We start from the raw sequence: 144179 nt of genomic DNA, 5'->3' as shown, positions 1-144179 counted from the left end.
AAGGAGAAAAAACGACTCGGAGCCTCGCCTTCACTGACAACAGCACCGTCACTGGCTGCTGAACACAGTAACTGGAAGACGATTACCGTAGTAAAATTTAATGGAAGTGGACGTCAATGGTTGTCGACAGGAAGCGCTACCGTCTAATGTGCTCTCAGTTACGTTGTTAGTAGTAAGTGATTTTTTAACACTCCCCGCTTCTACCTTGAATTTTGGGGGTCTGCCAAAGTCGACTGGGAAAGCGTGTGTCGCAACAACGTCAATGTCACAGATATGATAACAGGGATCGTGGGGGAGCCACAGTCAACGATTTAACAAACAGAGCGCATGTCACGTCAATTTCTGATCTGAAGAATGTGTCGTGTGCTGCTACAATATAAACGTATAAAAAGCCGCTGTTTTCTCTCAATTTGGAGGTGATATTTTCCATAGAAAAACCGCTCCTAATTCATGACTTTTAAACAAACCAATTTCACCAAATTGCACTTAATTAGGCCGCTCTATATGAAAGAGAGTCGTAATAGGCCATTTCGGATTCCAATATTGCCAGGAAAATCTGTCTCCTCGACTCCAAAAAAAGAAAATAGCCGCCGCGTTTTTCACGGATGATTTTGCTTCGGAGAGAAATACAACATTAAAAAGCAAGAACTGCTTATAAGCGGTGGCCTGCAACATTTGATTAAAACGGACAACCTGGTATTGCGAATTGCAGGAGTCTAACTCATCCATTCCGCCCAATTGACTCCGTTTCCATGGAAATGAATCGAGGAGAAAGAGTGCGCCATGGCGACACAAGTGAAGGGCCCGTGCTCTTTTCTCTCCTGTTTCTGACAAAAAATCGTTCACACCAGTAAACTGTGACCTTGTCACAGGCTGACTGAGTGTGTGAGGACAGTATGAATTCCCCTTCACCCGACGCAATAAAATCCCCAAGTGCATGGTCAAGGTCTAAAAACTTTCTACTCCTGACTAGTACCTGAGAAAGTCCTCTTGAGTTTCCATGATTGACACAGTACACATCGTGGTTGGTATGGTGACATAATAACAATAGGTATTTTTTGGCTATACTCTAAGAAAAGAATAAGATGTAGAGATATAAGAGAGTGGTCCACATACATGCACTGTGTGTTCTCATGAAGGAGTAATCACACTCACAAATATAAATATACATAAAACATACCTTAATAGCAATCTAAATAGATGCAACATGTAAAATTTCATAAGTACATGGTGAAAGATAGATAGATAGATAGATAGATAGATAGATAGATAGATAGATAGATAGATAGATAGATAGATAGATAGATAGATAGATAGATAGATAGATAGATAGATAGATAGATAGAATCATAGATAGAATGATAGATAGATAGATACGTAGATACATAGATAGATAGATGATAGATAGATAGATAGATACATAGATAGATACATAGATACATACATAAATATATACATAGATACATACATAGATACATACATAGATACATACATAGATACATACATATAGATACATAGATACATAGATAGATACATACATAGATTCGCGATATGAGCGGAGGGTAAACGCATACATAGATACATAGATACATACATAGATACATAGATACATAGATACATAGATACATACATAGATACATAGATACATACATACATAGATACATACATACATAGATACATACATACATAGATACATACATACATACATACATACATACATACATACATACATACATACATACATACATACATACATACATACATACATACATACATACATACATACATACATACATACATACATACATACATACATACATACATACATACATACATACATACATACATACATACATGAGCCCCCGTTTGTCGGCAGGCACTCTTCTTCCGTGTACGTTTGTACATCCGAGTGAGAAAGGTTGAGTAGCTTATTTTTTTTCAGTCGGTAATAAGAAACTGAAAGATCTTCGGCAGCTTATTTGGGATATGGAGGCTGGAAGGCAATCTTTAAGACTTAACCTGAAGATTCAATTGGCTCATTTCGTAAAGATTTATTGAAAGTTCGGTAAAACGTTACTTCCGTAATTTCCTTCAATTTCAGGAGGAGATCAGATAAAGTCGTACCAACGTAGCCCAAAAACGTTCTTAAAATTCTATAAAATGCGAAAAATTACAGCAATTGGGTCCATTTCAATCTCGGAGCGAATTAACACAGAGAGATAACGACTCGCAAATTAAAAATTAAAGATCAATTTAAGTTGCTGCCGCTATCAAAGACCGTCTAAAATTTCGCTTTCCGCTGTTATCTTGGTCCGCTCAGAGGCATAATTTGCTGTTAGATCTGCACGAATCGATTCAGTAATATTTGTTACCGCTGGAAGCCGGTCCAAATTAGCTGGGAGATAAATATTACTTAGCCTCTACAGTCGTAAATGCACTGAAACAGGACAAGCCTGGACCACAAAGCTGCATTGTGCCATCCCTCCTCGGTGAACTCACAAAAGCATAGGGGGAAATCCACAGCCCTGTATTTTTTAAAAGGGCTTAAATTGGGACACGGGAAAGTTCGGAAATTTTTCTGTGCAATTAGTTTTAGGCTTTGATGTCTTTATGTGAAATTGATGGAGGCAAGCGTGTTAGATTAATTTATTTATTACATGGCGAGCAAGGCTCTGACTCTCAGCTCGAGGTTTTCCGCGGGCAAATTGAAATAAACATGGACATAAGGGGAACGGATTCGTGACAAACTAAAACAGCAAGTTTAGTCAGAGTAAATCAATTGAGAAAAGTTTCAACGTCACCAATGATGAATAAATAAAGAGACAAATAAAGCCGGCGTGTTTCAACAGTTTACTCGGGTAAATTAATATAGATTTTCCTTTTAATGCATTTTTCATGCTAAAGTTTTAATACATGAATATGAAAAATATACAACAGATTACATTAATTCATTATGAATTGGCAAAAAAACACTTTGTGCATATGCTCCATCCAGCAACGACTACATATTTTAATATGCGGGTGTACGGATGCGTTTAAGTGTTCGACTTTTTGTTTGTTTGTTTATTTGCCTGTTTGTCATTCTGTCGCCATGGTGAATATACTGTTTGCTTGTTTCTTTTTTGTTTTGGTCGTTGTTTATTTCGAGTTGCAATGAGTTGTCCGTCTCGCGTTTTTATCTCGCGCACATGTGAAACGGTCGATTTTGCGTTTGTTGTTTGTTTCGCTACAAATGTCACTTGCCCTTTCGACGGTTCTTCAAGTCATTTGAAATTCGCCCGTTTTCTTTCACAAAAAAAGCGTCCCATGCGTCTGGCTGTCCGCAGCAAAAGCCGAGCGGACGAGAAGCATTGTCCACAGCCCCGGTCCTCAGACAGTACTACAGACAGGTCAGCCCGCAATTAATACGAACTCCGCTCGTAAGGTTGGCAAATCTTCAAAGCTCTGTCAGTTTCTCATCAAAGCGGTATCACTCACATCACATCGGGTTTTTTTGGCTTTTCTGAAATCGACTTGATATCGATCTTAATCACGAACAGTCTCCAAGGAAACGTGTTTATTTCCAATCAATTACCGCGGGAAACGAAGTTATAAAAAATTCAATTTTTCATGTAGCCGACCTTTGACCTTGCCTACCCAAGACTCTTCTGGGGGCAGGCATTCGGGTGGATATCTTAATAATTTAATAATTTAGTAATGATTTTTCATTACCGAATTAATTTCAGAGTTTTATTTGAATGTAATTGATGGGGGTTAGGCTTTACTGAGCCGTTTGCTGCGAAACCAAGGAGCCAAAACACGGTTAAACATTACACAGGGCAGCAAGTAACGGCTCTCTCCAATATATAAGCGGGCTAGAAGGAACTCAGGACAGAAGATGAAGTATCTTTAAATGCATTGAAAAACTACCCATTTACACAAGGATCCCCTCTCCATAATTTCATATTCACCACCTGTACGAACACACTTTGAACATCTACTTTCCATAATTACAGAATTAATGACCGTACAATTACTACGCCGACTTTGTCTCAAATCAATTTCATTTGTCTGTCGGCTAGCTCTGTCCACCGCTTGAGCATATCCACTTAGTTTGGTCGTGTGGTTGGCTTGTTGGTTCTTGGATCGAAATATTTGAGTATTTTGCATATACATATCATCTACTCTTGGTGCTTCATAATAGGTGTCCACTCCATTCAGAAGAAACGCTGGTTTAACAACATTTTGTTAAGACCTTACATTGCTAACTGTGTCGTAGAATTTTTATATCCCGTTGACTTCATATAAAGCGGGTTAATTTGTTCTAGGGATAGTTAAAAAACCTAATTTTCTCTTTTTTAATTTGAACATGTACATGGCTACATCCGCCCCTCTTGTCTTACTTCCTCAATGTGTCTACGTATGTATGTATGTATGTATGTATGTATGTATGTATGTATGTATGTATGTATGTATGTATGTATGTATGTATGTATGTATGTATGTATGTATGTATGTATGTATGTATGTATGTGTGTGTGTGTGTGTGTGTGTGTGTGTATGTATGTATGTATGTATGTATGTATGTATGTATGTATGTATGTATGTATGTATGTATGTATGTATGTATGTATGTATGTATGTATGTATGTATGTATGTATGTATGTATGTATGTATGTATCTAAGTATCTATGTATCTATGTATCTATGTCTGTCTGTCTGTCTGTCTGTATGTATGTATGTATGTATGTGTGACTGTATCTATGTCTGTCTGTCTGTCTGTCTGTCTATATGTATGTATGATGTATGTATGTATGTGTGTATGTATGTATGTATGTATGTATGTATGTATGTATGTATGTATGTATGTATGTATGTATGTATGTATGTATGTATGTATGTATGTATGTATGTATGTATGTATGTATGTATGTATGTATGTATGTATGTATCTACCTACCTACCTACCTATCTACCTACCTACCTACCTACCTACCTACCTATCTACCTATCTATCTATCTATCTATCTATCTATCTATCTATCTATCTATCTATATATCTATCTATCTATCTATCTATCTATCTATCTATCTATCTATCTATATATATATATATATATATATATATATATATATATATATATATATATATATATATATATATATATATATATTGATATCTGTCAGGTTCAATCTGAGTATAATGGTCTAATTGACCTGTGTCTCTATTTTAGAAGTTAGTTCTCTCGGCCAATGGCTGTCAGTGTAATTTGTCCGATTGTCTGGCTGTCTGCTCAGTTTTCTAACTACATGCCTGTCGACCCGTCTTGCAGTACAGTCTCTCTCCCTCCGTCGTACCCGCTAGAACTTCAGTGAGAATATTGCTGTGACGACGACAGCTGCGACCGACGAAGGGGTTATAAAAGGTACTTTTCTGACATAAAATTATATATCCTGGGTTCATTGTTGTCCCCGGGCGAGTTTCCCGGCTGGGCTGACATTTCTATGATGATGATTTGCGAGTATTTCTGTGAATTGACCATAGATACAAGAAAACGGTGGCGGGGATAAATTGAAATATACTGTACAACTTTCTGGAATCGTACACCCACAGATAATAAATAACAAATTGCAACCCCATCGTAACTCCGCTTTTGTTTTATTTTTGTGGTAAATTCCTGTCTATCTAAAGCGCGCTGCGGAATTCGTAGTTAAAATGACAGACGTAAATTACCATCGAGCCGGAGTGTCTACATATGTGTACATGCGTTAACTCTCAGACACCTTCCAATATGAATGATGGTGTGCTACAGGACGCTGGGCAATAACCCCTGCGATTATATAAGTCATCAGTTATCGTGTGTAGGTGCATTTATGTTGAATAAATTCTTACATATCCTTGAAAACATTTTTGAATTTTACCGCAACTAGGTGTACAGCCAAGAATGTTTCAGTCTTGCTCAAATAATAAGTGTGAGATGGAACATTTAAGAGGTTTAGTGAGCGGAACATAGGTGACAATATTTTTCAAACTTGATTAAGTTAACGCTACGAAAGGTCTCGAGAACATATGTTGTGGTGTCCTCCCTGTATGCTGCCCTACACGAAAAACATATATCATGATGGAAAACAGTGGACATGTACTTGGTTTATAATACCTGTGATTGCGTCCGTCCCGTAGAAGCCTACAAGCGACGAGAGCTGGCAGCCGTAGTGATAGCGAAAGAGTGTCCGTTTTCAAGTCGTGCTGAAGTTAAATTTTCTCAGCCTTTATGTGTTTAACACAAAATAAATATAAGAAAATTAAAACATGCTGGCCAAGCCATAAATTCAAAAAAGAAATCAGAGGCTTTTTACACTGTTCATGTTTATAAAAGTAACCATTTATTTTTTTGCAATGGAAACGCGCCATTCTGAATTTAAATTTGCAATTATGGTATCGTTCTGCTCTCACTCGTTGCTTGCAAAAGGCTGTAGTTTTCACTCTCCCGCGCAAATATTCTACACAGAAATTGTTGCGTTCATCTCAGAGATGTATAGAATGGTTTAATATTCATATGTAGTTGCTCGGTTAATAGATGTACCATTTTGCTCACGATTTGGCGCGCGTTCATATCTGCACCTAGAATCGCTGTCGTCTGCATCGTTCCGACCGATGAGTGAGTCATGGAGTTGTCGCGCGCCTGGCGCTCATAAATGACGTAAGCAGGGCACACAGGTGAAGAGTTTTATACACAGTGATGTCGATGAACTTCGTTCGAGCCAATTATTAGACTTGATGTCTCATGGTGAAGTGCCAGGGTCAATGATCATTTTGTTACCTTTGTTCTGAAAACAAAGGCAATGATCCAGGACAGCTGTGTAGGAATCCGGAACTGACTTTTTTCACCTTTTCACTCAGCTTCCACCATGTTCATAGGCCAAAGCGGCCGGCTTCTAGCTTGTCCTCGCATTGTTGGTTATGCAAATATTAAAAGTCAAACCTATCGACATAAAAGCATATTATGGGCCAGTATTTCATGCAACCTCAAACTTAGAACTCGTGAATTAATTGTACCCTGCGATATATCATAAATACCGCCACATTGTCTCGAAGATTACTCTTTGAACATAATTAGGCCTACAGCATGCAGACCATGTTGGTACGCAATTTCACATACCCGTCCCCTCAAACTCCGCAGTTTGCATGGTGACAGCCTCCACGGGTGCAAGGTCATTTTACTACGTAACACCGTCCTTCGGGAGATGTGCAGTTTTGAATAATTCCAAGGGGAAAAGAAATATATTCCAAATATGATGGTTGTTAACACAGCCTCCTAGGTAATATTGCACAATTTTCACATTTTTCATGGTAATCCTGTCCATCAGGTTGTCGCTGTCCTTTGACGACGTAACAGCCAGACATTACGCAGTCGCTCTAATATGATGTCAAATTGTATGTCTCACTCTGCCCCAGATGCCATAATACAGGTTGGCACAATGCTATGGTTTAGGTTCCAAAAGCTCGCAGTTACACTGTAAGTTCAAATCGCTCTAATGGCGCCATACTGAACGTCAAAAAAAGTCCTATAATGTTACCGTGAAGTGGCACATGATATGCATGTCTTGTCGGTTCCCACGACAGATGAAGTCGCGCGCCGTATGTCACGTTGCCCAGCTTATGATACATGATACTCGGGCCCCTCGGTAAGTTCTTTTCTCGACCCCGTTCGAAATGTCAAATGGTCAAGCGTGACATGTTGCGTGGTTGCTGAACTGATTTTTGCGGTGTCGCTTCGGTGAAACTTCACGGTTCCGCGCGCAACATAATGGTCGCCCAGACGACATAATTGGTTCAATCTCTCTCTCTCTCTCTCTCTCTCTCTCTCTCTCTCTCTTTCTCTCTCTCTCTCTCTCTCTCTCTCTCTTCTCTCTCTCTCTCTCTCTCTCGCTCACCAAAACAAAGCAAAATAAACTTATAACAACATTCAGAAACTTTAATTATTGCAGTCACTTTAATAATTCCATATTGGTGTAAATATGTTCTCAGTAATGCCATGATACTTTATAATCTCAAAAATGGTTTATTTATAGACTGTAACAGCTAGACATCATAGTATATAAGATTCTTTGTCATGGGAAAGCTGTCCGTAAGACTTGGAACCCTGCCCTGTGATATATATAGATCACGTCATCAAGTTTCAGGAAGAACACGCACTGATTCCACGACTCGTGTTTTAACTGTCAATAATATGCGACAACCACTAAAAGTCACACTGTGGTTGGCTTTATGTTTTAAGTAATACAATCTTGTCACCTCGACTGCCGTGTGCGACACTGCGAGCCAGGCCACTAACTTTCTACTTCGCCTCGTTTTGACACCCTCGATAGCGCGCGGGATGGAGCAGTCGCGCGACCGTCCCGTGAAAACGGACACTTGCAAGGCCTGCGCCAATCGCCGAATGTCCAACATTCTCCGACGTGCTACGCGACAGAAGGGTGTCTCAGCCGCTTGGAAAGCAATCCTTAGCGTCGAGACAACTTTCACTTGGTAAAATGACTATGTTAATCGGGCCTTCGCCATGTCTCTGCCGTGTGATCGTGCAGATGGGGGGAAGATAAGAAAGCCTACGAGCGTGAAGAAACGCATCACGTCTTCGACAAGCGACAATACAGAATCGCAATCAGTACGAGAATATTATATAGTGATTATACAATTGAGCTGAACTGTCGACACATGACCGAAAACGATTGTATATGGTAATGAAAAAACATTAGACCCTTCATGTACAAGTGGAGAAACAAAAAAATCCGCGAAAGTCATGGCAGGAAAAGGGTTAGATACGCTTCCTAAGTGGGTTCACTCACTAATAAGTCAGGAAACCGCGATCGTAAAATTTAAAGATATCTTTACAAAGCCGTTATATTTCATTGATCTGTGCTAAATATTTCAGACTTTCCTTTGAGATGGCTACAAAGTTTAAGAAAAACGAGTTTCGCCGCTGACTCTTTACTGGGTCATTTGCCTTTTTTTGCGCAGCCCCTGCCATCGAGTCGAGCGGGAACTCTTGAATTTTCCACACTGCGCTGAATATCCAAAACAAATTTGTATGAATTGGTATTGCTTTAGTCCTCTCATTAATCACGCTCACCCGTCAGAAACCGGAGTGGCGGGGCCGGCAGGCGTATAATTTCGTCGGCGACAGTTCGTCTAATTGCCTCGGGGTAAACATTTTCATCACCTATTGGTTTTATCGAATTCTCTGGCCATTTTGGATGAGTACTTTTGATTCTATAATTACATAAGACACACAAAGACCATGATTAATGATAAGTCAGTTATATGAACCCAAAAAAAGTGTACTCGTATTATGGCATGGTTTTTTTTCTCGGTTATCGGAGATGGGGACCAGCTAAAACAGAATTATATCATATAATGTTCCGATGTCGCGTGTGCTTTAAAGAAAGGTCTCAAATTGTGGTACGGCAACGCCGGGGCGCTGCACCCGCGAAAATTTATGATCTCGGCTAGAGAAAACTAAACAAACACGTTAAGCAAATTAATTGAATTTGTTTTACGTATCCGTCTGTCGGGTTAGCGAGGTAATCGGGACATTATGTGACGACAGAAAACACACCTCGCGCCGGAGTGTTTATTTTCGCCTACAGCGCTGTAATAGTCAATGGGCTCTTAACATCGTCGTGAAACAGACACAGGGGTTGTAAGTTTCATTTGCGTAGTGATAAGACATATTCTGTTTGTAAATGAAATGTGATCAGAGTCAAGTGCTGAGTTGGGCCGCCCGTTTTTGTTTTTTTTCCTCCCCGTTTTTGACTGCGGGAAACTCGACGTTAAAGCGCCGTCGAACTCGAACACGGGTGCATCGTTTTAAAGTAAGTGAGTACAACATTTATTGGCCGTGGTTTGATGTCACTCGAATGAAATTAATATTAGCCAAGATATTGACACCAGTGAAGAAGCTATGTACGCATTGTTTCGGCGTGGATCTTCCCCACTCGCTGAGTAAATCGACAGATGCTAGCTTGCCATTACTACTCCAAAATGTAAAGAAGACAGAGGGAGAGGGAGAAAAAAGAAAACCACGCGAATATAAATAGAAAGCTTACAGACAAGAGAGCGGTTTGAGACCACCGTACAATGTTGAGTGCCCTTCATCGTAATGTTCAAAACAAACAAAAACTGCGCGGCGGCTGTTTCAATGGCCTCGCTAAGAACGGTAATTCTCACTCGACGTCTATTTGCTTCATTAGCGCTTCTTTTGGGGAGAGCTGTTACCGACGGGACCGCTCGCTGCGAGCCCGCTAATATTACGATAGCCGACAGAAATTATGCTCTGTTTAGTAGTGAGGTGTTAATTAGTTGTAATTACAGACGCTGTACATCTTCTAAACGCTCTTTCTAATTGTTAAACTCACAAACATAATTAGATTGTCCAAATTAGCATAATCAAGAAGACACGAAGCCGGTGGATTCCGGGATCAGATTTCAAAACATTCAATTTTTCTTGCTTTGTGTGATTGTGGGTATAGGCACTTCATCACACATGTTATTATTCGTTAGGAAAAAAAACCGTCCCGCTGTGTGCGAGAAAATCACTTTCACTGCTAGTCAGTGCGTTTCAAAAAGTTCTCTTTTTGGGGGGCGGGATATAAAATAGCGAGTGCATGCCTTATTTCATTGTTGCACCAAACAATAGAATCTCAACCACAATGCAGCCAAGAAGTAAATTTTGTTTTTCCTGTTTTTGACGGGACCGAGCCACTGCTATTTAACGATTTTTTAGACCAGCAACGGATATGTGACACCGAGCAGACGTCTGCGAAGTCCGTTCCGGTTTTCATTTTTTGGGAAAAGGCATCGGAGAATGGCAGCGCTCTTGTTTCCCTTCCCAAGATAACAAGTCGCCCTCCAATTTAGCTATTTATGCATTACACTTTAAATGTATAACTCCCTAAATTGTTCCTTTCAAACGTACACGTGTAAATTTCTTTGTGTCATTTTCACAGAAAGAGAATGAATTTGGCCGGCGACTGAATCACTGCTACTTTGCGACGATTGTTGTGCTGGTTCCGACCTCTTTAACATGCCTGACTCGTGCCCTTTTTCTAAAATGGCTTTTCCCTCAATCGTCTACAAACAACACACCGAAGAGGAGCATATTTCATACAACTTAATGTCTATTAGTGTAGTCTGTCATTTTTTTCTGAACGGAGAAAGAACTTCTTTATTGCTGGGGGAAAGGCGCGCGTCATTGGCCGCGTACTGCGCCTTAGAAACCTTACGCGACAGGCAATGCAGGTTCAAAGAACTCACCAATCAACTTGAATTAGACTGTTGCAAATGATTATTATTTTGCCTTTTTTGTTCGGGAAAGTTCTTTTCCACTTTTTGATTTTGTTCTGTTTATGTTTCGAAACATCTAAATTTCATTTTTTTATTAAATTTTCATCAAAAGAACAAGAAGAAAACGAAACAGGCTCAGTAAGTATCAGTATTTTTGTAGGACTGGTGTGACGAAGCCCATTTCCACCGCACGGGCAACATAGTTTCCTTTGTTTCAAAGGTTTCATTTAAAGCATTCGGATATGTCATGCTAGGTTCCACTTTAAAACAAACTTAAACCTTGACTGTAACGCGCCTGTGATAATCAACTTAACACCTCTGTCTAACTTCATTAATTAAGCTGTAAACCGATTGGTACACCATTGAAAATATTTCTTAATGTTTTAGCGAAGGTATAAAGAGCGTTCTGTAGCGAATATTTATAAAACGTTTTTGCACTTATTTGTTCGGCGGAAGGTCAAATTAATTTATTTCCCGGATCAATTGAAATACATGTTGTTTTCACTTTTTACTCACTCGGCGTGGGCTTCATAAACAAGCGATCTGTTTCAATAGGCGCAACGACAACATTGACAAAACAACTTAAGAGGGGAGAGTTCGTTAATTTTGTCATTTCGTAGTATTTGAAACGCATGCGCGATGCAAAATCGCGCAAGCCTTTATTTTTATATGAAATTTCATTCGTGCAGATATGTCCTTGTGAGGGTATTTCATGGTGGAATCAGAACGAGGCTTCATCTCTGTGTAGTTAAATTTGATGTTTTACTCTAAATCCATGGGCAATAACTTCGTGCATCCGTGCCAATCTCGTCATTCTGTAATTTACAACAATCGGTGATCACAGGCTATCCGTTGTGTTTCCTATGCTCGGGGGCAAAACTACAGCTATAACGTATGTAACAGCACCCCGAACACTGCAGAAATTTGGCCTCTAACAGTCTAACAACCCATACTTGTGTTAAATTGAATGAAAGACGGCGCTGTCGATCTCATTTCTACGGGCACGGAAGAACGATCGTGGGTATGCATTTGATCCGCCGAGCATCATACTCTGATCTCCGCTATCAGCCAACCAGAACGCCTATGCAACAACATTCATCACAATCTGAAAGCACGGAGCGGGGTGGGGGGGGGCACGGCGACTCTCTTTCTAACACTGCAATCTGGTGGTAACGCATAACACCGAAAACCCCACAACAACGTCTGCAGTCAGAGCTAGACAGTCGTTGGAAAAGATCACTTCTCCCCCCCCCCTCCTCCCCACAATGGGAGCGATTTTCTTGCCCGATATCTTGAGTAATGCGTCGGATGACTATTGGGCAAGTAGGTAATTATTTATCTGAGTGTTAGAAACACCACTTCAGTATTCAGGCCTAACTTTATTTTCAGTGAACTGTGCGCTTAATGTGACCAGTTTAGATGCACACATTGATGGCAGACTGACTTGCCATTGGTTGCCGTGCTAATCACTGCTCTGAGAAAGTGGTCGTTTTATCGGTGAACAATGGTATACAGCGATGTTAGAGGCGAACCGCCTTAATGTAGGGAGTTGTAGGTGACGCTCTCACAAGCCTGCCCTTTCAATAATGACTCCGACTAAATAAATTGGTCGCCGGGTGTCTATAGTCTTTTGTGTGAGCTGACACTGGGCTTGTCCGCACAAATATTGTCGGGGTTTTTTTTGCCAAAGCTTTGTAAATCAAAGGAAAATAGCGGGCTTTGCAGTGATAAGGGTAAAACTGTGGGTAGCTGATTGAATTCGTTGCAGTCCGCAACTGAAGCGGCGCTTGCCACACACTTCTGAAGGGGGGGGGGGGGATTGAGGCGCGGTATAGCACACGAAACATGTTTCCCTACATCGCAACTCTTCCGTGTAATATTTGGCCGAAAATAATGAGACAAAAAGACATAAAGAGACAAAAGTTTTCTTTCTTTTAGAGTTTCCCCAAACACTGAAAAAAGTGAGCTGCGTGGGGGAAGGGGCCAAGCGAGATTAGAACTCGGCCTACTTTGTCAAAATGGTAAGAGGAACCTAGAAACAAAAATTACCATAAAAAACATCGGTGAAAATAACGTTTTATGTGAGTTTGGTGATAGGAAATGCTTAAAAGAATAGATGGTGGAAGTTTTACCATGCAGTTAAAGAGGGCGGACAATTTTTAAACCAGACGCACACAGAAAACAAATAAATGAAAGGACCAGGGTAAACAAAGCAAAGCCGTGCTAGGTCCCACAAGAATAGCGGTTTGCCTTACAAATTTCCAAGTTTGGCACTAGAACGACTAATTGCTACGTGGTGTTGCGAGTACGCCGCCGCCGCTTTCAACGTCACCATTGTTCATAAACTTGTCCTTTGTGGAGGAAAAACTGCCCAATTTCAGAACACAAAAACACCCTAAGTCTCATCCCCTCTCGACAAACTTCAATGACATTATGTCGAGGCATGATACCGAGGTGTTGCGTGGAGCTTGCCTCCTCTGTATAAGTCGAGCCCACTGTCCGTTTTTTAAAGGCCTGCTGTTTTCAAATCGTTCAATGACTGGAAATGATTCAGTTTGTCCAAGCCCTCTTAAAAGTGGGATGGAACCCAGCATTGTCTCCGGCGTAATAGTCTATCCGATTCGTTTTTGTCAGCATATTTATCGATCTAACCTTTTGAAACCGGTCTAATTATAGGAAAATTCAATCGCTTTCAGGGTACCATTGAAGCACCGAAATTGGGCCGCCTTATTAGCTTGTCCAAGCGTTTCTGTGTCTCTCGTTGCCAAAGACCAATGGGCCGGGATTAAAATATTAACCACTAATTTTAAACGAGCGAAACGGCCGTTGTGAAATCGAAGCCGCGTTTTAAGAAAAGCCAACGGCTAGGTACTTAATGTCACCCATAAACGGAGAGTGGGGAGGGGGTGATGGTAGTGTTGGTGTGTGTGTGTGGGGGGGGAGGGTAGAGAAAGAGGCAGAGTTGGGGGACTGACTGGGTGTCAATGATTAACCACTGAGTAAGTTACGTGCGTTGGGTAGCAAAATGAACTTCCACAAAGAGAGTAGTCACTCGACTGAACATTGGCACTGTATTCACGGCCTGCTAAAGATTGCCCGCATGATTGCGTCGCTGCGCTGTGTTCACCATTTTGAAGAGGGGGTTTGGTTGATGGCGATTTTAGCTGTGCAATTTGGGCGTCGTATTGAGACCAAAGCAGCCCCTCATCACTGGGATTATCGTAAAATCTCCACTTCCTTTGTTAAGGGCACTTCTGTCGCGAACACGGTCCATTCGACAGTTTCGGCCCATTTTAAAGATATTTTAGATTTCGCACTTTTATTGTAGAATGTATAATCGCTTTCTATTTTTTTTGCTTTCGGATAAATGATATACACTGAATATGATTCGACGATTCTTTGAAAAGTGTTTCCATAGAATCTGGGTGTAAAAAAAGGAAACAAATCTTGTACTTTTCCTCGGTAAACTTCGCAGTTTACTGAGGCAATTACGGACCCATTTGGCGGGGGTGCTTTAAGACTAAGCAGAGCAAAGAAAATAGTCGCCTGCGGAGGTTTTCTAAGCTGGAGTAAGCAAATAGGTTTGTGTAAGAGTGATGGCCATGCCTGTGTGTGCATGATAACCTTATTATGCTATACAGTGCTATCAGCCTGACATCTGTAGTCGCATGGCCTTAAAGCCAAGCAAGGCTAATCAATCGTTGCGACCAAACAGTGTCTACTCTAGCTAGTGCACAAGACAAGCAGTCCCTGCTAGTTTGCAAATCTGCCATTTTCGTCCCTGGCGCTCGACTGTGTCGCGCTGGTGCGGACTATCTATTTTTCCCCCACTCCTGTTCTTTTCTTCCGCGTTGTTTCATACGGGCGTGTCGGTATTGAGGAGCGGGACCGGCTTACAACTGTTCGTTTGTGGTGTTCTGGCTTTCGTGTCCCACCATGGCCACTGGTTGTTGTGTGTTTCTCTACGCTTCAAATCAGTTCACAGACGCGTTTGATCTGCATGAATTGAGAGCGGGTGCCCGCTGACGCGGCCTGCTACCTGGGACCGGCAATCTGTATAACAGACCCCTAGATTCCGCAATCTGTTGTCTGTATACATCATCCCAGAAGCGCCGTGCTCAATTTTCACCTTTTTTTTTCTCTATCTCTCTCTTTCTCTCACTTTCTCTCAAAGTGAGATAAACAAGATAGATTAAATGTTTTCCTTGGTGTTGATTTTTGCTAACCGAAAACGCAAACAAAGAGAACATCTTTTCCTTTTTTGTCCGATTAGACATTTTCAAACCCTAGAGAAAGTTTTCATTTGCGCTTTATTTCGTAATCTGTCGGGCCCTGCTTGTTCAGACGAGTGGCGAATAGACAAAAAACCCGCTAATATGAAGCGGCGATAAGTAAACAAAAGTGAAAACCATGGGAAATGCGATGTTATTTTTAATTAGCGGCCGCGTGAATACCGAAATCAGCGAGGAATTGATTCTGGACAGTCTCGTCTGTGGGGTGTATTCTCTGCCGTCTGACGGCTTTGTCTTCGCGACCCACACTTTGGCACACTGCGGCCGCCCCTTTTCTCCACATTTTCCGCCGGTCTTATTCCCGAGTCCCGTTGCCCACTGTGCTCCCATTGTTTCCTTTCATAAGTCAGGCGAAAAAGACTGAACACGTAACCGAGAAGAAGAAAAAAAAGAAGAAAAAAAAAGAAGGGCCGAGGGGATACGGGATGTCCCATTTGTGGAAAGCCTTACTCTGTAAATTGAAAGAAAACACACGTACTTAGTAATTAAGAAGGTGTACCGTACCAGCGCAAACAAATATGCAAACAAGGCGCACAAAAGGCGATAGGCTGAATAGCGGTGTTATACACAGGCGCGCTCGTCAACACCGCTCCACTTGTTGGGCACTCCACACACAAGTAATTGAGGGCGAAGTGTAAATATATACATACTAAATCGTAAAATAAACACCCGAAGAGTGGCTCTATTTACCCAGGTCAAACAAGAAGGAGGGTCCGACGTAGCGGGTAGTCAGCCAGTGTCAACGATCGAATTCCTGAAGACGGCTCTACGGAGTTCTAGCGGAACAAGGAGGTGGAAGTGATTTTCAAGTAAGTTTGTGTCCCTCTCTGTTTCTGCTCGTATCTCACTGAGTATTCGTCGTCGCAAAGGACATTCGACTGAGCCTCTCCAGACGGAGTATTGTTCCATCTGCATTGATTGCATCCCCTTTGCGGTTTTCTTTAAGTCTGCATACTTTGGGCTTTTTTTCTCTCTCTCTCCGGGATTTGGAATTTTATTTTGTACCGTTATTCTGTATGCAGGAACTGATTTATCGTTGTCTTTGTTACAGCCTGATGGATTTCATCACTTTTTTAGGTTTAAGTTTGAGATATTTCTTTTGCCTTCATCGTTGAAGGTAACCGGTGAGAATGTTTTACCGAAATGTTTAAGTAGGATGCAATGATGGTTTCTGTATTTTAAGAGAATATGACAGAGATTTTGAAAAAGAGTTGAGAGTTTGAGAGAGAAAGAAAGTTTGAGAGAGTGTTTGAAAGAGTTTAAGAGAGAGATTTTAAAAAAGACTTTGAGAGAGAGAGTTTGAGAGAGAAAGTTTTGAGGAGAGAGAGAGAGAGAGAGAGAGAGAGAGAGAGAGAGAGAGGGGAGAGATATTATTGTCTTCAACCTGGCAAACTTAAAAACAAAAGAAGTTTTTAATTTAATATATTGAGAGAACACAAACAGTCCCAACGTTTCTAAGACCTGCATAGTTCTACGCGTATCTCCGCGCGCGGTATTCCACAGCGGAGCCAGTCTCCTCAGTCATTTTGTCTGGGGAGTCACCCGGCGTAAGACCGGTTGGCTTGAAAGTTGAGACTGCGTAAGACCGGTTGGCTTGAAAGTTGAGACTGCGTAAGACCGGTAGCTGCCAGCGAGTATCATATTTACCAAAACAAACATTATAGAAGCCCTCAGGCCTCTGGACAATGCAGCGCTTTACAAATTTGACACAAACTTGTTACATCATTTACAAATGGTTTATTTGGAGACGAAATGAACCTGGCGACATTTATAAAGTGCCGTCGACTTTAACTTTGTTTATTTCAGCGGGCAAACCCAGAATCAGCACAGCTGCTTATCACGTCGCGCGTGCCGCTGTAAAACGCGACGTGAATTTTCAGGCGCAGCAGATGGTAGGGGGCCGTGGGCACGGGTTCCTACTTTGCGCGGTTTACATGGATAACGCTAATGCCGATTAGGACGTGTTCTGGCAAAGGACTGGCGAAATTTGATATGTAAAATATATTGTATTTGTGTGGGTTGGTTTGGGATCGTTTTGCACGGGTTAATATTCAGAACGTCTGGTGGGTCGGCGCAGAGGTGCTAATGGTTTGATTAGGTGGTAGCCGAGAGACCGGGGCACCCGAGCTCAGTAGTGGATTATGGTAATACAACGCATTCGCTTGGTAATCTGGCGTAACGGGCGAGAGACCTTGGATCGAAAGCGCAAATCGAGTTCTATCAGGGGTTGGGACAGAAGACTGGTAAGAAAAAATATTGGCGAAAATCCTCTCTGAAACAACGACGGAGTCTGTGAGCTGGGCTCACGCAGCTGGTTAAATTAGCTTTTCAGATCGATTCAATCGAAGCACTTATGGTTTTTATTTGTGTGCCTAAATGCTCAGAGAACCTGAAATGAAAAGAAAAAAAACCAACAGTGCGAGTGAGGTGGTTACCAACTTTGTATATTAAAAAGTACACTACTCCAATAAACTCCGACTCGACTTCATTGCGAGTTTTGTTTTGCCGAGTCGAACGGCATGCCGGTTCCCGGGCCAATCGTCGGCCACACTGATGATGTTAGAGAAGGGTGGCGTCCCCCTCCCCCTCAACGCCCCGTGACACACCCTCAGCCTCCCAAAAGGAAGGCCGGTTACGCCTATATGAGCTCTTCTGATAGTTAGCAGTCGTGTTGAGCAAAATGCTTTACCAGCTACCAGCTTTGTTCACCTTGAAAAGCACTATTGTCAAAATCGCTGCGCTCGGGAGCAAGCTGGATCGTTGAGCGGTGTCTCGGGCAGTTGCCCGGCTGGCCGCAATAGCCATATCGACTGACCACTTAGGGGAGTCTGCGGTGTTGCGTAGCCCCTTGTTTTGAGCAGGAAAGCGTAAACAATAACGACAATATCAGGGCGATGCATGGAGACGGCCACCAACACGTGTAGGAGCACTGCCGACACTGACGGGGATTCACTTTGTCCATAATGGCATCGATTTGGCCCACTGTGTAGATGAAAATCTTTGGTCGCTCCACTGTACGCACCAAAGCCATCTAGAGAAGGCTTAGAAGTACGGACGCTCCATGATTGCTTATAGCCCCAGGCCTCGCTCCATTTTACATTCAATAGAAACGCTGCTTGAAGGAGAAACGCCACATGTCATTTTACATCGCCCGCTTTCAGAAGCTTTTTCCTACCAAATCGACTTAATTTCGAGCTCCGATCAGGAAGACATCCTGTCCACTTCCTCGCGGGCGAAGACGGCGTTCTAGCCCACAATTTTCGTGGCGGGAGAAACAAGTCATTACAAAAAATGAAGAGTTCTATACGTCGGCAGGTGGAGGAATCGATTTAGGTAAAGGGGCCTTCATGAACTCTATTGTCACTACCAAGTGGCAGTTTACTACGTTCGTTACACCCCCTTATTTAGATTACTTGAGATAGCAAGGTGCCGATGCAGTAATTGGCTGCCCGCCCCCGGGGCCCGCCCCAGCCCAATTTCCACACAATCCATGCCGAGAATTTATCGACAGCACAAATGCCACGGGCAATCGGTGCAAAACAAGACTGGTTGGTCGTCCAGACGTATGTATACAATTTTTGTGTCGTAAAAATGACATATCCCGGATATCACGTCACGTGACAATAACAGATTATTGTTGCTGTGGGTCTCAATCATAAAACGGGACTGTAATCGGGGAGACACAAGTCGAGATTAATGGCACGATGATCCTTAATCCTTGTTTGGCTACTTACAAGTTAGTATAAGTGGCTCGGTATTAAGTCCTCCGAGAGACTTGGTTGCGATGATCATTACGGCGTACAAGAGCGATGTTTGAAGACTCTCTGTGACTCGGTAGCGATTTTTTTTGTAGGTGTAGTGGGAATTGAATGAGACCAACTGATTCTGCAAAAGCCCGCTGAATGCTACATATCAATATTGGCATGAAAATAACCTAAGGCTGTCTGCTCCATTGATGTCGAGGCGCAATCAATCAACTCCCAGAAGACAATCTGCCGTTGTATTGCTTGCACAAACTGCCTGCTCTGTTGCACACTCCTGAAAACAAGAGTGTGAAAACACACAAACCCGCGCCCCGAATAAATATGTGGAAATGAAATTAAGGACGGCAGAGTGGCGATATGTTTTTGGAGTCTCGCGCCTTTGACCCGTAAGAGTCGTCGTGTTATTTCTCGGGGATGTTTTTTGTATGTCCGATATCGTATTGTGCGGCTCTCTTCGGAGGGGGTGGGGCTACATATCCCAAGGGTGGAAGAGCCGCCGTCTCTCGCGAACACCTTCCATTTTCCATTGTGCGAAAATTATATTTGCCCCTTCGGCGCACTGCAGATGTGGTGATTTTTCATGGGTCTTTTTATGTCAATCCTTTGTCAGGTTTTTTTTTAGAACTCGGAGGGAACTGTGACAAGTAAAGGATAGAACAATGTGTCAGCTATTTCGACTAGAAGTCATATGACGCCCCCATCGAACAGACATACATAGGTATACAGACAGTCAAACAGACAAACCACTCGGGTAAACATAAAGAGAGACAGACGTATATATGTATTTGTTCGTATGCATATTTATGAGAGACATTGTGCAGGCATTGCTCTATATATGTGTGTAACTTACGTCTGCTTTGAAGCTTTTGACTGACGATTCGCACCCTCGATATAATATATCACTTCTGTTTATCTCGTTCCACATGAGAATCACGCGAGAAGGCGAACAATTTTACCACATGTATTTTTTCCCGTTGAATCCAAAGCTTTCATTGCATAGAAGCCTTGGAAGATTTCATTGATATTATATTTATATTATGCTTATTTTGTTCGTTTTGCAATATGCAAAAATATCATGACCAATGCAGAATTGACAATGGCTCGCAGTAAAACCAGCCTGCTGAGAAAAGATCTCAAATGGATTTGCCTGATTACAACCGACTTTTCCGTCAATGGTTCTGTATTATCATTAATCCCAAAGCATCCTTCAACACGTCCGTAGTTTCCATGACGACCAACTTATTCCATCGAAGGAGTTTTTCACGGTGCGAATTTTCATTGAAATATCGTCAGGGGCACGAGATCGAGAAATATTATGCGAGATCTTGTGGTAGAGGGTTATATTAGTGTCTTTACAATTGGAATCAATGATCAAACTGGCCATGGAACCACGTCACGGTAAAATAATAATCAAAAAAGCCACAACTGCAAATATATATTTGGAGAAATTACACGTGCTAAATGGCTGCCTTTCAGTGCACAGCTCATATGCGTGATGGGGATATGAAAGCAGCCTGACCCGTGTCCATCAACGCAGGGGTAAGATTTTTTCGCCTCCCTCTGCGCATCTCGTAATCTCGTATGCAAAAAATAAAACTGAAGGGACCCCGCTTTATTGGCGGATCAGCCAGAAAGCGGCACTTCAAAGTGTAGGTAAGCGGCAATTATAGGGCCAAATGGGCGGGACTGGTCATTTGCATTGTACCCGACCCAGCTCAACGGCTTACTATCGACAAAGTTACGCTGGAAAGGCCCACTTGACGTAAGGCCCAGCAAAACCAGCCCATCAAGTGCCATACTGTTTTGTATAATGGCGACGTCGATGCTTGGGGTAAGAAGTTCTTATGTACCTTTGGATTCTAATTGCGACAATTGCTCTCATTTACTCGACAAATTGGGTTTGTTAGAGACGTAAGTTACCCACCGATACGGTGGCTCGTTTATAAAGCTTGTCTTCATCCGCACCGCGTTCACTGCACGCACGCTGCTGCGACCGAGTTTCTGCTCTCGAGACTACTCGCTGCAGATTCCGTCAAAAAAAACCATGCCAACCAAATAGCAGTTCTTACTGGGAAACTGTACTTCGGGAGAGAAAAAGTTTTGTTCTTGGAAAATCCACCTTCATCCTGTACTGCGTTTCTCTCATCTGCACTTGTAAGTACGCACAAAACTGTCTTTATTCCCAACTCTTTTCCATGATTTTTTTTTGTCCGCGTTGTGGAGTTCCCCCACCGGAGTTTTGAATACTAGCATCGCTTCCGGGTATGCCATATAGGTAGGTCTTGTGGTGTGATTTGGACATCACGCCGGGACACACTCCACCTAATCGTGTTATTGGACAATACAAGGTAGCAGAGCGGGTTCAGCCCCACCGCTACCGCATGGGCTATCGTACCGACTGCTCACAGTCCCGCATTCCTTTATCAACTTTCCAGTCCGTTGGTGTCACTTCAATAATATCATCATGACTGTAAATTGCTTTTTGAATCTCAAACTGCAAAAAATGGCGCATTCAGCTACCATCTGGAATAAAATCGAGTTGCATTCGGTAGAGGGTTTTGCACTTTCATGCAAAATGTCCCAAAGGCCGCCCGGTCGAGGTATTGTTGTTGATTTCAAAGCTGGTACTTGTTTTCCGATTGCACCATGAAATTACAATGAAAGCGGGGCAAATCGTCTTCTAGAACGGGTTCGGGAGTCGGCGACTGGGCTCCCGGTCACGCTGTCCAAGTAGGAAAGAGGTGTAGTTGGACTAAAACAACGCGGCAACCATAGCTACGAATTTGCTCTATCACAGAGGTACGCAATCGCGCGAGAAAAGGTGAGTCGATGGGGTAGCTCAGCAGTGAAATGGTCTGTGTCTGACTACACAGTGAACAGAGACGCCATACTGTATTGTAAGACCGCACAATTGACATATAAACACGTTTCACCTCCGATAGTCGCTTGTCGAGATTCAGTATATAAAGCCAGTTTTGCCTGATCGGTCAAAACATCGCTTCTTCATATACATCCGTTATTTAACCAAATGTTAAGAGTGCGATACAGGAAAGTCGATCGAACATACGCGAACGTCGCCTCCACCACTTGTCAAAAAAAAAAAAACAACCTACACTCCATCATAGTAACTCTGGAAGTCAGATGGGCGGATGAAGTATTTTAATTGTATATTCTTCTTTCTATTATTGTGTATTTCCTACTATTCGTTACTGGCGAGCTCAGAAAAAACCACCATGAAAGGGATACTTTCAGACTTAATGATGTCAGGTTGCCCGTGTAGCCGTCAGCATGTGGTGTGCTGTAGCCCAGCGTCCAATCGAGCGCCCCGCCAAGCGTTGCTGAATCCAACTCACACACATTCGGTCGCCGTTTTCCCTATATTGTTCTTACAGTCGTAACCTCCTGGGCAAAAATTAACGTTTACAGCAGATATTTCTTTTCCTCGTCGCACAAAAGACACTGTTTCGCGAAGACAGAAGTCGCAAACGTGGATCAGGAACCAAATGAACTTTGGAAGCATGATGTTCAGATGAGCAAGTCGCCATGCTTCTATTCTGTCAGTATCTTCGGTAACTTACTGTCACTCTCGTTCTGTACCAACAATCTTGGAATAGAATACAGTAGTTTTGACAGCAATATACATTCTTCTCTCGGGAGAATTTCTTGGCTGTGAGTAAGATTAGGTCTAGCTATAGTATAGAAATTGTTACACGCGCGAGTTCAGATGGCCAATTTTGCTGTGCATACTCAACCTAATGAAGCGCCGCGTTGATTCCGACTTCTCACGCCGCAAAATAACTGAGCAATGTCTAATCTAAAATATAAATGAAATACCAATTTCGAAATTGTCCCTTGATCCTGAAAGAGACACGGAACTGATTCTATTTAACGTATGGTTTTTGTTCTCCGCCTCTTAATAATTAAGATTTCTGTATCGAGTTGGCCATCGGCTTATACCAGTGTTTGCTTTGTCAAAAACCTGTGTGTTCAGACTTTTGACTTCATAAAATTGAACCTTCACTGAGACGACACAAGGGAAATTGAAACTGAATCTATATGCGAAACCAAAAGTCACCGAAATCACTAGACAGGTAACGGAGATTATGTTTTACGCATCTTCTCTACATTGTGCCACGTGTGAACATTGCAGCAGATAACGGTTCCTTCGTGTGAAAAACTTCCGTTTGACATTTGGAATCACATCATCATAATATCAGATAAGTATAAATTAGTGTTGCCTGGTTTGTGTTGCAGTCTTCTCGGACACGCTACGCCAACCGTGACAAAAAAAAGAAAGACAAAAAATGAAAACAAACAACAGAAATCTACAGGCTCATGAAGTTTGCATGGATGCGAAACTAATATCACCCACATCTGTAGTGTTTTACATTGGAAAATGGCTGACATTAGATGAAGCAAAGTTTCTTGTTATTGTTGTTTTGCTTTGTTTTGTCTTGTATTTTGTTGTGACATTTGTCCCACTTGCTAGCTGTATTCCCCAGTGCCACTTTGTGCAGATTTCGCATTCATTGTAAAACACTCCGTCGAAGGACTCGGGTTACGTGGCTTCGGTTTCACGTGTTCTTTTTCTTGCTACTTACTATTCATATATGAGCGCAATTCAGTCTTGACGTTTACAACTTTTTCAAATATGGTACTACGAATCTGTCGTTGCAAAAAACAGATGCATCTTTCTGAAATGTTTAGGAGAACCTTGCGTCGTAGACCGGCTGGTGCTGTTTAGCGTCTGGTGTTGTAGGGCCGTGTGGTGTTGTCTGAGGAACGGCTGGTGTGACTGCGACAACATGGTACTATCACTTCAAATAAAGGCTAAATAAGGTCGAAAAATCGACAGTAAGTCTCTGATTTTCCAGACTGAAATCGCCCCGCTTTCAGATGCACCGATAAACAGTCGCCGATCGCATTTTAGTCAACTTTCTAAGCGGTTTTTTTATTACTTTTTCAGCGGGATTATTACAGTTCAAAATGAACCCTCGCCCCGTTCTGATATCGCTACTTGAGTGTGTTGTCGACCGGAAATTGAGTCCATCTGAACGAGTGTCGTTTGATTGATCGTAGTCAGTGTAGTCAAAATATTAATATTGTGAACAAGGGGTATCATCTCAGCCAGGCATTATCTACCGCGAGATCATCAACATTGAAAATACAATAATTGTAAATCACCGGGGAAAAGAAGAGAAGAAAAAAAAGGCTCGTAGAATTGAAACAGTATCATGTCAGGTTTGGTTATAAATCCACGGGGGCTATTGCGTCGAGCGTGTTTTGGAACATTATGCATATATTGATTCAGAGTCTAATATAGCTCGGTGAATTTTGCTTTTTGTTTTTAGCTTACTATATGGTGTCAACACTGTAAACGACCTCGCGCAGCGAAGGTATGGCTGAAATAAGTGTGGCTAATTTTAGTGTTATTCGCGTCTGCCCTTAATCACGATAACTATTGCCGAGTTGGCATGGTTATGCGCGCCTTTTAAAGACTACTCAGTCTAAATTCGTCCCGTACTTAATAAAAAAAACCCTGTTGCTTTCTATTTTGCAGATGTTAAAGCTGTTTCTTTTAATACTATCACGGTCGTGTTCCGAGAATTGTTGTCTTTCCTTGCAGTTACCAGTTATCGGTGTCCTATCAATGTTCTATATTTCCTGTGGTACCTGTTAGTTGGCTATGAGTACTATTCATGTTAACTGTGAGCTAAATCGTGAAAATCTTTCTCCCTTTATCGCATGTGTAACCTTATTGTTTGAGTATTTATGTATTTCTTTGTTTGTCTTTTTTAGTAATCTGCAAAATGTACAGATGGTGTTTTGCACATACGGTTTGCCATGTTCAAGTTTCTAAACCCGCAGTTCCAGAACTCATTTGAGCGTGGAGGCGCGCGGAATTCGCTGTACCCGGGGCCAAGCTTGCAAGCGCATAGTTCGTCGTAACGGAGGCGAATCAATAAGTCAAAAGACGGGGGGGAGGGGGGCGCAAAACAGGATTTTGGAACTCCAGGTTCATGTTTGTGCCTTCGTGTGTTATCCCCTCTCCCCTCATTAACGTGTCAAATACCCTTCACCGGCCAGGCAGAGGTCTAAATATTGGAAGCTGCCTCATAAACCGCGATTACATGGTGACATAACGGCGTCAGTTACTTCGTGGTATGGTATGTCGATTTCTGCTCATAGCTAACATGCATTTCTGTAACAAATGCGGCTAGTTCTCACGCGAATTAAGGCGGTCGTCATTAACAAATTGCTGTTGAAAAATTTACTTGAATAAAGAGAAGAAAATATTACCCCTTTTTGCCACGCCAAATCCTAAACTACTTAACGACGCATAGTTCCGCGTATCAGAAATCTCGTTAAAAACCTGCATAACAATGAAATAAATGCCACTTCTTCTCGTCGTGACGTATTCAGTATCTATATTTTCCTCGAATTCCCCCCCCCCCTCCCTCTCCCCTAAAGCTGCAATATCTGCGCGACGGTTTCTCACCAAATGCAAAGCCCCGCGATGCCGATATAGAGTGAGCATTTGGTTTTCGCCGACAGCCTGTGTTTCAAATCGGGCGACCTCGATGCATTTCTCCATTGTGACTGTGAGGGTTGATTTATAGCCGACCACTTGAGAAACAAAACAACACTAGAGCAAATCTATAGGTCAATTGCTGAAAAAAAACGACTGTCAATTCATCGGCCAAGTAGAGATTTCACTCCAAATCTATTGCAACATTCCCGCTCAATGTACAGTCTGTATTGGGCCCTGCTCTCTTTGAAAAGCGAGAAAGTGTACATTTCTCATCAGGGGTGGTTTGTCTTTGCGGCGGGTCGGGCATTCTGTTTTCTTTAGGAAGAAAAAAGGTAACGTGACTATTGAACGGCTTATAACTCCGAAAACAAACTGTGTGTTTTCGTTCCTCTTACAACCAGGCTCTATACTTAAATCAATATACATTGTAAATGCATGCTTGCACCAGAAGTCTTTCTTTAGTGAATTAGCCAACTGATCATATAATTAAGGTTTATTAAGAAGATTGAAAATTGGAGGTCGTCGGTGCGTTTGCAACCGACTTCTGGTTGTCTTGAAGTTCGGAGATAAAGAAAGAAAAAAACAGGCGAGTGAAGGTGAGACGCTTGAGTGATCACTAATGCCTCGAAATTCGTGTGAAGACAGAGACGAACTGCGCTCACTGTTTCTCCGTGCTCGTTCCATGGGCCCGTTCCTTTATTATTACCTCTTTGCTTGCTTTGACGGTTTGTCTACAGTACTCCCCAGTTCCTAGCTCATAAACTTGTTTCTCTCAAATGTTAAAAAAAGTGTTTATTTCGAAAAAGAGAGAGAGAGATTTGGTCACTGCCCAATACAGGTATTTTTCCACCGCGGGACAGGGCATGAACAACGGTAATAATTCTTCGCCGACTTGTACTAATTTTAACTACGTTGTTCGTCTTCCACGGTCCACACGCCATTCTACTGGTACCAGCACCGACACCCCCTCTACCCACGGTAGTTTGCAACGAATAATTTGATTGGTTAATGATAATGCTGCCGCGAAACCACTTCAGTAAATCGACGTATCATTGCGAGACTTGCATATGTACCAGATGGATGTGACCTTTGTCGGATAGATTTTCACCCCGGGGCTAGAAGTCGACTCTGGGCATGTTTTCTGGAGGAGGTAAATTATGTTACTAGTTGTTTTAACATGGGTATCTCTCCCCTGCTGGCTTGTTAATGTCGCCGTACTTGGATGAGTTACGGAAAACTTATAAAAAAACACAGCATTGCAATTTCTCTGTGGTCCGTACCGAGCTAAAATTAGACCAATTGTCAAATATTGGCAACCGGTGTACCATTCAGGTTTTTTGATCGATGTCACTTCAATCGAGCTACCGGTCTTTCGGTCAGTGGGCACGGGCGAGTCAGTCGATTTCACGTTCACTGATTCTCACAGCCAAGTCGGTATCCCGGTTAGTCGCAGGGTCCAACGCCTTCCCATAGGGTAAGTTTCCCAATACATTTCCAGGGGGAGGGAGTTTTTCCAATAGTCCTATACAGTTGCAGTCTCCCTGTGTGTCCAGCCAGCAGCTTATATCGATCCAGTCCCTTGGCTGTTCCACTTGGATCGGTGCTCAAGTCGCTTAGCATTCAACTCACTCAGTGTTCATTTAGTGCCCAAGTCACTATGTGTTCCACTCAATTAGTGCTCGGCTCAGGTAGTGTTCCAGGGCGTTGCGATCCCATGGAAAAAGGAGTAAACCTAATCCAAGTCGGTAGATGTTGGAGTTATCTGATGTTGAGAGTTTCTCCCATCTAGTAATTTGTGTTTCAAACTCCTAGCGTTCACGTCAAGGTGCGTTTCAAATAAGTCCGGCTTAGAGTTTATTTCCGAGTTTTACAGTATTAAAAGTTAACTCAGTAAGTGCTCTTATAGTGGAATTGAATTCGACGTTCCGCTTTGCCATTGCTGTGATCGGTAAGTGTTCAACCATTTTAAGATCACACTTGCTTTGGTCAGTTAGCGTTCAATCATTTGAAGTTACGATATTCTAGTGCCATTCACCGAGCCAGGAAGACTAACTGTAAGGCCAGCCAGTCAGTCACATTGTGCCAGAGCATAAGCAAATCTATGCAGGACTGCCTCCAAACTTTCAGTCGGACTTTTCAAGCGAGTCAGTCAGTCGGTCGGTCAGACTGCCATTCTTGCGGTATGTCCATCACAATGCGCAGGGGTCTCTTGGCGAACCACTACTCACATTCAGTCGTTTTAACCAGTCTATCATTTACTCAATAAAGTCAAGGAATTAACCATAAATTAGCGAGAACGACTTTATAAAAGTCGGCCGGCACAATATTGGTCATTTTTCATCCGGGAAGTTGTCCAGTTTTCACCCAAATGCGACTCCCTCAGCCGGTAAATCGTCCTTCATTCAATTCATCCTTATAGAGAACCGCATACGTGCCTCTTCTTTAATTTCTTTTTTCCGTCGTTATCAACCGCTTCTTTGTCGTCTCGCAATGAACAAGTTGCCGTTACAGGTCAAGGGTCATTTGACCCACAGAAAGCGGTTGTACTACACTTTTTAATCGTTTTCTTATTTAAAAGCTCTTTCGACTCGGCGTCCCGTTTGTAAGTCTTTAACAACTCGGCTGAATGCATCGAGAGGTGTATCAAAGATTAATGACAGCAAAGCTGGCCGAAATTCAATCAATGACGATAAACATCTCGCGAAACCCTCCATAGTTCTTGAGGAAGACTTTATAGATGCTAACGGCCTTTCTCCATTTTGGCTTTTCATAAAGTCTGCATGATGACCTGGTCATATTTGCATTTCTAAAATCACCGCCATCAATCACAGTGTCATCCGATACCAGATATCAAAATGTCTACCAAAAGTACGATTTTTAATGTGTGTAAAATACATGGGACAGTTTGCATCGTTCGCAAAGCGATCTCAAAAGATAGCGAAAAAAAGCATGGGTCCCGTACAAAATGTTTACAGCCTAAACAACATTTATGCGGACATTCCCGAAAAATCTCCCGTTTTATGTCTGTGCCACACAATCACTCACATCACAACGACTGGGCAGGCATGTGTCGTTACTTTGGAATAAAAGAACGAACACTTTTAGACCACACCACGCCCCAGTGCTATATCTCTATGACAGTCCGACTAAAGATGTGTAATAATAGAAAAATTATATCAATCAAGTATGGATGGGCTAGGAGGAAAACAGTTATCACTTCTGTGTGCATCGTGTAGTGGTGTGCTTTTTATGACAGGAAGAATAACACCAGTCTTCTGGCCTTGTCAGCCCCTATCTCTTGGGGAGATTAATGTTACTGGGTAATCAATATAATACAATGTGTGTGTTTTTCGCAACTGCTATTTTTTCTGTTCTGCTTTTCTTGTAAATGTAGCGCCAACGCCTATAGGAGATTATTTCCCGTTTTTTACTGTGTCAGCTTCATGTCTTTATAAGCATGGTTTTCTGTAAAAAACATACTGAATATTTCATGTTATTTTCGTGTCTTATTTTGAAAGAAAGATTACAGAGACGCGAGGAAGACCACCTCGAAGTTTGAATTGATTTTTCTCCCCTCTCCATTGTAATTATTCAACGCACTGATGGACATGTCTGGCTCTTCTTTCTAAAGTTTTCATATACACAGACGGCATCCTTCGATTTACTCCAATGTTTGTCACGTGTGTGACGTCAGGGCCAATCATGCCTATTTAATGATACTGTGTGCGTTACCAGTTCGTAGCTGCTGTGTAGCTCGGAATCCTGGATATCGTTTTTAAACGGTATTTTCTTTCAAGGTTGGTCTGGTTACAAAAAATGGACGTTACCTAGCAGCGCCACATATCTTGAAAGTTTCAGCCTAGGCAACGGTTGGCCAAGGAGCGTATGGATATCTGCTCAGCTATAGGTGACTGGTTTTGCATAGCTTCTTATGTTGGAGCTCCTTCAATCGAGTGCCGCTCGTTTTTCACCCTGTCAAACTCCCTTTGTGCCAGCAACGCCCAGAGGTTTAGAAAAGTCGACTCAGACGACATGTTTGTCAACTTAAACGTGAAATCGAGACAGCTTTATCATGCCCTTTTGGGTAATCTTATCGGTCGAAGTGCCGACTGGAATGCTCAGTTGAGTTTACCTCCGTGTTGTTGTCAATGGGACACCCACCTCTTCCATATCATCCACACAATATCCCGGCTCCGCCTGATCTGATAAAACGTGAAAGACCATAATCAAATTATAATTCTGAAAAAAAAATGGCTTTGCATGATAGTGCCCTAAAACCATGGTATATGTAGACCGTCTTAACCTATACAGTTTTAGCTGAGCTTTTTTGATTGAAAAGGTAAAAGGAAAGAAAACTCCTATTATATTAAGCAATGATAAATTTGTGTTATTTGGCCTTATAGTACTTTGCTGCAACCTACTTATTATTTAACGAGATACATAGTACATGGATATATGGATACATCATTAGTTACATCGGTACGTAGGTACATACATACACACACACATGCATGCATACATACATACATACATACGTACATACGTACATACGTACATACGTACATACATACATACATACATACATACATACATACATACATACATACATACATACATACATACATACATACATACATACATACATACATACATACATACATACATACATACATAAATAAAACAGGAAAATTCGCAGAGAGATTTATGATAATGGACGTTAAACTGTGAGACATAACATTGCTGAAATTACGTATGCCAAATGACTGTTTTAAGGTATTGCACAATTTTCAATATCAGCTTTTGGGAAGTAAGCGAAGAACAGATATAACAAAAAATAAACCCTTAAATCCTGCTGAGATGAGTTTCAATGAGGTTTTGATTTCATCGTTGTGACACTAGAAAGGAGACGAACAATATGGGCCGGCCATACAGAGTCACTTAATGGCGCTAAACATGAAATTAATCACACATAAATCCTGCCATAAACTCATTCGTCCGATCACCTCTCTCCACCAAGAGTCATTAAGTAACCATTTTGACATAGAATCTTGGCTGTCAGCTAATAAAGCGGTGAGTTCGAGGTTTTACCCCTTGTCTCTGGGGATTCGCTTTTCAAGTATCCCACCTCAAATACTCGATCGAAACATTAAAAAAGAAAACCAGCAAGTAAAAAACGGAAACCCTCCGCACATAAATATTTCAAGTGAGAGGCGACTTGGGGGTAATAATGCCAATACAAACGCATAGACACGAGATTTTGCAGATCTGACGTAATTATACCACGGCCTCCTCATTGGTTTATGGTCTTAACAGCGATAAGACTAAGAATCAATATTTAATCTCTCGCAGGAAAACAGGGCATATGAGTTCACGTATCAATCTGCACATTTTCTGGGAGACATTTGAAGTAACATCCGATATTTAGAGTTAGGTTGGTTTAAATGTAGGAGTTTTGGGAAGACACACATACGTCGGTCAACACATGAGATCATTATCAGACTAATGGTGAACATCAACGCCATTATACACGATAGAAAATTAGTTCCCAGTAGAAAGTAACTACATTATTGGGTTATATTTGTCATTTTACATGCAACACTTCAGACTTCAATTCTTAAGTTTCCAAAAACCGCTGTCTTCGTAGACTGTGAGCAGCTTGTCAAGGATCAATCGAACAAGGACGGACACTTATTCAATTTCTCTGCCTGTTTCGTTCGATCACTGTCATCCCCATATTCTGTAGGCCCCTCCTCTATCAATGGCAACTTTCGACCATAAATACGCCCTCCTGCCCATTTCCCGACAAGCTCGTACAAGTTTCTTGTTTCCTAGGTTCATTGCAAAAGTTCAAGTTTTTAATCCTCGACCAGAAACAACGACAGGCAGACTCTCATGAACTGTTGATGTGAAAGTGTTGTTGTTTTTTCACCGCCATTAAAGGACTAAGCGAATCCAATGCTTCTTGTAAAGACACACCCCCTCCCCCTCCGAAGAATGATAGTACCACATGTTCAGTTTAAGGAAATTCGAATTCGACAAGGCAGACAGTTATGACGTCACTGTTGTTCTAAAGTTTGATTGCACGATTTTTCGTCTGTTCCCTTTTTGGTCAAGATTCACCATATCGGCCTCGGCGTTGACTCGGCGGCAAATGTGACCATATGGCACGGGAAGAGTTTCGGCATATTCAGCGTAATAATACAATACGCGAACCCATGAACCAAAGTCCAGACGTTTGACGCACGCTGCTCGAAAAATCAGATACTTTTGTCAGACAGTCATAGCCTCGCAAAATGTGGGTGGAAAGTCCATCCATTTTCATCAACGAACAAATTATTATGTATCACATTCATATTGGACATTAAAGTTTAATTTTATTTATATTTTGCCCTATTTTATTCTCGGCTGCAAATACTATAAAACCAGTGTCGTCAGCGCGGTTATAAATACTGAATCGTCCGGTCAACTGCAACGATTCTGAACTTTTTAATTCCCACTTTAGAATATGGACCGGTTGCTATTTCTGATGCGTTCGTGTTTGATATTGTTACCTTAATGCGCAACGAAACTCAGGTAGCTCTCAATTTAACGGGTGACCGGTATATCTCTCTGCTCGCCTGAGAGAGCAACCATATTTTCGCCGCAAAAGGCTAATTATTTGGCAAGGTCACGGTGAACGATACATAAATATTGGTCACCAAAACATCGAACACGCACGAGTCGATTTGAATCTCAGAGGACAGTGCCGCAGTTGACCCTGTGCAGCAAATGACTCCTCCCGGTCAATGATGATTCGTTGTTTGTTTGTTGAGCGATTCGTTTGTTTTACCGCCACATTACTCACATGCTCCCGTGCGGTGAAGGATGGGTTGTTGCTCGGCCTGACAGATGCTGTTGTTGGCCGAGGGTGAGGATTCTGTGCGTACGATCGACACCCCCAGGAGAATGCGCGTTGTAGGTTCAAGTGGGAGCTCGCCGAAATCTAACGGGAAGTTTTACGACGATTGCCAACTTAGTAGCATCATTGGCGGCATGATGGCCAACCTGTAGGAGCGACTAAAAGAGGCGCTGTCCCACTTGATAGATGTGTTGGGCCAGGTTTTTCCGATAGCGGGTTCTTTACAAAAAAGTCAAAAACAGTTAACTTTGGACACTGTTCGCCTGTAAGACAAACAACTCCGGCTTGTGAAATCTTTATGGTCGTTTTAAGTCGAAGTGATCTGGAATACCTTTGTTTTCCGGCTGTTTCGCTGACAAGAGGCTGGGCATTAAAATATCCATAAAGGCTTACATCGAACAAGACATTGATCTCATGTGAGAAATTTTACGAGACGACAATTCGGGAGACCTTTCGGCAAGACGATTACGTCCGATTTTGTGACACAGAGACTGAAAATAGCGGTCAGATTACAAGAACTTTATTGACGGGCCGACCAGTTGAGCTAGTCATCGCTAGTTATCGTGTGCCCGCCCTTTGATTTCTCACGGAATAGCTAAACAACTGCTTTGTTCGACCTTTTTACGGGCCAGGGGTACCATATTTTCACTCACACATTGGAAGTGGTATATATCTTTAAAACTGACTTTCAGCAGAGAACAGGTTTCCATGCCACCAACTTCCTAAATTAATATGTAGTAATATATGTTTTTGGTATTTTCTTTCTCTTCCAGGAGCAGCCACGTCCCGGTGCCACTCCACTCGCCATGTTAGCAGCTACGTGCAATAAAATAGGTAATAGGAGCCCGCCTCCCTTGGCGGACGCAGCGATCGGGAAGGGTTTCCACCCCTGGAAGAAAACCACGCCGAGTTTTACCAATCCTTCGAATATAGTCAACCCGAGGCTGGGCGGATTCTCGTCGGACAGCACGCTGACATCGGGAATTTCGTCGTATTCTCTGGCTCAGTCGTCCAACCCGATCACCTCCTATGCCAGCGATTTGTTCATTCCCAATATGGCGTCCCAGGTGAGAAACTCGCAGTCGGACCTGTCGAGTCAACCGGCGATTATACAGAAAGTACATGGCGGCATGTCGGAGGGGTATATGTCGAGCATGTACCAACGGATGGGTGTTGCGCACCCCTACGAGCCCACGGCTTGGTTCAAACCGACGCCGCACCACGGACTTTCCGGGGATGTTACTACGAGTGGAGGTTCCTGGTGGGACATGCACGCGCACACGCCGTCGGCGGCAAACTGGCTCGACCCAGTTCAAAATGTGAGCACGACGCTGCACTCACAGCTCCCAAACTACAGTTGTTCGGACTATTCGCTGGCCGCACACCCGGCGCTCTCAAGCAATCACGCAGCTCAGTTCCTAACGACTCCGCCACTTTTACAGGACAGCTTCAAAACTATGCTTCCGAGCCACTGTGACATGATGAGTATGCCCAGTATGTCATCGCCGTTGATGAGCCAGCCGGGCCTGTCGGGACTTTCCGCCGCCTCACGGGCAACGCGCAGGTACACGGGAAGGGCCACTTGCGACTGCCCCAACTGTCATGAGAATGAACGACTCGCGGCCGCCGGGAAAAGCATCCCAAAGAAAAACATCCATAGCTGCCACATTCCCGGATGTGGCAAGGTGTACGGGAAAACGTCTCACCTCAAAGCTCATCTGAGGTGGCACACGGGGGAGAGGCCGTTTGTTTGTAATTGGCTGTTCTGCGGTAAGCGGTTCACCAGGTCGGACGAACTCCAGCGGCACCTGCGGACTCACACCGGGGAGAAGCGTTTCGCCTGCCCGGTTTGTAACAAACGATTTATGCGCAGTGACCACCTCAGCAAACACGTGAAAACCCACAACAGCGGCGGTGGCGGAAAGCGGAGCGGAAGCAGTAGCGGCAGCGACACGGAGAACAGCCAAAGTGGTCCGCCGAGTGTGCCACCGTCCACACCCGGCAGCGTCTCCACACCAACCCCAGTACCCACTGACACGCAGTCGAACTCAAAACCTCTCCTTCCTTGAAAAGAAGAATATAAATATTGTAACCATTTCACTCCAAGTATTCGTGAAGTGTCAGTATAGTCAGCGAGAAAACATTCATAAGTATAAGCCGGATTGCTCTCAGCGCTGAGTAGTTTTGACGAGAGATCTGCAATGAACAGCGGATTTGTGACATACATATATGGACCACCGACCAACCACTAACGGCATATTCGAACCCTGCAGATACATCAGAGAATAAAGCTAGATATGTTTATGAATTAAGACAGAAATATTTTATGGCAAACCGTCAACACGAAGTTTCCAAGCTTCTGTTGTTATGATTTGATACCGAATTATATTTGATATTATATAAGGTAATGTCAAGCCGATTTTTATTGACTCTGTACATACGTTACTATGGTGTTCTGTAGAAGTGTCAATCTTGTGGTTATCATTTAAAAAAAAATCCCCATTGTAGATTTCGACAATACATATATACATATATGCAAGCAATAACATTTGCAGATCCTGTGTTTATAAAATTTGAGAGTCAAAAGCTCCGGTTTGAGATTTCTTTGCCACGAGGCGTTCTCAACAGTGACTCCTTTTCATCACTGGAAAATTAGTCACGAGGGCCAAAGAAATTCGTATTAAGCAATAAGTGAGCTATTGAATTGAAGTGTGCAAATTTAAGTATTGTGAAAAGAGCCATTCAATCGGACCCTCTGTCGTTTGAAAGTCACCTTACATTTTGGAGCATTTTCATCCACAACAAAACCTGATGGAAACATCTAAACGATTAACCAGCATGCGGTGACCGTAATCTCCCCATCATTTTATCAGATGATTTTTTTTTCTCCCTTTTTGACAAACTTTTCAAAATGTCGAAAAGTCGAGTTGCGGGTAGCTGGGTTATTGTTTATTTATCCCACTTCAGAGAGGAAAGAGGAGTTTACAGGTGACGTTTGCTTCAACAAATATTTTGGACAGTATATTGTTAACTTTGCCCACTTGAACACTCCCTTCTTAACTATTTTTTGTCATTAGTTGCGTCAGTTACTTGTCTTTGAAGACAATAAATTCAACTCTTTAAAAAGCATTGTCCTCTGAGGGTGTATCCCTTCGTTTTCTGTTCATTAACGTTTTGTTTTACACGATCAACAAGTAGCTGAATAATCCCTTCTCTATTCGGCTCCACTCCCAACGTCTTTGTTCTAACCGACTTGAGTGCTCCTTCTCTTTTCAAATCTACTCATTTGGCGATTCTTGAGAGACAGGGTGTCGTCGACTTAAAATGAGTGTTAAGACGCAAGGAGTAATTTGCAAAGTCTTTTCTTCCTTGTCTTGTTTTGCACATGCATATGGAAACTGCATAAGGTCGGCCTGCACTGAAGAATTGCCGCATTGCCCGACGGTGTTCTTGAATTAAAATTGTATAACCTTCTTTAAACGCGTTCACCCTTAGATCTGAACTCGAAGTGTCAAATCGAAATGAAAGCACAACCTCGCACATCATGGCTTATTGTACAATACAAACAAAAACAGTTCCTCGCGATTTCTAGGGTTGGTTCCTGTATAAAAGAAACTAGAACAAACATATAGGGCGATATCATCAAAACATTTCAGCTATTTCAACCATCGTCTGACAGGTTCTCCGATTTTTCTGTAATTGATCAACGTTTATCAGAGGCCGTGACATCGACAAGCTTTAGCCCCGAGTGGATATCCCCGCGGAGATGAACGCGTAAAGACGCAGCGATCTTTATGACCAATTTCGTCGGGGCGCTCTGCAAATAAATGTGTTAATAGTTGTTAGTACATGCGTAAGTTTGACATATTTGCCGTGTCGTGTTTTCAAACAATTATTACGAGAGATCCACCCCTTTGAAAACATGGCTATTGGCAAAAGAAGCAATTCTTACGGTACGGAGATCACAAATCGATTGAACAAAAAAAGCATTCCTCGCAATCAATCGCAGCGGTCGAATTATCGCTGACGCTTTTATATAAAGTTAAGAAAAAAAAAATGTGCCGATTTTTATTTGATATGAATGCCATCACTGTATGGATGATCAGATGGGTTAATCTTGCGACCATGAAGAGTGAGTGTCGAGGGCCTCGAGAACGCCCATTCCAAATCCAACCTTTCCCGTTGCAGCGTCACCTTAATTGCGTGTATCGACTGCACTACTGGCCTGCTCTGGTCAGTTTGGCCGAAGACACAGATCATAAAGACATGGTCAGCGGTTTTTACAATCGCCTTTCAGTCGTGTCGACACTTGTTGACGATAAATATAGTTTATCAGTTAAGGGTTTTCGATTTTCTTAAAAGAGAAAACACGGCTCGTAAAATCCAAAACTCGCCAATTAAAACAACAAAGCGACGTAATCGATTTTGAAACTTACTGCATGTAGTAACTGCCCTGTGCCTTACGCAAGCCTTATCTCGAAAAATCTCGCTTCTTTGAATTCCTTTATAGAAGAGAGAGAGAGAGCTTGCACCACGGACAAAATGTACCCCTTTGTGTATTCCAGAATTGGTAAATTGCTTTTTTCTGATCTTATCAAAGTTTTACCGCTACATACACGGTCAAGTATACTGATGACGCAACAGTAAGTATATACCCCAAGCCCTTGGGCTGTTGGTTACTTCGCCTGTATAAAAAGAGAGCGCCTTTCGTTTTTTAGGACGGGTACTTAGTGTAAAACATTAGAGTTACTCATTCACGCGAAGTGAAAGATGAACGTAATCCACACATTGGTGCTTGTCGAATGAATGAATGAACGTAAATCGCGTATTTTTTTGTGTTTTTCAGTGTCGTTAATTCCTTAGCGAATGTGACCGCTCGCCATGTATATAAGAATGGTATATTGATGGCGCAATGGTAACCCTCGGAAACTTACATGTCGGCCGCTGTGTACGTTGACTTTTGGTGCCAAAAAATTATTACGGACAAAATATTCAAAAAGGCTCTAATCAGCCAAGTTAACGAAGAATGAAAATACAGTTTCAAATATTGAATAACTCCCTCATTATATATTATGAGGACATTTTATTTCCGTGAAATCTTCTCACACTACCTTCAAAAAAACATCGGGCAAAGTTTCCCAATTTGGTTGACTAATCAGTCGCAGCCGGCCAGGGTTAACGGTTACACGGAGAGAAAAACGGCTGCACTGCGCCATGACTGGAAAAAATATTAAAGCTGCCAAAAAGTCAATATAAATTTGTTGTTAGCGCATAATTAACTTATCTCATCGATCAGTGAGTGATGCCACCCTGAAGTCATCATTCAGGCTATGAGCTACCAGCCTAACTTCCGGTGATCATTGACGCGTGCATATTTGTGATCTCAAGTACGATTTTACAGGGTTTCTAGTAATGCTTCTTTCTAAAAGAACATTATAATCACTTTTTATTAATTTTTTCTAAACATACAATTTTTCCTACATGGAAATACAAAACAAAGAGGTTTCACAACGCAACGCAATGCACACAACGTGCAATAAACTCCCGCGTTAATGATAAATTACAGTCCCGGCTGAAATTCTATTGGTAACATTCGCCCTATGTAGGCTTTGTTGAAACGAGTAGCACTCGGTATTTGGATATGAAGTTTGGGAGGTAGCAAAAAAAGGCATTTGTACAAAAGCGCCTAAGAACAAAATTACACTGGATAGTAAAATAAAAGATACAATTCATTTGGTTTTAAACGTGCTTTCTTCATAAGGTTATTCTTAACCTAAGGTCTTAATAAGGTCTTCTTTTCAATAATTGTAAAGTCGATGAAACCAAATTGATATTAAACATATTGCATGAATACTGGTATTTTCAAATCATATTCTGTGAACAGGACAACGGTTGAATTCAAATACACTCTTGAATGTGAACCAGCGCAAAGAGAACGAACATCCATCAAACACTGTATTTCAGTCCTCGAAGATGAATATTTTAGCTGTAATTTGTTTCTTATACCAATATGAATGTCCAATGAGAAAAAACGCATTGATCACGTCTCTAAAAAGACAGTGTATTTTCTATATTTATTGTCTAGCTCTATAAAATTAGCCATCGTGATATTCCTGATTTAGACAGAGAAAGAACATAAATTTACGAAATCCAATTCGCGTAACTTTTTTTTCTTCTGTTGGTTATTAATACCTCGCAAACCTTACTTGTACTTGACCCAGTACCATCAATCAGTTTAACTCCAAATCGATGGCGGGCGCATTCTTTTTATTTATAACTGTTGTAGGAGTTTATTACTTCACTTAATGACGAAGATACACAAAGCTTAGAAGGCAGAACTGAGAGATCTGAAAGACTTAAACACTCTGCGAATTGTATTCTGTGCCATTGTCTGAGTGTATCTCTTTTACGCCGAGTCGCTCAATTACCGTGAGCGAAGTCGTCATTTTGGCAGATATCGTTGAGTCCATTTATCTGCAGAGGGCGAAACTGAAAACCAGACACGACCTCGCGGCAAAGCAATTTGAACAACACACTGTGAAAATTGACAGAACGATTTAAGTAAATCGGAACATTACTTTTGTCCATTTCAGCAAGGCAAAATCGTCAACAGAGTCAAAAGTCGCCTTGTTTTAAATTCTAAAACCTTAAAAAAAAACTTTAGGATGGAATTTTAAATTAAGTATTGAACATTTCAGAACACCCATTATACTCGCAAAATCAGTATATTTCGCGCTGACAAAGTAGGGCTTGATTGGGGGGCTTTGTGAAATCCGTTTGCCTCTGGGAGCCAACACGGTGTAATGGACGATTTCCGACATGCGCGATGTGTTCCCTTCAACTGTACATTAACTCAATTTACAGAATTACATGAAAAATAGGAAATAGACACATCGTAATCAATTGAGAAAATGAAATTGATAACTTGTAACAATTTAGACTCGCAAGCACCTGTAGGGATTTCGTATTATAAGAACTTAGAGAAGAACTGCAGCTAATGCGTCCACGGTTCCACCGTGATCTTTTAGCGCTTCCAGCTATAAAAAGGGAGGGAGCCACTGCCATGAATTTGCGCTGAGGGGGAAAACGCTAACCTTCTGGAATTAGGAACATTGGCATAATCTTCCATCGATTTGCTGAAGTTTGAGACATGAGGCAAATTACGGAATCACATTCGCCGCTTGTTGATGTTTGTTGGATGGCTTTGGGGGATTAATGCGCGTCATTAAATTTAACATTTCAGTTGTTTCAGTACGCTTATTGACTTCACGAATCCACACCGCGCTGTATCACTGCCTCTGCCTAACAGGTTTTAAGCGTTTAGCTCGCAGACCGATCGATAACGGTCCAAGTTACCGGGCGCTTTCAAAAACTCAGCGCCCGTTTAATTCGCCAAATTAAATGGATTTGTAGCATACTTACGTCGGAAATCGCCTTTGTAAACTGATCTCCGCCAGCCAACTTAATGTTCAAATATAATTTATAAAATAAGCGTCCAATAATTTTTCCTCCCCATATCAGATATTCTATCGCAGTAAATCGATTAAAATGCATTTTGAGGTTTTTTCGAAGTTTTTTTAAAAGGTCATTGGTATTTTTGCCAGAGTTTTTTTTTTGTACTTTTTTTGGAGATCACGCCCTGATATAGAATTATAAAATACGATGCTTTGTCGATTTAATGGGTGCCTTACTTCTCTCAGTGTAAGGGTGTTCTGCATTTTCGAATATCGATTAAGTGACACTATTTGGTCAGAAAAGGGCGAGGTCGGGTTGTTAGCTGCGGTGATGTATGTAAACTTGACTTTAATGATCTTATCTTTCCTGTTATATGTCAGAAGGTAGATGAGCGGCCATTAGCGAATATGAAAAATGGGCAAAATTCACGTGAAATTGATGTTCTGCCTGTGGGGAAAATCATGTACGCCTCTGGTGGTGAGCACCGCCCTGATGTGTTTGTCCCTGTAAACATGCGTTTATCGTGTCTCAAACTTCTCTCCTATAACGAAACAAACTTCTAGACAGCAAAAATGCAAAATTTGAATTCAAGTCAGGCAACCAAGTTAAGATCTGCCCCGGGGTCGGGTTTGTTTGGTTGTGAGTGTTTGTTTTCTCATTAACCTTGGTAAAAGGTGCCAGTGACGGAGTACAGGGGTTGTGATTGTTGACTAAGCTACAACCCTGTACTGGAGAGCAACAAGCCACAGTGGCGTTTGCGTGACTGGGGAACGCAGCAACTCTGGTACCGCCGTGGAGATTTCTGAACCGCCAATATACCCAAATATAAATTTCGAAGATATAAGCAGGAATAAGACAATATCCCCATGATCATCAGCTCAGCAGAGGGCCGACTAAGTTCAGGGAAAAACAGAAGAAAGGGCCAGGCAAGTCCTTGAATTCAAGACACTGTGAAATCGACATGCGGTCAGAAAGAGGCAAGTACATACAGAGTGCAGTCGATTAGCTAGATATTCAAAATGCACGAACAGAGTCGCACTGTGCCGTGCGTGGAGACATCCACAGCCAAGAAAGCGGTTCATCAATGGGAAACGCAGCAGTCAGTAGACTATTCCTCTTGGGGCACGCACGCAGTATGAGTTGTAAATTAAATCATCATCTATAATTCATAATCCATACGACCAAAAACACATAAAACATCAATTATGATGACGTGTTGTCTGTCCACACTCGCTTGCCTCGTCTACAAGACGGTGTCTGCATATATACCTTCAAGTTGGCAATTACATGTAGAATCGGGATCGATTCTTTGGCTTGTAATGCGGTAATGTTTACAGCGCTCTCTCTCTCTCTCTCTCTCTCTCTCTCTCTCTCTCTCTCTCTCTCTCTCTCTCTCTCTCTGAGAAAGGCGTAATTTCACCCCTCCTTCGTGACGAACAAAACTAGAGACAAATTTCACATAGAATTCATAGACTACATGTGGCTCTTTCAGGACAAAAAACAACAAACAAAATTACTCTCATAATGCCGATATTGATTTTTTTCTATAAAGAAATCACATATGTGTAATACATCACCGGTCTGTAATAAAAATAACACCAGTCTGATAACGAAACGAGGCACTATCGGGAAGTAGGCGTCGTAATTTTTCATCCGAGCGTCACTGTTGATCTGTATTACACGTAAAATATTATACGATTATATACGATTATTTCACCGGAATGATAGCCGAATAAATTGCCCATGGTTCCTGCGGTAGCAAGGCTGAGATAGCTGGGATGCCCTCATTTGATCCGTCGAGTAACTATAAAATTTAACGGCTGTACTATATTTGACTTTCCAAATAAATATGGTCAACGCATTGCGATTCTGCTACCGTATACGGGCCATACGGGGAGAAGTATTGAATATATAGTTTGCTGAATTCGAGTCGCTCTATACTATATATGCTTCGAACATTCTGTTAACTTTGCAAATGCAGGATGGAAGATGTAAATAGCTCCGTTCAACATATTTGATTTTTTTATTTTATTCGACGGATGAGAAGACGCCCCTTAGGTGTAACGTTCACACTTCACTACGTCGACAGAACCAAATTGTGTCTAAGTTTTTAAAAAAAATTGACATGACACGGTATGGCATGGCGGTGGGGGCAGCGACGACCGTGACGCAACCCAAGCGTGGGTGCGCCAAGCCACGGCCACAGGTCGTCCACATGTGACGTAGAAGGGAAGAATTCGCGTTGAAGCTGCTGCAAGCTTCATCTCTCGAATCAAGGCCCCCTTTCCCCTTAGTTTGCAGCCACAGACAGATAAAAGGCGACGTGTTTAGAATTCATTCTATACGACCATAGTGCAGCATTTAGCTTAATTATGTCACACAAAAGTCTCTTTGACGACCCGTCAAGTTCATAATAAGTGACTCGAGCCATTTAGAGTCATTTATTCTCTCGGTAACCGGTCAATAATACTTGACCCATCTGTATAAGAAAAAGGGTGCCTGGAATATCCTTGGCTGGTCTGTTCTATCAACGAGGACTTTCTCAAGGATCTGCCTGGTTGCCTTTCCATCAGTGTGTATAAATTACGAGTTGACGGGGCGAAACCGTTATGAGACAGAGATAAATCTTCCATATTGTAAAATGGGCCTTTATATCTTTCTAGCCACTGGGGGTGTTTCTACTCCCCCAACTCTTGTCTTGGCATCGTATTTTATCGTCATTTTCGCTTCATTTGTTGGGAAAAAATCACCAGCCTTTTTACACTTAGATTTTTTATTGTCACCTTGTATACGATAGTGCTATTATGTTTTGGTAGTCGGACACACAGCGCTGTCACGTGACAGAGAACTGAATCGCGATGTTATAAGAAACGCGGACGCTTTGAGCTGCGGAGGAATCTCAAAAAAATGCAACAGTGCTGAGCAACAAAAAGTAACGGACCATCGCAAATCACTACGCGTCAAAGGGAACTCTGTGTTGTCCTTTGATAGCTTCTCTTTCGTTCCCCCTTTCCAGTGTTTCTTGTCCCACTCCCTTCGACACGACCGTTTCGCTTCCTGACGTGTTATATCCCCCTGTTATTTTGTTGCTTTCCGTTGGTCTATCTATCTATCTATCTATCTATCTATCTATCTATCTATCTATCTATCTATCTATCTATCTATCTATCTATCTATCTATCTATCTATCTATCTATCTATCTATCTATCTATCTATCTATCTGTCTGTCTGTCTGTCTGTCTGTCTGTCTGTCTGTCTGTCTATCTATCTATCTATTTATCTATTTGTCCGTCTGTCTGTCCGTCTGTCTGTCTATCTATCTGTCTGTTCCTGACCTTGTGGTCTGTTGTCTGTTTCTGTCTCTGTCTATCTCTCTATTTGTCTTGCGTCTCCCCAGTCAAGCGATGCCATCTTTCTCCAAACGATTGTCCACACGTCTTCCATGTAATCCGAAACTCCGAAATAACCATAAAACTAATCTAAATCTAAAACAACACAACAACAGAGTGTTTCTTGTTTCATCACAAAGCATTCTTTTTCAAGAAAGAGTGAGAAAAACACTACAAGCTAAAATGAATGCCAGGCGCAGAGTGTTCAACTCAAGATTCAGTAGCTGTTGACCTAACGTGTCTTTTCCTTTTTTGTTTTTATTCGTAAAATACGATTTTTTGGGTTCGTTCAGCAAAACGTTTGTAATTTCAAGTGCTAAATTCGTCAACACCAAAGCTGTTGTTGACAATTGGATTTTAGTACGGACTACAATTCATGTGTCAACAATAACATTACATCTTATACACAATGCATCGTGTCAACAAGGCTAATGCTGTTCATTTCAACAACTTTGAGGAAATGAACATAAAAATGAAGTAGCTTTCGAGTTTTCAACTCGGAAGGTCACAAATAAAACACACACACACTTTCCGTGGAAATACAATTTTCTAGCGTAGTCGATTTTTCTTAACCCCAACATTAATTTGAAACACAGCTGGTATTGAACTGTATCATTCCTGCCAGATCCCCTCTAAACATCACTTTCATTGCTATCACTCCCAAAGGAGGCCTCGTAAGATTGAAAAGCCAGTTTTTGATGCAAATTGATGTCTATTTATCCCTTTTCGGCTCGATGAGACCTGCGAACTTATAAAGAAGACAATATATAATTTCGTTATTATCACGATTAGAAAGACTAAGTCATATAGTTTTGCTTGATTTGGTTTCTCTAAAAATCAGGATTTTCTTGTTCTTCGTGCTTTCCGTTTTTATTGCATATAAGTGCGTCATTTGATAATTCCTTGCAGTTTTTTCTCGTATGAACTGGAGCAGGGAAAGGTGCTTAGTAACCGAAAAGTTTTTGCAAGGGTCACCGCACATACAACTGGTTTTTTTTTCTCTCTGAACACTGCAGAGAGAAATAATGCGCGCGCGATACAGGTAAAACTGCCAGCCAGTTGTCTTTCTGTAATTTTTAACAGTTTTTTAATTGTTTTGTTTGTTTGCTCCTTGGAAGACGGCGCGTTTGCGGACAGGATTCCGAGTGAATTTAAACTGAGTAAACTTGAAAGAGGCTCATAAACCATGCGAGGCTACTGGGAAATGTCGTCCCCAAGGCATTCGCCTGGCCATCTAAGAAACTAACGAATACACAATGGCCCGCGTGGAGTACTTACTAGCTCACATCCATTGGTTCACAAACCCCTAGAATCCGAGCAAACAAACAAACAAAAAAAAGAAAGAGAATGCGCCGCAATACGGCTAACATCTGCAGTTCTTCTTCACAAAATCTAATAAGTGGTCTTTAAATATATAATTAAAGTTTCAAAGACTCTGAGAGACGGGAGAAACTTTTGACATTAGATTGGTCCAGTATTTGGAGGTAATCGCACTGAAGTGGCCACAAAGAGAGAGCACAGCAGCTGTCGCTTCGTTGTGATCCGTTTTGCGTTATTATTCACCGGTGGAACATATTTCATTCAAGTTGGTCAAACGCCGTAAGTGTTTCCTCGCCCTCTGAGCGTACACACATAATTGACGTTCATTCATTATATTTTTATGCCGATGACAAGTCGTCAATGGGCTTTATGTAGCCAAAACATCCACGGGAATACCTTGAATTTTCCATTGTGCGAGGTCGCTAGAATCTGGGCAGCCCTCTGGGTTGTTTTCCAGTATGATCTGGTCCCACCCTTGCCCTGCGTTTCCCCCCGGCTGCGAAAAAAACAACACGAGCAACCGCGGTTCCTGTGTCTGCGAGTTTCGAAAATGACGGTGTCAATTTCAGTGCATGAAAATGTTGGGCTGGTTAAACCTGGTGTTGATTTCCCTAAATACACGTTATAGATTTCGGTTCGTTTCTGACAATTGCCATGCAGTCTGGTTCAGCAGTCAAAGCACTGTATTTATCTGTTTGTCTTCAGAGTCTCTCGATTAGCGACAAACTAAAAGGCGAGAAATACAAGCAGTGAGGTGTTAAAGACTCTCTGATCAAGAGCTTGACAACACAATTGAAAATTAGGGGGATTGGAAACGATGGCCATTGAACGAGTGGCGCCGTGAGTACGGCCACATCTCCTCAAACTCCTAGTACCCCATTGTTGTCTTACAATTGATTAACTCTTAAGAATTGACGGCAAAACCAATCGTTTGCATTTCTTCACCGATCCTTCAGAATATATTCTTGTCCCCTTTGAATCGATCGTTTAGAGGTTCGGCGATATAAAGATCTCCGGCCCGTGCCCAGTCAGTCGAGATAAACGCCGTCTAATTTAAGAGCTGACCAAGACCCCATCACCATGGCTTTTTTTATTGGCAAAAACACTTAATTATTTGGTTTATCAATTGAAACGGGCCTAATTGCAACACCTAGCGAATAGTTGACGGCATTTGAAAGCTTTGCCATCGCAACTGACCGTACTTGGCAAAGAGAAAATTAACAAGCGCATCTCATTGGCTGTAAATCACTGATCTTCGCACAAAAAAGGCGGACGTGATGGGGCAAGCGAAATGACCGTGCCTCATACATGTATGGCTCCATTATTATGGGCGGTAAAGTCTTCCCTCTCACACCCCCTCTATTTTCTGCAGAGGGCAAAGACTCGGCGGCGGCAAGCTGGTTTAGCCCCTTACGCCCTACGCCCAAAAGTGATTGCTCATCGAGGAAAACAAAACAAAACAAAAAAACAACAAGCGCCACATTAATGCTGTAGTTTTAGTCTCACATCGCCAATAGGCGTAGGAATCAAGCACTATTATCCTGAATAGGTGGTTCAAGTATGGAGGTCGAAAAAGACCTCCGCGCTTCAAGAAAACCATCTTCTGTCGGACTGGCCCTGAAAACAGATGCTTCATTCCAGAACTCAGGCATGTTCCTGGGGTTTTTTTTTTTGTATGCCGTGCTTCATGCCTTTTTTTCGTTGTCTCTCAATTTTTTATTATTTGTATTCGTGATGTGTCGAGGTGAACATGCCATATGGACAAAAAAATGAAGTACTACCTTCACAATTTGCAGTTGTCCGGGCATCACCACTAGGGGGCGTGTCCTGTGTACAAATCAATTATTCTGGTCAAATCAACTTCTTTGACGAGAGAAGGGAGAATGGTGTCGCTATTACGCCAATTGAATTTACTCCCCTGAATATCTGGGGAAAGTCAAGCTCAGTCGGCGAAAGGTCATTAGGTCTGTCGTTTTATTAATTTGCTCCTTCATTTTTGTTGTTGTTTTTATTTTGTTTTTTCTCTCCTGTCGATATTAACGTTAATAAGAAGTCTTTTTCACGCCAGTGATGACGCCCAGCTGCAAACAAAGAGAACTCGTGGCAAACGCTTGCTGATTTTGGTGCAATACGCAATATTTATGATACACTTACCACTTATTCCACTGATGGGACTTTGAAACCTCGACGAATGCCAAGGGAATGACAGAATTATAAAATTCAATTACTCAGAATTCTCAGATGGTATCGTTTTCACAGACGCAGGCAAACTAATTACGGTAACCGAGTTTTTTCTGTTTGTATTAGGTGTTAATCAATTTACGATCATTTTTGTGGCGAAGGGGACAACTTCATCACGGCGTAAACTAGTCATTAATTTGCTGAAATGGGAATGTTGTGGGCTAACCGATGTATACCTTGCGCATTCGCCTTGCCTTCTCTTCCCGCCTCGCAATTACCAACCCCGCCGAGACGAATGTTTACCGAAATCGACTAGGTCGTTTGAGTCAGATACAATTTCCTGACTGTTGATTGCGTGTTTCGCCCTCTATGACGTTGGTTAGTCGGTGACAAGGGGGAACCAGTCGAAGGAAATTTACAAGGACAGAGACAAATGAGTGTTTGTTTCTCCTCGTCAGGTTTCACTTCGAGGTGATGCTAAGGTGAGCGATATAAACCGACACGGTGCCACCATCGTTTAAAGCAAGCATACTTCTCCGAGGACAAATTTCCCAACTCTCAAAACTTGCACGATTCTTTTCAGGTCTACAACCTGTATAAGCTCATTTTGAAACTGTTAGGGAAATAAGTACTGTAAAAATTGAGATTTTCCACCACACAGTTTAATAACAAGTAAGAACGGAGGCCAATTTGATTTTTTTTCCAAGCGTCGTTGAAATTGAGATTTTTTTTTCAAATTCATCATATATTTGAACGGTGATCCTACGGTCATTATTTTCGATCATGATAAAGAAGGTTTCCTTGAAAATACGTCACCAAAATTTTGAAACTTGTATGTTCAAGGTGTGTGTTTAAGCTTGCCCGCTTGAGAGGCCCAGCATATATTTTTAATGTGTACATTGTTTTGCTGGCTTCGTCTTCGAGTCAGGATTGGCTGTCCAGGTGACCCGCACTTGTAGAAAGTGACCTTCCTCAAAATAAAAACACATTTTTGAAAATTAATAACAGTAATACAACATTTATCACAACGTTTGATTTATTGTTAGTTACTGTCTAGCATGCAGACAGATCATGAGATCAATGTGGTTACAAGGAGATGGAGATCAGAAAAACTGAATTACTGCAGCTGTTGATAAAAAAACTTAAGGAACTCTGAAAACTTGTGCAGTAGCACTTCCCATCCAAGTATAGGCGTTTTCATGAGAAACACCACCGTATAGAAGAATCGGGCAGTTCAACTATCTTGATGGTACATTTATTGAAGTACTGGCTTGGTTGCGCTAGGATACATTACAGGTTCAGATATAAGTGATGCAAAGTATTGTCTGAAAACTTGGCATCATTTTGAAAGCATCGATAGAAGATTTGAATGATGCGAACTTGTTGAAATTTAAATTAGAAATACAATTTAAAACATGTTGTCGAGTCAAGAAAATCATTTAGGCGAGGGACTGGAAATTTGACTGAAATATTGTTATAGACATCGGTCGATTTCGAAATGAACGTAACGTAAAAAAAATTAACACTGCTTGCAGATTGGTAAGTTTACAAGCAAGAAATTTAACCGGGTCGTTGTATGACAGTCGAACCTTTGAAGAAGCGGTCTGCAGTAAGAACTGCCGTTCATCGGACTTAGCTGCTTCCCCATGCAGTGAATATTATTAGTACAGAGCGGCGATAAGTTGGATAGCGCGGTGTACGATTCGCCAAACTTCAAAAATGACCCAAAACCACCTTGGAAGGATCTGCTGGTGTGTTGGAGCAGAACATTTCTCAGGTTTTGCGAAACACGAATCGTATATCTCTCTCTCCCTGAAATACTACATAAAGTATATATATATATATATATATATATATATATATATATATATATATATATATATATATATATATATATATATATATATATATACATATATTATACACACACATTTGACTTGGTTTAGTTTGGTTTATTCGGCAAATTATTCAGTACAAAGAAAAACAAGAAAACACAAAAAAAAACCTCACTAAAGAGACAACATTTGAAAATCACTGAAAAGCACTTGCCGAGAATTAGACAAGAAAGTTAAAAACTTATTTCTATTGTGGTCCTGAAATTAAAAACAAAGACAAAAAAGACACGTTATCAAAGTAACTCTGACGAAAACTAGCAGAAAATACAAAACATATATACATACATATACAGATACGCATGACTATACATACACACACACACACACACACACACACACACACACACACACACACACACACACACATATATATATATATATATATATATATATATATATATATATATAAACGCATTTATTATGCATTCGAGTATCTGTCAATAGATAACATATTAATATTAAAGTCATGTGTTGTGTCTCTTTTTTTGCCAATTATTTCACTCAGTAAGGGTGTCAGTTTCGATGACTGCGATAATATTCATTGCACATCGTATCTTGCTAATAAACACTGACAACAATCTGATGTGCGCTGATAAACGAATGTGTCCTATCTATGGCTCCTTGACTGTCTGTGTTGAACTTCGCATCATGCACATTTCACACAGCGGCGTTGCAGATGTTAACTCCTAAAGGAAGCGGCTATGAACTTCTTCAAGTTATTCACTGTCTTTGCATTCGGTTTGAAACGACGCGCGCGGTGAGACATAAAATCGTAGAGGGCAAACATCAGTAAACGCGTCTTAATCATTTATGGACTTTTCGTACAATTGATCATTCTGTATTTTCTCATATATTTCAGAACCACATTCAAAAATAACTACCCCCTCCTCCTCAAGTAAGACACAGGGGAGCGAGCGACTGCCGCTTTTTTAGACACTGTCCGGCACGCATAGCAACCCTTACAAACGCCGTTCCGTGCCTGTAAGGCATGTATACACATATATCACGGTAGCATCTGGCAGGGGTGGGGGTACACACTCCGACCGAAAAAAAAATTATAGCAGCGGCACCCGTGAAAAGGGAAGAGATTTGACCTTGCATTTTATGATAGTCGCCAGCTGGCAGGGGAAGGGGGGGGGGGGGCAATGAAATTTGAAAATTACCGAAACCAAAAAGAAGCACGCTTGTTCAGGACATGTAGACGAGGACGGCACTCAGCAAAGAAAGAATGAGGCTAGTAATCAGTATATACGCACAAGAGTTCGCCGATGGGCGTTCGATATGTGAACTTCCGATGAAGGTTGCACCGGCCCGCCGCTGAATTAATAGTGGTTAGCTTGTGATAATGCAGGTAATTTCACGCGTATTCTCTGGAAAGTTTTGGGTACTCGACTTACACGTTAAGACTGTTAAATCATTCACAAGCCCCCGAGGTCTCGGTAATGTAGCCGTTGACATTAGTCTGTCAAATATTTCATGACCTTTCTTGCTTCGACAGCTTTTTGTGTAATGTGTCTGTTGTACGAGCGAGCTGGAGAATACTTTCGCTGGAGGGGAGATCGCTAAGTAATCGGTGGAGGGTGACGGGAAAACCATACCCCCGTGAGTGGCAGAGGGGGCTGCCTAGGGTAGCGGCAAGTATATTTTGGGTGAAGACTCGACAGTCATGGGGTTTAAAGCGTGCAAGACTAGTTAGAACTGCCTTGTTACTCAATTTCCGAGTTCAAATGTAAATATTGTAATGCACGCGGAGATTTCTATTTGTTAGTGTTTTCCATTAAATTCGTCTGCATCCTTGATTGATCGCGCTACTACAGGTGGAATTGACAAGATGATTAAGCGCATAGAAGGAAAGTGTGTTCATTTCATTACAGTATCCAAAACAGGAAAGAACCAAACATTCTGCTTTTTCATGTTTGTATTGCATGGATGGGCGCCGAGTCAATGACGAAGTTCACTATCGGGCAACAAGCGGTAGGGGAAATCCTGATGTTTGAATTCGAAGAATATCCTCCATCACTGGCGGGGTGACTTCGCCATTCCCTCTTCGATATGAAAAGTACTTTTGTCTCGAATAATTCATGAATAAGGAAGAACCTGTACAAGTCCACTATCTTTATTACACATAGACAAATAAGCGAAAACTTTATGTGATGCTCCGCAATTTCTCTCTCTGTAATTTTAATTTTTCGTGGATATTTGTCCGATATGCTAAATATTCAACAATCAGTATTTCGCTCTTGTTGGTAAATGCAATCATAACTTTCGTAAAGCATGGAAGCCATGGTGTCACAGTATTACAAGTGTGAGGAGCATCGTTGCAAGTTAGATGGGATAGCTCAGTGGCATGTAACGCTTCAAGCAGGGTTGCCTTCAAGTCGCTTCTTCAACAATTCACTCGTGACGGTATCACCTGCTCAGCGAAGTTGCGTACTTGAACCTAAAATAGGTCAGTGGGGATAAATTATGATAAACTGTTATATTGTGAACCGGAAATGCCGGTTTTTATTCAGTCCATCTCACGAACGCCAGCATCGACCTGTACCCGTCGCCATGTCAGTCTTTGTTCCCCGCTTTGATACCACACATCTCTGACATTGACCTTTTTCAAAGTCACCATGGACATTTTTTGTTTACAGCACTTGGACACGGGGAAGCGAATCATCCACGAATCGAACTTTTAAAAACTCTTGTTCTTCTCATATCGCTTACTGTATTCTATGAGACCGAGTAGAAAAGAAAATCACTCATGCTAGGTTTAACTCCGAGCTGAAATTTACACTTTTAGTTTTTATTCGCTCATATACCCTTCCTTATCTCCGCAATAAAAACCCCATTATGTATATCAGGCGCCATTGTTTGTGTAGTGCCTATACTATCAGAAAACTGGAGTTCTAGTTATAAAATTAATGTACGAAACAAAAAAAAAACAGTAGGGTGCATATAATGCGTTGTTGTTGCTTTCGGAAAAAATCGATGGATAAGAGTTATTCTTGATGTACTACACAGCTCGAAAATAGGTTTTCATTTTCGCTCATGATTTTCTTACTGAAGTTCTCTACACTTTATGTCACAAACGAGTCTGGATAAAAGTCAGGCGTTACCTTGCATTCATTTGCGTCGCGGGAGTAATTTTTTTCTTCGAATTTACTGATATTTGCAATTCGAAATGTGTGAAAGCTGTGAGCTGAGGTAAGATTAAAAACCAGAAAGAAAAAAAGCAAGAAAACTACAAAAAAAATTTCAAACTATAAGCTGGAAATGATTTGTTACGTTTTGTGACTCTGTTAAATTTGTCTCCTCGGCGCGTTATGGCTTTTCGCTTCTCGCTCACAAAACGTTTCACAATATCATGAAAAAATTAATTGCTTTCTAAATATGCACTGTTTACATGAGCTCCCACAGGCAATAGGAAATCGTGAGCGACTTGTTTGTTTCAGTTTTGACTTGCGTGTCTCGCGTGTTCGGACTTGTTTCAATATTCAGTATTTTGTTCAGAATTACCTGTAATTTCTTTTTTGAAATCTGTCCAGTCTATTTAAATTCTTCGTGCATCTGTTCTCGTACAGTTCCTGCTCGTCCGACGGAAAAATATCTGCGCCCTAACTTGACGATTTTTTTGAAAGCTTGGTTGAGCCGCTGTCCGGACTGTGGTGGAGCCTCGCGATGGTGGCAATCTCTGGATATCAAATGCCAGCTTACTAAAACTGAACGACAGAGGTCTCGAACGCATGAAGAACTTACAAAGCGACAAATAAAGCTGCTATTTGTCGCTGTACCTCTAAAAATTAGCCAAACTTTGATCACGTCTGATGCACCAGGCGTAAGCGTCAAAATAAAAAAAATAACACGATGTGGAACGGCAGTAAGCTCTACCTTACTAGCGTATATTTCAAGTTCTTGCAGACACAAGACCTCTATCATGTCATTATTTTTTATTCGATATGTAGGTAAGGCCAAAATCAAATAAATTGTACTGTTCCGATAACACGGTTTTCAAAAATAGGGTAGGTAAGTCGGCGGGACTTTTTCCCCAAAATATTTTTATTTTTAGATATGCATTTTCAGGGGTTCAGGGCGGTTAAACACTGGCCACAACATTTCCAGAAATATGTATCATACAAAAAGGAAAAAAAAACATAAAAAAGACATCCTCTTTCAAGCAAAAATCAACTGCCAAGTAACGAACTCATGATTTTACGGCCTTTTTCTTTCTTTTTTTATTTCCATGTTTACGTAGCTCTAAAAAGTTTAGGGTCTGCAGATAAAAAATAGGGTTGGTCGGGTTATCGGAGCAGCACATTTTTTGTTCGGCCTAAGGTCAAAATTATGTTTTGTATGTTTATGTCTAACATTTGTTGGACATGTTTCAAGATTCCCCAACAGATAACACAGGTAAAAAACCATACAATGTACCGCGATTTTGTAAATTCCTTTGATTTAAGTAAGGTTAGCGCATTTGTGTGTATATGAAATAAATAAATGTACAAGACAGTTTCTTAACATCTACCAAATCATTTGAAAGAGAGATCACCAAAAAAAACATACACTACAGCAGAACTGATTTGGGTAGAGGTAGAAGGCCATTTCCCATCGAAAATTGAAATTTTTATCATGCATCGTTTGGTGAGAATAGTAAATGCCTACAAATCAACCATGGAAAGGGAATTTGTATTTTGACTTAAACCTAAACAAAATTGAAAAATCAGTTACATTTAATGGGTTCTCCTTTCCTGAGCGTGCGAAAAGCTAGACAAAAATGTAAAATTAGTTCGAGATGTATTTGACTGATTGTGCAATTATCAATAATTTATGAAATTTGCCCCCGCCTTCACACAAAAACACTGTTAGATTGATGATTTTTAAATAGATTATAACAAAATGCTCAAGATCTTATAATCACAAAATAGTTCCAATTGTGTTGTGTATAATATATATATATATATATATATATATATATATATATATATATAATGAAATATATATGAAATTGTATATACTTTCCTTTACATTGTTGTTTTGTTGTTCGATCCTCATACGTTTAATTGATCAGAAGACACCATTTCTTTCACAGGTGAAACTTTTCTCGAAGTCTGCCCTAGAATGAAAGCTGTGACATTTACGGAGAGTAGGCTTTGTATGAAAGGGTACAATGTGCGTTGACGAAGTTGGAAAAGTAAGAACTCTTTGTATTAAAAAGTCGCCGGGGTTTTTTTGAATAGCATGAAAACTGACTTTTGACTGTACAGTGGTGTAAATCAATGACCTTTTAGCTTTGGAAATCGACTCGGAGCAGGCCTTAAATCTAAATTATCAATTCTAACTTACGCCTGAGAAAGGTCCAAAGAAGGTGGTGGAAAGTCGTTTTCCTTTGAATAAAACGCATTTAGATTTATTAAATTGCTGGAGTACACGGTGCATATATGTTGATCTGAAAATATTACATTTGAGTTACAGAAATTGAGTAGGGTTTGAAAGTGACTTTTTAATTCTTAGAAAAGGTTCAATTTAAAGAGCGTAAAGTTGTTCGAGACCGTGACGTGAAAATAACTGTGCTGTATCATGTGTATGCTGGATATAGCACAGTTGTAACGCATGCGAGCTCCCACTTAAAACAGTCCCTTTAACGATCAATGCCACAATTTCCATATGCTTTTATGATATGATGTGATAACAATAAACCAGCTTAGGAACGGGTATACCACTAAATTTTGAACATTCTCAAAATATATGCATCAGCTGTCGCTCGTGCATGTAAGTCGAAAAGTGGTCAAATCTCGTGCTATACCCGATCGATCGATCGATCGATCTATTTATTTATTTATTTATTTACACTTTTATTGAACGGCCGAGTTACTTGTACAGTAATTTTCATCGGGGCTCAAGCAAAATTACAATAATTACATCTACAAAGGAACATTCATTTTCACATAATCTTTCAAGCCAGATTTAAAGGTGTACAGAACAGTAGTTTGTTTGATTTCAATTGGTAAAGCATTCCACAGTTTGGCAGCACGGTATTGAAAGCTACGTTGACCATATTTTGAGAAGCATCTAGGTACATGAGAATCCTGGCGAGAAGTATACCGTGTATGATGACTATGTACATCACTCTGAGCGGTAAACAAATCGGATTAATACTGTGGACCAAACCCTTTCAAACATTTAAATGTTCCGTTGGGGTGAAGTAGAATATTCGTTGTCTGACAGACATGACATTAAGTAATGAAAATAAATCCATTGAAGGGAAATCAAACGGAAGTTCAAAAAGCGTACGTAAAGTTCTTTTCTGAAGTATAAACACTTTATCAATATTCTTAACTGTTGTGTTCCCCCAAACTACACAGCAATAATCAAGAATACTCTGGAATAGACCATAGTACAGTACTATAAGCTGATCAAAAGGAATATAAGTACGAAGTTTAACTAAAAATCCAATGCGCATACTCAATTTCTTGCATAAATTATCAATATGAACATCCCAGGATAAAGTTTCATCTAAAGATATACCTGAAATCTCCCCTGAAATAACTTTGGGGATCTTGGTATCAGCTATCTCTATAGACAATGAAGCATCTATCTATCTATCTATCTATCTATCTATCTATCTATCTATCTATCTATCTATCTATCTATCTATCTATCTATCTATCTATCTATCTATCTATCTATCTATCTATCTATCTATCTATCTATCTATCTATCTATCTATCTCTATGACCCATAGGTATGTATGTATGTATGTAGATATGTGTGTGTCTGTGTTGTGAGTATTTGTGTATGTATATATGATTGCTTTCTTCATGAGTTTCATTCCAGTAGATCAATCTCTAAGGTGAGACTGAATGTATTGACATAAGCATACAAGTTTGTCTTGCAAACAAAGGGACAGGAATAGCCAGCAAAATATATCAAGAGTTTGCAAGTAAATTTACAATGAGTAAAACGAGCCAATCCGACTCAACATCGTGCCGCACAAATTCGAATTCTCGAACTGGCCATTCGCAAATGAAATGAAATAAAATAAAATGCTCATTCTTTCTTTTCACGTCAATCCGAGATCGGTTTTCGTTCGCATTGACAGCAATAAAATGCCCAATAAAAACCAACAAAGCACGAGCGCGGTGCGATAAGTCATAACGCTTGGCATTGATGAAGCTAGTGTGGGGATCAGTTTAGTCCCGGGTCACGGTTTACAATAAACGTCCAAAAGGAGGCAAACAATTGATTTATGAACTGTTTCACAGAGACACTTAGAATTTAAGGCGGGATGTTTTCGACCCTCCGGTGATAACTTTATTGAAACTCACCGGCACGAAACGTACCCCTGATATCTCATTCTATCTGAGTCCATCTCTACAATGGCGCAGCGAGTTTCCCTCTTTAGAAACGACTCAATGCGAGCAGTTTGTCGGGATAGGAACATGTTTTTTCCCACGACAGATCTGACCCAAGTCATGACTCAGGCCCCTGGTTTTGGTCGTTTTGATCGGTTTCCACAGAACTCAAACTCACCGTGACATCGTTTTGAAGAGCCAGCGATCAAAGGAAAATAAATGGTTTGCTGGGGAAAAAATAGAACACAACAGGGCTAACAGATTACGACAGGGGAAAAATATTTGCTCTTTGATCTGCGGCAAACGGCAGCAATTTTTAACCTCAGTGTTTGGAAAGACGTATCAACAATAATGGACAAACAGGGTGCTTTGTTCATTGGTCGACTGATACAAACAGATGGTATCGCGGAAGAATCACGCCGACTCAGATATAAATTGATGGACAAGACAAACGGGCAGATGTACGTGTACACAAGTCTTACAGTTTTGAAGAAAAGTCCGGCAAATAGACAAACGTGAAAAGTGTTGATCGCAACGTTGCACTATAGATACCAACAAAAATAAGAAGGAAAGACAGAGAAAGGGAGACACAGAGAGATATAGATATACACACAGAGACAAACAGATAGAGACAGAGACAGACAGACAGACAGAGACATTGAGCGGGAAGCAAAGGGCAAACGAACTTGTATGCTTTTCCTTTGTCACTGTGGCGGAAAATTTTAGATCTGATCTTTTCACAAGGCATTATTTCAGGAAGATTCCTTTTTTCCTATCTTTTGTTTTACCCACCATTTCATGACAGCAAGTGCTTATTCCAACGTCATCTTTATTTCAAGTTCAACTATGTACGCTTAAAATGAGAAAGTTCACTTTTGTCCCAAAAACTGTTAAATAAAATGACAATATATATGTGAACATACTTTGCTTGAGGTAACTTTTAAAACTCTTGAGCTGTTCGTTTTATTCTTCATGCTTAAATGTCTTATTACTTTTAAAACTTTTAATTTTTATTTGTTGCTTTCTTATTTTTTTGTATTTTGTGTTTGCTTCGGACTTTGTTATTGAGACTGTCGACTTGTCAAATGAATGAATAAATAGATAGATGAAAATTAGAAACAGAGGCAGGAAGAAACGACAAACAGACCGACAGGCAGACGAGGGCAAACAACACTGTGAATGAACTAGGGCGGAAATCAGCGCGCTGGGAGAGAGAGAGAGAGAGAGAGAGAGAGAGAGAGAGAGAGAGAGAGAGAGAGAGAGAGAGAGAGAGAGAGAGAGGAGAGAGGAGAGAGAGAGAGAGAGAGAGAGAGAGAGAGAGAGAGAGAGAGAGGAGAGAGAGAGAGAGAGGGGAGGGACAGACAGACAGTCTGACAGACAGACAGACAGACAGACAGAGAAGGTGGAAAGAAGGGGGACAGACAGACAGAAACAGAGAGACAGAGGGTGAAAGAAGGGAGAGAGACAGAGAGAGACATAGACAGAGAGACAGAGAGGGTGGAAAGGAGAGGGGGGTTGAAAGAAGGGAGGGGAGAGAGGGGAGAGAGAGGGATGAAGGGAGAGAGAGGTAGATAAAATAAGTCTTGAATCTGAATGATGATGTTTGCAATCGCCATAAAAATATTGCTCTTAGGCGAGAGAATAAAATATCTGTTGAACGAGCCCGACCAACCTAGATTTGGCTAGTTTCACAATATTCTCTCCTCCCCTCTCAGAAAAAAATCTTTACATTGGCATTATGCGCCTTTAAAGTGAAAGACTTTCTCAACTTTTGCTCAAACTTTCCTAAATGAAATTTTCAACCATTCTCTTACCAAATCAAATAAAAATCGGGGGTCACTGTGCAAAGTTTGGAACTAGTGAAATAAATTGCCCAACATTTTGCGATATTTGAAATTCAAAATGACCGCAATCCCTGTATTAACTCTATGGGGTAAAAATTAAATTTCAGATTTCGGAAAACAAAGACGGTGAAAATTTTTCTTACACCAAGAGCTTTAAAATGAGCCCCCACAAGTGGTAGATCAGAAAAGAATTGCAGAAATTTGAGAAAAACACTTTCGGTACAAATTGTATTTTGCAGAGGAAAAAAATACCGGCCCACCTACCAAAGTTTGAAACAATCTTGCATTAATTTGTTGAACAGAATTTTTCTTTTGCCTTAAAGGAAATTTAAAAAGAGGGAAGCCGCTTGACTTGGCGAGAAGTATGGATGTAAAATAAGTGACGGGATTAACAGATTTAAAGAGAGGGAAATGAGAAAAAATGAAAAGTTTAGACAACACCTTACGGATTTGGAAGACACAGGCGAAGACATTGGGACACTTACCGGAGATGGGACTTTAGAGAAAGGAAGTGGGGAGGACAAAGGGTAGTATTTCCAATTAATCAAAATGTAATTGATACGCAGTGCTCACAACATGGCGACCTTTACATCGAAACTGGGTCTGGTTTGGCGCAATTCATTTTTCGGTCATAGTTTGTAAATATAAATAAATGTCGCACGTGCTCACACGCCGAATGTTTTCAATAGCCGATTTCAAAACTGTTGACGTGTCGCCCTGTGGCTCGTACCCATTTTTGCTCAAATAAATCTCCTACCTGTGTCAAGACGCCTAGGAAGTTACTCAAAATGGCCATTTATCATTTGAGGATGGTTTTTATTTGCATCTTAAGCACTGTCATTAAATAAAAATAAAACCCTTGCCATATAATTACCGATGCTAAAAATATCTCCAGAGACCCAAGGAGGCTCTTCAGCAGGTGACCATTTGCTCATATTAATCTTTGATGGCGTCGTAAATGGCTCGAAATTTCTCTCAAGCAAGACGGCCACTTTGATAAGCTTTGGCGGATCCAAAGCACAGGACGGCTCAGCCCTACACAGGATATTATTCGTGCGAAAGTTTCAAATGGCGTGAGAGTTGTAAATTTTGATGCAGATTTAGCGCGCGGCCGCATACAGCTCAAGCCATGCAATTTCTTCTCGAATCATGTTATTATTACCAGATCTTCGTTCAGAGGGGTTCCAGGCAAATAAAACACAGATAATACTTTCTCTAGCGCCACTTTTGTGAAAGCCGTCGGCTGAGATAATAGAGGGGGGAGAGGGAAGGGGAAACGAAGGGGAAGAGAGTAAAATACAAACTGGAAGTTGTGAGAATAGATTTCCGAAGAACGTTGTTTACGTGCAATTTCGACAGCAGGGAGGTTAATACTCTCACAGCAATCTGAGTGGGTGCACAGATATTTATTTTTGAGTTGGTGATTGGTGCTGGTGCACATATTGCGTTGCATTGCCGATGGATGGATATATGGACACACGTGCTTGCCATGGACCCCGATGATTTATCGTACATCTCTCTTTAAAATCAAATGAAAGCAACAACGAAGGTTCCTCTATTAAAGGTCATTGGACTAGCTTAATAAAAGCGAATGGGGTGACTTCTGCTGACATCTGACATTTTGCATTAAAAGATACTTCTCTTTGTTGCGTACCATACATCTCAGTGGTTTTTGGGATCATTAAAGGGGAAAATAAATTTGAATTTTATTCCGAATTGACTTTAGATTCTCAGAATATAGTTTTTTATGGGCACCTGCATTTTCTCGACTCGGTGACTTCAAGATTGAAACTCTTGTCCAAACAATGTCATTATTTTGGTTAGACCATTTAAGATTGATTGAAAACTGTGCGAAGCCATAAAAGCGTCGTGTAAAATCACTAGTATTTAGAAAATTCGAGAGATTTATTTCCAGAATATGGATCGAAGCCATACTTCCAAGACATGTTTGCGTTTACGTGTAAAATGCTACGTTTGTCGAGTGTTTTCGTCTTAGCCTGGTTTAATGAAAGTTTAAAGCTCTCCGGCGATTCCACCCAAGACACATTTTAGTCATGACCACAGTTTATTCGAGTAATTGCTTTGAGTGAAATAGCGCCCACCGGTGAGTCACGTGATTTATTACCTGGAAGCACGAGCCGCGCAGCGCAGAGATAGATTTGCGTTGGATTGGCTCAGAGGCTTTTCACGTCAAAACGGCGGGCTGCAGAGAAAAAAAAAGTCGCGGGGACATCGTTTCAGACTGGGCATCTTTTGAAATTTGTCCATAATAATATACCGTTTGGTCTGTCGGTCTCAAATGTTTCGAAATTGGATAATTGATGTGGAATTAAACAATAGGGGATGTTTAGAGACAGCATTACGTCATCACGCATCCATCAAAACTTTTGCCCTGTCCTTGAACAAAACCGTTTCATTGTATCCCCTGGCAGCTTTTGACTCGGGTAACACAGACAAAATCGGCATTATTGCCACAAACAAACTGACCCGTGCGACAAACTGACAAATTTGCAGACCCCTATCCCAGACTGCCCAGTGGGGGCAGCATAATTATGATAAATTTCCCCTCTGGTCTGGCCGACGTACACAAAAATAGAACAACAAAAGGCCGGTGCACGTGTACCGCAATAATTCGTGGTCGAAGACAGCAGTTTGGCGACGTGGACTGAATGACTATTCTTGTATCTGATTGTTTGTGAATTATGTGGTTGCATCATTGTGAAACAGATCTATGAGCATCTTTAGTCTATCTGAAATCAGCCAACTTTGTGACCACCTTTTGTACAACATACCCTGGTAACGAAGCCGAACATACTTTAAAAAGTTTGTAAAGTTCGTGGTCGCGACTTTTGTTTTCTTTTCCTTGTGCTGTTGTTCTATCTTATCTTTTTGTAAAAAGCAGTTGAAAGATTCCGGCGAATGGTTTATTGAAACGCGAAAATGCCAATATGGTCTTCAAGCGTCCAAAGTCTTCCTCTTCTATGGTATTCACACTGTCATTTCGTTTGTAGGTGGGGGCGCTGTAGTAAATTCAACTCGTTTACTGAACAATATCTAAGTTCGCATAGACTTCCACGAAAAATTCACAAGTTTTCCAAAGGCATTGCTTGCGCTAAATCGTGGGGTTGAATCATATCGGAACCAAATTTACGAGTTCTGATAGATCTGATCTCGTTGACACGTCACCGTGCGTCATATATCGGCACATTTTGCAAACTCGGGGTCATAGACGGAGGTGTCATCTAACATCATTTCGCATATGCATAATTTTTGTCTCCTGAAATTAGTGTCAACTTTCATTTCCCTCAAACACACCCCGGTGACAAATAGAGTCGGCTGAGTTCTTCAATTTGGTTCAATTTGGTGTGTGTTTAATTTCACTTGATCGCATGAAATACAATGGTCGATTTGGGGGTTAAAATTTGATCATTTGTGTACGGCATTACTCAGAGACTATTAATTTACAATCTACTTTGTTGGCGCCAATTGTGGGCGCAGACGACAACTTTCCCGCCCTATGTCCCCGGGTGCCGAGGCTTGCCAAGTTAGGTGCTTGTGCTGGAAGAAACAAGTCTTTGTACTTAATTAGAAAGGCTTTGTTGGATTGGGCATAAAGGAGTCGAACTCTCTGGTTGGTTACTGCCAAAACACGGTCACATTAGAGAGTTCTGCAGGGAGGTTGCCCTAGGTATGTCGCCCTCTCATTCCAATCCGGTGAACTCATAAGTACCTCCGAGAGTATTAAAAAGAATAATTTTCCGTGATATCTGGAACTCGCAAACGTGACCCCTTTCACTGCGTGACCAGAGGGAGACAGTCACTATGGAATTCTGGGAAAATTACCATCTTGCCGTTTTTTTTCCATCGTCTCAAACGATTGGATATGGTTTCTGTCAACGACCCAGACAAGGTTATCACTCGCAAAGTAATCTGCGAAAAATTGGGAAGCTTTGCCTCGCGGGCGTCGTGACAAAGTATCCGTCAACTGTAAGGCGCTGTTGTCGTAAAATGGATCAAGTAAATTATACAACATGAGTGTCTGCTGTACGTCTTATTGGGCGATTTTTAAGCCTACTTCGAAACAATGCATGCAACTACTGGGCGACATATGTTAGAAAGAGGCATGAAATAAAATATAGGTGTATATAAATATTAATAGAAAAAAGGAAAATGCGACAGTTTTGCGATGAGAAATTGAATGAACTTTTGATGACATTTCCATCGTCTTTCTTCAATAAAACAAGCAAATTTTGTCATTATTCTCCAGAACGTATGTTTAATTCCAAAGTATATCCTTACCAAAACATTGCTTTGTGTACAATGTGTATTGTTACTATTGAAATCTGTGTCCCAAATAAAACTTAATTTCAGTTGCTTAGGCATTACGCATGTGCAGGATTTATTGATAAGTGATGTTGAACACGAGACATTCAGAGAACGACTTGGAATTCATTGCCATCAATAAACAGAGCAAAAAAAACTGGGAAATACATCAAAACTTACAGATGATGGCGCTCCAGTTGAAAGGTTGTGGGGGCTTACGACTGCAGTTGGAATCAGAACAGTAACGGTGCGTGCCACGTTCCGAAACGCTTCATTCTGTATTGCGCATTGTGAAGTTAATGACTTTTCATTCGACGTGCCACTTTTGGTCGGAAAAACAAATTCAAGTCACAACGCCTGAGCGGCTCTGAAAGAAATGCATGATTTATGGTCACGTGTTAATTTTGATCAAGGGGAACGCTTCATTGCCGCCGCACCATTATTACCGTGTCTGAGGTTTGGACTTTTAATTCCAAACTCATAGTGCGTGGCCATGTCTACAAGCCTGAAACAATGAAATTGCAAAATTAATCGCCTTTATTTTTGGATGATTTAATAACGCAATCAGGTAAGATAATTTATAGGAGATGAATTTCCGCGTATAGCGGTCGGCAAAATTGATGAAATGATCATCAAGCGAAGCAGTGGCATGGGATTGCCGGTAAAATAAAATTGATGACAGCAAAATACATCCCAGATCTCACATCACTCGACGAGGGGGGAGAGAGAGTAAAAAAAAGTGTCATATTAAACAATAAACGCTTGATTAAGTTGAGTGACTTCATGTGTAACGGTGGAAATTGACCGCTTTACACGTTTGTCCTCTCACGTTGAGTGGAGACGTAATGATTTTGGCGCCAGTTGTCATTAAACTGGGCGTTGTGTCAATCAAGTTTTCTGATTAATCCAATTTCAACCCTCGGCGTTCGCAGCTCAGTCGGTTGCTTCCTCTTCTCGCCCGTCGTCTTATTGACTCTAATTGTATTGTATGGGCATGACGATAACGAAAACATATTGGTGTCAGCTGACTTCTATTCATATAAATATCGGTTAGGCCAGGAAGAAAAAAAAATTGTTCATCGGAATCGCCGCTTCTACTTTGGCATATTTGGAAATTTTTTTTTTTTTTGATCGTGGCAAATTCTTACTTCCGCATTACAAATATGTTTAGTACTGCCGCTGGTGGCGCCCTACACTTTGTCGGGTTTTCGCGGGCACGGGATTTTTAATGAGACTTAATTCCTACGTGTTTGTACGGACTTAGTTGACCGCCAACACGTTGTTGTGACGTCTGAATTTGGCGAATCACGACGCAAAGTGGGTCGATTTGGTTAGGTTTGTACATGTCACATCATGAGTATTAATTTGATCGCCAACATTCGACGTGATGGCCAACAGTTAGTTCTAAAGATGCCATTCAGTGTTTGTCCTGATATTACGTTCGGCGATTTGTTCAACAAGATCGTGACAGCAGATGGACGGTGCATCCGATTGAATGAAAATTGCATCGAAAGTATAAAAAATTACGGCAATGACAAAACACATGGTTGCATCGATGTTAAAGTACGATCTGAATGATGACTATATAACTTCACTCCGATCACAGTACAGTGTTGTTAGACCATTGTGTAAACTGTGTAGAGACAGTGGTAAAGAGGTCAAAACATGGGGCCAAAGTAAAATGAAAAAACTCAGATGCTAGGTCCCACCAGGACAATATTAAAGGACAATACTGAATTGTTGGATTTCAGTGATTTGCTGTACATTTCAGTTTTATTCTGTGAGAATGTTGAAATACTCTCCACTAACAAACACTAACTGTGAATGTAATGGCCTATGTTATTGTTGGAAAATATAGTATTGAATTCGGTTACCAGTATCAGTGTTTCTTGTCTGTGATATTTCTGGTAAAAAGGGAAACAATTATCTTGCCTTGTCTGTATCTGTGCAAAAATGCCAGAGAACCACGTTTACCTTCGGCCTAAAAAAAAAATAAAAAAAAAAAAAATTTCGCTCGCCGCTCCTGGAACTTGGTCCAAAAAATCCGATGAACAAGATTTTTTTTTTCTCTAAATATCGGTTAAACATATTCTCCTTTTCATCCATCGCAAATTTAATGAGCAAGACGGAGTCAATTTTGAAGACGGGCGAGGCTGGGCCAGGCAACACGCTTGTATTACTCGGTCTATTAGAGAAGCCGTTTCATTTGGACCGGACAATGCGGTGGTGCATTCGCCATCCGAATTTGAACGTTTCCTTGACAACCTGGGCACTGAACATTTTAGGCTTAACTGTAAATAATGACAGCTTACTGTTATCGCTCAAAAAAATAAAAGAAAAAAGAAAAAGAAAAATAACAGAAAGAAAGACAGCGGTGCACAGAAAGTGGACAATCTTCTATAATGTTACGCTACACCAATGCTTAGTTCTAGAATTAAAATTTGTACGTGATCGACAGTGCCATGGCAACTAAATTTCAACAGTTCTTCACATGCTGTGATATCGTCTTTCCCTGAGTCTGTTCTGCTATGATAGTAATTTTGGTCAAAATCTGATTCCAGTGCTAACTCTGGTGATCAGTATGCTCGGTTCCTTTCGCGTGAGTACTTAATACCACTGCACTTGATTTCAAGTATTTGACGAACCAAAAGATGTCCCTGCATGCACATACATTACCTGCATCTCGTGTATTGTCCAAGAATTAATTAAATTACTAAAAACAGGCATAACCTGCTTGATAATTTCAAGGTGCCCCTGGGCAGTTACATCGATTTCATCTTTTGAATGTACAACAAAGTAATATTCTGGTCACTTGTGCGGTATGTATCTGCAAGATTGTATACAACGTTCGCGGCACTGCGCGTCGACGACAACTACAAAAGAAATTGGTGTAGCTGACCGAGAGGGCGCTGTTACAACGTATTCTTGGAAATGTGGGCCTGTGGGTCCTGACGATCTCGGTTTCGATGTCGTCCCTGTCACATTTACTGGAACCGCGTCCCTGTCGACTATTTCACTATATCCTCCAAAATGTAACGTGACAATTCCAGATGGCATTGAAAACTGGGATTTGAACCACATTCCGGTCGTATCCTTTTAGCTGTAGGGTTGAAAAATCATTTGAGTAAGCAGTCCAAAGATGGAACTCTGCTGCCGTGTTTATCGGCAGATTTCTTTTGATTTCGCGGATTTGATATTTACTGCGTTCAAAGTGGGCGTCAAAATACGGATATAAAAACGATACCTGGTTAACTAGTTCATATTTTTATGGTTTCTCTAGAATTCGACGATTTCGATTTAGTGACGACTATTGATCGACGAAATCACCACAAGAGAACCGGAATTATTCAGTAAACATTAATACATGCTTTAAACGTTTCAAAAACGCCGGAAAACTGATGAGCAACAGCACATTTTGCAAAAGGGAGAGCTCAAGAAAATGAAGGTAAAAAGTGATGTGTTCTTACTCTGGTCACCTGAAGAACCATTCGTGCATCGATGACTGTGTGTTTGAGTCTATGACCCGTCTGCATTTTTTGGAGAGCGCCGCCTAGTGGTGTCCGCAACTTCTTAAAACTGCTTATAAACGTTTCTGTATCCCAACCTTGGATCTGAGCAAGCAGGTATTAAAATGGTAAAAGCGTAGACTATGCGATATGACTGTCCCGCCGTCGTTCCCGCCCAACCCTCAAAAATCGGTGTTACTACGATGACAACGACATTTCTGCAGGTCTTTCGCACGCACTCCGTCAGACGGCGACAATGGTGATCCCGGGTGGTGATCACGAATCACGTGCGCATGGCATGTCCTTTATTTCTCATAATCTTACCATTTATGTATCGCTAAAAGTGCTATCAAGGCACAAAGTCACCGTAGTTGCCATATTCTATATATTATATAAAACAATGGACCCCCACTTCCTGAAAAATCCAATATCTTCAGCAATGAGTTGATTACTGCATGATTAGCACAATAAATACCATACTTTGAGGATTCTCCACAGGTCACCATGCATAGCATTACTTCGCTGAATCCGTCGGTGAGTTAAATATCGCCCTCTATCTTTCCGATATACAGTTTGTGGAGCCGTGTTCACACTCGTTTATGTCAATGACGAAATTTTACCACTAGAACGAAATAATGGGGTCGCGAAATTTGTCGGAATCTGTCGACAGTGTGCAACAAACACACTCAGTTTGTTGTAGAGACGGCAATAAGCTTATTTGGTGACGGTGTAAAATATTACTGGGTCGTCAAGAAGACATCTCGAGTGGAGGTCACAAGAGATGCCTGTACACGCAAAGTTGTTATTTTAAAAATCACAACATCTCATTATACTTTCTTCCCGGCGGCAGTTTTGTTTTAAAATTTATGTTTTTAAATGTCAGTTGTAAAAAAAAAACGACTTTGTGCACACTCCTCTGTTTTACAATAAAATATGTACAATTTGTCACCGTAGGTGGAGTGCGATTACACCCATAAAATGACGGAAACGATTGGGCGTCTTTCACGAGCGCGCAATGAATCAAACGCATAAAGTTGGCCTTGGTATTGATATAGATCATAGAAGTTTCCATGGAGATGTCGGTAACATAGGAAAACGTATCATTTCGTTCACATTGTCGCTCGTCGTGTTCTTGCTTAATTCTGACTGGCACAGCCTGAAACATTGAAGGGAGTAGAAAAACACAGTTTACGTACATCATGGACAGTAGAGAGACTCTTCCCTCCCTTGTACTGGATGACTTATGCGTCTGGTAACTCTTCAGTGAAATAAATAAAACTTCATTTGGAAATCGCCTGATTGATCTTGGAACGGAGTGGCTGCAAGACATTTTATCAAGCATAGAAAGTCAACAGACAAAATGGAATGACTTCTTGTAAATTGATTTTGACGAGTTTCCTCTTCTTGCGAATAAGTTTTGCAATCATCACATCACGACGAAGGAAGCGCGATTAGATCCGTGACGAGGTCGAGTCTCTGTGTGCTCTTGAATCGCCACTTACTGTGGCACTGGGAATTTAAGTGAATTTGATCCTACACTTTCAGAAAATTTTCAACAGACAAGTTTATTGATCATAACTTCATCCATTAATGATTATTGCAACTCAAACATCAGGAATACACCGTTACTTTTAATGGACATTCAGGTATGGATCGCATAGAAAGAGGAATGCTACGAAAACCAGCATAGAAACTTAGAAAATAAGTTATAGTATCGAATTGAAGCTAAAGGTTTTAGGTATAAATGTCAGGATAACCAATCTCTTGAACTTTAATTTATGTTTATTGTATGTTCAAACGATTCCATTCAACTTTGACCGAGTTACCATCAGTACCCATATGTAGCAGCCGCTATGTCTCTTCATAGGACAGACGTGCAACCTATAAGATATTTTGAATCTTTACAAACACCATCTTATTAAAATAAGCCGTTTCGAATCATTATGTGTATGCCACCCTTCACTGTCCTCTTTTACATTTCAAAAGAAATCAAATATTTAAGTATTTTTTAATTGTTGGTCAGCTCCAGAAGATATCAATTCCAACTGATTCCCATCGCGTATTTATGTATCGATGTCAGGAGGTTCATGGAAGTGAAGACAATGTGATGGAAATCTTCGTAATCTTTTGTCCTTTATTATCCAAATATTTTAAACCCAGAAGATATATGACAGACACAATCGGTCAACTGTTTTGCCTTGCTGCGAATTTTTGTGGAATTTTATATACCACCTAGGGAAAAAACGGGTAATTACTACCCAGCATTTCTACAATATACTGTTTAGCACATGATCTGTGTTATTTCTTGAGATCTGCGGTAATATATATGCTCAATTCTAAAAGAAATTACGATTTGCGGGCATAAATTTCCTTTTTCTAAACAAAGAATCACTTGGACGGCTACCCAATGCGAAATTGGGTTGCTTAGATGTGAATCATTTGAACAAAATCCAGATATTTTGTTTGTTTTTATTTATGTGGAGTCGTTGAACTGTTGTGTAGCGTGCTGATTTCATTTTCGTATTGTGACGTCACCACTCACGATCTTACCTTTATTGCGTAATGCTGATGCAATGATTTTGTAACAGATTTCTGTCTACGTAGATTTTACACCTCAGACCCACCAGAAAACTTTCTGTGGCGGGTCTGACCATGGACCTAATTAAAGTCCATGGTCTGACCATAGACAGTAGAGAAACGGTCTATGGTCCGACTTGGATTGCACACCCGCACAAGCCGCTGCATGCTTTCTTCACATCGTCTATGCATGGACGTACCTACCATCTAAATGGTCTGTGTGTGAGAGGAAACTGGGGCCGGGACTCTCCTGGCCGTTGGAGAACGTACTGCTTTAAACCACAGCCCCTTAAATTGACTCACGCATTTCTAAACCGACATCAAAAATGGAAAAGACTTCATCGGTCTCTTTTCAAGACCTTTAGCTGCACCACAGACAGACCGTAGAAAAGTAGGTCCTGGGATTGCACTCGGCGGCTTGTTGAAATTCCTTCTTTCCATGGTATGGTATAGGAAATAAAGGGCCAGCGCATGCGTAGGTGTCGTTCGATAGTCACTCTCATTGTAAAATGCAGAGCACACGAATCGCAAAGCCTTCTTAAAATTCCCCTTTCGATTTTTTTCGAGCGAATTTTCAGATATATATAAGCGCATACTTCTCTCTTTTTTTACCTTTATGCTTCTAGTGATGCCTGGTCCAGTTATTTGAAAATGCGAATATCTAGAGAGACAGATGCATCGAAAATGAAGCGTTTGAAAAATCTTTTGTGGTTTCAGGAAAAAAAATCTGTTGTCACCATACAAAATCCTTGCACGAAGTGTCGTTGTGAGTTTCTTTTTCGCTTCAGGCGGCGAAGATCAGAAGCGATCTCAAGATGTCAATCAAGCCTTTGAGCTCCTACGCTGTGAATAGGTGCACTTCTTTTGTTCGGGTCCAACACAAGAGATAACTGAAGACGCCGCCACAGTCGAAAATTGAATATGCAAATCTGCTGGTATCGCTGTATCAAAGTGTGTTTATCACCTCTCCCGATCTCAAAGTGCGCCGCCCCAGCTAATGATTGTATCAATAGACCCTAGGTGTAAATGGAACCTGACAATGGGTGGTAGTGACGGTGAACTCACAGACGAGCGCGGTTTCTAGGCGTGCGAATGCTGACAGCACTGTCCTTTTTTATTCACGGAAAAGGAGCAAAATATGATGTTGTTAGGTCAGAACGTGACTTTGCGGCATTACACGCTCCGATTTGCTTCGGAAAAAATTCCGGGGCCCCGTAGTTAACAACTTCTGCCCATTTACAATCACTGTCACCGTGCATTCACCTTTCTTAGACATACCATACCGTTTATGACAAAAAGTGTTACTTGGTGTGGGGGTGGGGGTTGTTGAGTGGGTGTGACCATGTCAGTGATATCTTTACTCTTCGGTGTTGGGTCCTTGTGTGCATAAGAGCTTGTAGGGCTCGAGATGAGCTGCATGAAGTTGGTCAGGTCCTACTACCTCCATGGTCAGGTGTACACTGATCTCAAATCTACAATTAAAATCTAACATATCCCCATGATATACGATTAACATCAAGACCTTGTCGCAGGCTTCGTCTATAATGATCCAAATTGTCTCTGTGGGTATTTGTAAGCAAGCATTCCAATATATTTTAACTACACACATGTACACCCACCCACACACACAATCTCTCTTCCCCTGACGGTGTCCCTCCTGCCTGTGATATAATATAAACTATTTCTCAACGACATTTAAGCAAAGAAATGTATAAATAGGTTATCTCTTTTATCGATATATTTGACCCGTTATGCAGAGAATGAAAGTACTTAATGTTTCGATATCTTATGGACAAAAAAGGGAAATGCTATTCATGTTGGGGCCATTCATCTTACAAACAAATTTTTGATTTGTCGAGTACAATAAGCCTTTAGGGTGTAGACGGAGATCTGAAGTTGAAATCTTCCTTTCGAAGCCAATTACGTCACTATTGTGTTTCGTTGGTCGGGGTTGGACCAGGGTTGGCTCGGCTCCGCACAAAGCCGATGTACGTATGCACGCTGCAGTTGACACATCCCTGAAATTTCAAAGACATCAGAGAGCGCCGCCCGGCGTCAATCACCTCGATAAAGACGTCGTTAGCAGGTTGGTGGGGGATTCATTGCAATCCCTGTCAGTCAGAAGTGGATCACAGTTTGTCTGGAATTTATGCACATTGGGGAATGCTTGCAGCGGGCAACGCCTCTCAGGAGCGATCTCAAAGCTCCTTTGGGTGGAACGTCCGTTAAAATCATGGAAATACCAGAAAATGACTAGCCTTTGGTAATAGCAGACAGGTTACAATCGCCACGGTTAGCCGAACGCTCACCAACAGCAAAATGTAACCCATGCTTACGGTCAGGTAAACAACTCAGATAAAACATTTAGACTGAACGCATCAGAAATATTAAACATCACAGCATGACGGCAGTTAACCTACTCGCAGCCGTGTTTATTTGAAGTCAGGCCGGTGTCCGCAACGGCTAAAGGCTAAATACTTCATACTTTATTAGACTTAACCATGGATGTAGCACACGTAATGTGACTAATCGTGTAGAGGTCGGTTCATGAACTAATGGGGATCAGGAGAAAAAACTGACATTTTCCGTCCAAGTAACGATACAGAACAGTAGAAACAGCGATTAGCTCCATGGGTTACCCCAATTTTTTGATGAAATAGTTCCCTCACAATCTTTATATTTCTACATGGAATGGAAATTGAGCGCTTCCAGTTTTATATTTGATACAAACACAGTCGAGCACCATGGTAATAAACAGGAGATGCTTGGACCGAAATAGGAACAGGGTAGACACGCAAGATATAATACTTGCATGCCTACTGGTATCTACCCGGTACAAGCGAGACAAAATCGCATATCCGAAATTATCAAAGAAAACAGGGCTGCAATAAATCCACGTTGGTTGATATCTTCGAAACGGAGGTAATGTGGAATCCATAAAATTCCAGCATTAACCGGAGTATTTTATTGAAATGAAAAAAAAGCGAGTCGGCGAAGATCAGAGGTCGTCTCGGGTTGTCAATCATGGATCAGCGAAACCCCGGCGCGATTGGTGCATGCGGACCGCTGCGTTCGTTTCTCACTGACGACACAGAAGCACGCCGCCACAGTTAAAAAATTGCACATTACAATTTTGATTGCCCACTTTTTTACCACCTTTTGCGTTCCGAGGGCGAGTCCACAACATATTATTGAAAGTAACAGATCTAGACCCGCTATCCTCCCGATGGCAACGGCCCTTTGCTAGCGATTTAGAAACTTTTAAAACCACCAACTTCCTTGAGTGGGATGACTAAAATATGGGGTTGTGAACAGGCGCATAGGTAGCAATTGCGACCCACTACATTTTGATGCACCGACCAGATAAATATTTCTTTCCCAGCCTCCGATGATGACACATCAAATATCGACACAATATTCGACCGTATATCATGCTACTAAAACCCTGCACCAAAGTACTACATAATCCGGACCAGTTTTCAGGAATAGACTTACATTTTAAATAGAAATGACACAAGTTCAAGCGGAACGGAATATTGTTTGTTTCTACGGCTTGAATTAAATGTCAATAGAAATTATAAGTCTTGTTTGCTTTCTTGTTAGTTCATAGGACAGGGTTTTTGCATTCTGCATATTGAAGGAAGTCAGCCGTGCGCAGTTCCTTAGGGAAGTGCGGTTGCGGTGAACATCATTTTCAGCAATTATACATAGTTGAGAGCGTGAATCAACAGACAAGTAGACGATTGAAATAAACATGACAACCACAGCGGTGTGTACACGAACATGTTTTATGTTTTTCACCGATTTCAGGCCTGACTTTCTAGTAACACAGCTGATCCAATTACTCTTTAAAAATCGCCCTTTTCCTGTAGATGCAATTAACTGCTAACTTGTTTTAAAAATACATAGGGTAATAACGAATTCCGTGCAAATTCTTCTTTGGACGTGGAAATTACAACAGAATATCGCAAAGATTAAAACTCACATAGGCTTATAAATGGGTTTAGGTGTTTCAACTAATTGCTTCAATAAAGAAAGGGTTCACATACAATGCTACTTGACAATTATATCATTTACCATTGTACGTCCCTGACCAGATTGTCATCCCTGACGAAACAAATTTCAGCACTTTCCCGTCACGGAGATATTGAAAATTTACTTGACGTTCTAAATCTGCACAAGACAAGGGACTTGTGGACAGACCCTGATCCGCTTTCGCGCTTTGCGTGTTGGCAGTGTTACGATGGCAAATAATCAATATCGATTAAAACATTGGGCCTGCGGTATTCTAACTTACCGTCACCTTGCAACTGCATGGTCCAAGTAAGTCGTTTGCAATCTTTTCTCATACATTTGTTTGTATTTCCAGTGGAATTGTTTCAGTTTGATGGGTAAAGATTGAGCTCCGGCCGTATCACGTTTTCGACTGGAGTGTACTCAGTGGACTGAACGCAAAACCACTATGCTTAATTTCACCCAATAAAAATGTTAGGGCTATATATTGCGTACCATCCGAAAGAGACTTTGTCAACTCATACAATCACCCAGATAAGGCAGACTTTATTGAGGTAAAGTTCCAGTAGTTGTGTCGTTGTATGCTTTACATGGTATTTCCGTTTCTCTTTGTAAAGTAGTTTTAATACTTTTTCTGATAGTGATTCCAACATCATACCGAAATACAGTGCATCGACTTGACCAACACAATATACGTGTACAACGGCCACTATCATTGTTCGCGTCTCAATTTCAGTCAAAACACAGTCCCTCTAGGGACTGTTTTCAGGATCAGAACGCACCTATCAATAACGTCATATATGAGAGAGAGAGAGAGAGAGAGAGAGAGAGAGAGAGAGAGAGAGAGAGAGAGAGAGAGAGAGAGAGAGAGAGAGAGAGAGAGAAATTGAACGCCACGTAGAGCTTGAAACGCTAATATTTCGTTTCCATGTTTTAAGAAGAAGGGGAAATTTGCACGTATTTTTACAAAAAAATGATGAAAAAGTCATCAAAACTTACAACTATTACGCCTTTAGAGTTTACTGATACCTATAAAAGGTAGGAAATGTGTAGAGTTGAACCCGCACTGTGCTGAACCAACGAGAGGTCTCGCCCTTCATTTGTGATAACTCCTACATCGGTCTTTCAAAACGCCCACCATCAATATCATACAAGTATTGTCCATCAACAGGCATCATCAGCGTTTCGCAAACAACAAAAAAAATAACTGCCTGTGGCCTACTTTCACTTTGATGAATCCGAATCCGAGATTGTAATTTCTTTAAATCCAAATAATCTGAAAGAGTCTGTTACCGCTCTGTACCAGGAAATGTATTTCCACACTCAATTCTCTTCGTACTCGCGCGTCAGTAACGATAACTGTATATACTGCTTCATTTGTGTGCTCAGAATTTTACACATTGTCTGTTTGAGGAGGGGGCACAACAGGGAAAAGCTGAAAGGTTTCTTCGACACACGGGTAACGCAAACCCACACCTCCGTAAAGTGCACGGATTAGGTCCCTGATATTTGAATCGGAACGACTGTACAATGCTTCGAGGACCACCTACGCGGACGCGCTGCATGTACAGGTCGTTGTAAGCAGGATTATGCACGAATAACAGTCAAATTTGTTATCGCAATTTCAATTCTGGCAAGAAATCGTTCTTTATAATTGAACAGTGTTGTGGAGTGACCGTGATATAATCAAGAAGGTATTAAAAATGGTAATAGGTGATACAACAAGCCTGTAACGCCAACACTTTCAGGCAAAATTTATTTGCCGCCGAAAGATTTTTTCACTCGGATAACAAAGGTTGCAATCTTTATTCAATAAAATAAATTTCACGCACGTTTGGTTTAACCAGTCTTCATTCGACATTATATTAAATATAGCGTGTTGCGATGTTACGTCAATAATCCGTTTACATGGTGAGCGCGACGTTCGGTGGTTTTTTTTTTATCGACACCAAGGACCGTAGCGGAGCCCTGCCTGTCAATCACAGGGCACATTTGTTTAGTAGGTTGGGTATGGGCCGGAAAGTTTGTCCCGGCAAGCCGGGATGAAAGGAAGCCGACAACACTGGCCACATGCATATGGAGCACATGGCTCAATGTTTATCTCGTTAAGCCGCCATCAAAGGGCGCCGCCTGGTGTCAATCACCACACTTAATAGTATGTGTAAATGGTGTGCTTATTCAGCCCAGACTGTGCTGCCAGTCAGATGTGTACAACAGTTTGTCTCAAATATATGCACATTAGCTGACACATTGAGATTATCAACGTTTACTTGCTATATGCGTTAGACATCCAACCTTCTGTTGACGCTCTGAGAGCGTTTTACAGCGGTGAATTTCCCTCTCAGCCATATATTACAGTACATAATTTTTTTCTTGATTTCCACTGCGACGCATGCGTCCAATTAGTATACAAGTCTGCCCAGAGCCGTTGACAGCACCGTAAATCGTAGCGGTTATGTCTGCGGCTGTCGAGATGAACGGCTTGCCCGCCCCAGAAAATTAACAACCGTTTGTGAAGGCATTGACCCCAAGATCTTACGTCATGATGACGAAGTCGTGGTATTTCATTCAAATGCAAGCGAACCTACTGTCCCAAAGCCGTTGTTTTGCCCACTTAAACTGGGGACAACCTTTTTCGATCTGTAGCTTGTGAAAACTGGCCAAAATACAAGAAAATCAACTTTTCGAAATAGTAATAAATGTTTTCCATCTCTCTGCACTTGTATGTGTTCAGTGACCTTTCTCTTCGCCTGTATGTACTACATAAACAAACTTTTTTCTACTCGTGCAAAGTATGAATTTACGGCAAAACCGCACCAAAAACGCGGCGGTGGACTTCGCTTGATCTGGGGCTTGGCAATCGGAAGTGTTCCAGTCGGACGGCCATAAAGGTCAACGCTATCTGTCAATCAAGATTATCTGTGTTTGTGAGGTTGGATGGGGGCTGGTGAGAATGGTTTCAGCGAGGCAACATCAAGGCCCACCGCCAATATCTACCTATTCATGCCTTTAGCGCTCAAAATTCACTGTCTATATGTACATCTCATTGAGCCCTTACTCAAAGATCACCGCCCCTTGTCAGTCACACAATAACAAATCCGATGTGTAAATGCGTTGTCTGTTACCGATCTCCCGCGTTCGTGAGAGACTGAGGGACTGTTGTGTGTGACGGCGTTGGTACCGCTCAAAAAACAAACCCAGGAAAACAAACAAGTGCTGGATTTCCTGAAAGCAGCGTTTCTTTTTTTGTAAAAAGAGACGAAAAGAGAGAAAAGTGTAGTTGAAAAGTTTGAAATAACAATGTAGGCAGTGTGAGTCAGTACAGCCAGTTGTTGACGTACAACTTGTGCCGCGACGGGGAAAGTTGCGGGTAAAGCCGAAAACAAGAAGGCGACCTCCCACACAGTTTATGCTAACGTTATTACAATAACTTCGGAAGGTGACGGTATAATCGGGAAAATATGATCTTTGTCGGCGAGGAGTGTTCATGGGGGATTAGTGTTTATATCAGTAGGCCAACATTGGTAGCGCCGCCACAGTTTGGTATCTTGCATATTTTAGGCTTGTGTGCGTACGCCGGCAAACATCAAACGTAACTATAGATGTCAATCACTCTCGGCTCACAAAGCGAGCATCGACTGGGGGCCTCCATGTCCATTACAAACATATCTATGGCAAGATGTAAGGAAAGCATTCTTCGCCATGTTTCAACATAAAGCGCTAAAAAACAACGCTTGCGATACAACAGAGTGTCGCTGAAAGTATTCCATCGTGGCATGGAAGTAGAACCAGAGTAAAGAAATGTTAGAATCTAGTCTATGCATAATCTGGAAACCGCTAATTACCAATTAAGGTGCGAGAAATTGACGACTGGTTTTTTTTTGGTAGGGTTTCTGCGGATTTATTATAAGCGATATGTCTGTAACGTATGTATGATTGTCGATTTAAGGTTTTTCTGGAGGAAAACAAATTCTGGTACTGACGTCGTTTTTTTTTTTTTTTTGGAAAACTAAAACGGTTGCTCATAGAAAAGCGCCAATCACATCGACCCATTTGACCTCCGTTTTTTTATATTTACCGACCAGAAGATCGCAAACCTTGTGATCAATCGCGACTGAAGGAAAAAAGGTGGACTGAATGAAAATATTTTCTGTATCCCCAAGGCGACGTTTGCAAATGATGTGGAATATGTGTTAGAATTGTTTGGCTTATATCAAATTGGAGACGGTTTCCTTTTCTTTTGAGCGAGTTGAAATTTTCTGTTTACGATATTCTGCGACTTGCACGGTGAGATCTGATGAGAAGTGAATAAGTAGAGATTGTTTAAAGTATATAATTGTTTACGAGGGGATATCAATGGCTCGGTTGTGGGTATTTTATTTATTGCTATTTTTAATGTCGCAATAACCACTCATCTGTCACTTTGACGCGTCAATTGAGAACGCCGGTGCGTGTAACACCGACGCCTCGAAAGACATCACATCATCGACATGTCAGGCCAGACGCTTGGGAGGAGCACTAGGCGGGCACGTTGTCACTCGCCGGTCCTCGGGGTATGAGTGTGTCCACAGCTCGTGTTAGAGACGTTGAAAGGGGAGGGGGTGCATTGGGGGTTGGCATTTCACTCCCGTAAAACCAACTAACCGGCGACTAGTCAATCGTAAAACATTACATAAAAATGCGAGACGGGGACGGAGATAAAATGATCGTCCCCGCTGGGTTTTCATGGTGCTATTTCGTCAAAACGACGTGTGTGTTCGTCTATAAAAAACGTTACACTACATTTGCAGTGCGTGTTTTCCTTCTCGCACTTCTGTAAATTAATAGAGCTTGATTGCAAAATGAAAATATATCCCCAATGAAATATGAAAACTGTATCGCCCTCGGCCCTTCTTCCTCGCATTTCTGTAATTTTTTACTCAATCTGTTTGCAGCGCGAGAATTGCTCTTCGGCTAGCTACCATCGCCGGCGCACAACCCTTTGCACTGGTATTAAATTGCCGTGTGTAATACACTAGGCTACCCACAAAGCTACAAGCGAGATCGGCTCCAACAAAGTCGTCTCCTGGTAAAGGTTTTTTTCCCCCTCCCGTCCCTGTTCAGCAGATGCTGTATGTTTGTACAGCTACTGACTGTATTAGTTCTTTGTTGGATCACGCATTATAGGAAACGCATTTATCCCTCTGAAGTCTGCCGACAAAGTGCGTATTGAAACTGTATTCCTAGCCAAACCCCGCCGCGCGCAAAAAGAGAAACGAACATAGTGTGATCTGCGGTTATGAGAACACCCTCCAATGTGCGCGACGACGCATTTGACAGTGGCTGGGTTGAGAGACGCACATGAGCACCGGTACGGTAGTAATTTGCCTCCAGGCCACTATAAATCATCGGCGGACGGGAGTTCAAACACACGCGAGTAGGGCAGGCCAATGCCGTGGTTGTGTATTCAGGTTACCAGCGGCACCCCTTGGTGGGCGGCGAACTTTTATCTCCTCGTCAATAGGGATATAGTGAGAGAGAAATTAGCTCTCAGTGAACCACGATAGCACGAAACAATGACACCCTGCATCGTCTTATCTCTTAATCGAGTCTCTTGTCAAAATTACCCAATCAGATTTGAGAATTGTCGGCTACACTTCTCTGATGCCGTGAATCCAATTTGCAAAGTGTATAGAAGTGGCACCCGCCGATTAGTTCATTAAGTTGCCCGCCTTTTGTCCCGCCTTGCCCAGCCCACGTAATAATCGCTTCTATTATACGTGTCAACAAACACACAGCAGGCCCTTTGTCAGCACAAAAGATTCAATTTCCTTTCAAATCGCCCGCTAGTTTGCTTTAATTGGCTAGCGGCAAAGATGAGACGGGGCAAACTCGTCGCTGATTGGGCGGCGGTGTATCAAAGCAGCCCGTTTGTCTCTGAAGTGTTACCGCCTATTCACACTTTCAGTGTACAAATTGGACAGCTCTGGGAGGAGAACTGCATAACTTCCCTACCCACACTCGTGTTCACAACACTGATCGTAGCTTCTGCCAAAGGCTAGTCAACCGTCCCACCGATCACTGTAGCAGTATTTTCTGCCCTGGAAATTTATTGCCAAGACATCGATCATTATGGCCACGCACGTCGCTGCCATTTCAACGCCCAGTTCTCAGTTTTTACAGGTAAGTCATAGCACGAGCAATATTGTCTATTTTTTCTCAGTTAAGTCATATTACTTTCGTATCTGTTGGGACAAATTCATTACCGTTTCGTAATTCTTGCGTTTTATGTTGCTACAACTATGATTCGATCACTATTTACGCAATTGCAATCGGAGTGCGTTGTCCGTAACTCACCATATGCACACAGTGTTTTGATTTTTCATGCCCTCAATAACCGTGCCGAGTGCCGTGCGACAAACACTAATTTGAGCTTTCTTATTTCGTGTTGCAGCATCCAGACCCACCGTCTGCTGATTTGAACAAGCCAAGTCCTCTTGCGTTACTGGCCGCCACTTGCAGTCGCATTGGTCAGCCAGCACCACAGAATACATCAACACCACCGCTGCCTCAGCAGCCAAGCCAACAACAGTCGACCCCGATTCCAACACCAACAGTTAGTGCCGCTCCAGCAGTCACTTCGGAGCCGAGGTCTGTGTTTCACCCCTGGAGTTCAACGCCCAGTCCAGTCGCTCCAACCACGGCTATCTTCCCGTCTGCTCACAGCCCGATCGCTGCTTCGCTTCCACCGGTCCCCCAGGCCATGTTCAACCCTCACCACCTTTCGCCGACCCCGGCCACCAGCATGTTACCGGGTCACCTGGCCGTCTCCGTCCCAGCGACGCCGTGCACCCACGAGTTGCCACCGACTCCGCCAGCCGAGCCCGTCTACGCTTCCGGTTTTCCTTTCGAACTGAACACTAGTCCGGTCAAGTTTCTGCCACACAGCGTACACAGTGTGTGCTCCAGTGCTTTTACCAGCCCGATCGTGTCGACCGCACACTTTGCGCACCAGGCACCACCGCATCCTCTGACCATTTCTACAACACATCGGTCTGCCTTCGACGAGGCCAACAGGATACCATGGTGGAGCGTCGAATCACAGAAGACCCGTCGCCCCTCACGCCCTCCGTGTCTCCTGCAGGATTCTGTATGCAACCCGTGATGTACAGTTCGTCGCCGGCGTATCCTCTCCCCATCGGCGGAATGGTACCAACACGGCCAACCACCATCGCCACTGCCCGCAGGTGCAGAAGATGCCGCTGCCCAAACTGCGTCAACGCCTCCAACTCCAGCAACCCAAACAAGAAGAAGCAACACATCTGTCACATTCCCGGTTGCGGCAAAGTCTACGGCAAGACATCTCACCTGAAGGCACATCTCCGCTGGCACACAGGCGAGAGACCCTTCGTCTGCAACTGGTTGTTCTGCGGCAAGAGTTTCACCCGGTCCGACGAGCTCCAGCGTCACCTCCGCACCCACACCGGCGAGAAGCGTTTCGTCTGCGCCGACTGCGGTAAGCGGTTCATGCGAAGCGACCATCTGTCCAAGCACGTCAAGACCCACAGCACCAAGAAGACAAAATCATCAAGTGACAAGTCCGAGGATGTGTCTTCACAGTAATGTGCGGAACTTTATATTTCGAACTCTCTAAGCTTTCCCGGCTTTGGACTATTTTGAACAGTACTTGAAATACTACATGGACACATTGCCCACCGAGCTGTATAATTATATGTACAGCGCCCCTTTTGAGCGATATTTATTGTGTACAGTGCATCTATTTTACCGACATTTTACCGGTTTTCTTTTTCATAACTCTTTTTGTTTATCCCATGAGATGGGATTCGATTGTAAGTTTCGTAATAAAACTGATTAATAGACCGAATTTGATGGTATATTGTTGCATTTGTGATTCAAGTGATGGGTTGTGAACATGTAGTGGCGTGTGTGAGTCAGCAATCCCCTTCGATATGAACCCAAAATCTCCTCGAGTTTTCACAGTTCACAACTTTGCCCTAGTATCTGAGCAGTGCCCACTATCTGAATAATCGACATACGATCCATGGCCCACAGGTATACGACTTCGACATATGTCTGCTTGTAGCTCTCACAGTTCACAACTCGCTCTTTTGGAAATAGTTCCATCAAAATAAATCGAAATATTGTGAGTCTCGACATCCCGAACTTCAAATACTTCTAAATCGGCGTTCAAATCTGTGTTTTTTGTATCAGTGCAAAACGAGAAAACTCGCCATCCCGAACTCCATAAACTTCAAATCGGCATTCCAATACGACATACCAACGAATAGCAATCCGTCCCTATCTCAATAACCGTCACAAATAATTATGTACCTGGTAAGAATAGCCATTGTTTCCGTCTGTTCAAACACCTATACAACATTCACCATGGTTTCGGCGACTTCCATGCGCCAACCGACCCTGTCTCAGCCATATAGTTATACCTTCTCATCCACTGATCGGTTACTCATTATTTTCTTACGATTATTTTGCATGGACTGTCGGGAAAAGACGAGCATACTTTTGTTACCCACGATAAATCTCACTATTGGTAGAACGATCTGCATTTCCAACTCTCAACCACACGTGATCACTGGTAACAGTAATCCGCGGACATTTTGTTTTATTTGATGACGCATCTCAAAACGGCTAGCTGTTCACGATTAGTTTATTGTCGTGTTGCGAATACGCCCATCACAATCGGTATTAGGTTATTGTCGTATTGCGAATACGCCCATTAAAATTGGTATATGAAATCTCCCTTAGCTGTGGCTTTTTGTGATAGTATTGCTGCTCTTTTTGTAAATTACAGAAACTAAGGCTTACTCCCAAAGTCATGTCGGCTATCTTCGACTTCTCAACACAACGTGCATGATTGTAACGTCAAATGTCATTGTTGTAAAATGGATCCCATCCCGGACTAGAATTCATCTATCAACAATAACATCGGGGTGTCGTACAGGATTATTGTCATGGCAAAGTTAATATACGCCATATCTTTTTAATTTTCCGAGTTCGCCAGACACCAGTGTCAGGTGCCGAGCGGATTAGGATAAGAGTTAACGCTGAGTCGGGTACATATCTCTCTCACTGGCGTTGGCAAACTAATCGAGATGGCGAGAGACCGATAAAAGTGCGGACTATTTGGGTCCAACGCTTTTTGCCAACGAGCCCCACTACAGTAGAGATCTCTCGTTTTGTCAAAAAACACACAAACAAACAAAACAAGCAAAAAGCAAAACATACTGCAGAGGTAAGCCACAAACATTTTACACGGTGTTCTTAGAGAAGCGTTTATATCAATTCCAAAAGCTCCACCTCAAGAATGTTCATACGTCAGTACTGCGTGCCTACAGAACTTACCGGCTAAAATATATCTATCGCCACAACATGTGCAAATTCTGCTACGGTAAGGTAAAGCGACGTAACTAAGTTTAAAACCCTCTACTCTTCAACTTTTTTCGCATTGTTGAAAATCACGCATGATTTTGCCATATTTGCTGTTTTACACCAAATGTTCTACCATTCAAATACCAATTTTTCCTCTGTTAACGAAAACACTATTTTGCTTGTAAACAAGCAGGTCCCCTTTTTTCGAAAACAATTATCCTATGCGTTTACAAAAAACAGTTGACGAACGACAGCGATAGTGGATGTCAACCTCTTTTGGCCAATATTGGTCTTGGTCGTCGGATCACGTTGGAAGACCTCGTTGAATTGAAAGAAATATCGCTTATTTTTAAGCATTAGACGGATTTTAGGACTCCGATCTTTAACAAGCAATACGTGCCACGAGTGCTTTAATCATCGGCTTGTTGTTTGATTGTAATCGAAAATCGTAGACATCATGTCTCTAGCGTCCGCCTACAATTTTCTGCCCTGGCTATCACTACCCCATGTCCTTTGATGGGTCCGAATCTGACCAATAGGTCGGGTCAAGTCCCGCTTTGCTGGTCCGTCCACAATCCCTTTTTTCATCAAAATGAGGGATGAGGTCGGTCGCGTCATTTTTTCTAACAGCTATATAGGTATCAATTTTAGTAACAGACTTGCCACCACCGGTGTCTTTTGAAACACAATTTACCGTTTAATCGGGGATTTCGAACGTGCGTTCCCATGGAAAACTCAAAGTGTAGGATCTCATAGTTTTGACGCCTGTCGCAGCGATGGAAAGTACTGTTATTTTAAATCAGTAATAAAGGATATGGGGAAACGCGAAATCCTGGCAAACGACCAAAAAACCGCAAAACAACTTCCTAAGTACGCCATGTCGGAAAACGTTGGCTTTTGCCGCTACTCTGACGTCATAAATCTTCAAGCGGTTTAGCTGGAAACTTGCAGGATCCAACCAGCCCTTCAGACATCATCGATGTTGCAAATGGCGAAGATATTGATAACAGAATTAAAGAACAGATTCAAAAAGCCGGCTCGCTGTCCCTAAGTGTTCACAGGGCTCTCTAAAAAGGGCACCGAAAGGAGATTGCTCAAAATGCCCCAGGCTGCGCTGAAAAGCACCGCCGTCACAACAGCTGTTGACAAGCTCGGCGTACAGCGCCATCTTGCGTCAGTGACGCGAAAAGGGTTTCCGCATATAATTTTGCAGTGAGTGACGCGTCGAGGTTGCGAAGTCTAAAATGTTTTGGATTTGAACGACGCTGTAAAGGTACCAAACTTGATACGAAAATCTTTCTTACAGTTGTTACTGAAATCTAAGTTATAGCCATTTTTTCAATCTGCAGTGGCTGGTTTCCGTTTCTTGTCATTAGTACATTGTCGGTCAGGCCATGGTCAGGCCTAGCCTACGCGTCACAGGTAACAGTCTGAGCTCATTCACATAAAAAAGCAAACTCCACGGAATAAGTAAAGTATGAAATGCATTTTTCCAGCACCAACACCGATATAAATACAAAGATACTATATTGACAACGTTGGAAAATACATATGGAAACTTTGCGCGCTGAAATCGGCAATGAGATTAAATAGATTCCCCCATCCCTAGCCTTTAATGTTGTGCATGAAAAGTGATCTATGGCCCAAAAATCTACACGTAGTTGATACAGTTGTTGCGGTGCGATATACCCACAGGGAAGCAGCCGTTCTGTTCTCGGACGTACATGTGATGTACGGTCTATCCTTGAGAGGACTGGTGCAACTGGATTCACCGAGTTACGCGTGACAACAACGGCACTATCCCCGTGATTGGCTGTGCTCACGTGTCGGTCTGTTGGGCGCGATTTTCTGCAATCTGATCGAAAATGGGGAAGATATAAAATTTTAAATCGGACCGACAATTTGTGACTTCAATCGTTCATATCGTCTGAAATATACTGGATTCGCCACTCATCCAAGAACGCTTAATACGTCATCTTTGGGATTTTCCATGCCGACTTAAAGGCGACTGCGCGTACGCGTTATATTTCGCATAGTATCATAAAATGTAGTTCTAGTAATAACGACATAATGATTGACCGGATGGTGTAAGATAGGTTCGCCGCTCGGTTCTAAAATAGTCTAAATTTGTGTCGTACCTATGACCTGTTGACTGCGTACCCTGCAATCATATTTTTATGAGAGGTAAGTGTACTTCATCCGTTTCGAGAAGCTTGGCAAAATTTTAAAAACCTACGACTGCTTTATGGTATAGGCTTAGAGAAAGCTGCTTGATTCAGTTACTAAAAGTTGGCAAATCTTAGCTTTGAAAAAAATTGTTATCGGAAAACTGCTGTCCATTATTTGTCTTCTTGTGTGATATTCACTGAGTGTTGACTCTCTCTCTCTCTCTCTCTCTCTCTCTCTCTCTCTCTCTCTCTCTCTCTCTGCCCTATAATATAACAATATAATTTCATATTTGAGGACCAGCAACAATGCTAGGCTAATAGTGAACGGTTATTAGCAACTAAAAGCACAGCTGCACTGAAAATTATATGCAATGAAGTAATTAATATCATGCAAAAAGTGAGCAATTATTGGGGGAATCCACAGAATATTTAAAGATTTATATTTCTCTCATACTAAAAGTCCCTCATGGTTGTACAAAGTGTGGGAAAATTCTCAGTGCAGCTGTACATAATGACAAGCCATACAGAAGACTCGACAACGAAAGCTCGGCTCCATCCCGTCACTGTTCGTACGATACCGCGTTTCAAATATCGCCCAGGTCCTCGCGCCGCCGTCGAGTCCGTAATCATGTTGGTCGAATAAGACCCGTTTATACACTAGACTGACACAAACCACATCTTTTAGAGTATGATAGATGTATTAGATTCTACCTAGTGGCCACTATGGCTTCACGTGGATAGCACGGTTCGCGTTTTTGTTTTGTTTTGTTATGTTTTTCAGTTCCCGGTAACGAGTCAACTATCTCGAGCCGCTGTACTTACATGAACGATTACTACGCCAGCGGACAGTTTATCACAAAAGTTCAAATTTAAATACTTAGTCCACAACTTGAAGCTCTTATTCTTGTCCTAAATCAAACTTTATCTTGGCTTTTACTTTCCTAAAATTTTTGCACCCCTCCAAAAACACACTCGTCTTCTGTCGGATAGTTTTAATTTTGGGTCAAAATCCAAGCCGTTCCAGGCTCAAAACTATTAATTGCTTATCTGTACACAGATCGACAGTCAGCAATCATTTTAATAACAATTATTTTATATTACATATAGAACTCAAGTTCCGTACGTATTACGATGGAAAAGTGTGGAAAACTGCTTGCATAAAATGAGGTATATCCCGGATATTGCGCGTCAACAGGCTTTACTTTTCTGATTGTTCATTTAAAGGGACATTAGTTGTAACTGTTGACTAATTTTTACTACTCTTTTTCAATGTACCAACTAACGAATTTTACTATGATCCGATCATCATGACAAATGCCCGTTGACGTGCTTGCCAACACAGCCTGTGTATGTGAAATGACCATTGTTATTGTTGATAAATGTATTCTAAGTCCGGACCTGAATACAATGGGGAGGGGGTGGTTAGGGTCAATTAATTACCTTTCTCTATCTGTTAAATATGAAATTAGACAACTTTTGGAGGAATATGAAATGATACAATGTCTTTCTTTGTGTATAAACTAATGATGAGCATTAACATATAGACATGCTCAAAGTCTGTGGGCATATAGATACCAAAACTGAGTAAATTATCGCGTTTGTGGTAGGCTGTTGCGTAGATCGTTGAGTTGAGTGAACGCAATGGCCAGCCACTAACTGCTGCTGTCGAGAAAAACCAAGCGATTAGAAGACTACATTACATGTCACCTGTTAACTCCGTTACTAAAATATTGGCCATGGTTCTAGATAATTTTCTTTGTTGGTGACACCGGTATCTGTGTCCACTATACCGGATTTAGGGATGATGTCAAGGTCAATGGTATCTGATAGGCTTATTCAAAGGGTTGCACCTGCAAGGACAATCGTATCTGTCGCCACAGGCCACGTATGAACGCAGTTACTTCAAAATAGCCCGACTCGGAACAGACCGTAGGGTTATCAGTAACACATGATGGGCACCGTATGGCGTGAACGGTTGATTGACACGAGCACTCAAATCAGGACGCATTAAAAGGCCTTATTTCCCGCACTGATTCTAAGCCGTGAATCAAGCAAATGTAGATTTGTGCACAGAATTGAAAATATTAAATGGTAAATTTGTAAGTTTAGATCAGAGGTATGTCAGTTAGTGCAGATTAGCGCAGCATGAGACATGTGACATCGTCTCAGGTCGCCTGGGCTCAATCGGTAATTTTCGTTCGAACACTGGCGGCGCTGTTCACGAGCTTACGGACCAGTATCACAACATCGGGTCTCACACAGTGACAGAACCCCGCATCCGGGGAAAAGATGTTGGAAAGTATCCCATTTGGCTAATCTCAAAACCTAAAAAATATGAAAATGGTGATTTTTTGAAATTACGTTTTCGAAAATGGTAAGAGATACTATTGATGACCCCTACAACATGACGTGAGGGCGAGGTCAAAACTGCTTTGCGGGAACTTCCCAGCGAGAGGAGGGTACAGGTTTTAATAGCCTTTCCCCGTTGAGAGTCCAAACTACGAATAACTTTGGCCGTACATTCACGTCAAAATCCTGCCTTTTCTTCAAAAAAGGGCTAACTTGGAGTCAAAAGTTGAGCTGGAGTCAAAGAAGTGGAGTGAAAAATCTAACAACTTATCAAAATTTATCGGTCAAAGGTCTACAAGACGCGAAAGAAAAACGAAAAGGGAGGGGGCTGGGTTGAAAAGCCGCAGGACGTGTATACCCTCACTATAGTCCCTCCACCCCTCTGGTGAAGATGGTTTGGAAGTCAACGGCGATATCAACAACGTATCGCGGTATCGACCGACACCCAGGCAACTACACACCAACATATTAATTAATATGGATTAAATTAATCTTGGATGTTGTCAGCAGCTGGTAGAGTACCTTGGTCGGAGAGAAAACTGAAAAGACCATCGAAACAAAGTGCAATATCACAAATGCGTTCTGATATTTGAGCTGTATTAAAAAGTTAGGAATGGACAACTGAAAATACCTGGGATACGCCACATTGAATAAACGCGCTTCGATACAAACTGCGCATGACCGAACAAAGAGTATGTGTCACGTTCGGTAAGGGGTTATGACCACTTGTTTCGGGCAAACGAACAAATTCTGCTGCGAGACAAACTCATTCATTGAATATTTCTCTGACAAGGATCATTTATTCGATATTTGGACATAAATTTGTACAACTCTCAGATAAAGAATAATTTCAATTTGTAATAAAATTTTCGTTTCATACAGAGACACGTTATAAAAGTACTCGCTGTATGGTACAGCTCTTGCAAAGTACAAATGTGTAAACGCTGTGGGCGAGCAACAGATGGTACAGCGCCCTCAAACACGACAAAGTGACTAGTTGTCCGCGCTCCATAGCGCATCGCTTCTCTGCGATACATTGCAATTTCTCGAAACAACAAGTGGATGTTTACCGTAGTACTAGTTTGTTATCGGTAAAGTGACGGTTACAGTCTAAAATCGATTAGCAAATATACAATACATGCATGCCATATCACTATTATTAACATGAGAAAATTTTTTGTACATCCACATAAATTTTTCAATAAAAATATCAACACCAACAAATTCATCCATGGATATGTCTCTTTTTCATTTCAATCTACAATCGAAGCTGGAATGTACATTTATAAAAAAATTAGTATAGTGAAAGTACTACTATAATTTTTAAAAATTCAAATCCCCACGCTATTTTTTAAAAACCTGAAAAAATATCTGAATGAGTTGTACATTTTGAAAAATTCAAGGCTTAATTCTGATCCAATAATGCTGTACAGAGTACTGGTCATCTGACCACATCAATAAATTATTCACCAAGAGATGACTTTTCCTTCATATGTAAATATTCACATGTATTTTCAATACAGGGGTTTAAGTCAAGTTCTAATGCTCTGTTTGATTTTTTTTTTCAATCAAATGATTTACTAGTAAGTTCATGATAAATTAAAATTCCTATTTTTTTAGAAAAAACTCTTGATTATTATTTTCAGGAAGGAAATAAAAGTAGGCTTTAACTAGACTGATAGCAAGCTGGAATCGGAATTGGTAGTTTGAGTAGATATGATAAATGCCGCGATATGATTATAATCTTGATGTGTGCTGAGAAAATTTGAAACTAAAAATATACACTCAGTACATAGTACAAGACAAAATATGACAAAAGAACGTGGGTGTTTGCAAGTCATGCAGACAGAAACGTGTGGCGCAAAATGTGTGTGTAGGCACTATAAAACAGCAGACATATGTCCTCGCCATATTGTTGATATTTTGAACTCGAAATGAATATTGTCCCTCTGGTTAGCAATATACAGGAATGAAATTTGAAGCATCAAGGTGTGTTCATGATTGGAAAGACAAAATTCTGTAATTCACAAATTAACAGTCTTGGTTACTTGCATTCACTACACAACACCCCCATCCCCCCACCCCTCAAAAGACTGCTCAAAGTTTTTCACGGCCAGATTTTGAGGCAGATTTCCTTGTTGCAATACAGTGGTGGGAACTAGGGAAATACAGTTGAATTGATTTAAATGTTAACATTCACAACTTTCAAATCATTTTGCTTTCAATATTTGAGCTATATACCCCCTTCCTAAACCCACTTGTGCATTCATTTCACTGGCTTTGCCGGATTTCATGCACAATATGCTGCTTGTTCACCCCTAATTCCCAGTAAACCGGTCCATATTCTCTATGGGATTACAGTGGGTTTGGGCCAAACCAAATCGCTGAACAGGTTATTTGTTTGCCCTTTGTTTGGAAGTCAAGATGAAATGAGAAACCTTCGTCAAGTTTACAAAGTGAATAATATCGCTGCATGATGTGGCAAACGTCAAATATAATATGGCTGTACACAGTCCCTCCTTTTGTGGAGGGACTGTGGGCTGTACTGTATATGCTGAAGTTTAATTTTAGAGTTCGGTCAGGTAGCAATCAGTTCATCAGCATATAAAAACCATGTAAGGCTAAAAACATAATTAGCTTCGTTTCTCATCCTGGATTTCAAACAAAAATGATGCGGTGCCGCCTTTCTTTTATTTTCATAATTTTTAAAAATAGGATTCAACTATCAACATAAAAAAGCTATGTGTTTACATGCAGTGGTTTTTCTGACATTGTGCAAATGCTGGCTTTTTTAACTGTTCAGAATTTCTACAAGTTGGTGAAAGCTTTGTCTGTAGGAAATGACCTTGTACTGTTAAAAACCAGAATGACTGCACTACAGCTGATGCCCCTACCCCCATGCATCGGTTCACATCAGATAAAAAAAATGCAGATTTTATTCTTTCAATAAATAAGCCAATCATGATGTGATTTGTTGTCATGGAAACATCGCATGAAGATGTGGTGATTTCAAACAAGATGAGAAATTGCGGAATGCTGTGTCTGTATATTAGAATGGACTGATACAAACATTGAAAGTTTGTCAAAAAATACAACTACCACAACATACTGAGTTGATTAAGTAAAATAGTACAGAAATACGACATCATCTCTTCTTTGTTCAGAGATGTGACTTTTACATCGACATGAAAGAACGCAGCGATGACTCCCAAAAATGAGATGAGCAAAAAATTTTGCAAAAATTCAATCACTTCATTAAGCATTCTGAATATTTTATCTGCAGCATACATATTTAATTTTAAGGTAGTATGCACCTCGAAAGTGAAAGACTTAAACTTTTGCTCTAACTTTCCTCAAGGAATCTTTCAATCATTCTCTTTCAAAATCAAGAATAAAAATAGGGGGTCACCGTGCAAATTTTGGTACTAGAGAAACAAATTACTCAAGATTTACCGATATTAGAAATTCAAAATGGCCGCCATCCCTGTGTTAACTCTATGGAGAAAAATAAATTTTTCGAATTTCGAAAAACTAAGCCGGTGAAAAGTTTTCTTTCACCAAGAGCTTTAAAATGAACCCCCACATGTTGTATATCAGAAGAGAATTGTAAAAGTTTGAGAGCCCGAATGTCTGTCCCCGAGGTGCGTTCTACCTATTTAATTTTAAGGTAAAAGATCAAAAATTATTATTTGAATTCATGTTTGAGTGTGTACATGATTGATATGTTATTGCTACTGACTGAGATAGAATTGACAACTGCAACTCACCTATAATGTATTGCTTGTTGAAAGAATTTTGGTATATTTTCGTCTTTATGAGCAATTTCCCGCGACACGGTTGCCGGTCAGCATTTGATCAGAGATTTGCCAGCACATATGTGATGAAAGACTGCATGAAGTAAACCCTTGTCTACACTAAATTGTGTTTTCAGTTATCTGTTTCAATATGGGTTGATGGATTACTGAATACCTGCAGTGGAGTGTGGGTGACAGCTGTTTTACAATTAACGAGCGGATGAACAAAACCAATCAATAGTAAATAGATTACACACGCACACTGAGTTGGCCTGTACCGTTCTTGTGCTGATGAAAACGGCATATTTTAAAGACTGACCGTGGAATTGTCTCGTATAAAAGAGTGGGTTTTCAGAAGAACCAAAACTTTTGCCCAGTAGCTTATAAATTACAGTACTTTACATACTTGTCGGATTGTTAAAAACTTTTGCAAATTGGGGGCAAATTATCATGGACAGGTGGCCAGAACGGGGGGGGGGGGGGGGGGGGGGGGGGCATTGGTGTATCCCAACCCTTCTTGATGAAAAACATTTCACTTATGCATGTGTGGGTGGGGGGGGGAGGGGGTGCCTGCTCAAGTTGGTTAATGGTGAGTGAATCTTCAGTTAAAAATGCATACACTGACTTCAAGAAACTTATCCTTATTAATTCAAGTGTGTTTTTTGGTTGTATTTGAACTTTTACAACTTAGCACTTGTCAGGCAATGCAGTGGTGTTCACTGACCTAGATTTACCAGATTTGCTGGAGTCAGTTTCCAACAAAACCCAAGGGAGGTTATCTCAGATGTTTGGAAGTGTGGAATTGTTCACGTTGTCACCAAACAGAACAGACATGGGCATGTACCTGTATGCAGGTACGCTAATTTATCTGGTTCTAAAAAAACCAGGCGGCTTGTTATTCTCGTACTGTAAACGTATTAACTATTTACTACGGGGTTGAAGTTCATTATTTTCACTGATAGAATTTGCCACCTTAACTCCCAGTGAATATGTTACGGTAGAATGTGCCTCGGGGACAGATATTCGGACTCTCAACCTTTTCCAATTCTTTTCTGATATACCACTTGTGGGGGCTCATTTTAAAAGCTCTTGGTGTAAGAAAACTTTTTACCATCTTACTTTTTTGAAATTTGAAAATTTGAAATTTAAATTATAAATTATAGAGTTAACACAGAGATGTCGGCCATTTTGAATCTCAAATATTGGTGATTTATTTCTCTATTACCAAATTTTGCACAGTAACCCCCTAATTTTATTCTTGCTTTGGTAAGAGAATGGTTGAAATTTTCATTGAGGAAAGTTTGAGCAAAAGTTTAAGTCTTTCACTTTTTGAGGTGCGTACTAGCTTAAGTAACAATAAGATTCTATTGTTTCACTTTTGAAATTTGTGAACTTACATCTCAGTGAAAATGTCCCACACATCACAACGGTGGAGTTTTACATCTTATGAAAATTAATGATTTTTACACTATTGCGGGACACAATCCATCAGTTTCATTTTGGTTAAAAAACGACAGCTGTGTTGGCATGACAACAGCAAAGAAAGAGAGATCAACCAGTGCGTTGAAATGAGTTTCCACACCACTGGAGCAACTATCATTTCACTTTAACAAAAGGAAATATAAGATGCATTATATTAACATCCAAACGTTTACCCTCAACAAAACTGGTCAAAACTGGCAGATAGTTTCATCAATTAATTTCAGATTTACCCGCTGTTCATACCTTTACAAATGCTGATTATAAAACATAGGGCCAAAGTCCCTGAAGCTACTATAGACATGGATACAAAATTAAGTATTTCCTGACTGTATGAAATAATCTCACTAAGGTCATCCTAGGGACATGTAAACCAAATATTAAAGCTGTCTGACCAGCGGTTTTGAAAAAACAAGCGACTCAACAGTTGACAGAGCTCTGCTGTGTTATGTAGAGAATAACCTTTTGTGACACATGTATTGATGAAGAAGGTGGATATCTTTGATAGCTCATTTCAGGATGGCCTGACCAAAAATGGAAAAAAATTCCGTAAAAATACAGATTTGCATATGTCATCAGACTATATTAGTCTATAATAGCAAATAAACGAGAGTTAATTACATTCTAATTAAAGTAAACAAGACTTGCTTAAATCAAGATTTACGTCATAAAAAAACAGCACATCTGTCAGGTTATAAAGAATCTTGAGCGGTTATCTTTTAATATATTATTTTCATCCTATTAACCAAGCACATTTTAACTTTCAAATTAACTTGTAAGTTCTGTTGAATAAGTTGAGACTGTACGTACTCAGAGAAAGCACACTGAAGAGACAAATGTTTGAAACTTAAGAAGTTCAAGGTCATCAAAAGCATTATAAGGAATCATGTTACACTTTCATTGCACTGTTTACACAGATTGCATAATTGCTATAAATAGCACATGAGGAATCTTACAGCCCAGCTTATACCATAAAAACCCATCACTTTGACCACTCTTTTAATTGACCACTCTATTTTTTTCCTCAAAAAGTAATCTTATTTTATCCTTACCAAGTCAACTATAAATGGAAATTAGAACTTTCTCTATCTCTATTTATTTGACCACCCTATCATGACAAACTATATGAGCAATTTCTTTTAGATAACATAAATGGTAGTTCAGAATATATCAAAGTTGGGATTCTGGAAAGTTGCCTTTACATGTTTTCATCCTCCAAGATGGTAAGCATTTCACTATGAACTGTCAAAAAAAGTTGAACTTTCTGATAATTCCACACTAAAATTATTTTGGCTTTGATGATTTCCTAATTAATTCAATTATTAAAATCACATTAATTATTTTTTCTGGGTGGATTGATAGGGTTTACACAGTACAAGAATTCCATACAATGTAAATCAAATTTTGACCAAAAATGACAAAAAATTCCTTAAAAATACACATTTGCATATTTCATCATAATTTGAACAAATCTCAGTTGGGTTATCCTAGGGACCCGTTATACCAAATAACAAAGCTGTCTGACCAGCGGTTATGAAGAAGAAGAAGATTTTTTACCAAAAACACCTTTTTTGGCATAAATTTGCCTATTTTCAACAATATCAAAAAATTAAAAAAGTAGTTTCTCAAAATCATATTTTTCATCTACACGACAAATATCAAATCAGTAAGTACTGCGGTTCTCAAGATATTTGAGTGGACGGACGCCTCACATACATACATACATACATACATACATACATACACACACACACACACACACACACACACAACACACACACACACACACATACATACATACATACATACATACATACATACATACATACATACATACATACAGACTGATGACGGACGCCGGACGGATACCCATCCCAATAGCTTCTATAGACTATAGTCTATAGTAGCTAAAATATTAGTTTGAAATAATTTTCTGTCCCAAAATATGAGAGTACAGGAGCCTGTACAATGGCAATAAACTGGTTTTTAGAGGCAGCTAGCCACTGTCAGGTCAAATTATATCACGACAGGCTGGCATGTCACGTAAAATTTACTGACAAATTGATTATTTGCATAGACTTAAGATGTAGGCATTGGTCTCCAGTTCACTCACTTCCTACAGAATGACCAATCGTAATCGTGGTTACTAAAAAGAAACTATATATTCCAAGTGTGAGTTCTCATCTATGATTAGGTAGAACGCTTTTCAAAGGCCAAGCAGTCTGAAAAGTTGATTTAAAGTTTGATATGTATATTTACCGTCCAAGTTTAAAAACAGTAACTTCCAGTCCCATCTGTATCGTATTTAAGTAATTATTGCATAGGAGAACAGTGTCAACTCAGCGTTGTCAGACTGCTCACAAACAAAAGAAAGTACCAACACTCTAGTCAGAGGGCGCCCTAGCAAAAATTCCCTCCCATTGCCAATCATTTTCACAGTCATTAAACATAGCGTGTGTAACACAGCTGTATGCTTTGGTGCTGAGGCACAAAAAGGCAAACTTTCAATTGAACTATTGAACAAAATAAAACAGTGACTTCACATCGGGCTGGCCGAAAAAAAGGCTAAAAATTTAACTGAGAAACCATTACTTTGTATCTGTTCATTTATTGTGCGGATATTGCATTGGCGTTGAACCGTGCTGGCACAGCCGCCGAGTGAGACTTTCCGATGATTTGACGGATGTCAAAATGTCCCTGCTCGTCCACGATTATTTCTCCCGTCGTTCCCGGTGCTGGGCTCAGTCCTCCCGGTCCGTATAATCCGTGACCATGGCCTGCTGGTTTGGCTCTGAAATGTATAAAAAAGTAACAATTTTATGGAATACTGTGTGAACAAATACTATTGGTCATTCGTGTACTGACATTACCAACTATTGCAATGATACACAAGTGGGAATTTATACGTATTGTTAGACCAAATATAGACAGACTCACACACAAACTGACGACACAGAAAGCGTAAAAAAATACTGTAACAATGTCACTGTCGTATTTCATTGTTTGTATTTAATTTTCTTACTTCTGTACTACACAGTCTGAAAATTCTTGTTTGACTTTCCCATCAGCAATTCGACTAAATTTTGAATTTCGTTGGACACCAAGTTTCTGTGTTATACACAGTCAATGCTCTAGATATGAATTGTATCCTCTGCAGGACTTTTTACATGGAAGTTACTTAAATAAATAAATAAATAAATAAAATAAATAAATAAATAAATAAATAAAGAAGTAAAAGCAAAATAAGTATAAAATAAATATATTAGACTTTACAAAACAAACATATCACATACTCATATACGCACAGACACACAAGAAACACCTATTTACTGTTCAGTATTTGTTCTATAGCACTCATTTATTTCCCAGAGGGCCGTGCATTACAAGCGATACAATGCTTTTTCCTTTCGATGCAGGCCAAGGGGAACAGCAACGTATTTCTGCTAACGGACAGCCCCTCAACAGGATAATAAACGGGCACTAGTATAATTATATAGATACAAAAAAAACCACGATCATCCACATCATAAAATAATATAGATACAAAATAAACCCAAAATCATCCACATCAACAAACGGCACATTCACAATCATGACATTGTTAGAACAGTTTACTATTTCCTAATTGCTGGAAATTTAATAACACTTCAAAGCACATTTACTGTATCAGTTTCACGACATGAAATGAACAACATAACTTCATCATGACCAACTATATGTTAGATAGATATTTTAATAGAATAACTGAACTCTGACCCAAATTATTAAAAAAAAACATAAAAACAGCTAACTCACTAAGAACCATACAAACAAATAAATGAAAAATCATAACACATTATTATAAAACTTTTTTCTGTTTTAGCTCAGTTTACCTGATCATAAAATCCATATTTCTGTGGAGAGTATAATCAGTTTGTCAACGGGTAGGGATTATCAGAAAGGAAAGCTCCTGTGGTGATGGTTAAGGGATATAATTGTTTGTAGGTGACAGAAAAACGTGACATTTTCATACAGCGCCCTACTTTAAAAGGTGTGTGCTGGTACATGCTGTTACACAGCAATCGCTATGGCACCGCAAGCGTGTTGCTGACAGAATAACGCTTTGAATCAGCGCTGGCAACCGGCAGGCCTAGTCCTACAGAGCATGCTCAGTGGAACCTTTCACCATCACCTCTATTAAATGCAATTGAAGCTTCCCTTTCATTCAATCCTCTTACCCAGAATGCAACAGAACAGGAAGTTTGCTTCAGACAGAACTTCCTTCGACTTTAACAGTGTTGAACTTCACACATGATAATGACTGTTGCATTCTGACAAAAATGCTACATTTTCAGCACATTATCGTTTGCTGCGCGGCAACTACACAATCTACTTCTATCTCTACCAGTTTAAATTACCTTCATACGTATATGATCTCCCAGGGATTCAAACTTGGATGGCAGTTGTTAGTGGAAATGAACGAAATTAGTAAAATGAAAAAATGCACACCAGGAAAATACTCATGCAGATGAACGAATTTGCATAGATGAATAAATTAAATTAAAGTGGCTAATTGAAGGAGGAAGGCATTGCAATGCAGCATGGGATAGGAAAACAGAAACATTATGCGGTTATGAAAACGTAAAGTGTTGCATTGGTCTGTAAAAACTTTGAAAGTAAATAGATTACACAGAGCAGATTTGTTTATGTCTCTGCTGGAACAGCCATCGACAAACTCTGTATTTTTCAGTGTGTATCTGTTTACCCATGTTTACAGCATTTATATTCACATCTGCCAAGCTAAAAGAAACTTGACTTTTGCAGTGAAACAGGTGTTGAAAAACTTTGCAAATAAAGAGACAAGATCAAAGGCGACAGTGACGTGACTTTCAGCAACATGACACAGCATTGAGAGCAATAATCAGCCATAAGGCATATGTGCCCTACACCTAGCAATAAATGCCATACATTGAAGTTTGCAAGTTTCAAGCAACAATTGAAAATATATCCACTGATGACAACTCCAGCCAAAATGTTGAATTCATTTCATTTTTAGAAGTTCATAGACATGTCAGAAATTACAACGCATTCTGTTAATAAATGGTTAAGTTACATATGGAGATGTTTTGTTAAATGTTCACGGGTCATTTTTGAACCGACCCATCAATACGATTCTTTGAACTTTCTGATGATTTTCTTATGTGTTACCTGTTTGGCGGTATTGGCTCCACGGTGTTGAAGGAAGACGTCCTTTCAGGAACTGCCTGGTAGTTGATTTGTGCCTGTATTTCAAACTGATTGGCATAACCACCCTGAAATCAAACATTATGAACCGTCAACACTCCATCTTGAAAATCTGAGGTTTCACAGACAAGTTCCTTATTTCATACACCCTGCGTGATACCAAGGGTATCTGACTCGAATTCTGCAGTGGTCTGTTACTCACAGAACACACTGCTCCTAATACTTCGATAGCCAGTCTGCCTGCAAGAACTGTAGAGCTCCCTCAGGAAATATCATTACTATTCAAAAAGCCTTAATAATCTTATCTGCTTTCCGCACAACTGTTTACGACAAAGAGTTATACAAATTTTTAAGCAGTTGAATTTACTGTCCATACGATATGCTGCCTTTTTTCGACAGTCTTCAGCAAGAGTGACAGGATCTGTAATGAACTACGACACGCAAATCCAAATCATATTTACCTCCTTTTCCATCGACGAAGACCTTGACGATTCTCCATGGAAACCAAATCCATTGAGATTACCATCAGCTTTGGAATCCCTAGAAGTGCTGTGAGTTGAAAGTCTGTTTGGTCTGTGGAATATCAAGAGACATTAGGTACTTTATTATTTTCAGTAGTACATGTATCTTTAGAATGGAGGGGGGGGGGTTGTCGCATGAGGGCGCTCTTCCACTCAGCTCTCAAGTACAATGTAGGAGTAACCTCATTTGATGGAACTTATGGGCTACTGTATCTATCATTATGATTTTCATAAAGTAAACATTTTTTTAATCCCTGAAGAATTTTACACATAAAATACTTAGCATTCAGCCTGCTAACATAATATGTGGATTGTTGTGTGTGACATACATGGTGTTTTTCACATTAAAACATGAAGTTATATTCAAACTTATACTTTCTTTTTACTAACATCTTCTTGATAGCAACATTCCAATTCATATCAATTCACCACACTTTAGTAAAGTGTAAAACAACACTTCATTATTAAAACTTCAAAATATATTGAAAAAAAGCAACAGACATCACATTTTACATGTCTATTTGTGACGAAGATTAGATTTTTTAAATTTACATACTACATTTTATATATGTTGACATTAAAAGTGTCTGAATTTCCAACATGTGTTTGTACAGAAAATGCACATGCACTTCTGTACGAAAAGTTGCTATCTGGATTAACATGTCAAATATCTGATGGTCATGCCTTTCTGTGATGTCATCAGACTAGTTCACTTTAGAAACAGGGGTGTGACTGGAATATATCCCTTGTTGTGCTTTTATTACTGTGACAGAAAAGAAAGAATGATAAATTCTCTTCTCACGTTTCTTGGCCTCTTCTTGATGAGGATTTCCTTGACAGATCAACTTGGGAGTACATAGGGTCGTGGTCATGGTCATGGTGGCTGACAGGTTGGTGAGCCAGGCTGCTGCTGGTCTGACGTGACGACTGTGACGTGACGGAGCCAACCTCTGCGTATCCGTTCATCATGTCATCAAGGTATGCTGAGAGTGGGTCATCGTCGCCGGACACGATGCTGGAGTAATACTGGTTGTTGCTGCTTGTTGTCAATGCTTTGGATTCTCTGCCAGGGGCATAATGGAACATGAAAATACAACATTTTTAAATTTTTATAATTACCCCTGCAGGACACAAACAGACATGCCCTGGCAAAAAACTAGATTTGTTCATGGTCATCGCCTGGCCTCACTTCAAGATTTGCATGTCATATCTTTTTTTCTTCCCTATAGCCAGTTCAACAAAATCCTCACCTCTGTGTTCAAGAACACTGAAATGGTTCATAAGTTAGCATCAGTAATATTGACAGACTGTATGCATAAAGCTTCACATTAATATAATGCAGAATAAGCAAGAGAAAATATGTTGCAACAAGATAAAACAAAGATAAACCTTTTGCAAATCTCGTACTGAAGTGGTTTGGGAAAAAAATGGAAAAAAAATTCACAACTTTTGCACTGTACCTGTACACAGTACTGTACAGTAAGACATGTCTTGGAACAGAGAGTTTAAATCTTTCATTCACAACCTTTTTCATGACATCATTGTGTTTCATGGCCAAGAACAAACAAATAGGGTTGACTTTGCAAATTACAGATTAGAGAAACAATTTACAAAAAAATTCACCAATATTTGAAAGTCAAAATGGTTGCTACACCCTGTGTTATCTCTATGAGGAAATAATCACATTTTCTATTTTGATAAAAACCCGACAGTGCAAACCTTATTAACTCCATAAGCTTCCGAACAAGTCTGTGCAGCAGCAGACCATTGAAATATAATAAAAACCTGAGTGTCTGAAAAACTCCAAAATGAAAAATATGAAAAACAACATTTTTCGTATTCTAAATGTGTAGTTATTTTGATACAAACCCTCTTTCTTTGGCTGATCTCTTCTTCACGTCTCCATTTCTCATCTGACTGCCTTTCAGCTGAGAACTCGCCACTCTTACCGGCTCTGCTGTTGTGTCGATGTCTTTGTCAAAACTCTCATAGTAGGCGGCGTCTTGCAGGGAGAAGGGCACTTTGACAAGATCCGCTTTCCTCATGTGTCTCCGTCTCTTCTCCGACAGCTCCATGCCGTTGTGCAGCACTGGCGGGCTACTCGGCACCGATTCCACGTACGATACATCGGGAAGAACCGGCGAGTTGATGTGGATCAGCTGCCCACTAAAATCCTGGCAGTAATTGTTAACCTATTCGGTGGTTCAACAATATAGAAGGATCATAGAAATGAGAAAGGTGTAAAAAATTGATATTAAAAAGGTATGCATACATTGATATGTAGATATGTTGACAGCAATTTTGATTGTGCACTGGTCTTTTTACATTTTAAACTTGAAACAGTCATTCAATTAAAGTCATGTTAAGGGACCAGTGGGTGTAACTGTTGGCGACTTTTCCACTATTATGCTTTTAATGTCACACAAACATTTCATGTTCTACCTCCCCCCCCCCCCCCCTCCTCCCAAAGCATATTGAGATACACAGTCACTTGTTCAGCTTGTCAACTCAGCCTGTACATGTGCATCGTGTAGATTGCATTGTTATTGTTATTGTTGACAAGTGAATACTAGTCTGGACTAGAATTCAAATGAAAACAATAACAGTTTTTTTTTTTCACTTATAGATGCTGTGTTGACAAGCTAAATAGCTGGTTTTTCAACATGCTTATGGGGAGTTGATCAAGAACTTGCCATTGACATACAGAACAAAAACTGTGAAAAATTCATCAAAAGTTAGAGCTAAATGACCCTTTGAAGACAATCTGTTCAGTCTGGGACATTCAGATCACGGCGGCGCAAGGCCCATGACCTCTGTTACCATGGTAACTCTGTCTGCCCTAAGCTAGACACTGAAGTCAAAATGATCAAGTGTAGGCAAGGATCAAAACTGTTCTCAAAAAAAGGACTATTTTCATAGTGTGGCCAGGTCCTTATCAGAATTTTTGTGTTTTAACAAGAATTCATCAATTTATTTCTATCGATTTGAATTTTTGAATTTGATATAATCAGAGTAAAGTCCTCACATAACTACACTATGCTACATGAAAGACTCCTATACCTGTTGTAGGAAGTAGATAGTTCTTGTTTCTTGTTGTGATCTGTACAGCTGTATCTGCTGGTACAGTGATTTCTTCTTCCACATCCTGAACCATCTCTGGAGGAGCATGCTGGCGTCCCACTTCCTGTGATCCAACCGTGCTTTGATGACCTTGTACTGCCTCCTTGCAAGGAAACCCCGGACAGCTGATTGGTCGAGAAAAACAAAAAAATGAATTACTTCATTGTGGGGAACATTGATCATAACAGAAATCAACCTGAGAAAATAACTTTTATTTTCAGCTAATCAGTAAGCTTGAAATATGTACACAGTATGCAAGAATTTATTTAAATTTCCAAAACCTTTTCACCGCTGGATGTTGGTCAAATTCAACTGTTTCAAAGGGGAGTTTGGACTTGCATTTTGTCAATGGAGTGAAAGGGCTAGCAATTACTGTGTGGAAAATTTCACAAGATTAATCACGGTTTCTATTATTTTTTCCAAATTACCTGTATCTAACTTTCCATGACATAAAAGGTACACAACAACACAGTAAGGACTGACAATAAGTGCACTCAGGTTAGGCCAAAAAAAAATGTGCTGTTCCGATAACATGGCTTTCAAAAATAGGGTAGGTAGGTCGGCATGATTATTTTTTTTCAAAATATTTTTATTTTTAAATATGCATTTTTCAGGGGTTCAGAGTGGTCAAACACTGGCCAGAACATTCAAGAAAAATGTATCATACATATAAAAGGAAAAAAAAACATATAAGACATCCTCATTCAAGCAAAAATCAAATGCCAAGTAACGAACGCATGATTTACTGGTTTTTTCTATCTTTTTTGACTTCCATGTTTACGTAGCTCTACAAAGTTTGGGTCAGCAGGTAAAAAATAGGGTAGTTCGGGTTATCGGAATAGCACAATTCTTTTGGTTTGGCTTTAGGTTTCTCTTCCGGCCATTTGTACACACTGGAATTATGATGGGACAAAGTTACAGAGTTTTTAGACGTTTTTTATACTGTAGGTCACATCAGAACAGCTTTTCAACCTGCCCACCCCGATCCACGATCACCATCGATAACAATGGGTCTAGGCCAAACCATAGTGATGACAGGGTTAAACTCTGATAGAAGTACTATACTTACTGCTACGAACAACAGGCATTTTAAGTTTGCACAAGGTGCTGTTTGGCTCATTACCATGTACTTTCTACTAATTGAATTTTGTGGCAGAGATCAAAAATTATTCCCTTGATATTTGTATCTATTCTGTCTGTTCAGGATGTGAAAGCTACGATGTTTGAAAAATAACACATAATGACAAAATTATCATCTAATTTATGATGACTTCATCCCATCAATTTTTCCAGGGCTGTACATGAACATGGCATGGATTAAATTGCTACTGTCGGAGTAAGTACCATCACAGATTTCTAATACCATGGAAGCTACAGTTATATACTGGTGCAAAAAAAACTTTAAAGTTGACATTACAAAACTACAAGGATACACAACTAGTGCTATTAAGGGCAGAAAAGTTTCAAATTGACAGGACAAAAAAGTCACACTGTGTAATAAACAAAACAATAAAATCTACTGGCTGGAAAGATATCATGCACTGACTGATTCCATACCAGTCCTACATTTGTGAAAGTAGGTGATAGTATACATATGGGAGTATCGAGGGTCTAAAGAGCATAAAATTGCTGTAACATACAGTGGTCATAAATAAAACAACTTGAATAAAATGCACTACATGACTAAGAACAAGAGTGATTCACTGTCAACATGCCATAATGAGAGAGTGTAATCTCACTGGTTCATGTTCTACGTAACTCAAAGGCCTGGATAGTCTCGGTTTCTTTCTGGAAAAGAGAACTATTTTGTCTGAAGTGATTTTGGCCCTGACTAGCAACCATGACAGAATTTCTCTTTGTTTAGTTTGTAAAACTTCTTTGTGTACTGTATTCTAACACAAAATATACCAAAAATGTTACTTAGAGGAATGTCTTCAGACTGAAAAAGGAGATAACATTTCTGTAAGAAAAAAAGGATATTGCATTTCTTTTTTTACACAAAATTCTTTCCTGATACAAAATGTTCATACATCAAATGGACCAAAACTACACAAGTGCAACATAATGTTTTCCTTTGGTTCATTTTGGATCAACGTTACATTCTCACACAAGTGGCATGTTGACAAGATCTTTGGCAAAGAGAGCCGGAAGGAAAGTTAAAGGCACATTTATGAAATTGCTTGTTAGTTTGTAAACCTGACTGCATGAGTAGTAGCTGCTCTTCTTTGACGTTCAAGGTCTGGAAGGATTTCTCCACACTGTCAACATCCATCAGAACTGATCCATCTCCTGCGTCGGTTTCTGCGATGGCAGCTTCTATAGCGTCTGTTACCATAGCAGCAGCCTCACCAGGACTTTCTGGGTATTTCTGGATATCTGCACCCTCAGCAGTCACTTGTGGGGCGCCCTCAACGTCACTGATGTATGATCTATCGTTTTCGAGTTCTACTGATATTTCACCATTAACCATTTTTTCGGAATCTCCTAGTGCAGTTATTCTCCCAGCATTTGATTCCGTAGAGATATTGTCCTTCAAGTGTCCACTACCTTCTTTCAGCTCTTTTATTTCTCCAACTTTATCAGGATCCAGTTGTCTTCCCTGATTTTCAGTTTCCACGGCATTTGTTTCCGTATCCACTCCATTGTTTCCATCACTGCTCATTTCTCCGTCTTTCCCGTCTGCTCCTTCCTCCTGTGAACTCTCCAAGACATTATCTTTTGGAACAACAACGACACTTTTAGTCACACCCTGCGATACCCTCCCACCCTGTCTCTTGGAATATTCCTCAAGATAGCTCTCTAACTCTTGCATCAGGGATTGCCTCACTGTCTTATCAGTACCAGTAACTGGCTTTGGAATTTTCTGCTTGCCTAAATAGTTAGTATCGTCGCAATTTTTTGACGATGTACTATTTTCTGTTTGTTGACTCTTACTCTGTGAACTATTACTCGTTTTCTTATACCCAATCAACTCGACCTCATCCGAGAAAGCCAGGACTTTCATTTTCCGTTTTTTGGAGTCTTTTCTCTCCTTTCTCTCAAACGACAGTTTCATGCTTCTCTTTCCTACCTCTGCATGATTTTTCACGAGTACAATCAATGCGCACAGTTGAGAGAGAAATAAAGAAGTAGGTGTTGAGAGGGAAAGATGACATAACAAATTAAAAAAAAAAGAATTTGGGGCAGTAGAGATGAAAGATAGAAAGTGAGAAAAGCTATTACCATTCGGTAATTATAGAGACATGACAAATTCTTCTGAACTAAAAATTCAACTGCAAAAACTGCAAGTATCACGCAGATTTAAATCAACTACAAAGAAATTACAAAGAAATTAAATTGGACATTTGAAATTGTTTGTGTTTCTGTATGTATGTGTGCATTTTATTTCCAAACGAGTGTGTATAACAACATATCTAAAAAACTGAAAACAAGTGTATCTATCATCAAAAATTAAAAACATGCAGCAGTGAAAAGTCATGTCCAAATCAATTTTGCAAATTCACAACCAAGATAAAAACAACAGTAGAAGGAAGGGGTAATGTTGCTTTAGGATTCAAGAAGTAGGTATCCAAAATGGAACTTTGATAATTAAAGTTATTACAACTTAAAAAAATAGTGACAACATCACTGTTCGCTCCCATATAGTTATCAAAACAAGTCAACAATTGTATGAAACATGGACATACATACAGACAGACTGACATACACAGACTGGCACAGAGTGATGACATTGACCCCTAATGTGCCTTGGTCTATGGAGAGTGACAAAGATATAACAAACAGCTAAATGTAATGATAAAATAGTTAAGTATAGGCCTATACAGGCACTAAGAGTGAATATGTTACAGCAATTTGATTAGTTTCTTTTCCTTTTCTACTTCTGTGATAATCTTTAAGACAATCAATCTGCAAGGCAGTTTATGTATTGACAAATATGTTATCTTTTACAAGCACACAGCAAACTGTTCTCGATTTTTCATTTACAATATTTGACATAAACTGAAATACATAACATGCAACCAATGTTTACACTTTGCTCATACACCAGATACATGGAGAAATTTCAAAATACAATCATCAACTCAGAAACCCTACATGGAAAGTAAACATTGTTTTCTTCCAGAACAGCTGGTGCATCCACATCTGGAACAACTTACAAACTTAACAATTACACAAGGATGATGACACAAGAGATAGAGTTAAACTGTGGTGAACTTGACTATTCCTTTCAAATCCTTACCGAACTTGACATCTTAAACTAAAATACACTGCATGGTTAATTGCGTGCAAAAATACATCGGGGTGGACCATTTGATAAGGGATGGTGTCTGGAAGATCGATGAGGTACATTATCTTTTTATTCGATCCATTGTACATTCTTTTTCCCCACTTTCCCACCTTTTCTTTTGTCAAACCTTCTCTGGCTGAATTTTTTATTGGCATTTGTTTGGAATTTTTTCAATTTTTAAAATCTGCCAGGATTTTTTTACCGCATTTCAACACCAAATACAGTTTAACACATCAAATGCTTACTAAATCACCACATTATATTCTCTTAGTTCCAGTAGGTATAAAATTACCAAAAAAAATCTTAAAAATACAGAATGAAAGATATCCCAGTAAAACTGACAGTTTCAAAAAGTTGACCCAAAAATTAAAAATTCCGGATTTCAACTTAATTTCAATATATCTTATTAACAAAAACCCTAAGAATCAGTTTAAACTAAATATCAAAGCAATAAGACTGGTAAATTTTGAGAAACAAATTTTTTGACCAAAAATGAGAAAAATTGCCCCCAAATTACAAAATTGCAGATTTCATCCTAATTTTAAATATATCTAATTAACATAAACCCTAGGAACCTGTACACTAGATATCAAAGCTACTAGATCACAAGTTTTAGGAGAAAAAAATTTTGACCAAAAAAGGCAAAAATTGCCCCCAAAATAAAAGAAAAATTGCCCGTTTCAACATACCTTCAATAAATTATATTGAGATTAATCTTAAATACCTGTATACCAAATATCAAAGCTATCAAATCAGTAGTTTTTGGATAAAAAATTTTTATCGAAAATGGGAAAATTGCCCCAAATTACAAATATGACAATATCAATACAATTTGTACAAGCATGACTGAGTTCATCCTGAGGAACATGAATATCAAGTTTCATAGCAATCAGACAAGTGATTTCAGAGAACAGGAGTTTTTGACTAAAAAACGGAAAAAATACCCTAAAAATACAAACATGCAAATTTCATCCCAATTTTTGCACACATAATTTAGAATACCTAAAGAAATCTGCATACCAAGTTTCAACCAAATCTGATCAATGCTTACTGAGTTTTAGCCATTTGCAGGATTATTCCTTTTTTCCCCTCATTTGCATATTTTTGGCACTGACATGTTCATTTGAACAAATTCACATCTCCACCCCTAGGTGCACCTGTACACCAAATACTAAGACAGCAGGTGCTACGGTTTAAGAGTTTTTGACGTGGACGGACATACATACATACATACATACATACATACATACGTACATACATACATACATACAGACGACATTTTTCCACCTTATAAGAATACCTCCCATTTGCATTATACATATGCATATATGGGAGCTAAAAATTAAACAAGAACAGTAACTCAGAAGAGAAACAAGAACAGAGACAGGGAAGCATTTCATACACAGCAATTCACACTGCATCAACAACATGCACCTCTGCTTACAGCAGTGCCCTGTACTGTATCAATGATGTAATTCTCAAATGACATCATACTGATCAAATAAATGTTCCTCAACATTAGTCCCTACAATACAGCTTAAAAGCACTTCTAGGAACACTTTGCCAATTTCCTTTTGTGGTCCCAAAAAAATTAATGAGATCATTCTCCTTGTATTCTTCTGTGTTTTTATGGTGTTTTGATAAATAAAACTTGCCTAAAAAACTGCAGCAAACTATATAAACCTGCTTTAGAAATAATTAGCAAGATCCTACCATATCAGTTTGAAGTGGCTCATGACAATGGGCAGGATTCATTTCATTATGGGGGACGGAGGGTTACAGAAAGAGGGACTCACCTGACTGGGCAATGACTATATTTCTGACATTCCTTTTATGTTGGAGTTCTCTCCTCTTGCGGACTCTGTATCCCCGCCAGTATTTCTGGATTACCATGGCGGCAAGGTTACTCTCTCTCAAACGCTGGCTGTATTTCCTCCTTGTCATGAAACCCTTGAAAGCTGTAATGTACAGGAATTTTAGGAGAGAGTTTTTTAGTACAAGCAATACAGTATGTTGACTCATGGAAAAGAGCATGTCCATGATGGAAAGAACTGACAAAATATTTCATGTTGTAGAAATAAAACCGACAAATATTTCGTTTGGAGTACGGAATAAAAAATGTGAAGGCAGCATTCAAGATACATCCTGCCAATGATTTTGAAGTCATGCAACAGAAATATGAAGTTTGAAAGCATTGTGTAAACAGTATGCATTGGAAGTATACATATACATGCTAGGTTGATATCAGAACCAAAACATTCTACAATCTGTGTAAAAAGCAGACGACCAGATAACTTCTTACTAAGAAATCTACTGCTGTAGACAGTGAAGAAACTCAATATTCTGTTTCTTTTACACAAGTATAGTACTTGCACACACTGTCAAGTGTAGTTTCACAGCGAACAGACTTCCTTGTATCGGCCAGCCATTCTCAATCACACTTACCATGCTGGATCTTGTACGAGGCTGCCTCCTGGCGTGCACGCTCTCTCTTAGCATATATCCTTCCAAACCAACCCCTTACATCTGTTGATATAGTAGGGCACAACATGCAGGACATGCATACAAGTCTGTTAAACATCCCATACGTGGCAAGAGAAATTCATGCAAACCCAGTGATAAACAACATACAGTAAAGTGTGCTCATTGAAGAAAGATAACATACAGAACTGATTTTCAGAGATATATGAGTTGTAACAGTCAAAAGACAAGAATGGAACCAAAATTTTACATGTTTTAGATGAATTTAATGATGCAGCGGTAAAAGTTGTGTTTTCTCTGAAGTTTAAGCGTGCTTCATATAAGAATTCAAAGTCTATCCTGAAGCTAAAATTTAGAGTTGTAATCCGTAATCCATTAAGATCTTAACATGCAGATACTCAATACCCCTACTTTTTACTGAAGGCAATATCATACGTGAATCCAAAACAAAATCTGGCATGAGTGAAGAGACACAGCATTTTGAATTAATTATCGGTGACCTAGGGAGTTGTGAGGGTTACAGTTAGGGCTTGAGCATGCAGCTACAGGCCCCCGAGGACAGCCCTTTTTGTAATCTTTGATTGTGCCAGAGTTTTTATGCTGAAATCTCTTTTCCCTTGGTCTACTTCATGCAACCAGGAAGACACTTCAGATTCAGATTCAAATTCAGATTAGTCAGTGCATATTGCCCTCAAAATTCAGACTTGCTACCTATTTCACTCTTCAATTGGTATGTACAAACAATCGCCAAGTTTCATGATGTCAGTGGCAAATGTATCAGCACCAATATAACCACAGAGAAATTCTTCAATTATACTTCAGGACAAATAAAATCTGTCTACAGTATGTGCATTGAACAGGAGGGAAAACCCCAAAATAAACACCAGGTATGTACTAAATAATTGTATCTTACTTACATTTCTGTATTACTATTGCACTGTTCCATCTGGTTGCAAGGAGTCTCTTGTACCTGACACGTTCCAGCCATGCTTTGATCCTAGCCTGGATCACTATGGCCTTCTTGTGATATGCCTCCAGAAATCTGTCAAGCTTCTCAACATGGTAGTACTTCAAAAACACCTGCACACAAGATCAAAATCAGTCATATTTCATATAATCTTATTAAAATTTCAGAGTTTTCAAAGTTTGGAGAGGCATCGATATTGCAGCATGAGAATTTTTGAAAAAATAAGGTTAGAAATCATACTGCTATCCAACTTTAAATTAGAAAACATTTTTTTGTCGAAACAAAGGTTTCTCACATTTGAAAATCTAAATGTTTCATTCCGTTTCTGATTTGCAGAACTCAAACACTGCCACAGAAAACAAACGCGTTGTACCAGATTTAAAGAAGAAAATGGTAAACACAGCAATTGCCCTAAGGAAGGAATAAACACACGGGAAGTATCAGAAATTGTAAATATTCCTTCCATGATGAGACACAAAGTATCTCATGCACAAAACATGATATCCTATGATGTTATAATTAAACCTTGCACACACATGAGCACACACTCACCGACATACTCTCATGCTCACCTTTGTCCTACCCATGACCCAGTTGTCAAGTTCACACCTGTTCAGGATAATTGCACACGTTGATTCGGTCTCTGGAATGTCTTCACTGATCTTGAAGGCCATTATTTTGTACCTGTGGAAAAAACAGTGAACCCACAGGGCTTTGGTGCAAAGACAATGTTTTCCACAAAAAGCCAAACACATCCTCAGTCACTATAACAACCTCTTCAGGAAAATCTATCTGCCTAAACCTTGAACTTTAGTATGTTTTCACACAAAATGATAGTCAAATTTGTCATTTACTGAAAAAGATCTACTTTTAAAATTACTTTTAAAAGACTAAATTACATTGTGTGGTCATATTGTTTAAAAGTTTAGTTTGCTGCTGAAAGTTTCACTGTAAACTTTCTCCAGTCTGGATTCATTCCTTAACCCTTTCACTGCACGACTTTGGTTCATCTCTATTGTTTTCATATGAGGTGGGTGAATCCATAAACAGGGAAAAGGGGGTTAAAAAATCAGTTTTTCCCTCTCCACTCATTTTTTACTGTCTGCATGTCTGTGTATGATCAGAACCATCAGCTGGATTATTGCATATGATACCGAGGTATGTAAGAGTGCTTTCAACAGCATACTTCGACTTCCAAATCCGAGTCGGACTTACAAGTCCGAGTACTCGGACTTGCATACTCCGAGTAAAACTGCTTACTCGGACTTGTATACTCCGAGTACATGGCCTACTCGGAGTTGAATACGCCGAGTTACACTTGTTTATAGAAAAACAATGCTGGAAAAACAGAGGAAATATTCGATCTTGTGATAAAAATTTGCAAACAGCGTATACAGTACATGTACTTCCAGTCGCTCAGAGAAAAGAGTTGTTAACGCGATCTCTCTGATCTGTGTAAAATACCATCTTGTACAACACGCTCAAGTCATTGTCGTTGTCGAGTGTAGCTACCGTCATGCAAATTATTAGTTTGTCTTGTCTTTTCGTTTCATCACCGGATCAGATCCTGATTTGATACATGACTTGAATTGGGACAACAACGTTTCATGATCACCGCGATGCATCGCGGCGAATTACAACATGTATTAGAACACGGACGCCATTATCGAATACGAATGACCTGTCGACCTGTGACGTCATGGCCTTGGTTTGCTAGTGTTGCAAGGCCATGATAGACTTGCCCAAGCATTTTAGGCATATTTATGTCTTGATAAAATAATTAAACTAATAATTTTTCAAAATAAAATGAGCACAGTGCACTCATGTACAGTATGAACCCAGTGCGAGTGACCACTTGGTCGTAAACAATGACCTGATTTGACCTGTGATGTCATGCATTTATTTCGCTAATGGAACGATTGTGCGATATCGAACTGAGTAACTGGCTGGACTTGCCTGAAGTTTATTGGCTTTACTGTAAATGTTACGTCTAAGTCATCTTTCAAAAAACTTCGCTGCTGGCCGTGGCAGCAGCTTTCTTCTGAGGGTAAAATCACGGTCGCTCCTTTTGGAGGGACCGTGGTTAAATTAGCCCTGTGTACGATGCTGTGTGTTCCGCTACAGCTAATCGCCCCGCTCGTGCGGGGCGATTAGCTGTAGCAGAACACACAGCATCGTACGCAGGGCTATGGTTAAATATACATTGCGCAACAGATTACAAGACATCGTGAAAATGAAATTCTTTTTTTCAAAAGAGCAGATTTTTGACATATCGATCCGCGCTAGCCGTAAACTCCATGAGTAATAAAATACCTTTTTTCTACAGATCGTTTCTTGACCGATATGGCAAAATATGCGTTTATAGGAACACGTATCGGCGTATTCAAGTACGAGTAGGCCATGGAGTATACAAGTCCGAGTAAGCAGTTTTACTCGGAGTATGCAAGTCCGAGTACTCGGACTTGTAAGTCCGACTCGGTTTTGGAACTCGGAGTGTATGGTTTGAGATACTCTTACATACCTGTGATACCTGATCACAATTCACATACCCATCATCAAAATTTATATTGTCTTACCTTTTGAGAAAATCAGCAAAGGTTATTCTGTGAGAGTAGCCTTGTCTTCTGATTCTGGTGGTCTCTAAGACTCCGGTGTATTTCAACTGAGTCATCACTTTGTCGTGTTCAAAGTGTCCGGCTGTCTTCTCATCATTGGGTTTGATGCATCTCACAAAGTGTGGTGTTCCATTAACCATCTTGCTCAGTAACTCCATCAAAGAATACTACAAACAAAAGTGTTATAGTTCAATCAAATTGAAAGGGCAAACAGTTGAAAAGTTGTTGCCTGCTTTTTAGGATAAAATGTGCCTAGGGGAAGATATTTAGATTATGAAAGTTTTTACAAAACCTTTCTAGTATACATTGGTGTGGACTCATTTTTGATGCTCAGGAAGCAATTCATGCTTTCACAGTTTGCCATATTTATATATGTGGCAACTGGAATCTATGAAAACGACATAAACTGGCCTGCACACAAACATGTTATGCTATGTGTGTGCAACTTTCTGTCAGACATGTTTAAAAATATTTGCAAAACTTGTAAACAATTAAGTGTAATGAATTAAACCTGCTTATCATTGATACCATAGAGTCACTGAGGTGTGATTTTCTTATGTCAAGGTTACATGGGTTCACTTCCATTAGATCAGTGTTACATGTATGAAAGATCCATTCTTATTGGACAGGTGCTCTGGTCTGAAAAGTGTCTAAGAATGTCATGTTTACTGAGTATCAAGAGCCATGGACACCCTCCGGAGTTTCATTTTTCAACAGTTACACGATGACTACAGTTTCAATTCACAGTCCTCTGATTTTTTACACATACTGGATCACTAACACCAACATGAAAACAGTGAGGTTGGACCAGATACGCATCAAAGAAACCAATGCAAGCACTTACTCTGAAATAGGAAGCCACCGTCATTTTGTTCCTACTCTGTGTGACGCCATCCTCTCTTGCAAGCATGGCACTCTGGCTCTGAAATCAAAATCAGTATTGGAAAACATCTTTTACAAGATATACACGGCAGAAACACAAGAGCCTGGCTATACACTATCAGATATACTTAGTACATAGTCAGAACATTGGAAAACAAAACTGGTAGAGAAAGGATGATAATTCTAAAGGACAGTAAAATCTTTGGGAAGAATCTTCAGCTATGGAAATGATATCAGGACTGGACACTAGTTCCTTGAGATTTTCAATCCATTAGTTGAAGATAGGGTTAGGATTGGGCTAGGTTGAAGTGTCCACTGGGTAAAAGTCCTGGGAATAACTGTACATATGAACATTTCAACAAAATCAGAAACTGAGAAAATTGCTTTGTTTCAGTTACTCAGGAAATAGAAAGAATACAAGATGCATGCTTGTCAACAATACCTATGGCAGACTCATTTAAGCTCCTATCTATTTAGAATGAAAATACTGAGTATACATGTATTCATGCACGCATGCATGTATGAATCAATGCATGCATGTATTAATCCATACATCAATGAATCCATGCATAAATGAATCCATGTATGTATGCATATTTCCATCCTGTATATCCATTCATAAAAACTGACTCATTCATTCATTCATTTAAGGCATTATACCTGCATGTTTATGTTTGTATAAATGAATAAATGAATAAATGATTGAATAAAATCATACATATATACATACATGTGTGTATATATATATATATATATATATATATATATATATATATATATATATATATATATATATATATATATATATATATATATATATATATATATATATATATATATATACATATACATATACATATATATATATATATACACACACATACCTACATACACACATGCATACATTACTACTGATAACTTAGTAATGGCAAGTTAGTAGTGAAAAATAAGTAATATGAAATGTGATTGTCAGGTCAGGGTCAACTACTCTGCATGTGTCAGTGTTTAGTAAAGAACTTTGTTAGTCCACATAATAACCTGAACATAAACCATGCACTATCAGATGGTTAACCCAGACACTGATATCCATGATGACTAAGCAAGGGTCAAAAGGTCACACACAAATTTAGGGTATTTTTTTTTACCTTTCGCATAGGTGCTTTGTATTTGTAAATTTGGGCAGGCTGCGATTTGTAGTCATCTCTGGGTTTACCATCAGCGAGGTTACCTGTGGGTGAAAATGCCAAAATTTTTTTCAAAATTAAAAAAATTTCTGAGCTGATCATTGTACCTTGGGATGAATCCCTCGGATGTGCCGGTACATGTTATTCCGGGGTTTTTCAATATCCATAAGTTGACCTGTATGTACCGGAATACAGAAATTATCATAAACGGTGAGTTGTAATGGTTATTTGTGCCCAGTGCTCAGTGTACCGGTATGTTGAATCAAAAGTTACTACAGCAAGTATTTGACTAGCGCCCTCACAAGGCAATTCCCTACAGCCGACCACCTGTTGATGCAAACACCAATAGCAACACCAAAGACTTTCAAAAACAAAAGTTTGATTTAAAAGCTAAAATTCTTGGAAGATGAGCTTAGCCCTTCAACCCATGAGACCAAAAGCACAATGCACTTATCCAAATTCACCACTGCACTGTGTACAAACAAGCTACTCCAATCAAACCTTAGAGATTCACCGAGTGCAAACAAAACGAGAAACCTTGTTTTTTGATTTAATTCCCACTGTTGCAAAATGTCAAAAGATTTCAACTGTAACATGCTGTTTGTATATGTATGACCTGTACTTAACGTTGACACTCAGGGAGGGCTATAGTTTTCAATGAGTATTGAAAACTCTGAAATAGCAATGAATTTTATTTGAGATCTCTCTTACAATTTTTAAAATACAGTGTATATGTTTCAGTGTGCTACTTTGCAAACCAAACCAAAATCCAGGACTGGCTGTCATTCCATTAAACATTGACACCTATTGTTGTTGATATTGACACCTATTGTTGTTGATATCTCGCAATTTCAGTCTGATTTCAGTTTTAGTTTCAGATTTACAAATTAAAAAACACAAACCTACCAGTTCTAGTGAGTTGTCTTTCAAAGAGCACTCTCAACAATGGCATTTCAGAAGCCCTCATCAGCAGGACGACGTCAGCAGCCAGCGTGTCTCTGTTCTTTTCAAGGAACCCAGTGGCATCGTAATACACCTGATTCAATACACAAAACAAAGTTACTCATGTTTGGGTGAAAAATACTGATATTACTCATTCACCACAAATCTGTGTATATCCAGGCATGGTAAGGAGTGTAAATCTATAATACTGACCTACAGAACAGCAGTGGCATGATACAGTGATTTTTTCTCACATGAAAATCACCTATTGACTACTATAAATATCGATGAACAAAATCCCTTGATGTTAGAAAATTCTGGCTCTCTCTGTGTGAAGCAACATTTCATGTGGTATATCATTCATGCTGATCAGAATATGGAAAATTGACAAAATGTTACAGAATAACACATTATGGGCCATGTAAAGATCTAGAATGATTGATCAGCTTGACCCTTTGAGCGCCAAAGTCAATTTTTGCCACCTTTATAAAATGTAACCCAGACAATTTTTTTTCAGATTTTTTTCAAAAATTTGATCAAAAACTGTAGCCGATGAAAAGTAATATGCATTTGGTCCAAAATTGTCAAAAAAATTACAAAAAACTTATGAAAAATTGGCAAAATTTTGCACAACAATTTTGGTGGGAAAATTTACAGCACTCAAAGAGTTCAATTGGTATCCAAGTGGCAAAAGTGAGACATTCTTCACGCATATATTTATTCATATGTAAACTTAAACTGACATTTCAATGACTATTCTATATAAGCAGGAAGCTACAACAAATGAATTGGTATAATAGTAGTATTGACTATTGGTAAGTCCCTCAATGAGGGTTCTTGTCTCACCTTTCCTGCATAGTGGTATATTCCAAACGTCAATCCCTGCTGCATGGGTTTCCAGTAGAACTTCCTACTCAAGTTGCTGTAAAATTTAGCTGTCAGAATAAAAGCATAAAAAGTCTCCCATCTCTTTCGCATAACATCGATATTGATAAACCTAGCTTATTAGCTATGAATAAATGATATTTGACTCTAAGAACTCAAATAAATTGCTACTGAAATAATTTTTTCCTTTAATAACATAGTTTGTAGTACGGTAGTGATTTCAATACTGAAATAAAAATATTAGTACTTTAGTACTCTGTAGTACAAGGCAAAAACACCCACAAACAGTGTCTGACTATTTCTTATACGTCTTCATAGTGTACAGACTCGATGCATTATTGTTTCAGTTTTCTGTTTTCATGATGAACACTGGAAAAGTATGTAAGCACAGCGTTCCTCAGATGATAATCTTTTTCATTCCACTTCACAAAAAAATTCAAAGACCTATATCTATATTATGAATTTTCAAACAAAGATAAATTACTTTTGGTTGTATTACGTGCAGAGAAAACGAACAAAAGGTGTGAACTCAGCAGTTTCCGTTTAAACAAAATTTATTACGAAAACAAAACTAATTGCTAAGTTAGGACAGAGTACAAGCTTTAAAAGTGTACAGACTACTTATCTCAGCTGGGACGGCAAAGCTCCAGTCTCAGAGTTGTAACAGTCAGTTGGATGAATGAACAGTCCTTTGGCTTGCAGGCTTGAAGCTGCACAAAGACCACAGTATAAATCCAGCGTTGACAGTGAAGGTCTTGAAAAGTCTTGAGAATGACTACTGCTGGAGTTTAGTAACACACAAGAGACACGATCCCAAAAGTCTGACTGGAAGCTGTGCACGTCCCTTTTATAAAGGCATATAAGAACAATCTAGAACTTTTATTGACATGCTAATTACTGTTCTAAAATTATCTCCCTTACACAACTAATCAACTTTCCAGAACATTCCAAACATGACTAATTGAATTCAAGGTTGTGAGGTCATCAAGGGCAGTGACCTTGGGAATGTTCTAGACTAATTGAACTCAGGTCATGATGAGTGTGGGGGAAATGACCTACATAACACACCCCCTCTTCAAAAAAAAGAAAATTTTTCAAAGAAAAATCTTTCTTTTGCAAATGTAATCTTGAAAAGGATTTAAGTACTCAAATTTTGTTTTACTCTAAAGTAAAATTTCTTGAAAGTGAACAACAATAAACTCTAAATACGAGAGAGACAGTCTGCAATTAAATTGTCTCTGCCTTTGATATGTCTAATATCAAGATTAAACTCCTGTAACATTAAACTCCATCTTAGCAATCTCTGATTTTTGCCTTTAAATTTCTGCAGAAAAACAAGAGGGTTGTGATCAATATAAACCACTATTGGCTGATTTGAAGAAGTAACATAAACTTCAAAATGCTGTAAAGCTAATATCAAAGATAAACACTCTTTTTCAATTGTAGAGTAGTTTCTCTGGGATTTGTTAAATTTGCGTGAAAAATAGCAAACAGGATGATCTACACCATGACTATCCTCTTGCAATAAAACAGCACCAGCAGCCGTATCACTAGCATCCACAGCTAATTTGAATGGCAAAGTGAAATCTGGTGCAGACAACACTGGGGCACTTTGCAGTATGGCTTTAAGTGTATCAAATGCCTGTTGACATTGCTCTGACCAAACGAACTTTACTTTCTTTTTAAGTAAGTTAGTCAAAGGCTCAGTAATTGTGGAGAAATTTGGACAGAATTTTCTGTAGTAACCAGCCATACCGAGAAAGCGCATCAGTTGTCGTTTGCAGTTTGGTATGGGAAAACTTGAAATGGCACTGATTTTAGCATCAACAGGTTTTATCTCACCCTGTCCTACAGTATGTCCGAGGTAAGTTACCCTAGCCCAACCAAACTCAGATTTGGCAAGGTTGACAGTCAACATTGCTTTGCTCAGTCTCTCAAAGAACTTCCGCATGAGCTTGATGTGTTCCTCCCAGGTGTCACTATACAGGACTACGTCGTCAACGTAAGCTGCACACCCGTCTAGCCCGGATATGACGTCGTTGATCATCCGTTGGAACGTTGCCGGAGAGTTCTTCATTCCGAATGGCATCACCTTGTACTGGAACAATCCGTCTGGTGTAACAAAGGCGGATATTTCACGAGCACGATCCGTCAGAGGGACTTGCCAAAATCCCTTCAGTAGGTCAAAATTTCGTCACGTACTTGGCTTTTCCCACTCGGTCGATGCAGTCATCAATCCTCGGGATTGGGAAAGTGTCTGTCTTTGTTAAAGTGTTGACCTTCCTAAAGTCCGTGCACATACGATAACTGTGATCTGATTTGGGAACAAGTATGCACGGCGAACTCCAGTTACTTTTACTGGGTTCAATAAAGTCATTGTCCAGCAGGTATTTGACTTCTTCCTGGAGATATTTCGCTTTTGTTGGATTCAGTCTGTATGGATGTTGTTTTACAGGCTTACTGTCCCCAACATCAACGTCGTGATAGATGACGTTTGTCCTCGTTGGAACATCTTGAAACAGGTGTTTATATTCGTGGAGCAGTTCTTTACCTGTTGTTGTTGTTCTGGCTGGAGGTGTGCCAACTTTGTAGACTCCAGCTTCTCCAGGATTTCTGAGTTCTGAAGCTTGACCGAGCCCAGCTTTGAGTTTAGAGTATTTTCACTTAAGTCAGTTTCAGTATCACTATCTTCATAATGGTTTGAACTGACTGCACTGACAGGCTGAGTTATAGTAGGATTATCCCTATCCAAATATGGCTTAAGCATATTTATGTGACATAGCTGTTTTTGTTTTCGCCTGTCAGGTGTTATTATGATGTAATTTAAATCGCTCAATTTTTATCAATTAGGTATGGCCCAAAGTAACGAGCATGGAGTGGTTTGCCAGGAATTGGAAGTAGAACAAGAACTTTTTGACCTGGTTCAAACTTCCGTTTTGAGGTGCTTTTATCGTATTTGATTTTCATTGACTGCTGAGATGACTCAAGATTTTCTCTGGCTAATTCACATGCTTTAGAGAGTTTTGTACGAAAATCTGACACATATTGCAAAATATTCAGACAATCATCATCGTCTGATAGGAATTTCTCTTTAACGAGCTTAAGTGGGCCACGGACTGTATGTCCAAATACAAGCTCAAATGGGCTAAAACCAAGAGACTCTTGAATTGACTCTCTAACAGCAAAGAGCAGAAAATAAATTCCTTCATCCCACTGCTTCTCTGTGTCAAAACAGTAGGTCCTAATCATGTTTTTCAAAGTTTGATGAAATCTCTCAAGAGCACCCTGACTTTCTGGATGATAGGCGGATGACCTATACTGTTTAATGCCTAGCTGATCCATTACTTGTTGAAAAATACCAGACATAAAGTTGGAGCCTGATCGGACTGGACACATTTAGGGAGGCCAAATAAAGTGAAAAATTTGACTAAAGCTCTCACTATAGTCTTTGTCTTTATATTTCTCAGTGGTATGGCTTCTGGGAACCGAGTTGATGTACACATAATTGTCAACATATACTCATTTCCTGATCTTGTTTTTGGTAGGGGCCCAACACAGTCTATTAGTATCCTACTAAATGGTTCTTGAAATGCAGGAATTGGCTGTAAAGGGGCCTTTGGAATGGTCTGATTCGGCTTTCCTACCATTTGACATGTGTGACAAGTTTTACAGAAATGTGCTACATCCTGCCTGAGATTAGGCCAATAAAAGTGACTGAGAATTTTATGATAAGTTTTCCTGACTCCTAAGTGACCAGCCCAGGGCGTTTCATGGGCCAGGCGCAATATTTCAGCACGATAGGGCTTTGGAACCACAATTTGATGTTTTATAGCCCAATCGTCATCAACCAAAACATCTGGAGGTCTCCATTTACGCATGAGAATACCAGACTTTGTATAATAGGAAACAGAGCTATCTGAAGTTTTACCTTCATCATCTACCCTGTCAAACAAAGACAAAATATCTGGGTCTTTGTGTTGTTCTGCAATGAGATTTGATCTAGAAAATGTCTGACTTTGGTCAGCAGAAGTTTTACTGGAAGTTTCAAATCCACGAGGGATAACGGAATGATCCGTGTCAAACACCTGACTGAGAAAGGTGTCATTTAAGTCAACATCTGTGACATTATTTTTGAGAGTATTTTGATTCTCGGAAGTTTTCTTTGACATGGCTCGAGTAATGGCACATGAAGGAAATAAATCGAGTATCTCTTGTTCAATTGGCTCTGGATCTTGATCTAAACTAGGATTATCAGTCACAAGTGGATTAGTAATGACCTTGTCCCCAGCAAGGTCGTTTCCAAGAAGAAGGTGAATCCCTTCAAAAGGCAAAAAAGGCCTAATACCTAAAGTCACAGGTCCAGAAACAAAGTCCGAAGACAAGTAGACATTATGGAGAGGAACAGGAATGTAGTCATTACAATCTACCCCTTAATAAGAACTTTAGAACCTGAAAATGACTTTTCAGAAAATGGCAGGGTATCTGCCAACAAAAGAGACTGGGAAGCCCCGGTATCTCTTAAAATTTTGACAGGGGTAGCGGAAGAGAAATCACTAGAAAGTGATATAAAACCATTATGAATAAATGGCTCGAAAATACCCATAATGCTATCCTGAGAAGAATTGACCTTGACCTCATTAATTGGGATAAGAGGGATTTAACCTCAGAAAATGTGTTGCACACATTATTAGACTCTAATTGAGTTGATGAAGAAATAAAGCCGGTTGGCTTAGATCCACTTTGACCACTTTGACCTTCACGTTTTCTTTTCAATTTGAAACAATCTGACATTAAATGGCCGTCTTTCTTGCAATAATTACAAGAAAGTGTACCGAACTGTTTGTCAGAAGGAGATTGAGACTTGGGATCTGATGATGTGTGAGTGTTACTTAAATTTTGTGAACTGTTGTCATTTGATTTCCTACTTTCCTTTGAGAAATTCTTGGATGAAAAGGACGAGTTAAATTTACCTGCATTGTTTCTGTATGAAAAGGACTGGGATGGTTTGCTGAGAAATGAAGATTTGTGGGTCAATGAATAATCATCGGCCAAACGTGCAGCAACCTCCAATGTATCTGCCTTTTGTTCATTGATAAAGGTCTTGATGTCACTCCGAATGCACCTCTTAAATTCTTCAATCAAAACAAGTTGTCGTAATTTGTCATAATTCTGACTGACCTTTTCGAAGAACACCAACGATCAAACAGTTGTTCTTTTGTTCGAGCAAATTCAACGTAAGTTTGATCTTTCACCTTCTCACAATCCCTAAATTTCTGACGGTAAGCTTCAGGCACCAACTCATAACCCTTGAGAATTAATTCCTTCACAGAATCATAATCTGAAGCCTGCTCTACTGACAACTGAATGTAAATTTCTCTGGCTTTACCCACCAAAGCACTCTGCAAAAGCATAGACCAGGACTCCTTAGGCCAACTCAGACTCTGAGCAATTTTCTCAAAATGAAGGAAATATTTATCAACATCCTTTTCTTGGAAAGGGGGAACTAACCTGAAATGCTTAGTGATGTCAAACTTGTCTGAAGGGAAGAATTTTCCTGACTGTCCAAGCTCCAAACGTTTCATTTCTAATCTTTCCTGCCTATCTTTCTCTCTCTGTCTTTCTTCCATTTCTAATTGCATTTGTATTTTTTCTTTTTCTAATGCCTGTCTCTCTTTTCCATTTGTAATTCTAGTTTCTTGATCTCCAAATTTGTCTGCATTTCTAATTCTAATTTTCTGAGTTCAGAGGTAGACTCGGGCTCATAATCTTTCAGGGTGGATTCCTCAAATTGGCCTAAATCAACTAGATGTTTGGCAATACGGTACTGTATTTCCCTCTTGCGCATAGATCTTTGACTTCTACTTTAAGGAAATTGGCCAGTGCAATGAGGTCGTCTTTTCTGAGGGAATCAAATGTGTCCTGATCAAGGTCATCCATTTCCTCTGGTTTAAATTCCGCCATGATTAAATTTCGCTGAGTTCACAGAATACTGTAGTTTTTAAAAAAGGCAGGCAAAATGTTGTCAAACGGCTCAAAATATTCGTATCCCGGACAAGCCCCCAATTTGTTACGTGCAGAGAAAACGAACAAAAGGGTGAACTCAGCAGTTTCCGTTTAAACAAAATTTATTACGAAAACAAAACTAATTGCTAAGTTAGGGACAGAGTACAAGCTTTAAAAGTGTACAGACTACTTATCTCAGCTGGGACGGCAAAGCTCCAGTCTCAGAGTTGTAACAGTCAGTTGGATGAATGAACAGTCCTTTGGCTTGCAGGCTTGAAGCTGCACAAAGACCACAGTATAAATCCAGCGTTGACAGTGAAGGTCTTGAAAAGTCTTGAGAATGACTACTGCTGGAGTTTAGTAACACACAAGAGACACGATCCCAAAAGTCTGACTGGAAGCTGTGCACGTCCCTTTTATAAAGGCATATAAGAACAATCTAGAACTTTTATTGACATGCTAATTACTGTTCTAAAATTATCTCCCTTACACAACTAATCAACTTTCCAGAACATTCCAAACATGACTAATTGAATTCAAGGTTGTGAGGTCATCAAGGGCAGTGACCTTGGGAATGTTCTAGACTAATTGAACTCAGGTCATGATGAGTGTGGGGGAAATGACCTACATAACAGTTGTAATTTTGCCTTGAATGATAAATATTAAAGGTAAACAGTCACCTGTAATCTAAATATGCCCATATATGGTCAAAGGGGCATTCCTTGGTATTCATAATGCCCATGTGAGGGCGCTGTTTTTAAAAAGCGGCCACCCGCTTAAAATCTCTGATTGGTTAGATTTTCTCTTTCCATGGTAACCATGGCAAAATTGGAACAGGTGACAGTATACCTTTAATAGCACAGCATTGCTCAAAACAGGCACATTACAGAATATTACAAGGTCAATTGAATACTAACCGACAAGAGTTTCATCCCTTGCCTCAGGGAACCTGGATTCCTCATCCAGCAGTGCCAACATTCCGATGGGTTTCTGAAGGAACATGTCCAACAGTGGTCTGTTGTCTTCATAGGTGATCTGATCGGCATCAATGCCCTCACTCAGGTACTCTTGCTGTCAGATTGAAAAAAAAAATCCCCCCAAAACAGTTACAGAGAGCAATCACACAGATGTTGTCATATTTATCAACCATAGTATTATATATAGTCTTGATATAACAGGATCTTAAAACCAAGCTTCTTGTTTACTGATTCATATAGATGCCTTTTTTCCTGATATGGTATTTTTATGTTTTATTCTGTACCACATAGTACTGTTAACACATATCGCATTGTAAAAAATCAATAGTATTCTACATTGCACACTTTTAGTATTTCCAGAATTTAGTTATAGACTTCATCCCTTCCAGGAGAGTGGAAGTTATTTTGTGTGGTGTGAGAGGAGAAGGGAAAGAGGTCCAATGGTTGTGCCTACCTGTTCCCATGCAAAGATATGTTGGTTGAAGTAGAATTGGATCTGCTCATTGGCAATGTTGATACACAGCTGTTCAAAGGAATTCACCATGAAATTCTCGAAACCAAAGATGTCCAGAATGCCAATCTTGTGATGTACATCACTAGAAAAAAACAAAGAGACAATAGAAGATGAAGCAGACTATCATGGAATTGTACAGTGGGCCCTCACAGAGACTTGAGATATACGAACAACTGATCTTGTATGTAGAACCATAGCCATTCAAGTTTTCTTTGTTTTACAAATTATATGTATTAACCTTTTCCCTGTAAACAGCTCTATAATCACTGTCAATAACAATGTATGCAGGGCAAATCATGGTGATGAAAAGGTTACTGTGATGATTTAACCTTTTCATCACCAGCCAGCGTGCTACAACTGCTTGGAGTGTGATTCTGACCACAGTGGTTGAGGGATTGTGTTGGTACACAGAGTGCCCTCACAGATGATCTTGAAGTCTTACTTTGTTTTTCCATTTTGGGGGTGTGGATGTGAGGCATCAATACACTTGATGCAAAGAAAAATTTGATATGATCTAATTAATTCAGAAATCCAATGTTTGATGTTACAAACTTTCTTAGACAGGGCATACATGCAGGACACACCATCAGCTTCTGAACAAACAACTTCCAAAATACTGGTAAAAATCTCTTAGCACATATTCATTCTACACAACATAGACTTCCTACCTATACAATTTCTATATACTGCAAATCTTTTCCGATGTAATACCTTCAGGACTTACCCTGCATCAGATGACGGACTCATCAATACATTGATCTTATCAACAATCCAGTTGAAGAGTCTGCCATAGATGGCCTTGGACATGGCATCCCTCACATCTTCTGCCTGAGACACTGTGTTTCTACGTACAATGGTCTCGCCACGCGTCACCACGGCATTGGATGTCAAGGCGTCTATGAGTTCCTCCTCATTCACGGACAGCACTTCAGCAACTGGATGGAAATCAAAGTTCAGGTATTATGACGGGAATGATGACAGAAATTCCTGGATAATTGTTACAGATACTCTTTCTGTTTTCAGAGTTTATAAACATTATTGTGTGAGAATTTCAGTTACAGTTAGAAGGCAAAAGTTACAGCTCTCATCCCTTTATGGCACATGGGCAATCTCAGTACTAACACAATGTGTCCTGAATTTGTGAGGCAATTTTACAAGGAAGTGTGCCAGACAATTACCCTTTTGTATCACAAGAATTAATCATTTGAGCGCCAAAGTCAAGTTTTGTCTCCTTTATAAAATATACCCCAGTCAACTTTTTTTTCATATTTTTGCCAAAATTTTGATGAAAAACAACAGCTGATGAAATGCGATGTTCATTTGGTCCAAAATTATCAAACTGCTTACAGAAAATTCATAAAAATTGGTAAAATGTTGCACTAAAATTTTGGTAGGAAAAATTATAGTGCTCAAAGAGTTAACTTCAGAGCTACTTTATCCAAACAATGTCCATACAACTCCATGGTTCTTTCAGCAGAGATATCAGGTACCCACCCAATGCTGTCCTGGATTTCTCAGCGACTTCACTGCAGTCAGTCATGTATTTACTCTCTTTATTGACAAATGCAATTTCTCCAATATGAAGAATTCCTGACAGCAACCGGTACATCTGGTTCATTTCCTGCAGATGGAAAATTTTCAAAAAATGTATAAACAGGGAATCTTTCTTCCAGTTACATATTTTACATTCATATTCCATAATTACTTTCACAATGAATGGATTTGCTTTCCCCATTAAATACTTGAAGGTCACAGATACATGTACTGGTAGGGACCCATTCACCCCAATTCCCTATAAACAGGTCCATAATCACCATTGATAACAATGTGTGTGGGCCAAACCATGGTGGTGAAAGGGTCAAAGTCAAAGCTTCAACTGGTTTCTATGGCACTGAAGCTTTCAAACAGACCCATTTTTATCCATCCATGGAATTTTTGCTTAATACATATGGTAAATGATTTTCTCAATGCATGCATGTTTTCCGAGTTCTGAGTTATAATACAGCAAGAATTACTCAAAGTTCTTCATTTCCATTGAGTTGATATTTCAATTGAAAGCGGTATGAAGAGGGACAATCTGAGACAATAGGTTTACAGTTTCAGGAAAATGATGTTCTTATTTATAGTCTGTCATAATCCTGTTATGGAAGATATCATGTATATACAAGATATACAGACCCAGTATATGCACATGAACACATTATGCACACAGGGTGCTTATGAGCTATTATTATACATTTACCATTGATAACTATGGAATTTTGCGAGCACTGAAAAACTGTATGGAACTTCTGCTCCAAGAATAATGTTATAGAAATAACGGGCGACGCGCTGACCATTAACGTTTATATGTGGGCAAGGGCGAGAGGAAAGCCAAAATTAACGGGCGAGGCTTGCCGAGCCCGTTATTTGGCTTTCCTCGAGCCCGCGCCCACAAATAAACGTTAATGGTCAGAGTGGAGCCTGTTATTTCTATTATATTATCAACCCAAGAAAACCATCAAAATTTCTGAAAATTTCAGGAGCGAACGACAACTGGGCCCCAGAAACTGAGCAATACGCGACGCACTGTCACGCGCACAGTAAAAAAATTGGCAAATCCCGAGATGTTTTCAGAAAAAAGTATCTCAACTTGACCTACAAGCGCTCCATATTATTTTGTGATTGATTATGATTTACGTTTGAGCTATAAAGTTACGATACTTTGAGTTGTTAATCTTATTATTCATATTCACGGGCATGTAAACAAACCATTTCTGTGTATTTGTGGTCAGTCACGTGGTTCAGCTCGACCAATCAAAATGCGACGGGCTGGGCATGGTAATATAATATGAGGTTATTACGAAAATACCGCAAAGGATGCACGAGGACATTGGCGCAGCGTATCGCCCGACGCGAAGCGGAGGGCGATGCGAGGCGCCAATGTCCGAGTGCATCCTTTGCGGTATTTTCGTAATAACCTTATTATTATACATCTTACATTCCTGATCGGGGCATCAAAATGTCGGAGTAGTGACCGTTTTCTTGCAATGTCAACAATTTTTCTTCCGATTTTATCGCGCCAGTGTGGAACGCTACCTCGGACGCGCTTCTGCAAGTTTTGGAGTGTGTGCACTACACACATACGTACGTACACAGCACGCGCGAGACTTGTTCTGGCACTCGTCCAGGAGGGGTCCCTTGAAACCGTTCTACAGTGAACGCGCAGATACAGCCGCAGGGAAATGGGCGCCTTGAAACCGTGCCGTACAGAACGGGCGCGAGTCCGTACGGCTTTTTTAGCGCACGCTAAATTCTATTGTTCTCGATGGTAGATGGTAATATAATGACTAATATTAGGCACGTAAAACAATGTTCCCTTGAGGGTGCCTTTGCACTTTCACTTTTGGCAATTTTTCACTGGACCCAGTAGACGATTGCCAGGATTTATCTTGTAGTGTATAATATATGTAGTTGCACAGGCTATGCGCTAGATTGCCTTCCATACTGAAACTGGAAATTGGGACAAAAGATAATTGTGACATTGCTCTGCTCATTTGACGTCCCAGTCACAAATGTAAGATGGATTACTACAGAGTTCTACACATTTCCCCCTGCTTAGTGTTGGGAAAGATACTGACTTATTTGCTCATAACAACCTCATAGTACGTGCACATGAATTACACCATGTAGTCCATATCGTGTATCATTATGTTCATATTAATACGGAGTGACATTGTTTAAGTAAGTGTTTATTAACCCTTTCACCCCAGTTCCCTGTGTACAGGTCCAACTTACCATAGAAAACAATGGATTTGGACAAACCATGGTGGTGTAAGTGTTTATTAAGGTAGTATGCGCCTCAAAAGTGAAAGACTTAAACTTTTGCTTCTTAAACTTTCCTCAATGAAACTTTCAACCATTTTCTCACAAATCAAGAATAAAATTTTGGGATCACCATGCAAAGTTTGGTACTAGGGAAACAAGTTACCTAATATTTACTGATATTTGAAATTCAAAATGGCCGCCATCCCTGTGTTGACTCTATGTGGAAAAACAAAATTTTGGATTTTGGAAAAACTAAGATGGTGAAAATTTTTCTTGCTCCAAGAGGTTTAAAATATACCCCCACAAGTGGTAGATCAGAAAAGAAGAATAAAAATTTGAGAGCCAAAATATCTCTCCCCAAGGCGCATTCTACCTTAGAATTGACTACTGGTACTTTGTGTAGGTGCACCATTTACTTGAACTTGACACAAAAACGTAAATGTTAATTAAGTCTATAGTAGTTACCTCTATTGAAAATCCAATGGTTTCTAGACATGCATGTATTTTGTCAAACATAGATTTGTTGAAAGATACTGTCTTAGCATCTGTGTATGTCACATCTCCCCCGGCATGCAGATATCTACGACAGAAAAATGTTAGTAATAAATAGTTTGACCAGACATTAATAACAATAATTCTACCATGCAATTCTTTATCTTAACATTTTAATAGCTAGAAAAAAGGAGATATTGAGCTTGGTCTTCCAATAATAATTTTTGATATAGTGTGTTTATACATGCTGGTTATGATGACAGGTCATGATGACAGGTCACCCATTGTGCTGTCCTTGTTGAGAATGTATTGTATTTACTGTGTGAATATAAACAAATTGTTATTGGAGGTTAGTCGTATTGTTAGTTGAAAGAATTACTGTTTTTGACATATAACTTTGTCATTAGAACAACATTTCACCAACCACTACTCATCATGATATTATTAACCCTTTGAGTGCTGTAATGTTTCCTACCAAAATTTTAGTGCAACATTTTACCAATTTTTATGAATTTTTCTGTAATATTTTTGATAATTTTGGATCAAATGGACATCACATTTCATTGGCTATAATTTTTTATCAAAATTTTGGCAAAAATTAAAAAAAAACTTTACTGGGGTTTATTTTATAAAGGCGACAAAAATTGACTTTGGCGCTCAAAGGGTTAATTAAGGCATCATTGACATCACTAAGATACCAATTACATTATGTAACTCAAATGAAATTACAAAACTACAAGTAAAAAATTAATGCTCAAAAATGAATGACATCACTGAAACATGAATGGCAACATTACCACATCAAAGATTATTATCAACATAACAGCAATATCATTCCAACATAACTGACATCACTCTGACATGACTGCGGCATTCTGACTATACTTGTCAACATTTTGGAATTAAAAACAATTCATGATTAATTTGTACAGAATGCCTCATAGAATACATTTTCGACTCTAAAAATTATTCTTTATCAATCAAAACACATTTAATACTTAGTTTGACTAACTTGTAGCGTCTGTTTTTGTTTAGTGTGTTTGAAAATTTCTTTCCAGCACCATCATCTGTCAATCCTGCCAGTACATAGTAAAAGATGTGGAAATTTCTCTCTCCCCTGGAAAAGACAAACATTCAGTCTTTTACTGTTTGGTTTATTCCATTCTCACATTGCTGGTTTAAACATCTGTTTTATGTACTGGTATTCCTGAAACAAGGTTGTGTTCACTGCCTGTTTGTGACAGATTGACCAAGAGATATGGTATGAGTTGTATACCCATGAGCTCCAAGACCTCGTCACCCTGTTCCAACAATATGTTTACATGTATCTTACTTTTGCCACCCTCCCTCAAGTCTCTCAATAGAAGATGTGCTTCAAAGACAGTCATTGTCCTGTATACCTTAGTTTTGCCACCCTCCCTCAAGACTGAAATGAACACATTCTTCCTGGATAGATCAGTGCCCTTTCTGCATCACATTTCCCCAGGTGATACCGCTTTGATTTCTGTTTATCCATTACATTAAAGAAGTAATCAATTACTATAGAAAGCATGGTAGTAATGTCATTGTCACTTTCATGGACGCCTCCAAGGCATTTGACAGAGTCAACCATTGGGTTCCTTTCAAAAAGTTGATTGATCGCAAAGTACCAGTGTATTTTGTCAGATTTCTCCTGAGATGGTATCGAACTCAACAGACTTTTATTCGCTGGGGTGCATGTACCTCCAGTGGTTTTACTGTCTCCAATGGTGTAAAGCAAGGTGGGATCTTGTCACCAAAGCTTTTAATATGTATATTGATCATTTGAGCTTTATGCTGTCTAATTCCAAAACAGGTTGTAACATTGGAGGACTTTTCGTCAATCATTTAATGTATGCTGATGATATTTGTCTGATTAGTCCTTCTGTCAAGGGAACTCAGAAGTTAGTCAATATTTGTAGTGACTATGGTGATACTCATGATATTTTGTTTAATAACAAAAAGACCAAATGTATGTGTGTGAGATGCGATTCATCTATGATTCGTCACATTCCTTCTGTGTATCTCAATGGAGTTAAATTAGTATTTGTCACAAAGAAGACACATTTGGGTTTTGTTCTCAACGATCACTTTCGTGATGATGACGATATCGAGCGACAGATGAGATGCTTTTATATATCAGCTAATATGCTTATGAGAAAATTTTCTCGATGTACTTTTGAAGTCAAGAGTGTTCTTTTCAAAACATATTGTTATCAATTGTATGGCGGTCCAATTTGGATGAAATATTCTGTTAATATTATGAGGAAATTGAAAGTTGCTTACAATAATGCTGCTCGTCTTTTATTGGGTTATGATAAACGTAGTAGTGCAAGCTCTATGTTTATATCTAACAGAATCAATAACTTTGATGCCTTGCTAAGAAGGCAAATTTATGGTTTAAAGCAAAGACTTCTGAGAAGCAGTAATGAGATTGTATGATGTGTGTATGACTCATTATATTTAAACTCCGAAATGATAAAGTTATGGAACAAGCTTCTTTTTGTATAACTTAACCAAGCTGTGTATATTTATCACCAGATTTTCTTTTGTTGTTATATGGACAATGAGTCCGAAATAAAGTCTATAATAATAATAATAATAAATTACTTTCTACACATTTAATACCCCACACTGTAACTAAAAATATTCAAGTTCAACTGAGATTGAATAGAAAGGACAGTTGCTCATCATTCATTGTCTCATGACATGTGGCATAATTTCTGAATATTACAGCAACACCGGGGTAGAAATCTTGCATTTGTCAGGCATTAGTAACTGTGTAGATTCTTATATCCTACTGGCATATAACTTACTCAGTCTGAAGAATGACCCTTGACTTCTCCAGAAGATACTGCGAGATTTCGGCACCTGTCACGTGACCCATCTTGGTAAATTTCAATTCCAGATACTTTCCGAATCTGCTGGAATTGTCATTGATCACGGTGCAGGCATTGCCGAATGCCTCCATCAAAGGGTTCACTTTTAAGACTTTTTCTTCTAGGCTTCGATTCACTGCCTGGAAGAATATGATAAAATATATCAGACTTTTGAACAGAGAGAAGTTGGATCCATATCTTGTACAATCAAGTTCAATAAAATGTATTGGAACTCTCTACACCTGTTTTGTAATAAGGATTCAGAGTTGAAATATGCAACACTGAAACATATCATATCAACTTGAAGTATTGATAATGATAATAAGAGGTCATTGCTGTCTAGATTTCTAGAATAAAACATTATTTATTTACTTCAGATTATTTAGAGATATTTCGACCAAAAGTGAAATGACACATGTAAATGTCATACCAAGTATACATGGCTCTCTTGTGAAAATTAGTAATCGTCTTAGAGACAATCGACTGCAATTTACCTTTCCAAGCTTTGTGAGTTGTGTAACTAGCAGGTTTGCACTGACCGTCTTCCCAGCACCTGACTCCCCGCTGATTACCACACACTGTGAGAAAAGTACATATTAATATTTTCATAGAGTGTAAACTATGATAGCACATAAAATTCTGATAAGAAGGCTGGAATGTTAACATTTACATGTAGTTGGGGAAACAAAAATATTTTCGTATGAATAACGCATGTGTAGGTAGTCACTCATGAAGTTGCAGGGTGTTACTCTTACACTTCACAATGCCTATTCATTGGCTTTCACCCCAAATCCCTGTAAACAGGTCCACACATCATTGATAACAATGGGTTTGGGCCAAACCATAGTGGTGAAAAGTTAAGAATAGGGGGGGGTGTTACTGACCTGATCTTGATTATAATGTAGCATTGCCTGATAGGTTGAGTCAGCGACACCAAAGATGTGTGGAGGGTTGTCTTCCTTGGCTGCATGCCGATACCGTAATGAATGCTGAATGAAACAAAAATCAGACAAATTCAGCTTTAAAGTAATAAGAAACTCAAAACTGAAAGTTTTACAAATTGTACTAAGAGGAAACATTATACTGCTCTCTTTCAAATTAAAGAATAGAAATCTGGGGTTGGTGGCAGTGTGCACTGAAATTTTGGTACTACGGAAACAAATTACCATGAAATTACTGTATTTGAAACTGTGTATGCATTACTTCATTACAGATTCAGTCCCATGCACATACAGGGTGTTGGAAGATCTGATATCATAGACTGCCTCATTCATCCACATGGTGCAAACCTGTTTTCAGTCTCCAGGCCTTCAAACACATCCACCAACCAGGACACAGAGTGAGTACCGTTGCTATCAAAGTCTTGCAATGAGTTTTATTACCCAACACAAGAAAAACCCAAGACTGAATTTACTGTACTTACCCTGTCGTCATAGATACTAAGACCAGCGAATGGATTGACAGCTATCATGATGTCACCCACATAGGTGTAAATCTGACCGTTTTGATATCTTTCAAACAAATGCTTCACTATCACTTCCTGCAAAAATTCAACAGAACAATATGTTGTCCATAAACTACATACTAACAATGGTTTGGTTCTTTATGATGGATACTTCTGGTTTCAATATGGCTGCATGCAGATAATAATTCCTCTGTTTCTCTATCTGTTGTACAGTAGAGTCAAAACCATTGTTAATGCTCAGAGTAAAAAGTAATCAGAAAATCATAGGGTTCATAACTCAAATGTTTTTCTCTTCATGTTATTTGATTAGAAAATTCAATTTTCAAAGGTGATGTCTTTGCTCCCTATCTCGTTATTTACCTTCATGACTCATTATTCATCTTCCCAAATATCATCAAGTGATTAACTTTTCTTATTCAACATTAAAAACTAGACAGTATCATTCTTTATTAGGCTGAGTTTGGGAAGAAGGACAATTACAAACTAAAACATATGTTAAAATGACCATTGCAAAGTCTAAGTATGTAGATAATTCTTACTTCATCAAGAAGTTCTAGTTTTGCTAGATCATCAACAACCGGCATGCGGATTTTCCGAGACTTTCCAGCAGGAGCTGGTTTGAGCTGGCCACGTCTAAAAATATTCAAGAAAAAAATGCAAACATTAATACCTTAAATAGCAATACCAATTTTGCTGAAAGTATTGATGAGTTACCATGGTGAAATTTCAAACAGATGGTCAAAGTTCAAAGGTCACTTACCTGGTGGTGACCTCTGCTGTTTGTTGGTATGCACCCGTCTCCTGATGTTGTTTCATGAGTGCTACCAGCCTCTCTTTGATGTCTGTGGTATCTTCCGGTACATTCTTGATGAACGGATGATTCAAGACTTTGGAGATGTTTGCTGGTCTCTGTTCAAAGTCCTTCACCAGACACCTTTTATTTCGGGTCACAGAGAAGTGTAAAATTTAAAAAATTAGCACATCACCTTGATGTGCAAATTGATAAAAACTAAAGCATCAGACCACAGTGTTGTTGCATTGATTGAATACAAATACAACTGGTTTTTTTTTATTCACTTTAAAATCCAAAAGCAAACTGCTACCGTCTATTCCTGATTTCAATTTTTTAAAACTTTTGATAGCTTTACCGCTTATATTTTTACCACTCACTTTACCTTCATAATACTGCCAAAATACACTTTTTGAAACCAAATTGCCAATAAAACTTCACTGACTGTTTCTAGTTTACAAATATGAACCAAATACATACATACATGCAAAGCTTGACCATTCTACTTTTTGTGAAACATTTGAAAAAAAAAGGACAAGTTACAATAAAACTGAGATTAATTCTGATATCATCTTACATTGCTACAAAATCATTGTAGTCCATGGACCAATCTTCGGGCTTCTTCATTTTTGGAGGTTTGTTTCTGCAATACAACAGAAATAAAATTTTTGACACAAGGCTATGTGTAGATGTATATGGCATAACCTATGCATACAAATCATACAGTTTTATCTTGTGAATGTCCAGAGGCATTTAAGTTAAAATTGAGGAAGTTGCAAATACTATATTTTCTCCTCGTTGAAACTTGATATTCATTATTATTAAGAGAGACTATATATCATTAATGTACAACATACATATAAATGACCTTTTTTTCATGTGCGGAATTTACACAATGGATATTTGTGTCTCATCTGACAGGTATTGCTCGAAATCAAAGTTGTTAAGATAATGAAACATGACACAGTGATAACCAATATGAAAGCACAATTGAGGAGAATCTCTGTGAAAATCAACACTACTCAACTTTAGGAGCAAGTGGCCGTAACTTTCAATGATTTTTTCTGACTACTTTTATTTTGTATGTCTATTGCAAGTTCTTAAGTCTCTCAAAAGCAGGTTGAAACGCCAACTATTTAGCTTGCCGACACTGGATCTATGTGTGTAAAATGCACTTGTATTGGTTACATTGGAGCTCTAGTCTGGACCAGAATGCACTTGTCAAAAATAACAATGCAATCTACACATGTACAGGCCAAGTTGTATAAATTTGAATACTGTGTATCTCAATATGTTTTGGGAATAGCACAAGAAACTATAGTTGACATTACAAAAAAAATGGTCAAAAATCATGAAAGTAACTGGTCTTTAAACAATATATCACAACAAAATCGAAATACACTGCAACAGGGATGACAACACGTTAATTGTCACGTGTTTCCACATTCTGTTACCTTGGAATCTTGATCAGCGCCCTCATAGGGTTCAAATCTGCCAAGGGAGGGTCTCCATCAGCAAGTTCAATGGCTGTGATCCCCAGCGACCAAATGTCACATCTGATGTCATACGAGTATTCCATTTGCTGTTCGCACGCAATCACTTCGGGCGCCATCCAAAATGGCGTCCCAACTGATGTGTTCCTCCTCATGAAGGTATTTCGGAGTTGTGCAGAGACACCTTAATTTGATCAAAAAAAAGTTCTTTTCATTAAAAATTTATAAAAGAATGAAAAGAAACCTGAGCTCTTAACTTTATCAGTATTAAAGATTTTTTTCTCCTAATTTCAATAATTCTGAGTATATGGATATCATTTCAATGTAGACTGAATTTGATTTGCCTTTGGCAACTTTTGGAATACTTTATATAAGTTGCTAATATTTGAAATAGATTCATTTGATGCAATGTCCACAAAACAATGTGAAGACTGACCCCCAGTGGTAAAAATCAGAAATTTATTACTTTAAACACGTTTCCTTGTTGTCAATATGACTACAGCACAGAGCGAATTGCACTTAGCTTTAAAATATGACTTTGTTTTTTACTTTTCCGTCAGATGTCCTTCTATTTTACGATGTTTCTAAAATGTCATAAATCCATAACATGTCACAACAGAATCACCATCATGGGGCACTTCAACTTTGAATGGTTGTCTTGACAACAGCGAGCAACGCAAAGAACTGGCAAGAGTGTCTGTCTGTATACGTGGCATACATACTTGATAAACCATGTCACCAGCATGAAGTAAATGACTGACAAAACAGCAATGTTTCAGAGAAAGAACTATGTGCTTGTAGGATTGGTGACCCAATAATTTTCATATCGCAGACAATAGTGTTCTTATTAATTGCATTTACACTCATATGCATTATTCACTCTGTGAGCACACATGTGCCTCATATTTTATTTAATGCAAAGAGTTTATTTTTAGTCCGCACAACACACAGGGTTTTTTTCAGCTCCTGTACAAGAACAATTGAGTGTTGATATATGAGCTTATACACAGATGGTAAACAAGTGGTGTTTGCTCTGAGTTAGGCTTGAGTAGGTATCAAGTATCAAAGCTGCCTCTCTGGTGTGGTTCAGTGTTGAAAACATGCCACAACCTATCTCACGTTAATAATTAGCAGAGTCTGCATCTGACCGAACGTATCGACCAGAAAATTTTTGTGCTTCTTTATTTCAAGAGCTAGAGCAAATTGCTTTCATATTTGAAGTGTTTTATGAGGCTGTCTGTAATTGCAGACAATGTAAACATTGTTTTGATTGGTTATCAGTGGAAGGTTACTTGCGAAACAGGACCTGGGGTCAAAGGTCATTCATATTTTATAAAGCACAAGTTGAGAGCTACAGTGGTTTTTGCGCATGCCAGGAACAATTTCCTTTTTTTAAAGTCACCCGCTGCAAATAAAGCGAGCAGTACTTGTGAAATGAAGTAATTTGAAGCCAATTTTGCGAGCCACATTATTGCTATGGATTGCAGAAGATGAAGAACTATTGAATTTTTACACTGATGTCCCACGCCATATTGTATCAGCCACTGAAATATTGATTAAACGTCTTTTTGATAACACGCGTATGAATGGTATGTAACTTTGAAATCCAGTTTGTACAATCTAACAAAGTATGGCCCAGGTGATAAACAAGTCAGTAAGATTTGAATACAACAAAATTCTTGTAAGTTATTCAACATGAAATCATTTGAGAAGGTTAAAACTGAAAGTAGCCATTTATTTTATATAAGAAAAGCTCCGTCAAATTGTTTGATTTTAGTTTACATACCAAAGTCAACTAGTTTGATTTCAGCATCGGCTGTCATTAGAACGTTGTGTCCTTTGATATCTCTGTGCATCACATGGCGTTCATGTAAATGTTTCAAAGCCTGTGAATAAAAATAACATAAATTACAATCAGAGATTTTTTTTTCTAATTTTGTGCATCGACCAGTCATACAACATTATGCAGTCAAATGAAAGGCATTTCTCAATATATAATAATAATATATAAATGCACAATTCGATAATGAAAATCTTTCTAGTTTTTAACAGACATTCATCTCATATGGAAATAAAGCATATGATTGTCATTTGCATATAAATCCAAACATTTGGAGTGAAAACTAGAGAGGCATGTAATAAAAGCATTACAGTCAAAACAAGGGACTATGTACCCTTGATGCAGGAGACCTTTTGCCCTCCTGATGTCGGGTACATGGTCACCCTTGTTCAGGCTATAATATATGTATCATGTTGTCAGTAATTTTTTAGATTTCTGGGTAAGTGTAGGAGGTTGTTAAAATTGCCTTGAGTCAGCCCTGGACTAATACCGGTATTCATTGCTAATGTAATATTGTCTTCAGTCAAAAAAGAAAAATCCTTGAATCAGAGGCACAGTCGAATAAACTCAGAGAACACACTGGTGTTGTTGTGAGATATACTAAGGAGTGTACCATTTGATATTCGGGGGAGGGGAGAGAGAGAGGAGTGGGGTGGGGCTGGAAGATTATCGAAAAAAAATTCCAGCAAATGTCAATAAAAAAAAATTAGCCAGAGAAGGCTTGACAAAAAATGTGAGAGAGTGGGAAAAAATAATGTACAATTCATAAGGTAAAAAAGTAATGCTACCTCATTAATCTTCCAGACCAGAATATCAAATGGTAAAATGACACCCCTAATTATCTTTGATTCTTACCATGCATGTTTCTCTGATGATGTAGGCGATGATATCTTCATCCATACTTTTTCCTTGTCGTAGCATTCCTTTGATGAGGTCTGTCACAGCACCCCCATGACACAGCTGTGTGTGTGCAAGATGCAAAAATATACAAGAAAGCATCAGGGGAGAGTGACATTTTGTACTTGAGACACTCAGAGCACTGTCCACCAAGTCACTGACTGATTAACGGGCTCACTGGCTGGCTGGCTAGCTGACTGACTATGATATTAAAGGGTATACTGTCACCTGTTCCAATTTTGCCACAGTTAAACATGGAAAGAGAAAATCTCACCAATCACAGGTTTTAAGCGGGTGGCCGCTTTTTAAAAACAGCGCCCTCACATGGGCATTTTGAATTCCAAGGAAAGCCCCTTTGACCATATATGGGCATATTTAGATTACCGGTGACTGTATACCTTTAAGAAGTAGCTAACTCAATGGCTTGTCTACTGCCAAACAGTGAGTGAAAGTTCAGGTGCAGCTGATTGACAGCCAAGTTATACTTCATCAGGGAAGTCGGATGAAAGCCAGGCTAACAATGCTAAAAGACAGGCTGACATCCTACTGAGATTTAAATACATAAACAGCTAGTGTAATCATGACATTCAGTGCCATCCCACTGAAGACAGCATTAGTGTACTGAGAATAATTTTGGTAAAATGATTCACAAACCAATTAGTACAATATTTCTACCATCTTCCAATATGATTTCCCGTGTACACTGATGTACAAGAAGGAATCCTGATAAAGAAGTATGAGGATGGTTAGCCCTGGACAAGTATCAACAAAACACTTTCATCAAATCATCGGCATGGGCTATACAGTAAGGGATAGGGTTAGGGTAAGAGTCCAGTGGGTGAATGTCCAAGAACTAATAACTGGGCAACCCTTACAATTTACTGGTTTACTGGTTACTTATAGCCCTTAAGGTGATTTGCACCCGAAAGTGAAAGACTTAAACTTTTGCTAAAACTTTCCTCAGTGAAACTTTTAACCATTCTCTCACCAAAGCAAGAATAAAAATCAGGGTCATCGTGCAAACTTGGTACTAGAGAGACAAATAACTTACGATTTCTCAATATTTGAAATCCAAAATGGCCGCCATCCCTGTGTTAACTCTACCAGAAAAAATAAAATTTCGATTTTCGAAAAACTAAGACGGTGAAAACTTTTCTTTCGCCAAGAGCTTCACAATGAGCCCCCACAAGTGGTAGGTCAGAAGAAAGGTGATAAAATTGAAGGCCTGGAATTTCTGTACCCGAGGTGCGACGTTAATAAAATACTGTTAAGTCACTGATCGGAGTGATGCAAAGTTTACAGACAAACTGACCTGACTTCATGTTAATTACTATCTTGTGAAGCATGTTTGATGGTTTCTTAGTGGCTGCACTTTACATTCTTGCAAGCTTATTGAGTGCAATGACATTTGGATTCATGATATCAGGCAGAAGTTGTCTCTATCTCAAAGGACACTGCCTATAATAAAACTATTTCATTCATCTGAAAGACACTAAAGGGCACCAGACTTTCAATGACCCTTCCATTTCATTGACCTTGGAAGATTGTTAAAAACATCCTTTTGAAAATAAGAAAGCTGCTCTCTGTCTGACAAAGACCTGTTGGGGAAATATTGTTAAAGTCTTCAGACTAGATACAAGAAAGATCACGGCTTGACTGGCCTAGCCTTTATCCCCCAAGCTGGAACAATAACTGTTATTCAAATGTTAGTTTTTGAAAGTCATGATGCGTGTCTAAAAGCCTTTGAAGACACTCACGGATACAGTACTCTTTGCAGAACGAAAAGTAAAAACAGACTTGTGAAGACTTAGGTGATGAGCATAGAGCTGCTTGTGTCCAGCCATTTGTTGTCAATCAATTATCAACAACTTTGAATAAAAAAATTCTTGTTAATCTTAATCCTGTTTGATAACCCACTTTTTTGACACTTTTTAAGTAGTTTTAACTGGTCATTAAGAGTAATACAAAACCCGAAAGTCTAGATTAAAGAGAATTTACAGAATAGGTTTTTCAACCTTTTCAGTCTATGGAAACTTTTATGGGCTGATATTTACCCCACTTCTTAAACTAAGCTTCCAGTTTTCCTTTCCTATAAGCCGATACGGTAACGATACTTCATTCAGTGTTTTGAAAAGTACAAATGCTGTTAGAGTTGGCAATTGTGGGTATTTGCCTGTCAAATATCACAACATTAATAAATTCTTTTCCCACAAGTAAAAGAAAATTTACCGAACTGGGGGGTCTGAATCACCAGGTAATATCTGTTGCAGGTTTAAGTCAGGCCTGTAGAGAGATCTATTTGTCTGCCTCTATGCCCTGTAAAAGTGTTTAAAAAAAATTGAACACGATGACCCCTCTTTAATGTGACCCTGACTGTCTCCTGATGTGGTTGAGCAGCTCCACATGAAAATGGGCATGGCAGGGTCAAAGGTCAATGTCAAGAGTTACAGCAATATATACACCTCTGATACAAATACACACCTCCATGCATAGCCATAGCTGATCAGGCTGTCCAGCCGGTGTTTTCTTGTAGTAGGCACCGAAGAACTTGGGTAAATTTGGGTGATCGCAGTGATCTTTGAAAATGCCATACTCTGCTTCTATCTCCTCTTCTGTCTCAACACCCGCATCCATCACTGGAGGAAAGAAATCACAAATGCATAAAGTAACGAATCAACAGGTGGTTGAAGCCTTTATTTGCACTATCATAGAAAGAACCTTAATTCTCCCTGTAACCATCATGGTTTGACCCTAAGTCATTGTTTTTGATGGTCAATGTGGAGAAGTTTAAAGAAAACGGGGAGTGACACATTACAAGTGAACGTGTCGGTCTTAGCTTTAAGACAGTAGACTAATTTTGATCAGAACTTTGATAATTGACGATAAAGGATTTTTGTTTTATTTAATTTATTTCAACTCCAACTGAATTAGTGGGCAAGGACTCATAAAATTACAGATTTAAAAAAGAACATTGTTGCCATAGGACAAGATTTCATTACCACTAAAGACGTAACTCTACTTTCTCCTAGCATCGTTTTGGATTAATGTAAAAAGTTAGATGTTGTTCTGTGTTCGGGCACAATGAAATACAGTGAAACAGCTGATTGCAAAGCTGTGTTCATACCCTGTATAGAAACAGAATGATGAAATATATACAAAAAATTCATGCGCATTAATTTTTCAAAATTAAATTCTAAATCATACCAGTAGATAAACAGGGTTGCGCACTGCTTTATAAACTAACACCATAGCATGGTTGGTATGCCAAACAACATAGATGACATCTCAAATTCAACCAAAAATCATAAAAATATTCTTGTTGCCAAAAGGTTATAAATTTGTCATCATAATAAATGAAAACAAAGAATTTTGAGAAATATTTCTACGGTGGGATTTTTTATTTTGATCAAATTTGATTAACAAATGTACTTGTCCAGTAAGTTGAGAAGCTTGAACGATGATTAAAACTTAGAGAAATTAGATTCATGGCTATTCAGTAGTTCAGTATGCTTTTACGATAATGAAAGCTGAATTAACTGGTTTATGATGATTTGAATCGTCATAGTTCAGTCAAGGACACACTTAATGTGGTTGAAATACAGAGAGGGTTAATTTCTACAGATGATGGAATTTAAAAATTTATAATCACCATGGGGAATGGATCTTGAAATAGCTTCTTATTTTTGTTAACCGTAAAGTTCCTACATGTAGCATACAACATGGTATAACCCTTTGAGTGCTGTAACTTTTCCCATCAAAATTTTACTACAACATTTTAGCTGTTTTTATGAATTTTTCAGTAATTTTTTGATAATTTTGGACCAAATGGACATTACATTTCATTGGCTACAGTTTTTTCAATCCTAATTCGGCAAAATGCTGAAAAAATTTGACTGGGTATTTTATACAGGCAACAAAAATTGACTTCAGCACTCCTAGGGTTAAAGCCTATGGCGGTATTGATGAGCCAGAAATATTTCAACATTTGCACCACATTGTGTTTTCCTACTAGCACCATTTCTACACTATTGCACACAACCTCTGATTGAAAAGCCTTAAGGTTGATCCTGCCTCACTAGGAATCGGATAACTTACCCTTTGCCGCTGCCAAATCTCCGGTCTCTTTGTTTTTCGCTTTGAAGACTTCTCCGTAGGTGCCTTCTCCGATGGATTCTATCAGTTCCCATTTCCGGAGGGATCCTCCAGTGAGTCGTACAGCTCTAACAACTTAAGCTTCATCTCGCTAGATTTGATGTGTCTGCAATGAACATACAAGATAGTAATCACTAATAGTGATGGTCACATGACAAGACACTCACATTAGGGTTGGCCAATTAGAGTGGCAAAATTATCATATGGTGATCACATGATGCAGTTTCAATGTCAAGGCTGGCCTATCATAACATTGGATTTAGAATATTGAAATATGTTGAGGTAAAGACTTACAAATCTACAAGGTACTGCCAACATACCTCAAGCGGTCGCCATGGAAACAAACAAATGCCTATTTGGCAAGCGCTTTCCCCAAGACTCGGGTGATTTACAGAAGTTCTTAACACAATCTTTTCAACAATGTGACACCTTTAGCATTCAGGCAAGTAATCCTTTGTGCATCTTGTCCCATTATGAAGACCAAGAACCCTTTCGTATCAGGGCCAGCAAAATTGATTTGACATGTGGGAAATTGACATCACCATGGAAACAATGCAAGAAATCAGCAGGCAGAAAGAAAACGACGTCAATTATTGAATCTGACAAATATCTCAGAGAATATAAGCTGATCACTCAGGGTGGACGGAAAAATTGATGATTATTTCTGAAAAATTTGTCAAATTTGTCAGAAGTAATGCTCTGATTATTTTGTACCTCATGCAGAATGAAATAATCACAATGAGAATTTCTCTTCTGAGTTTATGCAGAGCTGGCTCTAAAGCATCTGCACTGGAAATCTATACAATCTTAATGTTCGCCAAAAGATCACAAGGTAAGAAATTTGTTGAAAAATGCAATTATTATGCTGTTGACAGGTGACAGTTATCAATTCACACATCTTGTTCAAACACAACTGACAGTTCAATTTGTAACAAAACAACATTTGGATTGTAGAAAATTACATCTGCGTTAACTTTTCAAAATAATTTCTGAAAAAAGTATAAAAACTTTGAGCGTACACTGCCTCCCAAAAATTGGTGTGATCTACGTGATGATGGTAATTTCTTAATCACTATCTAAGGCTTCTATCACCGAAGGCAAGACCTGGATCATGCATAGAATTACTCACAAATTATAATGACATTGAGCAGGAATTTATTGATGATTAAAAATTTATGAATCCATAAAGGTACTTGGACACTCAAATTGTATGATATTTATATGAAATCCACATCAATAACTTAGAAAATGAGAAGACAGTGCATTATTTAAGCAATAACATCCCCCCTTCTGGCTCATATAATGGACGAAAGCAAACTTTGCACTCCATAATGTACGAGGTGGAGCCGGGTTCATTATGGAGTGCAAAGTTGGCTTGAGTCAATTATGGGCCGGGAGGGGGTACATTATTGCTATTATCTTATAGTTTGGGTGATGTGAGTGAATTTGCAGATGTAGAAAACATCTTAGGCCACAATGCTGGATAATCAGATACATAATCAGTAATAATCTGAGGGTATGACATCACAAAATTCACTGGTATTGAAAAAGGTATAATATAATATATATTATAACTCCATTGGCAAACATGGGACTATGTGCCCGAGGGTAGGTGACCATTTGACCTCCTGATATCAGGCAAATGGTCTGCCTTGAGGTTAAATAGTCCCTTGTTTCGGCTATAATGTTTTAATTACATGCCTCTCTTACATAGTTTTCACTCAAAATGTTTGGCTTTATTTGCTAAAGACAGTCATATAATTCATTTCTGTCGAAAATAGAACGATTTTCATCATTACATGGCGGATTGATATATTTATATCACTGTTATTCGATTCAGACTTTTTACGCAAAATTTTATAAAAAGTTTCCTCTGTAAAACGTGTAATTTGATCATTTTTAATTGCTGAAGTTGTCAAGTTGAAAATCGTCCTGGTTCACTTTGAGTAGAATGATGACTGTGCTCACCCGCTACGTCATCAAGAAATTACCATTGAATCCTACCGGGCGCGATACATTTGATATGTGAAGCATGTAATAGTAACGCCAAACAAATCAAGTTTTCAAAAGACTGAATGATATTGCTGTATTAAACAGATGCAGAGGGAAAGTTTGTAATGCGGACAAGGCCACATTAATCAATGTTTATATACTGAGCGTAATAATCTTGTAAATTTCCTTAGAAGCTTTGTGACATGGTTTCTATCTACTTTTAGCACAAGAGGTCATGGAATTAACTATGATTCTTTCTTTTTATTTGCTTTGACAGTAGATGAACACTTCACTGTTTAACCATCTGGTCATGACCTCCATTTTCACCCTTTGAGTGTCCCCTTTATAAAATAAACCCCAGTCAATTTTTCTCAGATTTTTGCCCAAAATTTTGAGAAAAAACTGTAGCCATTGAAATGTGATGGCCATTTGGTCCAAAATTATCAAAAAATTATAGAAAAATTAATAAAAATTGGTAAAATGTTCCACTAAAATTTTGGCGGGAAAAAAATTACAGTGCTCAAAGGTGTTAAAGTCAATATCCAATATTTTGATGATTCCTCAAATCTCTAAGATTGTACTTTACATTTAAAAAAATCAAACTATACTTGTGCCTTGGATGAAATGCTAGACTAACACATCCCACAGCTAACTGATCACGTACAGATCAAGCAAAATCATTGAAGAAAGCAACAATGTCATACTAACAGGATGCATGAGAAATAAAAGGTTGCCTATCAAATTAATGACAGCAATGCAAGAAAGACCTTGAACAGTTTAAATGTCTACGACAAAATTAGCTTCTTTAAAAATGGGGGAAAAATGTGTTAGGCAAAAAAGGACACATGCTCTATAACAAATTCTTACAAAAAAATTATGCTCATGAAAACATTCATAATGTAGGCATCACTTAGTTACAGTCCCTTCTGTACATGTTTTATTATCTTGCTAAAAACATACCGGAAATGTCAAACTGAATTTTTGATGGGAGTCGGTTTTTGTTGAAAAAGACTCTCTGATTAATAAATAAATAGCAATTTCCTGTTCTGTACATCCAACTTTGTTTACGTCTGAACTGAACTCTTCATTTTTTATTCATGCAGCCATGCATTTATGTTATAGTTCAATTTCATCACAGCAGCAATTACTAATAAACACATCTTCTTGATTAAAGTACTGTATTAAAGGTACATGCAGTGTTGAGCAATAACCTTCGGAATTTTCTCGAGTATTGCTGATATTGCATCTCAACGATTATTCTTTTCTTTGTTGAAACTGATGTACGTGTATGTCACAAGGCCAAGCCTTGAAAGTGTTTTTGTTGATCCAAAGTTGAAAAAATACCGCAATTATACGGTGTCGCTCAAATTTGATCAGAATTGGTACCGTATCAGTATGGGTACCAAAGATCAACAATAAATGTTGTTTCTATCTGTTCAGTGGAGGAAAATTCTACGTTGATGTTATGGCAATGATTCTGCACAGTACAACCAGAAAAACAACAAGAAATATTTAAACCAGAAAAACAAGAATGACAAAAGTAATTAAGGTCTAACTTTAGGTACTGGAGGTCAACTTTAGCAACATGCATAGCAGAAACAAGCCCCTCTTAGTTTAGTATAAACGGTCTTCCCCCATCTACTGTCTATGGTTGCAGCTGGTCTGTTGATATGTAACAGCTCATAAACAATGACAGGAAATGAGTCAAGATCAGTGGAGTTTGCCTGTTTCTCACTGGCAGGTATGCCTCCTGCCCATTTGCAGGATTTCACTTTTTCTTACCTCATTTGCACATTTTTGACACTGATGTGTTCATTTGAACAAATTCACATCTCAACCCCTGCATCTACCTGTACACCAAATACTGATATGGTAGCTTTGGCGGTATGGGAGCCTTTGTGTGTGACGGACATACATCCGCAC

At 39.7% G+C, this 144179-nt stretch overlaps 3 protein-coding genes and 1 long non-coding RNA gene across 11 annotated transcripts; 3 read left to right on the top strand and 1 right to left on the bottom strand.

Moving 5' to 3' along the window:
- The first annotated feature begins 16209 nt into the window (after positions 1–16209).
- Positions 16210–35939, top strand: LOC139143673 (transcription factor Sp9-like). 8 transcript variants are annotated; one of them, XM_070714186.1, is made up of 2 exons: positions 16210–16425; positions 33584–35939. In XM_070714186.1, the coding sequence occupies exon 2, from the start codon at positions 33617–33619 to the stop codon at positions 34877–34879; it is 1263 nt and encodes a 420-aa protein (XP_070570287.1). In that variant the 5' UTR covers positions 16210–16425; positions 33584–33616; the 3' UTR covers positions 34880–35939. The 8 variants fall into 8 exon arrangements, with proteins under 8 accessions (XP_070570287.1, XP_070570284.1, XP_070570286.1 ...); XM_070714183.1 differs by lacking the exon at positions 16210–16425 and adding an exon at positions 20990–21211; XM_070714185.1 differs by lacking the exon at positions 16210–16425 and adding an exon at positions 21115–21291.
- A 42683-nt stretch (positions 35940–78622) lies between these two features.
- Positions 78623–80516, top strand: LOC139143671 (transcription factor Sp5-like). The gene is given in 3 exon segments (XM_070714181.1): positions 78623–78814; positions 79086–79740; positions 79743–80516. Coding segments are annotated over 3 exon segments (1218 nt in total). The 5' UTR covers positions 78623–78763; the 3' UTR covers positions 80255–80516.
- Positions 80517–87327: 6811 nt separating this feature from the next.
- On the top strand, positions 87328–91746 carry LOC139143688 (uncharacterized). The gene is made up of 2 exons (XR_011554657.1): positions 87328–89859; positions 90224–91746. It is a non-coding gene; the product is annotated as an uncharacterized lncRNA (long non-coding RNA).
- A 2550-nt stretch (positions 91747–94296) lies between these two features.
- LOC139143687 (myosin-IIIb-like) lies at positions 94297–140366 on the bottom strand. Its single transcript, XM_070714205.1, is given in 35 exon segments — positions 94297–94620; positions 97017–97120; positions 97514–97625; positions 98376–98636; positions 99443–99765; positions 100634–100818; positions 102890–103408; positions 106778–106939; positions 107427–107507; positions 108380–108542; positions 109002–109113; positions 111006–111211; positions 111889–111966; positions 113072–113154; positions 114017–114146; positions 114899–114987; positions 121858–122011; positions 122372–122513; positions 123156–123366; positions 123926–124052; positions 126704–126818; positions 127743–127847; positions 129565–129767; positions 130122–130205; positions 130512–130616; positions 131051–131167; positions 131632–131725; positions 131853–132026; positions 132460–132525; positions 133337–133559; positions 135162–135261; positions 136071–136175; positions 138594–138748; positions 140208–140303; positions 140306–140366. Coding segments are annotated over 35 exon segments (5214 nt in total). The 5' UTR covers positions 140352–140366; the 3' UTR covers positions 94297–94436.
- Between the last annotated feature and the right edge of the window lie 3813 nt (positions 140367–144179).

The sequence above is a fragment of the Ptychodera flava genome, chromosome 11, assembly GCF_041260155.1.
Source record: "Ptychodera flava strain L36383 chromosome 11, AS_Pfla_20210202, whole genome shotgun sequence".
Lineage (NCBI taxonomy): Eukaryota > Metazoa > Hemichordata > Enteropneusta > Ptychoderidae > Ptychodera > Ptychodera flava.
This window is presented reverse-complemented; position numbering and strand designations above follow the sequence as displayed.

Coding starts and splice junctions, on each gene's coding strand:
- LOC139143673 (XM_070714183.1), top strand. CDS start 21,191: ATGGCGACGTCGATGCTTGGG. Junction 21,212..33,583: donor TGGCGACGTCGATGCTTGGG/GTAAGAAGTTCT, acceptor TTTCTCTTCCAG/GAGCAGCCACGTCCCGGTGC.